Genomic DNA, 144,179 nt, shown 5'->3' with positions numbered 1-144,179 from the left:
TGCTGAAGACAAACACTGATGCTCTATCTACTGTTGTTTCCTAAGTACTGCTGAAGACTCAAGCACTGCTCTCTCAAAGACTGATCACCTTTGAAAAATGCACTGAAGTTTCAACATCTGTGCTCAGGCTACAACAGTGGAACGTGAAGCAGTAGTTTTCCTTAGCTTTGCATTTTACTACTTATCAGATGTTACATGTCAGTAGTTTGTATAGAACAGTGTTTATAGTTTGTTAGGTCGTTAGATGTCACTGTCATGGTGACGTCAGCTGAAGTTCATCAGTAGTTTGGTTTGCCTATAAATATAACAGTATTCTGTACTGTTATATTTGATTCGTTTTGAGTGAGTTCACCTCCTCAATTCAATCCTTTCATCTTATGCAACCAACGCTGGTGTATCAGGCTGAGGGGGAGTTTAGATTGTAAGCTTGCTGTAATCATTTACTTTCTATTGTAAATCTTTTGACTCAATGAAAATAGCAATTGTTTATCAATCTATACTTTCCTTTGATTATGTTTACAAAGTTTTCTACTCATTTCCGCTGCACTCATTCGTTTTATGCAAACAAACACAATCATGATGGCCCAAGATCCCAACAGAATCTGAGCACTGCATTTCACCCACAGACCGACGGACAAAGCGAGCGAACGATACAGACTTTGGAAGATATGCTGAGAGCATGTGTTATGGATTTGGGCGGTAGCTGGGATAAGCATTTGCCATTGGTCGAATTTTCATACAACAACAGCTACCACACCAGTATTGGTGCCGCGCCATTTGAAGCTCTATATGGCCGCAAGTGCAGATCACCGCTTTGTTGGTCTGATGCCGGTGACAGACAATTGGTTGGTCCTGATGTGGTCCAGGAAACCACAGATAAAATTGCACAGATCCGGGATCACATCAAGGCAGCCCGCGATCGTCAGAAATGTTACGCGGACCGAAGAAGGAAACCTCTAGAATTTGAGGTAGGTGATATGGTTTTGTTGAAAGTATCACCCTGGAAGGGTGTGGCACGCTTCGGAAAGCGTGGAAAGTAGAATCCGCGCTATATTGGTCCGTTCAGAATTTTGGAAAGAATTGGGTTAGTAGCGTACAAGTTGGATCTACCTGCCGAACTGAATGGTGTTCACGATACATTTCATGTATCAAACTTGAAGAAAAGTCCAACACAAGATACTGTTGTCATTCCCACCGACGAGATTCATGTTGACGACACGCTCCATTTTGTCGAAGAACGGTTGAGGTTACAGATTGGAAGATCAACAAAACGCGCCGGAGCAGTGTCAAGCTCGTCAAGGTTCGATGGAATGCAAGACATGGTCCTGAATACACCTGGGAGCGTGAGGACCGAATGAAAGAGAAATACCCCCACTTATTTCCCAAGAACCCTGCATCTAGAAGTAGAACTTAAAATTTCGGGACGAAATTTTTCTAACGGGGGGAGAATGTGACAACCCTCACCAATTTAGGTATCCGTACGACTTAATTAATATTTAATTACTGCTTAATTACGGTGCTTGTTTGAAATTATGGATAAACTGCTACCTGAATACTGATACATGTACATACTTGCATCATACTTTATTTGCTGTCACTCCATTATTTACATGCAGAACTCTAGTGACAACCTTGATGCACAAAAGCACAGTAGCACAATGAACGGATAACCCATTTAACATGCTGATATAGCCAGCACCAGGCAGGCACTGCCTCTAAGGCTGTATGAGCCAGGAATAGATTACTACACTAGTAGAGAGTGTAGGGATAAGAGGGTTGTAGAACTGCGTCACTAGGTATAAGTTATAGTGACCGGATGTGCCTAAAACGTACTCTAAGTACAAAATTCAGCACTTTAAATAAAAAAAATTCAGCATTTAGCCAACTAATAAAGTGCCAAAATATGAGAAAAATATTACTAGACACTTTCCAAAGTGTCGGGAATAAGTTGTGTCACTAAAAATAATAATAACGACACTTTAAAGCTTTGTTAAGCACTTTAACGGATCACTATCCAACCAAACAACCGGACTTTACCCGGAACATAAAAATATTGCCATCAACATTATTTTTCTTTGTTTAAGCCTGTTAGGGTCCCCGAATACCCTAACACCCGTCACAACTTACTACATGCTAGTAACCGGGTTAACCCCCTAATTAACTAACTGGATCCTAACTATTTAGTTGAAAATGAACTATATACCCCCCCCCCCAACCGAAATCATCCCCAAGGGGACACCCCTTATCCTTTGTTGATTATTATAATCACTTTGCTTAATATCTAGCCGACGGTGGTCTTGTGCTGCTCGCAGATGCTCCAGCTGAGGAGTCACCTGCTCATTCACCAGTCCCAGACTCTTTCGAGTCTGTGGCCTCTGCACCGTCGCACACTCAGAATGCGCAGCACTATTCTCATGCCTCAGATCCCGATAGAGCATCATCTGTTGCCCCTGCCCCGAGCTACGCCTTTGATCACGACCTTGATGAGGATTCCGACCCTGTCTTTCCACCTGGGTTTGATCCGGACCAAGAGATTCAGTTTATACCGCTGGATCAGCCTGTGGAGGACCCGGTTGACCCAGTTGACCCAGTTGACCCTGCGTTTGCTGACCACGCAGATTTTGAGATGGAGTTCGATGACCTAGAGCCTGCCATGGCCCCCGAGCCGGTAGCCGCTCCTAACCCTGTGTTTGAGCATGACCCTATTCATGCTGGCGTACCCATTGTTGACCCTGTGATTGCTGATCTACCCGTTGATGATCACCCTGTTGATGCTCCACTATTGGAGGGTGATCATGTTGTTGCTGATGCTCAGGCTGATGCCCCTCTCATCGCTGACGTACCTGCTGAGCCTCTTGATGTCGATCCTCTTCCTGATCCTCTTCCTTTGGAGCCCGATCATGCGCTATTCGCGACCCATATTGATCCCCGTTATGCGCACACCCAGAATGGGTGGATTGATGCTGATGATGAGTACCCGCCTTTTGTGGTACCAGTTGCGCCTGTTCCAGCCCTTGTGTCAGTTCCTCCTGAGATTCCTCTGCATCCCGTTCATACCACCGATGCACATCACATGGATTTCCCTTTTTCGTTCGCTCAGTACACACCTCCAGCACGACCTGGAGAGGGTTCCTCGACTCATCCCTTCGGCCATGTGCCGACATCTGTCCCAGTTATACCACAGTTTTCTTCTGCTATTCCCCCTGTTCCACCATTTTCTGTGCCACCATCCGACCCCTACCATCCTTTTCATATGGGGTATTCTATTGAGGACATTCTTATGTCGTTTGTTGTCCAGCAGGAGGCACTCAGACGGCGCATACAGGAGCTCGAGAGAGCTCAGCCACCGCCATGCCAGTGTCAGGGCCAGACCCACCCTGCTTTTTCGCAGCCCCCTCGACCGTTGTCACCGGACTCTGCCGCACGTCTTTGGGTAATGGAGCAGCAGATGGCTTCCTGGTTGCGTTCCCAGCGAGCCATGGAGGAGGATTGGCTCCATTTGCGTCGTTTGTTCTATTCCCATTTTCCCCCTCCTCCACCGCCATCAGTGTAGGGTTCTTTAGTACAGCACGGGTGGACTTTGGTGAGAAGACGGCGATTGCTCTGACCGCATAGCTTTTTGGAGACTGCATTCTGATCCTGACTTTTGTTGATATGTATATGGATGTATTGACACTGATTTGATATATTTTTGGACTGGGGTGATGTAGCCCTTAGTCGTTGATGTTGTATGTTACAGTTATGTACTTGTACACTTTACCATGTGGTCTCGATTTATGGCAATGCAATCGCAGTATTCTCATCATATATGATGTTTGATTGATTATTATGTTTTATGACATGGGATGTTGTGTGATGGATATATTTAAAACATGGGATGTTGTGTGATTGATATAATTGTAACATGGGATGTTATGTGATTGGTCTATTTATAACATGAGATGTTATGTACTATTACTATCATTATATACGTACGCTTTACTATGGCCTGACCCACGTGAATACATCATTTAGAAGCTGCCGCCGAGACGTCAAACGCAAATGCCTACCAATGAGGCAGAGCTTCAGCAAGTCATCGCACAATACGTCGCCTCTCAAGGAGGGACTAGTGGAAGTAATTCTGGCAATACTGGCAACAACAATCCGCCTCATGGTAATACTAAGTCATTGAGACATACCATGATCCAATTGGATATCTCTAGCAAGGATGCTAATGCCATTCATATGTTGTGACGTATGTGCAGGGTGCACCTACAAGCAGTTCTTAGAATGCAAACCTGTCAACTTTGATGGCACCGGAGGTGCTGTCACTTTTGTTCGTTGGGCCGAGAAGACGGACTCAGTTCTCCGCATGAGCAAGTGTGCTCCAGACCAGCAAGTTACCTACATCTCTGGGCTATTCCTGGACGGAGCCCTGTCCTGGTGGAATTTACAAGTCCAAACACTTGGTGAAGCCGCTGCATACGCAATGACATGGAACGAGCTGAAGGAGCTCATGCGCCGAAAGTATTGCTCTCGCGCTGAAATTCAAAAGTTGGAAACTGAATTTTGGCACCTGAAGATGGAAGGTCCGAAAATCGCAGAGTATGTTCAAAGGTTTCACGACCTGTCACATGTGGTACCTTATATGGTCACTCCAGAGTTCAAGCGGATTGAGCGCTTCATTTGGGGTTTAGCTCCTCAAATCATAAGTATGGTGACCTCATCCAAGCCTACAACAATCACTGAGGCAATTGATCTGAGCGTGGCTCTCACAGAGGAGGTTATACGCCTAAACAAGTTTTCTGATGCTGAGCCAAAGAAGAAAGAGACTCATGTCGAGTCGTCCGGGGGTAACAAAAGAAAATTCTCGAACTTCAAACAAGGCACCAGTGGGGTTGTTAAGAAAGGAGAGTCAAGCACGCCAGCTCAAGTTACAGCTGGTACTGGAAGGAAAGGAAAGGGATATATGGGTACCCATCCCAAGTGCAACACCTGCCAGCGTTACCATTCTGGCCGATGTGGTTTAAATGTATGTGAAGCTTGTGGGAAAACTGGTCACTCGAAGGATTCTTGTTGGGCTACTGTTGGCCGGGGAGGCCAAGGAGGATTTGGAAATAGAAACAATAACCGAGGTGGTAATGGAAATTGCCCACAAGGAAACAATGGAGGAAATGGGAATCGTGGCAACAACACAAATCAAGTTGGTACTGGTAATGCGAACCGAAACAACAACAATCAAGCTGGAAATGGAGGTGGAAACGGGCAAAGACCAGGACGCTTTAACTGTGGTGACATTGGGCACTATAAGAGGAACTGCCCAGAATTGAACCAAGCCCGTGGAAGAGTTTTCAATATCGAAGCGAGGGAAGCGCGCCAGGATCCCAATTTCGTTACTGGTACGTTCCCTGTAAACCAACGCTTTGCATCCGTTTTATTTGATACTGGTGCCGATTATAGCTTCGTATCGTTAGAGTTTAAGAATATGCTTGGGTTAGCCGCTAGTAAGTTAGATATTCCCTACTCAATCGAATTGGCTAATGGAAAGTTAGTAGAAGCTAATGAAGTAGTCAGAGGTTGTGCAATCGAATTGGGAATGCGTGAGTTTGCTTTGGATCTACTACCAGTCCAGCTGGGAAGCTTCGATGTGAAAGTTGGGTGGACGTTACTAAGTTCCTCCGGTAGTTCGAGTCTATAGGCGACTTTTCCGATCCTTTCCAGAATCTTAAAAGGTCCAACATATCGAGGCGCTAGTTTCCCTTTCTTGCCGAATCTGACCACACCCTTCCAAGGTGATACCTTTAGGAGTACGTAGTCGCCAACGTCAAATTCAAGGGGCTTGCGTCGTCTATCGGTGTAACTTTTCTGTCTATCCCTGGCTTTCGACAAGTTGTCTCGAATCTGGAGGATTTTGTCAGTCGTTTCTTGTAGTAACTCGGGACCGGTTAATTGTGAATGATCGATCTCATGCCACACAATAGGCGAACGACATCTTCTTCCATATAAAGCCTCGAATGGTGCCATTTGTATGCTGGCATGATAGCTGTTGTTGTACGAGAATTCGACTAACGGCAGGTATTTGTTCCAACTACCACCGAAGTCTATGACACACGCTCGGAGCATGTCCTCAAGAGTACGGATCGTTCTCTCAGTCTGTCCATCGGTTTGAGGATGGAATGCAGTACTCAGGTTAAGTGTCGTACCAAGAGCCGCTTGAAACATTTCCCACAATCGCGAAGTAAATCGAGCATCACGGTCTGAAATGATATCACAAGGCGTACCATGATTACAAATGATCTCGTCGGTGTAGATTCGGGCTAGTCGTTCTACCTTGTAGTCTTCCCGTATTGGTAAAAAGTGAGCTGATTTGGTCAGACGATCAGCTATAACCCAAATGCTGTCGTGACCTGATGGCGTGGGCAGAGGTTTGGCTATGAAATCCATAGCTCTACTCTCCCACTTCCATATAGGGATTGGAGGTTGATCGAGTAAGCCAGAAGGTCGTTGATGTTCAGCCTTAACTCTCGCACAAGTCAGGCAACTTCCAGCATAGAGAGCGATATCCCGTTTCATACCCGGCCACCAGTACTTGTAACGAAGGTCCTGGTACATTTTGTCGGCACCGGGATGAATAGAGTATCGGGATTTGTGGGCTTCGTTCATTATAATCTTTCGCAAATCGGTCCGCTTTGGGATCCAAATTCGGTCCAAATAATAGAAAATCCCATCTGCCTTGCTTACCATTTGAGCTCCATCGTGATAGATTCTCTCCTTCTTCAAGGTGCGTTCGTTAAAACAAGCATGTTGGGCTTCGCAGATGAGAGCTTCGAGATTATGCTGGGTTTGGGTATTGCGAATACTGAGCAAATAACTCCGTCCGCTGAGTGCGTCGGCAACAACATTTGCCTTGCCTGGGTGATAACGAATCTCACAGTCGTAATCGTTAAGAAGTTCTACCCATCGGCGTTGACGCATGTTAAGTTCTTTCTGATTAAAGATGTGTTGTAAACTCCTGTGATCGGTGAAGATCGTACACTTGGTACCATACAGGTAGTGTCGCCAGATCTTCAATGCAAAAACAACTGCGCCTAGCTCGAGATCGTGGGTTGTATAGTTCTTCTCGTGGATTTTGAGCTATCGAGACGCGTAAGCTATAACCTTGTCCCGTTGCATGAGAACACAGCCAAGACCAAGGTTGGAAGCATCACAATAGACAATGAAATCGTTGTTTCCGTCTGGCAACGTGAGAACCGAAGCATTGCAGAGCTTGCGCTTAAGGGTTTGAAAAGCAAATTCTTGTTCAGTTCCCCAAACAAAAGACCTGTCTTTATGAGTAAGAGCAGTAAGCGGCACAGCGATCTTAGAGAATCGTTCGATAAATCGTCGATAATAACCCGCTAGTCCGAGAAAATAACGAACTTCGGATGGGTTCTTTGGCGCAATCCAGCTTTTAACTACTTCAATCTTCGCGGGATCGACATGAATACCTTGACTATTCACGATGTGACCCAGAAACTGAGCCTCCTCCAACCAGAATTCGCACTTGGAGAACTTGGCATAGAGTTGGTTCCCCTGTAGTAACTCGAGAACCAAACGTAGATGTTGCGCGTGTTCGGCTTTCGACTTGGAATAAATCAAGACATCATCGATAAACACAATGACGAAACGGTCAAGATAAGGCTTACACACGCGATTCATCAGATCCATAAAAACCGCGGGTGCGTTGGTTAGACCAAAAGGCATAACGACAAACTCGTAGTGGCCGTATCGAGTACGAAAATCGGTTTTGGGTATATCTTCCTCTTGTATGCGCAACTGATGATAACCTGAACGTAGATCGATCTTCGAGAAACACGATGCACCTTGCAGCTGATCAAACAAATCATCGATTTTTGAGGTAGGGGATAACGGTTCTTGATGGTCAGCTTATTCAATTCCCGATAGTCGATGCACATCCTGAACGACCCATCCTTCTTTTTGACGAAAAGGACTGGTGCACCCCAAGGAGAGGTGCTCGGGCGAACAAAGCCTTTTTCAAGTAACTCCTAGAGTTGGTTTAAGAGTTCCCTCATTTCGGATGGCGCGAGTCGATAAGGGGCTTTAGCAACAGGGTTAGCTCCAGGAATAAGGTCGATACGAAAGTCGATATCACGACTTGGCGGTAGTCCGGGAAGATCATCAGGGAACACCTGAGGAAATTCACGAACCACTGGGACGTCTTTGACTTCAACTTTCTTTTTCTTTTCCTTCCCCGCTACTACAATGTTGGCCAAGAAAGCTCTGTATTCCTTGCGGAGATACTTGCTAGCTTGGATACACGACATGAGCTTGAGACCTTTCGAAGCTGTTTCACCGTGCACACATAAGAGATCACCATTTGCGAGCGAGAATCGAATCATCTTTTCAAAGCACACAACTTCAGCATGGTTTTCGCGGAGAAAGTCCATGCCTACTGTGACGTCAAAACTTCCGAGTTGCATCAGAATGAGATTGATTGGGAAGAGGTGATTGTCGAGCTCGAGGGTACAATCACGAAGAACAGAGTTAACTGCGACGGTTCTTCCAGTAGCAACTTCGACTTTGAATGACGAGGGGAGATAAGAGCGCTTACGACTAAGGAGTTTCTCGAATTCAAATGACACAAAGCAGTTATCGGCTCCAATCTCAAACAAACATGATGCATAAATACCATTCACAAGGAACATACCATTAACCACGTTGTTGTCAGCCTGGGCTTGACGGGCGTTGATGTTAAAGGTTCTGGCACGGGCTGCTTGTTGTTGCTGCTGAGGCTGCTGCTGCTGCTGGGGTTCTTGTTTCATAACCCGGTTCAGGCACATGTTTGCAAAGTGGTTAGGGTCACCACATGCAAAGCAGAGTCTAGCATTGACCGCGGGAACTTGAGCTGCAGGTTGGCCTTGAGGGGCTGGGAGTAGAGCTTGATGAGTGGCGGCTTGAATTGGGGCTTGACGGGGACCATAGCGACAATTCGCAGTGAAATGCCCGTAGAGGTTGCAGTGGGCGCAGAAACGACAGGCGATTCCCACCGGATGATGGTATGAACATAACGGGCAGAGCGGGTGGGGACATGTGTAAGCGCGCTTGGCTGGCGGGGCATTGATCACTGGAGCTTGTCGATGGTGAGACTGCTGTTGAGCCTGTACGGCTTGCAGAGGAGCAGCAGTCGTTGTCACAGCACAGTTCTTGTTGCTGGAGCTGTTGTTGTTGTGCTTCTTCTTTCTTCTTGATGACTTGGAGGGTTGAGCAGTGGCGGTGTCGACGGTCGATGCAGTGGTGGCTTGGTGCAGAGACTTGGTATGCTTATCCCAAAAACCAGACTTTACCCGCTTGTCATTGATCTCAGCGGCAAGCAGGTAGGTCTCTTCGATCGTTGATGGCTTGGCAGCATGAACGAAATCGGCAACACAATCGGGGTAGAGCTCGAATGTATTTCTTGATGGCCATGTCTGACGTCTTGACTTGATCGGGACAAATGATGCTGAGTTGTTTAAAGCGTGCAGTCAAGGCAGCGTTATCTCCATCCTTCTGCTTAATGTTCCAAAACTCGTCCTCCAGCTTTTGGCGTTCATGGGGAGGGCAGAATTCGTCCATCATGATGTCTTTCAGCTCCTTCCATGTCAGCCCATAAGCTGCATCATTCCCGCGTTTGTTTCGTTCGGCCGTCCACCAGTCTAGAGCTCGGGACTGGAAGACGCCTGTAGCATTGAGGGTGCGGAGATTTTCTGGACAGCCGCTTTGGCGCAGAGTGACTTCGATAGAATCGAACCATTGAAACATAGCTGTCGGGCCATCTTCTCCGGTGAATTCCTTTGGTCCGCATGCCTTGAACTGTTTAAAGTTGAACCCAGTCTTGTTGGTATCTTTAGGAGCATCGATTCGCGACTCCTCAGACGATTTGCTGGCGTTTTCAAAGACATCGCTCACAGCTTTTGCCACACTCTTGGCAATGATAGTAGCGAGACGCCTGTCTCTCTTCTCTTGGCGAGTGAGTGGGGTTCGGTGTCCAGATGTCGACATGGTCTACAACAGACATTGTCGTAGGTCTCAGACACAACAATCGAATCTCACCTCACATGTCTACTACTTACTAAAGCTTAGAATCACGTCGAAACACGCATCACATAATCACATAAGCACATAGTCACAGATTCACATAATCACATAAGCACGTAGGCACGTAGAGCACAGAGACACCTAAGCACAGAAGCACATACACATTTAATCACAGAGGTAGTCAGAATACAGAAACCTATCATTCCAAAGCTCGCGAGTCGTTCGTATATAGCGATCGCGTATAGTGTGTCGAATAGTATAGTATGTATGTCGAGTATAATATAGTATAGCGTTTATCGCAGCATAGTATCGCCTAAGTTCGTGACGACTTGTTTGCGTTTTGAGGTAGAAGGGCAATGCGAATCGTGTGTGTTGATTGAAGTGATAGCAAAAATCGAGTGAACATCAAAATTAAACACATAAACAGGTAAACACACATAAAACACGTAAAATCGACGAATTATCAGAGTCCGCGGTTGCGGGCTCAGAATCGAATCACGTAAAAATCGAGAAATAGATTGTCTGCGGCTACTAGACATCGACTACCCAAAGCGATTCGACTATTCGCAGTATATTTGTCATCACTTTTCGACTTTCGGGATCGCGTTTCTACCTCGATTCTTGGGCATTCAACGCGCATTCCCTAGATCATACTCGTGAGTTCAGGTCGTTGGAGTCCGTCGAGGCTTTGGTGAGATGAGTAAAAGTTGGAATAAGTTGCCAAGGTTCGGGTTTCACCCCTGGCTTAGCAATTTCTTCCTTGTTTTAGAAAAATTTTGAGGAGATTATTCATCAAAATATGGATTTCACTCCTGATTTGGTATAATTCTCCTCGTTCGTTATCGAAAATAATGAGAAAATCATTGATAAATTGATAAAATCAGCATTGTTCAAACAATTTAGCCGAGAGTTTGTGGCTTTCACACCTAATCTCGACTAAATCGCTTGACTCTATTTGAAAATTCAAGTGCAGTGATAGCGAAGAATATTAGAATATAGCACATAAACATGGTCTGTTGGTTCCTAACTATAGTCTAGGTCTCTAAGACAGCGACCCGGACTAGGTCGTGTCTTGCCTAATTCCCTATAGTTATGGCTCTGATACCAATCTGTCACACCCCAACCGATGGCGGAATCATCGGGGTATGGCACTGAGCGAAACAGATTGTCCAGAAGTTTCCATAACAATTATCATCACTATTCAGTTTAAATAACACGTCCCATACGGTGTCCCAAATAACAAACAAATTATTACAGATAACAACCAGTCAAATATTCTGTTCCGACAACTCAGATTTAAATAAGACAAATAAATATTGTTCAAATGCTCCTAAAGACCCAGCCTGACAAGATCTACAAACAACTATGCTCTAGTTGCTCTTTCCTGACAGACAACTATTTGTTGGGGGCCTCTAGAGCTTTATTCTAGCCTCGCTTTCCTAGCAAGCAAACATCCTAAACACCTGTCACATACGTTAAAATAAAGTCAATACATAAAATGTAAAGGTGAGCATACAAGTTTGATAATAGCATATAGAGTTCGAATAGTTTACGCATAACCAGCACGTACACAGAGGAAAACGAAGCATGTTAATTATCGACATGGACCTATCGATACCAGTGACTGCGGGTTGACTGTCCGAGACAGTTCGCAATACATGATTACCACCGTAATCCATGCAAGTAATTGTCCTTAACAACCCCCATGTGAACGGGTGCTGAGTCAAAACTATAGTACTACGTCGTTAAGGCAGGGAGACAGCATTCCACGTGTAAACACAATCAACAAGCATTCATTTAGTCACGTAATACATGCATATTGGTTAGCGTTCAAATAGTTTGAGAAGTGTGATCGTTTGTGTTTTGATATAAGTAACGTATGTAACACCCAAAAGTGCTAAAAGCAAAAAGGGATCGAGTATACTCACAGCGATGGATTGATGGATTGAAGGGAGCGCTTGAGAGTAGGGTTAGCCTGAACAGTTCGATAGCATAACGATGAATACACGTAAAATGGAAACAAGTGTAGTGGGTCGAACAGCCTGATCGATCGAACAGCAGGTTCGATCGAACGGGTTGTTCGTTCGGCTGGAAGATCCGTTCGGACAGTCTGTTCGATCGGCCGGTAGGCTCGATCGGCAGGACTGTTCGAGTGGATTGTTTCTTCCTTTGAGTAGGATGTGTTTGTGTATGATGGTTTGACCTTTTGAAGTTTTCGTTGTAGTATTTGAGAACACTGAAGTGTTCTTACCTTTCAGGTTGATCGATCGAACGGTCTGTTCGGCCGGCTTAACCGATCGGTTAGGAACTTCAGTAGTAGTCCTCAGCAGGATGTCACTCGATCGAACAGCATGCTCGATCGAACAGCATGCTCGATCGGGTGGCATTCCTATACGTCGAACGAATTGGAAATCGATTAAGGGTTGAAGCATAGTATCTCATGATCCGATGAGTAATGTTATCAAACGGCTCGTTCGATCGAAAATCACCTCGTTCAATACTATACTTCATGAAATTGTCGAAGTGTGGGGCCACTTGTTAGCCGATCGGCTGGCCTGGTCGATCGGCTGATATGTCCGATCGGTTGGGCTGTTCGTTCGGACAGCCTAACCGTTCGGTCAACATCCTGACCTGGTCGGCCTATTCGTCTAACTCTTGGCTGTTTTGGTTATTTGACGTAATTTCAAGGTAGTTTGACAACGAGCTGAACCATGGGACCTTTGTTCTTACTTGTTTCTCCTGCTTGGACAGGAATCACCCAAGTCCGGCCGGTGAACTGTTCGAAACGGTAGTTTGATGTTTAACCCGAAGTCGGTGAACCTCGTAGATAGAATCCGAATCTTGAACCACTCATCCACTAGAATGTTTGGTGAGTTGACTCAAGCTCCGTTTCTACCGGTTTTGAAGGCATCGAGTGTAAAAGAGTTGAAAGAAAGTTGGAAATCCTTCTTTCAATCTGTTACACCATGTAATTGTTCAGATCTTTGATAGATCTTAGCTTGTTTTTGTGGAAATCGGTTAGATCTGTGCTATTCATGGTGGATTGAGGCCAAACATGATGTTCTTGAAGAACACCATGATGACATCATCCTAGAATGCTTAGATCTTGATGATTTCACGGTTAGAAATCAAGATTCGAAAGATAGAAAGGTGTAGGAGTGTGCATTGATCAAGAAAGTAAAAGATTTAGGATGAAAACTTACCGGAATTGGAAGAAATCTGAGAAAAGGAGGGGAGCACGAGCTGGCCGGTCAGAGAGTTTCCAAAAGTGGAAAGAATGACAATGACAGCTCTATTTATAGGCTCCAAAAGAGGAAAGGGTTGGACGATCGGCCAGGTATCCCGATCGGACAGCCTGCTCGATCGGACAGTCCGTCCGACCGGCTGGGCTGTTCGATCGGTTGATAGCCTGATCGATCAACAGCCTGGTTCGAGTGTTCGGTGCGACGATTTTTGATATTTCAATTTTGATTGAAGACGATACGAGTATGGTAGAGTTTCCTATTCAAATTACTTTCAGTCCCAACTACTATATCTAACATACAATCATCTATATTTTACCCTATCCTTACGTTACCATTCGTCGTAATTCGATTTCGATTGCATTCGATTTGTGTTTCGCATTTCGATTAGAGTTTCGATTGATTCGATTGATCACCACACAAAACATAAAGTAAACACACACACAGGTAACACATAAGGCACACACACACGTATAACAACAACCAAAGTCCGCGTAATTCGAGATTCGAGTTCGATGATGGTTAGATCGGTTTGATTACTGATTAGTTAACTTTATCGCATTGTTACTTCCTACTATTCACAGTCGTAAATCGGTTCGCGTCGATAAAACATTCGATTACTTCGATTCATTCTGATTAACATCACTTACTCCACATAATACAAATAAGCATAAAATAGACTAATTACAGTCAAAGAAGTCAAAGTTGACTTTGACTTTGACTTTGACATTCGAAAACATGGGGTGTTACAATAACACCTTTAGTGAATGATATATGTGTAACACAAATGGATGCCTGCAAGTGTAGCAACATCTGTGACTAAGATACAATATAGAAAAAAAAAACTTATTATTACCAATATTAGTTATCTTAACCTTAACTATTTTTTTATTATAAAACCCTAAAAGCAAACCTATAATTTTAGAAACTTAATATATGAAAGTTGGAGGAAACAACAGTTTTAAGGTGTTGTTTTTTTTTCTCTATGTTTGTTTGAATAAGTGCATTGTTTACAAAGAAAGCGTAATGTACCTCATTTGTTATCAACCTGTAGTGTTGTAGACCTCATATATATAGATAAATCTGTAATATCAAACAAAATTCATAATATCAAACAAAGTCATACAAACACTGAAAACTGAAATGGTTCAGCACTCACCTTCTTTATCCGATATCTGCAAAGGCTAGCTCCTACAAAAACATCCAATTACATAACCAAATTAGAAGCTACCATTTATTCAAAACTACAATATTCCAATAAAAGCACAAGCAAAACTATTGAACCAAAAATTACATACCCTAGGCTGTATAAAATGGATAAGAAACCAGATTGGAATGTGTTCTTGAAAATTTGTAACTGCATTAGATCCGGAATGTTACTGGTAGACGTCAGCAGTGAATTAGGGCTTCAATCGAGCCGATAGCAAAAGAAAAGTAAAAAACTTACCCTTGAAACTCCGATTGTAACCAAATTCTTTAGAACCCTTCATCCTTCTTTCAATTATGAGCAAATCGATACCTCACAGCCTCTTGTTCGTTCGATTGTAGGCCCCAACCACAAAAGAATTGATACTTTCGGTTCGGCAAATTTGGTACCGGTACCTAGAACAATTTGCTCATCTCTGATCACGTGTTTCATATGAACAACATCGTTACCATACAACTTTTTTGGTTGATTTTCTTTCGGTTATCTTTTAATGTTTTTTTCTACATTTTCTTTTTATTCTTGTCAGCAGTTCCGTTCGCAACACGCTCGTAGTAATTTCAAAACACATTTAAAAACAGACCAAATAACAAAAGAAATTCGCCACAACGCAACGAACTTCTTTAAAGCTAGTTAGTTCTAAAAGAGAATTTTTGTCAATCATATAACCCATGTAACTTAATTTAGTTTTCAGAGTCACCTCATACTAATAGTATATGATAAGAATAATACCCAAGTATGCTTCAGTGTTGCTATGATTATAATTTTTAATTTAGGGCTATTATAATTGGATGAATTTTATGACTAAAACTCAACTATGAGTTCAACTCTAACGAGATTGATTGAACATCTCCATTCTTAAATCATTCAGGATCTTTTTTAATTAAAAATGTTTGAAGTTAAAACGTTTTTTTTTTTATAATATATGTCATTCAATACTATTTCTATTAAGCACGTTTAATCCTCGTCATGCAATTCTATTTTTATAACGATTTAATTAACAGAGAGATTGAAAGGGATACTTATACATTTAACTACGTCTTTATGCATGTAAAGACATTTATTACCCATAAATAATATAGCATTGTCGATTGTAAATGAGTTACTTTCTTCACACACTTGACTAATATTAGTATTTATATTATTTAATTAGCGAATATTGTTTCTTCTACTAACTTAAATTTCCTTTTATTTGTATATAGCTTTTAATGAAAAGATTAAATAGCCAAAAGAATTTTTTCCAATTTTCTAAAGAAATCATATTATCGAGTTTACGTTTTTGTATTTTTTATAACTTATTTCTAGTTAAAAAAAGAAATTATTGTAAATCTAAGCGAAAATTAAAAAATTAACGACTTTTAAATTTGAAAAATTTAAGTCTGCAACTACTTCCTTAACACATTATCATACATATACAAAAAGGAGTTGAGGGAATACTGTCACGCCTATTGGACCAACTAATTTTTAATTTAATTTTATTTCTAGCTTCAAATTACCGCTTTGTCCTTTGTTTAAAATTACATTTTCGCCCCTAATTCTAAATAAAATTATATTTTTGCCCTGGCTCAAAATTTACGCTTTTGCACTCAGTTCAAAAACCCATTTCTAATTCTATTCCCAGTTTAAATTTAACGTTTCGCCCTCTGTCTAAAATTACGCTTTTGTCCCACGTTCAAAATAAAAATATGTTTTTGCCCCTAGTTCAAAATTACGATTTTGCCTCCCAACTCAAATTTACGTTTTTGCCCACAGTTCAAAATAAAATTATATTTTTCCCCATAGCTCAAAATTATGATTTTGCTCTCAATTTAAAATTATGATTTCGCCCCCAGTACAAAATATTTTTACGATTTTGCCCTCTGTTCAAAATTATGATTTTGCTCACATTTCAAAAATTACGATTTCTCCCCCAGTTAAAAATTATGATCTTACCATCCTTTTACTTTTTTTTGTGCAAAACTATAGTACTGTTTTATTTTGCTTGGTTGACTCAATGCAACTTTTATTGTGTCATGCAGTTGTCTAACACTTGGTCATTGGTTCTAACACATTAGTATTTTACCCCCAGCTTAAAATTACAGACCTGTTATTGGTTTAATTTTTTTTAGCAAAACTAAGGCAACGTATTCGTTTAATTGGTTGTCTCGATGTATTTTTTTTAGATCGTGTTATAAGTAGTATGTACAAGTAACCTAAATACATGCATACATGTTATGAAACTAAGAAATATTTGATTTAACGCCCCGCAACGCGGGCGGGCATAGGTGTAATTTTTATTCGTCCAGGCATGCCTGGTACATGCTCATTTGTCATGAAAAATTACAACTTTGCTCCCAGTTTAAAATTATAGTTTTCCATCGTTTTAGTTATTTTTTAGTAAAAGTATGGTAGTGTTTTTGTTTTAATTGGTTCTCGATGTAATTTTTTTTTTTTATATCGTGTTATGAGTAGTATGTACAAGTAACCGAAACACAGACATACATGTTATGAGAGAGAAATTTTCGGCTTATTGCCCCGCAACGCGGGCGGGGCAAAAACTAGTTAACTTCAAATTTTAAAATTCAAATTTGGTCAAACCATAAGGTGTATAAGAAACATATAATAGGAAACATATAACGACAAAGATTCTCACGTGTAAACTCATCCTGCTTGAGGCTATGTACAAGGTAGGATAAAAATGGGCTAGGTATCGGTAATCCAAAACACGTACCTGGTTGTGATTATTTGTCCCATACCCGGACCGTTACTCATCAGGTATTTGTCAGGTAATAACCCATTGGGTATACCCACGCGTCTCGGGTATAACCGTTAATTTGTTAAAAATACCATTGAGACTACCATGTTCATTGTTAACTCTAATGTATTTATATAATTTACTATTTTAATAACTACAATAAAGGAAAATATGACCAATAACATAGATACATAAATCATATTAAAATGCATATTTGAAACATAGATCTACATAATTAACTAATTAAGGCACTACTACTATGGAACACATAATGTCAGTTTATGTATTTTGCATTTAATCAAACACCGAGACATGAAAAATAGTAGCATTAATCAGGACCCAAGTAATCGCCGTAACAACTTGAAATGTATTTAGAAAATCCCAAAACTAACACACATATTTAATCTACATAGAAACAACATAACTAAACATAAAATCTTGTATGTGATTGTAAAATTTGAATATAAACATCAGGGCAAAATCTATGAATAATGAACAAGTGTATGTGCTAAAGTTTATATAAACGGAAAATTAAATTAAAATTGTATATTTTTCCGGTATTATTCGGGTAAACGGACCGGGTGTCGCGCGGGTATCACTAAATCTCATACACGTACCCGTACCTGAATTTTTCTTATATTTTTATTCCCATACCCGGCCCATATCCCTCGGGCTTTGGGTACCTGACCCATATGTTTCGGGTTTCGGGTATACCCGTTGGGCTCGGGCTTTTTTTGCCATCCCTAGTGCAAGGTTGACTCCTCAACCTCCATGAGATCGTGCCCCCCGATGCGCGAGAACCCCATGGAATCCATAACCCCCCCCCCCCCCCCGCGCGGTCAGGTTTGAACTCGAGATTAAAGCCCTGATTCACCACTTCATCCAGATGTCCCTCGAAAATTGCCTAAACAGGAATCGAACATGCGACTCCTATGGAGTGCATCCCTTTTGACTGATGAACCAACATCTCAGGACTTTTGGCATTGTTATTGACTCATCGTTGTACAATTTTGATTTAAACTATAATTAAGATCCACGTGTTGCGACAGGGGTATAACCGTGCCAAATAGCACCAATCCCACACCACCGTCAGCGACCACAAACAATGAGTCGATCGAAAAACTGCACGTTGCGACGAACCTGTCAAACTGGAAAAATAGACGTAAAAACACTGAACTGCACATGTAGTTGCATCATGCTAACTCGCAATTTTCTGAACGAAACGTAAAATTGTTGGACCACACACGCATGTTTCGCCATTTTAACTCGCAAAATTTATAAGGAATTGTAAAACGAAAATTTGTGAAAGATAAAAAGTATAGGGGACCAAAGTTGAAAGTAAAAAAGTTGTGAAGTTAAATTGCAAGTAATGAAAAGTTTTGAGTTTAAATTAAAAAAACAATATTTTGTGAGGTTAAAATTGTAAAAGATGAAAAACTTTTAAGTTAAAAGTAAAAAATCAATTTTTTAAGAAAATCCCCAAAGCATAAAGTATAATACCCTTAGACCATGCGTAGTCGTTAGCCCAATAATGCCCCCACCCTAGGGCGTTTTCTGCCATATGGCAGTCCAGTCAGCATGGGGGTATTATTGGACGTTATTGCAAAAGTGCCATAGTGGAAATAATGCCCAATAACGCTCATCCAATCATTACACAATTATTTATTTTTTTAAATTTAAAACTTAAAATACTTCATTAAATTAAATAAAATTACAATATTAAAAAATTACATTGCAAAATTTTAAGTTTTATAAAAGATCCAAATGAGACATTTAATAAACAAAACTTTAGGGACTGATATAGCATTTTTGAAACTTAAAATATTAAAGATATTGAAGTTTAAAACCACAAGGGCCTAATGTGACAATTGAGGAAACTTTTAAAACAACCACCCACCTCCATCCTTCTTCTTCTTCGTCACCGTGACACCTGCAAACCCAAAATATCGGGCTAAAATTCCGGCAAACCCATAAAATCCGGCAAACCCATAAAATCCGGCAAACGCAAACCCCAAAATTTCATCTCTCTCTCTTTAAACCACATGCTCTTATCTGATTGGCCAAATATTTGCCATTTCGGCGTGTTTCAAAAAACGCCAAGGTCCTTTTTTTCGCGAATAACGCCACAAAACGCCGAGGGGGGCGGCACCCGGGCGTGTTCCGGCGTGTTTGGGCAGTTTTTTTAATAAAAAACGCCCGATTACGGATGGTCTTATAAAAAAAATATTGATAATTAATTGAATTGAATGCAAATGCAAATGTAAATGTAAATTGTGATTCTAGTTTGTTTTATTAATATGGTTTTGTACAAATTGTCATTCTAGTTTGTTTTTCTAATAACATTTTGTACATTTATAAACAGTCATAGCTACTTTCTTTTTTTTTTTGAAAGGTGTGAATTGTTCAGAAATATTGAGAGGTCTAGCATACGTTGAACACAAATTTAATAAGAATTGTTTGAAGTTTTAACAACAAACTAAGACCGTGTGTAATGGGGCGTTTTTTTAAAAATTTTTTGCCCCAAAACGCTCTATAACGCCCATATCCCCATTACGGGGGCGTTTTGGGGCGTTTTAAATCAAAAAAATCGATCCCGGCGTTTAAATTAAAACGCTTAATCACAATCCAACCACCAATCAAACGGCTATATTCCAACGGCTAGTTTGATTTATTTTTTTTTAAACCTATTATATATATATATATATATATAAACAACCAAAACTCATCCATTTTCAACAAAAACAATCTCAAAACCTCTCTAAAAAATCCCACAATTTTTAAAAAAAACTTGATGGATTCTCCTAGTTCTTCATCCATGATAAATTTTTACTACAACGAGTATTTTGCGGATGGCGATGGTTCGACCGATGAGGAGCTTGAGCAAGAGGCGGTTACGAGTGCATGTCAACTAGCGGTGCGATATGTCAACCATTCTCGTCGGCCCGAAGCACCAAAAAATAAAAGAGGCTATGTTGAACGAGACCGACGCGCGGCACACGAGCGTTTGATGAAAGACTATTTTGACGAGGCGCCGACATTCTCAAACGAATTTTTTAGGCGTCGTTTCCGGATGAGTAAGCGGTTGTTTCTACGCATAGTCAACGACTTGGAAGCCAACTACGATTATTTTAAACAAAAACCGGATGCGAGAGGGGCACTTGGATTTACCGGTATCCAAAAGTGTACGTCGGCATTACGAATCCTTGCTTATGGTAACACTACCGACATCAACGACGAGTATCTAAAAATGGCGGAGAAAACAACACGAGATAGCTTGGAACATTTTTGTCGCGGTATAATTCTTATACTTTACTTTTATTTTTTTTTAAACGACGAGTATGCTTAGAATTTTTTTTTGTGAATCTTATGTTTATCTATAATTTTTTATAAAGGTATGATTGATGTGTACGGTGCGCGTTATCTTAGAACGCCTACATGGGAGGACCTTCAAAAGATCTACGAGGTACATAACGCCGAGCATGGTTTGCCTGGTATAATCGGGAGCATAGATTGCATGCATTGGCGTTGGGATAACTGCCTGACTGCATGGCGAGGCCAACACACACGTGGTGACCAAAAAGGACCCACTATTATTCTTCAGGCGGTTGCTTCACAGGACCTTTGGGTTTGGTCGGCTTACTTTGGCGTGGTCGGGTCATGCAATGATATCAATGTTTTTGAACAATCGTCGTTGTTAGAGGAGTGGATTTCTGGCAAAGCTCCAAAAGCGTCGTTTTATGCAAATGGAAACTACTACCCCCATGGATATTATTTGAGCGACGGAATTTATCCTAGGTATTCGATTTTTGTGAAGACGTTTAGTGATCCTATTGATGACAAAAGAGCATACTTTAAAAAGGTTCAAGAGTCTTCACGAAAAGACATTGAGAGATGCTTTGGGGTTCTTAAACAACGCTGGCAATACTTGAGAAATCCTTGTCGTGCATGGAGCAAGCAAAAAATGAGAGATGCTATGTACACTTGTATAATCATGCACAACATGATTTTGGAAGACGAATGAAAGGCGATATGCCAGAATTACGTGCTAGAAGCCGTTCAACAGGAGCATCCGCAGGCGTCAATGGAAGAAAGAGTGAATAATGCGCGAGAGTTGCGTTACGAACCGTACCATTCCCAGTTAATGGTTGATTTGGTACACCACGCATGGTCGGTTCGGTACGTACCACCTGAGGGAGAGGAAGAAACGGAGGACGAAGAAGACGAAGTTGGCGAGGGTGAAGAAAGCGAAGACGAAAACTAGTTTTTTTTTTAATTTAATCGGATGTTTTTTTTATTTCTAGTATTGTTTTATTTTATTTTCTGTTTTTTTTTCAGTTTTTTTTTCAAGTAATGTAATTTTTATTTTTAAAGTAATGAAGTTTTTTTTATGTTTTAAATTAAAAAAAAATAATTGGGAAATGATTGTAAAATGATTGAATGGGGGTTATTGGCATAATGCCCCACTACACCACTTTTGTTATAATGCCTCCTTGCTGACTAGGACGCCACGTGTCGTATAATGCCCCATGGTGGAGGCATTATAACCTTCTACCACTACACATAGTCTAAGAGGTTCATGCTTCAACCTTAGGCGAGACAAAAAGGATAAGCTATTAATAATAATTTTTCAATGTTTTAAACTGGAAGCAAACTGTTGCATGATTAGAAGTTAAAACTACAACAAACCGCTCGAACCATTTGGTTTTAGTTTGAGCTATAGATTTTTCAACTTTCTAATTGACTTAATTTTATTATATACTTAAGGGTATAACCAACACTTATCATCGCTTAAAAACACTTAGATTTTATGCAATTGAGCAAATTCAATGAACCCAAAAATACATGAACACACACGAAAATGTGGTTCTTGAAACAAAAATAATCCGGTCCACCTAAATTGATTGAACAAATGTATAAATGAACAAGAAATTATTGACTATTACTAAAAAAATTATTCAAAAACAATTTTATGCATATCATACATCCAGTCCAGTATAGATTTTATAGGTCTGCTTTTCTTTAAACCATAAACCAAATCAAGTAGTCTGGTTATCCCCTCACTTGTGTCTTAGTGATAGGAGATTTGTTTTTTCTAATGAAGACTCAAGTTCAATTCACACTTGTGTCATATTGAGTGGATATTGGACAATGATGGTGACCACCTCACCAAGGGAGGTTCGATCCTAAGCCATACCCGGTTTTCATCCGGCTGTTACTTCAGCGAGGCATCTCGTGTGGAGGCAGTACGGCTCCCGGGGAACGTCGTAACCAAATCTAACTAACCCAACGCGGGCCCGGTTAAGACAACGTAGTCTGGGCAGTGGCGGATATACCTTAGGCCGGGGGGCAACGCCCGCTACGGCTTGGCGCGGAAAAATTTGGAAAAGTTAGTGTAAATTTTGGAAAAATTTGAGGTTTTTTCGATTTCGTTACGGCTTATTTATAAAACGTTACGGCTTGGCAGATTTTCTAGATCCGCCGCTGAGTCTGGACAGATCTTGGCTAGGGCCGCCGTTTAGGCGGTGTGACATTTGGTCACTAAAAAAGAAAGTCACTGTTAAAAAAAAAATCAAGTAGTCCGGTTTGAACATTTATAAAAGTGAGGTTGATCCAAACATTTTAAAAGAGAAATCAAAATCTTAGATGAATAAATAAGATAACTAGACAATGGTTATTAATAAAACGTGTTTCATTTTTTTATGGATTTGATACAATTTAATTTTTGTTTTTTTAACAACCAAATGAAACAAATTTATTAAACCACAACAAAGTCAAATTACATCCCAAAAGCAAACCAAATTGTCACAATAAAAAAAATAATTTGTTTATAATAAAAATAATATTCACGAAGGTCGAGAGAGCACGGGTGGCAGTGGCTGTCAGATCAGAGGAGGGCATTGACTCCATTCTTGTCCATTTCGAAGTCTGAAGGGGTCGGTCAGAAATCAGTATTCCTCAATTTGGCCTTTCCCATTCAAACTTCCATAAAGCTACTTTGCCCGCTGCTTCAATTCCCCCCCCCCCCCCCCCCCCACCCCTTTTAATTTTATCTCAGATCTATGAATATATATATAATAGAGTAAAATGCATGGATAGTCCTTGTAATTTGGTGAAATTTCATCTTTAATCCTTAACTTTTCAAAATTACACTCTTAGTCCCTGTGGTTTGACAAGTTGTTACTCGGATAGTCCCTGTGGTTTGACAAGTTGTTACTCGGATAGTCCCTGTGGTTTGACAAGTTGTTACTCGGATAGTCCCCAAAGCGGAGGGAGGTTAGTTTTTCTGGTTAAGTGGGTGTGAAATGACAAGGACTATCCGAGTAACAACTTGTCAAACCACAGGGACTAAGAGTGTAATTTTGAAAAGTTGGGGACTAAAGATGAAATTTCACCAAACCATAGGGATTATCCGTGCATTTTACTCTATATAATAATAAATTTATAGAGTTACTTGCCAATAGTTTTAACTAGGGCCGCAAACGAATCGAACGAACATGAACAAGACCTTGTTCGTTTTCGTTTGTTAAGAAATATATGCGTTTGCGAATCGTTCATGAGCACTTATTGAACGAGATTTTATGTTCGTATTCGTTTGTTAAGGAAATGAACTTGTTCGTGTTCGTTTGTGATTGTTTGTTAATTTTAGGCAACGAACAAAAATGAACGTTGACGAACACAAATGAGCACAAACTAATGTTCATAAACACAAATGGAAACAAACGAACACAAACAACCGTTCATTAACATAATAGATATAATACACTGACATTTATTAGATATTTAACTTGTCGGAATTTTAAAGTATTTAAATAGATATAAAAACTGAAAACACTAATGAACTATCAAACACAAACAAACACGTTACCGAACGTTCACGAACATAAACGAACGAACACGACCTCTGTTCATGTTTGTTCATTTAACCAAACGAACGAAATTTCTTGTTCGTGTTCGTTTGTTTAATAAACGAATGGAAACAAACGAACTTTCCGCCGAACGATTTACGAATTATTCGCCGAACGTTTGGTTCGTTTGCACCACTAGTTATAACTTTTAATTTTGATATCAGTTTGTCTTTAATTTTTGAAGTGGATTAGTGTATTCTTGAACAAAATCAATAGATATATTCAGGTGAGATTATGTTTGTAAATGATAATGATAAAGTTATCACTATTTGATTTAGTGATTTTTCTGTCATGTTACACCACATGTGAATAAGAGTTACACCACATAGGACAAATCTAATGAATGTCTAGTTGGTGTTTTCTTTTGGGCGGACTTTTTCTTAAGTTTACCGGTTTTGCATTGGATCAAATATAGGATAAGTACGCATTAATTATTTACATTGGAATTCTTGCTGTGATTTTAATTAATAATATCTAATTTCTAGTTGCATTGTATCATATACATCTAGCTTCTTTCTATAGCGTTGCCTGCTATTAAAATTCACCAACTAAAAAAAACCAATCCTATGATTTAAACGAGCATAGACTTATTCTTCTTCTAATTCTAAAGGTCATAAAGTGTAAACCCATGAGCGTAAATCTCCATTATGCTCTTGAATGTATAGTTGTATAACTAAAACCCCTTTGTAGATTACAATTTATCTCTCAGTATATTTGTTTTTACACATAAATGCGATGTTCTGTTAAGTTGTGTGTTATACCTGCTTCCTCCTCTCTCACATCAGAGGCGTGGCGTTCCCCGCCATCCCCGACCTCCACATTAGATTTCTTCCCCGCATCATTCCAAATCCTTCTATAATATCATGTGATAATTTACATTCATACACAATGCTACCAACACTTTATATAAAATAGAGGAAAAAGTAATATGTTAAAACTACATTACAAAGTAAGTTGTTACTATACTGAAAATATGATGTAATTTAGATGGTAATGAAATTAAAATAATACTAATATCAAAATAATTTCAATAATATTATCTAGAGTAAACTGCCAAAATGGTCTTTAAAATTTGTTCATTTTTGTCACTTTAGTCCAAAACTTAAACCTTTTAAATCTCTCTCCCCATGGTTTTAATTTTGTTGTCATTTTCATCCAAAAGCAAAATTTGGTCAGATTTTTCAGTTACATTCAGTTTTTTTTTTTTTTTTTTTTTTTTTTTGTCTTTTTCCTCCCTTTTAGTAAAGGGCAAAATGGTCAGATTTTTTTAAATTTTTATAATAAAACGTTAAAAGACCATTTTGCCCTTCATTAAAAGGGAGAAAAAAGGCCAAAAAAGATGGATATTAACTGAAAATCTAGCCAAATTTTGATTTTGAATGAAAATGACAACAAATTTGAAACTATATGGACACAGATTCAAAACCGGGTCATTTTTGATGGTGTATGAATATGATAACAAGATGTATAATGATATATCTATTCAGTACACCATTACAAAACCGGGTAATTTTTAGTAGTGATATTTAAGATAGTGAAAAGGGTCAAATTTGATGGTGTATGATATGATAACAAGAATATGTATAATTATATTTATTCAGTACACCATTATAAAACCTGGTCATTTTTAGGAGTGACATAGACATATGTATATTGATCTAGTTTGTTTCTTTTTTTATTTTTATTTTTTTGTTTACGTATGTCATTGTAATATGTTATTTATTAACAATCTAAGAAAAAAAATATATATCTGTATTAATGATTTAAAATGAAAAGTGAAGATTGATCGGATGTTTTCTTACTTCGAAAAACATAAGTCTAACTGTTAATTTATTTAACTAATTTCCAATGAGCAGGAAATAAAAATACATGTATGATATACTAGTTTAGTGGTTTCGAGTGAGAAGGAATCATATATAATCTACTAGTTTAGAGGTATGTGTTTACTTTTTTTTTTTTTTTTTTTTTTTATAAAAGTGGTGTAGTTTTAAATTATTGTAAGTGCATGGATAGTTGGTGTTTAGACTAGGGGTGCAAACGAGTCGAGCTAAGCTTACTAGGCTCAGGCTCGAAGTTGTTTAATTTATGAGAGCTTGAGCAGTTGAGCTCATTAAACTTATGATCCTTTTCTAAAATTTGAGCTTGTCTCATGAGCAGTTTTCAAGGTTGGCTCGGTTCGTTTATTATTTACTATTATTAATTTAAAATTATATTTTTTATAAATTTATATATATAATTTAGTTATTTTATCCTAATTTTATAAATATTAATTATTATTATTATTATTATTATTATTATATAGATATATGTAATATATAAATTAAAATTATATAAAAAATAGGCCCGTCTAAGGTCCCGATCCGGCTTAAGCTCGATAAAGGAAGCTCTGACTCGTTAATAAACAAGTTTGCTTTTAGGCATGGGCCCGAGCTCAAGCTCATTTAAGCTTGACTCGTTTCGAGCTTTTATTTTTTAGCCGATACGGAGTCGCTTAGCTAGTTATTTAGGGTGAACGGGGCGCTTTGCGGGGAGGAGTTCGGTGAGGCGAGTCCCCGAGCGGGAACACCGCCGCCGACCCCTCGGGGAGGCTAAGCGGCATTGGTTCACCGCACATCAAATTGATTTTTGAACGATATTTACTTAATTAAAAAAAAACAAAGTCCCCCAAGAGAGGAGTGCCGCCATCAAATTGAGGGTGGGGGGGGGTTAAGTGGGGAGTTGACGTGGAGAGTTGACGTGGCGCGTGTTGATTGGCTGTGGGTAAGAGAGGTCACTCCCCACTTAGAGGAGTGCCCCTTACACCCTTAAGCAGTAGCAATGTGTCATGGATATGTACCCCTTCCCATAAGGTTTAGTGTTTTAAGGATAACTAAATTTGAGTCAGCCCCAAATTGGAGGAGGTAGTATTCCCTAAGTCACTTGTTGTCGATCCGCTTTAACCTCCCGCTCCTTTATGTTCTTTTCTTTGTTTCAGTTTCGTATCTCTCAAAATCGGGAAGAACCTCCAGATTTCATCCATTTTCCTCACTCACCTGCCACCTTAGCACCTTTTCTCTCTCGATTAGGGGTAAGCAATAAACTGAAATAATCGAACTGTAACCAAAATAACCAAATCAAACAAAAACTGATGGTTCGGTTTTCGGATTTGTAATAACTGAAAATTTTGATTCGGTTTTCGGATAACCATTTTCAATAACTGAAAATAACCGAACGAAACCGATAAGTTATAATAGTAGGCCAAATCCATATATATTTATGTTTAAGTTGTGTAAGTGTTTAACTCATGCTACTAAGAATTATTGATTTCATTCTTGATTGTAAAATATTTATAATAAAAACATTAACATGTTTATTTATCCATGAAATGATTTATCCACCGTTTACAAGAAATAACAAAATTTAACATATAAATTAAATGATTTTCAAAGTATTATAACAGAAAATGTTTTAATAAAAACTTTGGAAAAACATTAAAATAGCTTAAAGGCTAAGTTTATGTGAACAATATTAATTAAAAAGACTAATATATATTAACTTAAATGTAAACATTTAATAAAGATTTTTAAACTTTGAATATAATTATTTTTGAATCTTACGTAACTTGTTTCAAAAATTGAACTGAACCATTGCTAAAACATAAATAACCGAAAAAACCAAAATCTAACGGTTTTCAAAAACTGAAACCCGAACTTTCAGTTACGGTTTTAGCTTTACCCAAAAACCAAACCGAATTGAACCGTGCTTGATCCCCTCTCTCTTAACTCGCTTCGTTCACTTTCATAGTAAACATAAATGTAGATTTAAAATAAACGGAGCGTGTATTAGTCAGACGATGAAATTCACGCATTTTTGGGATCTTCTTGAGAATGATTTTTATCTTATTATGGATGCTTTTTTTGAATCCGAAAAACTTAGTAAGGAATGCGGCTCTGCGTTTATTGCTCTTATTCCTAAGACTAAGGACCCGTTGGGGTTGGGAGATTATCGTCCGATTAGTCTCGTCGGAGTTGTTAACAAAGTGGTTTCTAAAATCCTTGCTAATAGGTTGAAACCGGTTCTTAATGAGGTGATTGCCAACTCTCAATCGGCGTTTCTCAGAGATAGATTTATTTTAGATGGGCCTTTAATCATCAATGAGTTACTTTCATGGTCTAGAAAGAACAAAAAACAGGTATTTTTCCTTAAAGTGGATTTTGAGAAAGCTTATGATAACATGAATTGGGGATTTGTCGTCGATATTCGACAACAAATGGGCTTTGGGGAGAAGTGGTGCGGCTGGATTTCGGGTATTCTTGCTTCTGCCAGAGCTTCCGTTCTGGTTAATGGGTCGCCAACATTCGAGTTTGGGTGTAGTAAAGGAATGAGACAGGGGGATCCTATCTCGTCGTTTCTTTTTATGGTGGTGATGGAGGCGCTTTCTTGTTTATTTAATAAAGCTTGCGAAGTTGGCGTTATCCATGGTGTTAACATTCCTGGTAACGATTTAAGTGTCTCTCACTTATTTTTTGCGGATGATGCTATGATTATGGGGGAGTGGAACAAGGAAAATATTGCCAATGTCATTAGGATCCTGAGATGCTTTTATGCTTGTTCGGGCCTCAAAATTAACCTCAGCAAATCGAGTATTTTTGGCATCGGTGTTAGTAACGGGGAGGTCGAGGAGATGGCTAATTGGATTGGTTGCAAGGCGGGTTCAGTTCCTTTTAATTATCTTGGTTTGACGGTTGGCGCTAATATGAATCGCATCAGCAATTGGAGGCCGATTTATGACATCTTCGAAAGAAGACTTTCTCTTTGGAAGGCGGCATTACTGTCCATAGGTGGGAGGGTTACGCTTATTCGGTCAGTTCTTGAAAGTCTTCCTACATATTATATGTCTTTGTATAAAGCGCATGTGAAGGTAATCAAAGACTTGGAAAGCATTATTAAAAAATTCTTGTGGGGTGGCTCTAATAATGTTAGGAAAACCCATTGGGTAGCGTGGGACAGGGTTTGTTTACCTATGAAAGCGGGAGGGTTGGGGTTGTGTAAGTTAAGGAATACCAATGTGGCTCTTCTAAGTAAATGGGGTTGGAGATTCAAGGTTGAATTTAATAACTTGTGGGTTAAAGTTATCAAGGCTGTTCATTCGAAGCGGTCGGGTTGGGAGATGTTACCTTGCAATAGAGCGGTTAGTGGTGTTTGGCTCAACATATGCAACTTGTTGAATAAACCGATTATCGGAAACAAAGGTATTCGAAGCTTTTTCGAAGGAGAGATTAACATGGGTTGCGATATCTTATTTTGGTTAGACCCCTGGATTGTCGACTGCCCTTTAAAGGAGATGTTCCCTCATCTTTTTCATTTAGAGGTTGTTAAAAACTGCACTGTGAATGATCGTCTGGCTGGTGATGGGTTGTGGTTGTGGCGTCACAATCCGGACGCGGATGTCGAGGTGCAGGAATGGATCGCTTTGTCCACCTTGATCTCCTCGGTTACTCTCAGAACTGGTCGTGACAAATGGAAGTGGACGATTGATTCAGATGGTATTTTCTCGGTCAAATCGGTGAAGGATCTCCTGCTTCATGATTCAGTGCTTCGAATTTGTTCGATTGGTGTAAGTGGATTCCCTTGAAGTGTAATATTTTTGTTTGGAGACTTGAGATGAATCGCATTCCGACGTCTGATGCGTTAGTCTTGAGAGGCATTTTAAACCATGTTGGTACTTGTCCTCTTTGTGGCAGTGAAGACGAGTCCGTGTCGCACTTGTTTATCTCCTGTCAGCTTGCTACCGAGTTATGGATGAAGATTAGTAGGTGGTGCCGAATCACGCCTATATACGCCTTCTCGGTGAAGGACTTACTGGAAGTTTATAAATTCAGCAATCTGGGCCGATCGGACTCGGTTATCTTGCAAGGTATTATTTTTACGACATGTTGGTGTATTTGGTTGGCGAGAAACAAGGCGGTTTTTTCAGGATCTCGGCTTGGTGTGGAGGATGTTTTTAGTGACATTAGATCTACGGGTTTCTTTTGGCTCAAGCATAGATCGGGTTTTCATTCTGTCTCGTGGAGCAATTGGTGTAAATTTGTAATTATGCAATTTTGTTTTTTCTTTTTCTGCTTGTTTTGGTTGTTGTTTGTCTTGCCGGCTTGGTTTTCGGGTTCGGTGTTGTTAATGAAAGTCAATTTTCAAAAAAAAAAAAAAAATATAAAGATGATTAAATGACCGTGATCACATCGCTGTCTATGCATGCATGATGCATGATATATCTGTTTCTAACAATGAGGCCAAATAGAAAAAGATTCATGAAAGTGAGGCATAAATGACAGTCGGTCAAAGTTGATGACAAATCAATTTTAAAAATGGTTAGACATGTGTTGTTCATCTATTATTATTATATGTTTGACCAAAATTATTGTTTTTAACGTCAAATTTGGATCACTCACAAACCACTATAGTATTATCGTGTCATCAATGGAACTATCTGATTATATACATATCCACTAGGCTATAATGTCTATACACCAATTTAGGAAGAAACCCAACAAATCTGAGAAAACCCCACTTGTGAAAATCAAACCAAAGACCTACTTATCTCTAAACTTTATCTCACCTCCAAAATGGCATTAGGCTATAATACCATGGGCATTTTTATATTTTCATTACAAATTTATATTGCATAAGGGAACACGGGAGTAAGGGTTAAGTTGGGCGGGTACCCCTATCTGCGACTTACACACCATTGTTGGTGGTGGGGGTAGAAGCTGGTGGGTAGGGGTTGGGTTGGGTGTTTGCCGCTCGAATATGGTTTAGAGTTGAATGGTTTTGACTGTTCAACAATTATGCGCCTTGAATTTATATATGTGTATATATATACACACACTAGATTACAGTCTCGTGTATTACACGATTTGAATAATGAAAACTATTTGTTTGCACAACATAATTAGACAACTAGATGTACATTATAATCATCTCACAAACTTGCAATCTTTTGCTCATAGTGCTTAATCATCAATTCGTTAGGAAGTTTTATAATTAATTTTACATCGTGTAGTTAAACACTGAAAACATATTTTTATAACCCATAAGTTTATTTTCTTTTATTTCGTAATACAAATTAACCTATTTTATGTCACGTATAATTTAAAAAGTTGTTAGACTATATTAATAAATTGTTAAACAATATTGGTAAACGTAAAAGTTTTTTAATAAAGTTTATTACTAAAGTTTAAAAACATAGGACATTTTGACTAAAGTTTATTACTTATTCTCTTCAAAACTCACATTTCTTTAAAAAAAATTCATTGATGGTTATAATTGTTTTTTTAAATATTTAATATGTCATAATTTATTTTAGAGTAAAGTACACGAATGGCCTCTATAGTTTACAGTGGCGGAACCAGAACGATTTAGTTAGGGGGTCATCATAAGCTTATATTCTATACTGGTTCAAATCAGTGGGTCCATCTCTAAGTTTGTTCTTCAAAAACTCAAAATATATAAATAAAAATTCAAAAAGTTCCGGTGACCGGAGGGTCAACGGACCCTCTTGACCCCCCTCTGGTTCCGCCCCTGATAGTTTACCAAAATTTTGAATTCGCTCTTTAATGTTTCGTTATTCATCTCAAGCTAGACATCTAATCAAATATGACGCTAGCTAAAGGGGTCATATTTGGAGATGCTAGTTATGGTTATGAGATATGGTTTTATTGGATTTTCTTTCTAATTATTCTCAATGTATGTCTATGAGGTCAGCCACATATGTTAAAAAGGTACTTGTAATAAGAATATCATCCACATAAGGCTAATACATGACATGAAATGAAGTCTCGAGTATCAGATACGCACTGCGTAAATTCATACATGCTAAGAGTTTTAGATGAAACTACAAAGTGCATATAGAGAAAACTGGCATGATGTAGTCTTAACAGAGTCAACAAAACGTCCCATATACACCGCCTCATACTAGTCTCCATTTTAGGGCTGGCAATTGGGTACCTATTAAGACACGATTAGACCTGTTTGACTGAAAAATGCACCCTTTGACTTTTTTAATTTTTAAAATTACAATGTTATGATCTATCATTTATTCATCTTTGTACATAAAACATAAAACTGTTTTATAAACATGAGGTAGAAAATAGTTAAACGAGTAATAATCATGTTTGAAACTTATGTTGTGCGCGCCGTCAGAAACCTGTTAAACTTGTTAAGACACGATTTACGAGCCTTACTCCATTTTGGAAAGTTATTGTTACCATTAAGTTGTCTAATATCTCATCCCCTATAGAACGCTACTGATATGTATAAACAATCTCAAGGATCTGATTGAGGTTTTTCACAACAGCCCCGGCTTGAAGATTTGGAAGCGGCTCGTTTTTACTGTGGCTTGTGCCACAGTTTGGAGAATTTGGCATGCGAGGAACGTGAAGGTTTTTGAAAGCACGAATATCAATTACCGGATTACGGTTAGCCAGATAAAAGAAGACACCTTTTTTTGGATCCGCCATCGGTCAAAGGTCTCAGCTCCTTCAATTCGTGGGACAAGTGGTTGGACTTTGATGTTTTAGATTGTATTTAGGCGTTTTTGTTTGTTTTGGGGTTTCTTTTTCTGTTTGTTTTCAGCCTCTTGCTGGCTCTTTATATATATATATATATATATATATATAAAGTGATTACCGTTCAAAAAAAAAAAAATTTAAAGTTGGGCATGTTACCATAAGTGGATATAGGTGTGTGCGATAGGGGTAGTTTGCACCTATGAATGTTTATTTATTATGTGATCCAATACCGAGCGACCTCAAAAAATTTTGAAATGTTTTTTATTTAGTATATGTGTGATCCAATACCGAGTGACCTCAAGAAATTTTGAAACCGGCCTCCATAAATTTTTTAACCCTGACACCAAAAAAAAATGCCTAAAACTAGTTAACAAATATAAAAGTATTATAAATTAATAACTTAATCGGAGTATAGGACCATTACCCATTGATCTTTTTGATCATCAAACACCACTCATTAACCATTTAACCCAATAACTCATTTTAAACAATTATGCTTAATAACTGTTAAACCAAACAAACAATCATTTTCTTATAAAATAGCTAATTTACACACCCACTAATCGTACTTTTAAACCTACAACTATGAAGTTCAACTTGAATCAAATATAAACTCAATCGGATCCTGAAGGAGTATGGTCCCAGATCTCGTGTCAGCACGACCGCGAGTGACCATTACCCTTATCAAAAACCCCCACCAGCAAGAACTTATCTGTGTCCGTGCGGGCACGCGCGAACACAATTGTCGAATCCAATCGGTCAAACGATGGAGCAAGACTTACCTTGTGTATGAAAACGGGTGTACGCATAGCGATGCGGCCTAGCACCGCATCCTATGAACACTTTTGTCATGACAAGGGATCTGGACAACAGCAACAGTCACCATAAGCAGTGATGCGGCCTAGCACCGCATCCCCCAGTCTTCGCCAGAGTGGGAACGCGGAAACAACAGCGGTTACCACAGGCAGTGATGCGGCGCGACACTGCATCCTGCCCACGAGGCAAGTGAGACTGACATTACAGTGCAAGTGGCACCAATGACAGTCGCCTGTCAGCCCATACGTAAGCAACAGACTGACACTGCAGTAAGACGTGGCTTCACCTCCACAGCCGACAAGCCTGATACACCTGCATAAGGGCGACGCGTCGTCAGTCTGTCAACTCAACCACCCTCCTTCACTCCTCGGCTATAAATACCCATCCCAAACCAGGTTTCAGGTATCTCTTTACAACTCTCTCACTACTACTACGATCACACACTTTGCTTCCCAAGCAAATTACTGATTCTCACGCCGAAGAGTGGTAACAAGGAGCACCCCCCACCTCTTCCTCCTTGTTACGAGTCACGGTGTGTTTCCCTTGTGCAGGAGACAGCCCAGCTGACGGTCCAGCCACCGATTCTCGAAAAGAAAGGATTAACCCTACTTGACGAGACCAGTGAATTAACCTCTCTTGGTTAACCATTGTTTCATCAGATCCTTAGATTTACACTCAATAACCCAAAATATTTTGATGACACGACTCAATCTAGTACCATTAAGTTTCATTACCTAACTCAACCAGGTACAAAAAATTCAATGACCTGACCCGGTATTAAATCATTCTTGATAGACATCCAAATACTATAAGCTTACGACCCCCATGGGAAAAATTTACGTATCCGTCACTGCATGTTACTTATTAATTTAGTAAACTCGCTTATTAAACATCTATATGTCAATGTATTAGTAAATGACGTATTTTGCTAATTGTTTGCCTAGGTTGAGCCAAACCATCTAACTATGTTATGTTGATACAATCCAATTAACACGACACTAACATATTTTTACTTCTATTTCAAATAAAACTTAGTAAGGTTTTTTAGTTGTACGTTACATTTTTTTTTTAAATTTCGTATAGACAAACACACATTTGGAGTTATGGTTTCATTACAATTCACGATTGCAATTGATTAAAGTGGATGCTTTGCATCTTTTATTAGAAAACTTTTTAAACTTATATGAAATGACTCGATATAAAGTGGTTTTGAGCTTATTTGTTTAAAAGTCTATTTTTAAAATAAGAGGTGTCATCCTATTGATTAAAAAACAAAGAAGCACCCTCTACAAGATTCACTTTTTGGAAAAAACATAATCTAATTAGGTTCCATGATATATAGGATATTAAAATTTAAGTAGGAATACTACTTTACAGATAGTACGGCCGTTGCCATCAACTAAAGCCGGTCTTTGGTGAGTGCACGTGCGGTCATGTGGTCCCCCATTTATAATTATCATCTTGTTTGCTTCCTAGTTCCTACTACGACCCCCCTCCCCTTTCATATTTTCATATTTATCCTAATTATAACAATAATAATAGTAATATTTGTAATAATAATGATATTATTATATTAAGCTTTAGGATGATCATTTCTTCCATCATTATATTTATGGACTAGTTATTAAATACCATAACTCAGGATTTGATTTGATGTTCTACAATTGTCAATTTCAAACCTAACCTTTAGATTAATATATACAAATTAGTGCACAGCTTATTGATTCTAAATACAAAAGATATAAGCTAATGGTAGAGTTAGTGTTTAATTAGATATTATGGTCACATTTAGTTTGTAGATAGATAAGTCCGAAATGAGTATAAGATGAAAAGGCATATGGCTTTATAGTTTATTGGCATCTTAGGGGTGGGATAAGACTTAAAAACCAATTGGTCCTGGGTTTGATATTTATTAGATTTCCTCCTGAATTGGTGTATAGACATTATGCCTAGTGGAGATGGATATGATCGAGTGGTTCTGCTGGTGGCACGATGATACTCCAATGATCCGTATGTGATCCAAATTTGCCGTTAAAAAAAGTATAAGATGAAAAGAAAATGAGAAGAAAAAACGCATTCCTCACTAAAATAACTATTTTATGTTAATTTTAGATGTAGTCTTATAAAACATATTTGATATATATAAAGTATAACCGAATACATTAAAACATTTTAGAAAACTATAATCTGTTTGTAAATTTTATTGTTTTTACAAAGGGTATCTTTCACAATATGGTAATACACAATGATTTTTAATCAATTTTTGTAATTATACCTTTTTACCTTATATTGGAAGTAATACTTTTATTTTACGAATTATTTAATAATAATGCCGATAGGATGGTAACAACATTAAAATAATTAGGTTTGGTCTTACCAATATGACTCATTTGATAAACATGTTTTATGTTCACCAGTCAAACACATTTAGTAAAAATGTTGTGTGTGGGTTGTATTAAAATCGATTGGGTTAACCCATCAAACCATTTATAATTAGTAACTAAAAAAACAATCTAAAAATATATAAATTACGTGACCAACTTGTCAACCCGTTTATTATCCGTTTAACTCGTTTATAGCTATATTAAAACTCCTTAATAAACGTGCCACCCAATTTACGCTCATGTACAATATGCCAACTCATTTGACTCATTTCTTATATTACATTTACAATGGCCGGTAATAGTAAACCAACCTTATTAGTGAAAAAAGGCGGCACATTTTTTTTATTGGTCAATAAAGGCGGCAACCGATCAGTAAATGCCATGTGGCATCATTATTATTATTTCTTTTGGCTGTTTAGGTTTTAATGTCAATATATATATATATTTGAAAGCGAAACCAATAATAAAAATATGTATGGTGGAGTGGTTCACGTATGCTTTGTGTAATCAGGTAACCCGGGTTCAAAACTTGAGAAGTGGAAAGTTTAACTAATTTTCCCTGAAATTTATATTTATTATCTCTCAACTTAACCCACTTTTTTTTTTTTTTCTGAACTCAGTTTACATGCTACTACTCGATTTTAATAAAGTTATTTTATAGTTCCTAAAGTTTATAAATACTTTTTCTTTGACAATGGTGTTTTTATCTACATCCCCATGTTATTTTATTATGATCGTGTTATGAGTAGTATAGCCAGGCATAACACTAGTTTGGTAAACAAGTTATGTTTTTGTTGACCAGTCAAACACATTTAGCAAATGTGTTGCGTGTGGGTTGTATTAAAATCAATTGGGTCAACCCGTCAAACCATTTATAATTAGAAAAAAAAAACAATCTAAAAATCAGGGCCGGCTAAGCCAAGGTGCAGAATGGGCCTGGACACAGGGCCCAAACCTGTATGGGGCCCAAAAAATTGAAAAACATTCTGTATGTATTTATAAAAAATAAATTATGTATGTTTAAATAGGCCCAAAGTCGGTTGCAATCAAATGAAATAAGGCCCAATTACAAAAAAAATAAGGGCATACAGTGATCATATATGGCACGCACAGGAGGGTCGAGGTAAACAAAAAGTCGCTGTTGCCTGATGATATCAATTGCACGCACAAAAGTCAAGAGGGAAACAAAAGGTCGACTCTTAATTCGTTCCTAATATCACAGTGATTCAGGATTTCAGTCGTTGATCATCAGAGTTTCAATTTTCGTTCTTAATATCACTGTGATTCGGAATCGGAGATTCGGAGGTATATCAGTGATCAGTCGCAATTATCATCAGACTTTCGGAATCGGAGGTATATCAATTGCTGATTTCATATGTTTTTGCCTTTTTGATTTCGTTTTTGATTGAATGAATGTCTTTTTGATTTCATATGAATGTTTTTGATTGAATGAATGTCTTTTTGATTGAAAATTTTAAATATTGAATGAATGTTATTTGTTAATATTGAATGAAGTACGTTTTTTGTTAACTGATGTCTTATTGTCTTGTGATTGAAATATTGAATGAATGTATGCTTTTTGTTAACTGATGTCTTGTGATTGAAATATTGAATAAATGTTTTTTTTTTGTTAATATTTAGAAATTATGCCTCCCGTTCCTAAATACAAATACCCATCCGGCCATCAAAAACGTAAGAAGAGGAAGCTAGAGGAAAAGAAAAGAAAGGTTAAACGGGTAGGCGAAAATTTCTATTGAAAGTGAAATATTAGACACTAAAAAAACCACACTTTTCACTTAGCAAGTAGGTTCGATAACTTGATCATTTTTGCTACACTATTTTTGTTAATTTGTTTTATCTATTTGATAACAATTATTGTATTATTATGAGTTATTTGATTGAATGATTGATGAGTTTATATTATATGAAGATTTGCGAATTGGGCCTAAATTTTTTATCTCGAACATGGCTAAATTTTTTTTTTGCGATTTTCGGAGACGGCCCTTCTAAAAATATACAAATTATGTGCCCAACTTGTCAACCCGTTTATTATCCATTTAACTCATTTATAGCTATATTAAAACTCCTTAATAAATGTGCGCCCAATTTAGGCTCATGTACAATATGTCAACTCCTTTAGATAAACAAACTTGGAATGAATTACATGGTGAATTCCAAAATGGTGTGGGATATGGTGTAATGTGGATGTCAAGGGGAAGATGAGGCAAGGCATAATTCTGACCACTCCTTTGGATGGCTATGGATCTTTAGAAATGATCGTATATATAGGAAGTTGAAGAAGCCATCGGAAAAAAGTTATGGAGGAGATCAAAGCAAAACTCTATATGTAAAAAATAGAACAAAACTCAATATTTTTGGAGTTACATAACTCGTGTAGTTTTGAAATTATATTTGTAAGATGTTTGAATGTTTTCTAGGTCTTGCTAATGAGTTTCATGTGTTTAATAAAAACAATTTTCCTTTTAAGAAAAAAAATTATATTTCCTAAAGAGTGATGAGAATCTAAGTCTCAATGGTGTAATTTAGAAGTAATAGTAGATGTATATTAGTTTGTTGTTAAAAAATAATTACAAAAGATAATAGTTAATTAAAAATCGGATTAAAACCTTTTACTGGTTCAGCACTTAATGGTTCAGACTGTTTGTTTCACGAGTAGATACCTGAATGGTTAAGACCTCTAATCTGAATTTGTTAGACATTTGCCTCTGAACGGTTAAGCATTATACAGACTCTTAATGGTTCAGACCTCTTACTGATTCAGCATTTAATGGTTCAGACCTCTTACTGGCTCAGCACTTAACCATTCAGATGTTGCCAAACAGCCCCTAAGCAAATTAATAGATGTATATTAGTTTGTCGTTAAAAAAATAATTACAAAACATAATTACAATAGATAATAGCTAATTAAAAATCGGATAGTTTACCGTTAAAAAATAATTACAATAGATAATAGCTAATTAAAAATTGGACTATAACTCCAGCAAATTAAAAATAGACTTAACCCTAATGTTTTAAAAATTTTTAAATTACATCGGGTTAGGTTTAGAAATGGTTTAATCGGGTTGTATCAGGCGGTTCAATCAGGTTGACTGATAAACTCTATAAATCCATAAAATACAATTTCAACTCAAAAAGTAATCTAAAATTACATCATTCCATAGTAAAAAATATTCCAAAAGTTAATTTATAATAAAAAAAATCCAAAAAATCATTATTGATACCTTTTTAGGCACTAGATTTTACTAAGAAGGTAAATCGTCACCTTTTTGAACCCACAAAAGATTAAAAGTCCAAATTTTAACCTTTAACCCGTACCGGTATACCGATTTAAACCGGCATAACCCAATTTACCGGTGGTATAACTTCTTTGTCGTTCCCTCAATTTACCGGTATGATTCGTATCGGTCAAACTTCTGGTATCCGGTTTAACTGGTTGGTATAAACTGGTTTTTAAAACATTATTGCTTAAACTCATATCCAATAACCTAACTTGGCACTTAACTTGGCATATGTCCGGCTATTCGCTATTTAGAGGGTGTTTGGGGTTGAGTTTTGAAGGAGATTTTTAGATTATTGAGTATTGAAATCGTAAATAATCAGTTTTGAGTGTTTGGATTAAAAGTTAAGAAAATGATTATTTGCGTTTAGAAAGTTACAAAACGCAGTTTTCCAAAAGCAGCTTCCCCCTACTGCAACAAAACGCAGTTTTCTAAAAATTGATTATTTGCGTTTAGAAAAGGATTTCCACTTGTTTATTTTTTTAAATATATATTTGCCAAACACTCAAATTGTTGATTATCTGATTATTGTGATATCAAGCAACATAATCAAATCCAAACAATATCTTTCAACATCACGTTTTGTTATAGTTAATTATTTGATTCTGATTATTCAAAACACATAATCTATTTTCAAAACTCAAACCCAAACACCCCCTTAAATTAAATTAAAGCATGAACAATAATGCAAAAACTTTAGTTGCTGCATTAAATAAAATGAGAGTAGCCATCAAATGGACCAAATGTGTAATCTATTTATTGATATTTTCCTAGTAAATATTATAAAAATGTTGTCATGACATCAGTTTAACGGTAATATGTATATCCAATCAAAATAATTTATACTTGTTAACAAAAATATATATATAATTAAGCAAACCAACTTGGCCTTTTATTGATAGATTTTTCTTCACTCAAAAAAAAAAAAAAAAAAAGAAAAAAGAAAAAAAAAGAAAGATAAGAACTTGAGATGGAAGTAGGACAGGCCAGTCACATGGTGCCCAAGTGAAGTTTGTAGGCCTACGGGCCCAAACACAGCATGGCTTTCTCTATGTTAATGGACTATCATATATTTTCATTATTTATTATCTATATCTATAGCTATATCTATACTATCTTATTAAGAAAGCTAGGATTTTTATCTTTTTGGTAATTTTAAATTGTGTACACATTTTGAAGCAACATGTACAAGTCAGGCAAGCTATTTTAGAGGGGTAAACTTGCCCATTGTCCAAAAATTTAAGATACTTTAGGGGCATTTTAGTGATTTCGGCATCTTTGTAGCCTATAATTAAGATGACACGTGAAGAGTCTAATAACTATATAAAGCAATTGTATGAATTATTATCTATGTGTGACTATCCACATGTGTTCATCATAATATAGTGACTCTCCATGTACTTAACTCTCATATTTGTAAGCCTATAAATAGAGGCTTATGTAGTTCCTACTTTACATCAATAAGAAAACTATTCCTTATTCTCTCTTCCTTATCTCTTTCTATTGTCCTAATAGAAGTAGTTGTTTTACTACACGTTATCAGTACGACTTACTTTTGAAGTTAAGGCATATTATCGTATGGTAAGTCAACACCATCTAATTAACTTGTTTGTTTTTGTTCATATTGTAATCTATATCTATACTACCTTATTAAGAGAACTAGGATTTTTACCCTTTTGGTAATTTTAAATTTTGTACACATTTTGAATATACATGTACAAGTCAGCCAAGCTATTTTAGAGGAGATAAACGTGATCATTGTCCAAAAATTTAAGACTCTTTAGGGGCATTTTAGTGATTTCGGCACCTTTGTAACCTATAATTAAGATGACATGCGAAAAGTCTAATAACTATATAAAGCAATTGTTAAGAATTATTATATTTAATGTGTGACTATCTACATGTGTTCATCATAATATAGTGACTCTCTATGTACTTAACTCTCATATTTGTAAGCATATTTGTAAGCCTATAAATAGAGGCTTATGTAGTTCATGCTTTACATTAATAAGAGAACTCTTCCCCATTCTCTCTTCCTTATCTCTTTCTATTGTCCTAATAGAAGTAGTTGTTTTACTACATGTTATCAGCATGACTTACTTTTGAAGTTAAGGCATATTATCGTGTGGTAAGTCGACACTATCTAATTAACTTGTTTGTTTTTGTTCATTCCCTTAAAGAAAATCCATATTGTAATTCATACGATTTTGGGCTGCATTGAGATTCATATACATTAGTTTTGTCATGATTCTCTTAAAACATTCACAATATCATAACTCCTATAATTTTGGGTTATGTGAGATTTACTACTACATCAAAAGAGTAAAGTATTTCTTAATATAATTTATCTTATTATTACTTTCGTAAATGTCAATTTTTTCATAAGTTTGATTTAACATCGCACCTCAACGTTATGAATTTCAATTGTTATGTACAAATATTAAGTGTGGTAATTTAGCCTCTTACAATGGTTAAGTTACTTGTCACTTGTTAATATTTGATACTTATATTTAATAACAGTAATATACAAAATACATGGTTATTTCAAATGTGATAAATAATATATCAAATACTTAACTAATTTTAAAGCAATTGTTACATATTTTATTGGACAAACATATTCATGTTTACGAATGATTTGTGAAAAAAAAAAAATAGAAAAAAACTATTCATTACCTTATTTTATGGTAGTAAAGTTAAAGAGAATTATTTTGATTATTTATGCGAGTTTTTTTTATGATATTTATTACATATTATCTTAAAAAGTGTTACTAAGTTGGTTATACCTATGAAAATAATGTAACTTGATTATCATTATTTTACTGGGGAATATCATGTTATATTTTTTATTCGATATCACATAAATTACTAATAAGGTGGAGGAGCTAGATGTTTTGATCTTGAGTTAGAAATTGTTACGGTGGATTTTTGTTTGCTCACCACCAAATTGAATATAGTTCTTGAGGGATATAAAGTATGATAAATAAATGAGAAGAAAATTATGCTAATAATCCACAGGGCCAAATATGTCATCTGTGGTTGTGGATGGATATAAATGACGTGAAACCCATCACACAATGTGCGTCATAAAATAAAAGTATATGCCGTAACACGCAAGCATTCCCACTAGTCTTTGATATATAGATATTCATCATCATGTTATTACCACAATGATAATCATTGTTATCATCATCACAATTTTATGATCAAAATATCATGATCACATCAAAATCATTATCATAATATTGTCATCCATCAAAGCAATCATCATAACCGGTGTCGTGCTCGAAGATGCTCAAAGATCGAGAATTAGATACGACTCTGAAATCAAGCATGATCGCAAGAACATACTTGTATTGTCGGTTTCACCATGCTAAGCAAAACACAAAACTTTCTTTTAAGGTAATACAACTAGAAATCAATTGGTACAAAAGTCATTTACTAATTTAATGTTGGTTTCTCCCTCTATCCATATATTCAGATGAATTCGTTTTGAGGTTGTATCACTTATTTTGTTATAAAAAAATTTTCTTCATACATCACCAAGTTATTGGGCCTTAACTTATATATTCGTCACATAAATTGCAATGATTTTACGAGTCAAATGTTTTTATTATTTTTATACTCCAGTTATAATTTTAATAAACTATCAACCATTTGGGTAGATGGTATGGATTGTTTGAATGGCTTCGGTGACTACTTTCACCGATCGGTGAACCACCCCCACTTGTTTGAGTCACCGATTGTTTGAATGTTTTCGGTGTATAGTTACCGATGCGGGAAGAGGAGGGAAGGAGAAGGGAGGAGAGTTTAATGGTGGGTCATAACTCTTTCAACCAATCTACCATTCTCTAGGTGTTTGAACCATACCCTCTGATTGAGTGTAAAATGACGTGTGAAATAGGGACTTGACATGACATAATATTATTGGCTAGAGAATAACTCAAACACCCTATATGATTGAACCATACCCTCCACCCTTAAACATTAAAAATCACTAACCATGGAAAGATCGTTATGCTTAAGATGCCTACTTTTAATCATGAACACCAAGAGCTACATTTACCATATTTCTCGAACTTCATTTATGTCTTAGAATTCTTATCCCGGTTATGAACCAAGGGATTTACCAGTTTTCTCAAACTATGCTAGGAACTATTTTTGTTCTTAGTTATACAACAAAAATTAATAACACAATCTCGTTTAGAGTAACATTAATTATATAAATTACCTACTATTCATATACTAGGAACCATTTTTGTTCTTAGTTATACAACAAAAATTAGTTTATATTGAACACAACCTCGTTACAGTAACATTATTTTTATAAACTATCTACTATTCATAAACGTAAAATACAAATAATTATATCTAGTCTTCATTCTTCAACATATATGGTGGGAAATAATTGCTAAGTAATCTTTTAAATAAGAGTAAACTACTAAAATCGTACCTAGGTTTGGTCAATTTTGCCAAATCCATCCATAAAAGTTTTTTTTCTCATATGAACCACTTAGATTTATAAATTGTTGTCAAATCCATCCAAATTTTTAACACTAAAATTTAATGTTAATTATGGGGTATTCTTGTAATTCTATTTATTTATTTATTTATTTATTTAATATTTCTAATTTTTTAACATGCATTTATTTCCCCCTTTTAACGTCACCAGTAAGAAAATGGAAAAAAGACTTTATCAAGCGTGTCTGTCGATTCGATTATTCTATAATCGAAGAATCGTAGTGGCTTCCAGTACTAGATAGGTTGTTGAGGTTCTGGTTGTTACAGTTGTATTAAGAGAAATCTCATTTTAGCACAAGTATATTATAGTTAGGCTACACGGTATGGGGGTCGGCCCCGGCCCGTCGCGGGTCGGCGACGGTCCAAACACCGTGCCGCCCCCTACCGTACCCGTCCTAATCGTCCAAAACTAGACGTTGGCGACGATGCAATTATGTGGGCCCCCAACCATTTGACCGTTTGAATTTATTAAAAAAAAAAACCCCCAACGGCTATAATTTAAAAATACACCCTTTTCACTTCCATTTTTATAAATACTCACATCTTTAACCCCAATTTTCACAACTTTTCACCCACTACCACCCCATCTCTTTCACATTTTATAAACCACTCTTCCCTTTTTATAAAAAGTCATCATATTTTGTACCATTTTTTACCCGCTACCACCCCATCTCTCGCTAAAAAATTATCATGGCTTCACCCGTTTCTTCCATTTCTTCAATTTCTTCTATGTCTTCATCGTCTTCGTCCGAGTGGTATTCATCATCTTCGGAAGAGGATGTTATTATGCACAACATGATTATGAACGCGGCTCAGGTGTTCATGGCGGCCGCTGAAGGGTCGTCCCAACCGCTAACCAGGCGAGCAAAATATAACCGAGACCAAGAAGGTATTTTATTTTTTTTCCTTATGTTTTATATAGATTTTAAAATGTATGTTTTAATTAATTTCATTTTTGTTTTGTTCTAAATTTATAGCCGGCCACGATAAACTAGTAGCCGATTATTTTGCCGACGAACCCGTGTACCCACGATAAACTAGTAGCCGATTACTTTATTTGTTAAATGTTTAAAAAAAGATGGAGATTTAAAAAAAAAATATAAAAGTGGTGGAGGATGATGACTAGGACCATCCTCCCATGCCCCCTAGTTTTGGAGGATGATCCATCCTTGGGAGGACTATGATGTGGCGCCTACGTGGCGGATCATCCTCCAAGGATGGTCCATCACCATACCATGTAGTCTTATAAATTTCCGAACAGCAAACTGCAAATACTCAAAATAAAAAATTAGAAACCTTTTTTTTTTTGAAAAGACATTTTAAGGTTTTGATGTCATATAACTTTTAAAAATGCCAGCAACGATCGATTGCATTTCTAAAATGCATGATTAATTGGCAGAGCCAAAACTATAACCATAATAGTTTAGAAAAAGAAACAATAAAATTAATACAAATTACAGACATTGATTCCCTTAGTATTTATATTTTTAGAAAATAATTAATAGAGTAAATTACAAGTTTTGTCCTTTATGTTTACATCAAATTTCAAGCGCTGTCCTTTTGGGCAAAAGTTGACAGGCGGTGTCCTTTACCTTTCAAAATCTTGCATGTTTTGTCCTTTAGGCCAAACCTAGTTAAAAATCTCAGTTAAAAAAATGTAATGTGCAATGCACATGAGGGTAAAATGGTCATTCCCTCTCAACTCTTTTAATTCCCCATTTATAACCCCACTAAAATACATGTGTTCAACTGTTCATAACCCCTCCCAGATCTTCGATCATCATCAAACACAAAGTTATCAGAATTACCAACCGGGACCCCTCGGTTCGCAGACCAAATGATCTTTGAATTCTCAATGTGAAACATCACAACAGTGAATGAAGTGATATCGTAATTTGGATGGAAACCAAACCCAAAATTCGAGCTGTTCGATTCAAGGAACAGCCCATTGTTATCAATGTATAGCATTTGTGACGCTTTGAAACCCGGGTTCACTGTGGCATTTTTTCGAACACTTGACATGCATTTTTGAGGTAACAACAAAAACAGCCAACAGTTGACAGTAACACAAAAGATTAACTAAACTCTCATGATCACACACCAAATTGATCTAAAATGAAAGATCACAATAAAGCATTTAACAAACACAACTTAAAGGGCAATTAGGTCAAAATTGGATAAGAAAACGAAAACACTTACCAAAAATCCTTCATGGGTACTCATAATTTATGTTTAGAAAGAGCTAAAACGGCATGAATCATTCAAAACTATTGTATATCCAGCACATGCCAGCAAAGAAGAGAGAGAAAAGTGCAAGCAAGCAAGCACATGAATTTTTTACAGGAATTAGAATAACAGAGTGATAACAATTTGTTACAGATGAGGTCAAAGAAAACCGAGGACCTTCACATCTTGGATCAAATTTCTAGGTCTTTAGCCTTCAACCAAGAGATTCATCGTTCTAACGACAGCACCACCGCCGCTACTCCTTCGTCATCACTTGCTGCTCAGGCGATCAGAGCCTCCGCCGCTCATCGCGACTCTTCTCTCTCCTCCGTTTACGTCAGCTCTGTTAAAGACCAATCTAAGGTTTTATGCTCTTGATCTCGTAATTTGTTAGTTAAATCATGCGTGGAGTGATGCACTTTGATAGAAGTTGAAATTCGTTTCAGATTTTGATCTTCAATGTTCGTTTTAGACTCCTTTTAGTTATAGAATGGGGAATTGAAAGGGTTGAGAGGGAATGACCATTTTTACCCTCATGTGTATTGCACATCACATTTTTTAATTGAGATTTCTAACCAGGTTTGGCGTAAAGAACAAAACGTGCAAGATTTTGAAAGGGAAAGGACACCGCCTGTCAACTTTTGGTCAAAAGGACAGCGCCTGAAATTTGATGTAAACATAAAGGACAAAACTTGTCATTTACTCTAATTAATAAATATAGATTCATAGGTAACTTGACTAACTATTTTTTAACAAAACCAGGTTAAAAAATTAGAAATACTAAATAATTAAATAGAACTACAAAAATACCCCCCATTTAACGTTAAATTTTAACAGTGTTAGAGATTTGGATGGATTTGACAACAATTTATAAACCTGAGTGATCTAGATGAGAAAAAAAACTTTTTTGGATGGATCTGGCAAAATTGACCAAACCCAAGGACAATTTTAGCAGTTTATGTTGGAAATTTGGTGAATGGATATTTAATATATTTATAATTTAATGAAATTATAAATATTAATTAGAATCTTCAAATGGTAAATAAAAGAGAAACTCTTGAGTAGAGCTTCTTGATGACATTTAATTAGTTTTATTAGAGTTTTTAAGTCTCTAATTAAGTGACTAATTAAGAAAAACCTTTCACTAATCCTTAAGTCTTGTATAAATAGTAGGTTATGTGCTTCTTTTATTACAACAAGAATATGGTATTGCTTGATACATGAAGAATACTTGAAGGAGGATGAACACTTGAAGACCGACTAGAGAGATGAGTACTCTCTACTTGTTTTCCACCACATGAGTTCAAACACTACAATTACCGGATGTAACCTTGGGCGCGTGAGCCATCTCCGGCAGTACAGACTGCTTCGGCTGTTGTACCCTGGGAGATAAATGCGTTGTCTTTAGTAGAGGCGCGAAATCTGTTTTAAGGGAAGTGTGTTGATCAGGTGCCTCAACCAAAATCGTCAACGTTTTCGTGTGCTCTTTGTTGCAGTTAAGCAACATTTTCCAAGACTCAAGATGATAAATACTCGAGTCTAGAATGCTATCAAGTGCGCGTGAAGAACCCACCAGAGATGCGGCTTGAATCAAGATTGGTATATATAATTATATTTTATATTCTTTTTATTTAGTTATTGCAACCGGTATTGTACTATGATATTTCCTACGAATAACGAGAGTCTCGTTATTTTATATTTTGTAATTATATTTTATAAAAAATGAACCTAGTTCCTACAAACTTAAAACAGATTTCGTGAGATTGTTGCCACAATCTTAAAACCTTATTTATCAGGATTTTGGGTTCACAAAAGGATTTATAATAAAAAAAATATTTTTAAAGATTATTATCTTATAAATATTTTCTTTTTGGAAATATGTATGTAGTACAACTGGTGTTTTGATTTCTTGAGATTGAGATACAATCTTAAATCCTATGCCGTGCTATAAAACGAATAGTTTTGGTTCAACCGTTTGGTTTTTGAAACGATTTTGGGAATCGTTAATTTTTCTAACTTTTGTGTTAGACCGGGTTTATCAGTGTAAACCATACGTTTTTTTTTGTAAATGTTAAATTCTCTAACATGTGTGTTAGACAGGAATTATTGGTGTAAACCATACGTTTTTTGTAAACTTTAAATTCTCTTAAGTAGAGTTTTTTATGTCTTTAAATAAGAGTTTTATGTTACTTGATTAGAGTTCTATGTCTCTAATTAAGTCTCTATTTAAAGTAGACTCTTCATCCACCCATGGATTGATATGAACAAATAAGTCTTATAATGATTTTTGTAATCATTTGTCTTCTAACATGCATGTTAGAAACGTTCATGAAACGCGTTAGTTTGGAAGCAATTTTTTTAATTGTTTAGTTTTTAAAGTGTGTATTAGAAATGACTTATTTATTTCAACCATATATGTGTTTTTAGCAAGTCGAATTAACATTTTGTGGAAATGTTAATATTTCTAACGTGCGCGTTAGAATTTCTTTCATTTTAACATGATTGTTAAAAATGGTTAAAATACAAATGCTTTGAAATATTTTATGTAAACATTTTATATAAGTAATTTGTTGTAGCATTGATTTTAATGCTTGGTATGGTTTACATATAAAAGGTCATACATTAAAGCTGACTTTAAGAATTAAATCACCATAAAGTGATGGTGTGATATTTATATGAATTTAATGAAATTAAAATCATTTGCTAGACTCTTCATATGGAAGACAAACTCTTAAGTAGAGTTTTATGTCAATTTATTAGTTTTTATTAGAGTTTATGCCTCTAATAAAATCTCTAATTAAGTGAGACTTTTCTCCATCTCATGTCTCTTGTATTAAAAGTAAGCAATGTGCCTAACTTGATGAGATTGAAAAACTACTAGAGTAAAAATACAAGAATTATCACCAACTTTAATTTGTGATTTCTAAATCTAAATGGTCATGTTTTATATAAAATGACTTAAATTTCTAACACGTGTGTTAGAAAATGTGTATCACAAATACAAGGTTAGAGATTGTACATTGTATAAGCCATAAGGAATGGAAATATTTTTATGTAAACATTTAATTGCCTATGTGTGCATTAAAAATGATGAGAAATGGTTTATTTTATAAATTATATCTTTGGAAAACGTTTTATGTAAATGTTCGATTCTAAAATGTGCTTGTTATAACATTTTTTTTTCTAACATGCGTGTTAGAAAATGTTTAGTACATGTGTAATAAGACTAAACAATATAAAACCATTTGATATTTTGGGTTTGATCTATGTTTTCATAACCCTAATTGATATTATTAATATTGTATATTGCAAAACTAAGAAACTGTTTTGAATTATTTTTAAAACAAAGTTTTGCATAACATTGATAATTCAAATGGTTCGCTACTCTTGCTAGAAGTAGCATATGGTGAACAAAGTAACAGTCTGGTGGATGTTATTTGGTGAAAAACAACTTGGTGTTGTTGTGAACAAATTTAATTGTTCAAGTTTACTACTTAAATGTAGTATTTGTAACAATTTGGTGTTGTTTTGAGCATAATTGTCCAAGTTTAAAGTTTCAAGATGAAATAGGGAACTTGTACTTACAAGTGCATGGAGTCTTATTGAGGGAGTACCTTAAGATATGCCATGGGACGATATTGTTGAGAAGATTTCGGTCAGATTATAAAGTGTTGAAGATAAAAGCACTTTGCTATTTGATATCTACATATTGTCTATGCTTCCGTTTAAATTTCAAAAATGATTGACACTTATGATTTAGTTTCCAATGTATTTTATTGTTTTGTGTTCAATATCTTCAGATAACACATGCAATTTTTTTACAAAGAAATAAATCACTAATGATTTTGACGTATAAATTATTTTTGTGGAAAATAATTATAACGTCGGTTATATATTGTTTAAAAAAATGTGGTTTTAAACGAATAGTACATGAAAATACTTGGACATAAACAACTTGGGAGTTGTTACATTGTCTAAAAGTCAAAGACGAAACATCAAATGTATAACCACATAATGAGTGAGTAATGAAAGAACGTAGTAAGTGTATTGAGATGAAATACACTAACGACATTCATGTGGACATACTTCATTAGAAGTCATTGGAAAATTCACAAGTGTGAATTCTAACATATGAAAGTAAAAGTACTATATGTTATTGTATACTTTTAATAAATCTTGCGAGATTTATAAGTAAATGCGTCTACCATTTGATTATTGTTAGATCTACATGGAGATTTTACCTTCATTTGGAGAGCATCCTAAATATACATATCTCCTAATGAATAACAATAGATGTGTGCAAATCACTTATGGAAAAATTATGAATGCCAGGTTGTTGAGTGTCGATCTAGTTGACTCTATCTCACATATAATAGTGATTGTAGACGAGAAACATTCATCTTGTTGGTAATGAATGTGTTCACCAAGTGACTTGGATTAAGACTTATGTTTAATTACTTATGAGTCAGTGGTAGATTGTTGGAGATCAAAGGTGTTATGGGCCATTTTCTAAACATATATCCTGATTAATATTCTGCTTTTGATTGTTTATTTGAGATTAGGATACCGGATCAGGATATTGGTAACATCCTGATACGATATCCTGGTAATAACTGATTTAACCACGTGCAGATTAAAGGGTATAAGTCTCCAACGTTCAAGTGGACTTTGTTAGGGCTGGATTTTTATAATACATGATCCTTACATGTGATCCTAACCAGTGATCCTTGTTTCTTTGGCAGATAGTGATCCTCAGCAGAGTTCCAGGATCAGGATCACGGACCATCATAGGATCCTCATGCTAACAGTTGCTTTCATTGAACTTAATGTCATTTTGCAGGAATGTCTAGCAGGATCCGCTTTTAGCATCACAATCAAGGGATGCGCCTTTACAACTTTGGCATATGCTTAATCAGAGAATAACGTTGTAAAGGATATGGAAACTCAGCATGATTTAAGGGCGATAATTTAGGCTAGATTTACTTTTATTTCTAAAGGGGTAATGAGCTGATTATTAGTCTTTTTACCTAAAATAGGCCACCTACACTTGTATATATAACACTCTTCCCCATTCGGAAGACACACAACACATTTCTCACACGCTTAGACACTCGAAACTATAGTGATCCTTGTACTCAGCTCATTATCATCCGAAGTTGTAACCATTTTTCTTATATTGAAGTTTGGTGATCGGTAGTTGCCATCACCCGAGGTTTTTTATGCCGGAGATCATACATTGATCAAGGGCTTTTTCCTCGTATAAATCCTTGTGTCACTCGCATATTTCTTACCAAAGTGATCCTTTACTTTTTTAACAAACCAAGCATCATTCCCCGTTTACTTAGAGTTTGGTTGCATTATCCTTGTGTGATTTTTGACCAAAACAGTTTGGCGCCCACCGTGGGGCAATTGGTGCTTCATTCATAAGAAAACTTTCTGTTCGAAATCATTTCAAAGAGTTACATGGCTTCATCATTGAAGAATACATCCACAGCGATGTCGGCAGTCAATTCATCTACTGGCATTCCACCTTTGCCTCCACCACCAGCTGGATCTCAGAAAAATGCTGAGAAGAGACCAACTTCTATCTCCTCTAAACCATCATCTTCTGCTCTAACTTCTTCTGTTCCCAGTACTAGTGATATATTTACTTTGATTTTGTAGATGAGGGATCGTATGCAGCAGCAGGATGAAACTAATGACAGGATCCTCAGAGAAATCGGAGATCTCAAAAGGCAAAAGAAAACGGCAGAGGATCATTCCCCACTAATGCCCAAATCTTTGAATTTTGATACTCCAATGATTACTTCTCAGCCATCAGAGGTCCCAGACATTCAATATATGGGTGGATCAAGAGGAGTGCATTTCAGCCCAGCAACAATGACTCAGGCATCAGGATCATATTTCCAACCGGCGGGATCCTACGCCCAGCATTTGGGATCCTTCATGAGCTTAGGATCCTCCTTTGTCCCAGGATCATCCCAGGTTCAAGGATCCTCCTTCGTTCCGGGATCATCCCAGGTTCAAGGATCCTCCTTTGTTCCAGGATCATCCCAGGTTCAAGGATCCTCCTTCGTTCCGGGATCGTCTCAGATACCAGGATCCTTCCAGATGCCAGGATCCCTAAAGAGTTTGCAAACAGGAAGCCTAGATGTCCATCAAGGAGATTTTATTCCAATGCAGACCATTGCTTCCACTGGTCCATCCATTATCCCAGAATCCCAGCAATATGGATTCACACCCAATGTTCCTAACTTGAACCCGATGGGAGGTAACACCTTAAATAATTATCTTACCACTAACCATGGATTCGTGCAGGATACAGGTATCAATCATGCTATGGCCAGGGAGTTACAGAAGCTGAAGGATATGATCTCAAGTGTTCCAGGGGTAGTCAAGCCTATCCCGGAGATTGCAGATGGAAGCCATAAGGTATCTCGTTTTGCACCACCAATTTGTGATGCAGAGGTACCCAAAAGGTTCCATATCCCTACTATGAAGCTGTATGATGGTACAACGGATCCTGAGGAGCACATAGCACAATACAGGGAGAGGATGGAGATCAATCCAATCCCAGAAAAGTTAAAGGAAGCATGCCTATGTAAAGGATTTGGATCCACCCTTACTGGATCAGCTCTTAAATGGCTGCTAAGTCTTCCCCCTTACTCTATCACTTCATTTGCTAATTTAGTTAATTTATTCAATAACCAATTCTCTTGTAGTAGGAAATTTGAAAGATTAACTAGTGATTTATATAGGGTAACTCAAAGTCATAATGAATCATTAAGGGATTATATAACTAAATTCAGTAAAGAATCTTTGGACATTCCCAACTTAGATATGGCCACGGCTGTTGAGGCCTTCAAAATGGGGCTGCTTAAGGATTCATTGTTCTATGATGATCTTGTTATGACACCATGCAGGAACCTAGATGAAGTAAGAACTCGGGCACTCAGGTTCATCCGGCTAGAGGATGACAAGAGGATCCAGGAGAGGCAAGTAGGATCCTCAAAACAGGAAAAACAAGGATCCTCTTTCAAGAACAATAAGTTCAAATCCTACCATAGAAATGACAACCAGAACGTGCATGCTGTTGACCAAGAAGAGGATGATGAGGATTATCCTCCGATTTCTGAATATTGTTTTTCTGTTGACAATCATGAACTAATCCTTGCAATGCAGAATCTAGGAGAAAAAGCCAGATGGCCCAGAAAGAATGACAAACCATCCGGGACTAAAGACAAGTCAAAGTGGTGTGCATACCACGAGGATTTCGGGCATCTAACTGAAGAATGCATAGCATTAAGAAAAGAAATTGGATATCTGTTAAGCAAGGGGCATCTAAAAGAATTGTTGGGAAGAAAAAAGCAAAGGACTCAGGATCCTGAAAGGATCCCTGAAAAGGCTCCAGCCCCTCCGGCGAATGCACAAGTGATCAACTTTATTTCCGGAGGATCAGATATTTGTGGTACATCCTTCTCGGCAGCCAAAAGGCATGCAAAGGAAGCAAAAATGGATAATGGAGAAAGACCTATTCGAACATCAAGTGTCTCGGAAGGAAAGACGATAACGTTTGATGAGGATGATCGCATTAACATCCAGGATCCTCATCATGATAGTTTAGTTATTACTCTCTTTATTTCTAACCATTTTGTCCGCAGGATCCTTATCGACGGAGGAAGCTCAGTAAACATTATCCAGCTTGATGTTCTAAAGAAAATGGGAATCCCAGAATCAGACATCACACCAAGATCCTCCGTGCTTGTGGGATTCAGTGGAGAAACGAAGAAAACTCTGGGGGACATCAAACTCCCAATCTACGTGGAAGGATTACATAATTATCAAAAATTTTGTGTTATTGACTGTTTATCTTGTTGCAATGTTATCCTTGGCAGGCCCTGGATACATGATATGAAAGCAGTCCCATCCACCTACCATCAATGTGTGAAACTCCCTAGCCCATGGGGGATAATCAAGATCGACAGTGATCAGCAGGAGGCTAAGGATTGTTATACCTCATCCATGAAGCCAACCTCGAAGCCAAGGGAACAATAGCAATTACAGATTCCTCCAAGAAATGTCTTGGAGGCAAGGGAACAAGATGTGGACTGAAAAACACGAGAATGCTTTACAAGCCCTTAAAGAATATATGTCCTCAGCACCAGCATTAATGAAACCCGGAAAAGGAGATGTGTTATCCTTATACCTGGCGGTATCCTCAACCGCTGTAAGTGCTGTCCTTGTTAAGGATCACGAAGGTACACAACATCCTATTTACTATGTAAGTAAGAGTTTACTTGATGCAGAATCCAGGTACTCACACCTTGAGAAACTTATTCTCGCATTAATTATGGCATCAACTAAGTTAAGACATTATTTTGAAACCCACACTATTGTTGTTAGAACTAATTTTCCAATCAAGAATGTCCTCAGGAAACCAGAGATGTCTGGAAGAATGGCTAAGTGGGCAGTAAAGCTTAGTGCCCATGATATAAGATATGAGCCTAGAACAGCCATCAAATCCCAAGCACTAGCTGACTTTGTGGCTGATTTCAGTAGTGATCTACAAAAGGAAGCAGAATTGGAAGTCCAGCAGCTGGATGAGACCAAGGATCCTTGGATACTACACACTGATGGATCCTCAAATGTCAAGGGCACGGGGCTCGGGATACTACTAAAATCGCCACAGAGGGACATAATACCCCACTCCATAGCCTGTGAGTTCCAAGCAACTAACAATGAGGCTGAATATGAAGCCTTAATTGCTGGCTTGCAAATTGCTAAGGATATGGGGGTGAAATATCTTAAAGTATATGTAGACTCATTATTGATCACCAATCACTTTAATGGATCCTATGCTGTTAAAGGAGAAAAACTAACCAAATATTTAGAGATAGTCAAAGAATTGGCACTCTCTTTTGTCTCTTTCAGCTTAACACATGTACCAAGGGAGGAAAACACAGAAGCTGATGCATTGGCCAACCTAGGATCATCCTTGAAGATTCCAGAAGATGTAAGTATCCCCATCATCCATATCCTGGCTCCTGCTATTGAAAATCAGGTGGCCATGGAAATAGAAGAGGATACTGCAGTGATCCCTAGTGAAGAAGCTCAATCTTATTCAGGATCATGGATCTCACCAATCATGAGATACTTGCAACACGGGGAGATTCCTATGGGAGAAAATCCTAAAGCTTTCGGGATTAAGGTATCTCAATTCACAATCGTAAATAATATGCTATATAAACGATCTCTTGCAGGACCATATTTAAGATGTATCGAGGATCCTGAAATTCAAGAAGTATTGAGAGACTTCCATGAAGGAGATTGTGGAAACCACACTGGGGGCAGGGCATTGTTCTCAAGGATCCTTAAAACAGGATACTACTGGCCAACTATGAAACGGGATGCTGTAGAATATGCTAAGAAGTGTGATCCTTGTCAAAGACACAGCAATATCCTTCATCAGCCAGCTGAATTTTTGCATCCAATACCATCCTCTTGGCCATTCATGAGATGGGGGATGGATATAGTTGGCAAGCTCCCTAAAGCACCTGGTGGAAAAGTATTTATGCTTGCCATGACCGACTACTTCTCCAAGTGGATAGAAGCTGACGCTTTTGCTCAAGTCAGAGAAAAGGAAGTTATATCCTTTATTAAGAGAAACATTATAACCAGATTTGGCATTCCCTCTGAAATTATATGTGATAATGGTTCCCAATTCATTGGGAGCAGAACCACTAACTTTTGTGACAGTTGGGGAATCAAGATGATAACATCAACACCAGTCCATCCACAAGCCAATGGTCAAGCAGAATCATCCAACAAGATCATCATCAACAATCTGAAGAAGAAGCTAGGATCCAAGAAGGGGAAATGGGCAGAGGAATTACCTTATGTGCTATGGGCTGATAGAACAACTCCCAAGAATGCCACTGGTCAAACACCCTTCTCTTTAGTATTTGGGGCAGAAGCAGTGATCCCAACAGAAATGGTAATCCCAACTGCTAGAACAAGTACTCGTGATCCTGAAGAAAATGCTGCAAACCTAGCTCAAGACTTGGATACTATTGAGGAAATCAGGGATCTGGCTAGGATAAGGATGGCAAGCTACCAACAAAGAATGGCTGGTGCCTACAACAAAAATGTCAGGATAAGGAAGTTCCAAGTCGGGGATATGGTGTTGAGAAAAGCATTCCAAAACACCATCAATCCTGCTGACGGAAAATTGGCACCAAAATGGGAAGGCCCTTACTTGATTGAAGCCGAAGCAGGAAAGGGGGCATACAGATTGCTAACCATGGAAGGAAATTTGTTACCAAGAACCTGGAATGCTATTCACTTAAAGAAGTATTTCATGTGAACAGGATCCTTCAAGCATATGATCCTTACATCGGAAGCATCCTCGAAGGGTCCCGGCGACATCAGTGATCCTTTACTCTGGTAAAGTCCTTATCTCAAAACTTTTCCATTTTCTTATTTTTACCTAAGGATAAGGATCATGCATCCTTCATCCTCTTCTCACGGACCATTTGAGTTATGATAGTCTAGGTATCTTCAGCATATCGTTAAAGATCTTCAAAAGCACCACAGATCCTTGGGTTCAACCCCAGTTATCCTTGGGCTTGTCCCCAGTTTTCGCCAGTAGCGCATGATGATCCTTGTATAGTTCACGTCTTTGGGACCAGTACCCACTTTCGGGGCTGACAACCTCATCGTACTGGCTATACCTAGGATCCTACGTATAATGGTAGACGTACCATACATCCGTTCCTAAGGTTTCTAACGTTTTCACGTTAGCTAAGGTTTTGACATTTTCATGTCACCAAGCTTGGATAGTCGCCAGTAAGGGCCATACTCCAGTTTACATACGATCCTTGGGCTTGTCCCCAGTTATCCTTTGGGCTTGTCCCCAGTGATCCTTTGGGCTTGTCCCCAGTTATCCTTTGGGCATGTCCCCAGCTACTAATTTATCTTTTACATTGGCTTAGTCCCAAGTTATGTTCCATTTTTCAGGTTTTCGAAGTTAAACAAATAAGGATCCTTAATCCTTATTATCTATTAAAATCTCATCTACGGTTATCTTGATTAAAGGTTAGGATCCTAACTTGGTTCCTCAGGTATGATCCTTGACTATGTTGATTATACTCATTATTGTGAACAACCCTTGCACTTTGGCAACTAAACCTATGATCCTTAAAATAAACTGCTTTGAAAATTTTTAATGATAGGATATTTGATCTAGGATCATATCCTAAATTTATTAAACATGATTTGCTCAACTTCTGTTATTCTAACAAATATATTTCTAAAATAATTGGACAACAAGAGGATAAATAAAGGATAACGAAACAAGGCAAGCCAGAAAGATTAAAGTTATTTTATTAACAAAGGATCTTAAACCCTTTCAAAAAAGTTGTCAAAATTGCCAACCCACGTTTCTACCAGCAAAACGTGGCCCGTCCACATGGGTTGGCAAAGGGTGTCCATTGTCTATGCGGTCATAGCAGGTGCAGGAAATTAAAAGCGGCAGGATCACAAAGGCTTCATCCCCCAAACAGAGGATCCCTCCACCATTTGCGATCCTACCTATTGTTCGAAGGATCCATGATCCTTAACCCTAAAAACTATTGTTTAAGTACAGACCATCATTGTTTCAAAACATCAACAACCACAAAAACCACTACCAAACTTAAAAAATTGGGCTCCGGCCTAGTCTCGAAATATCCATCATCGCCCAATCCTGCAGCTCAAACCTTTGCTGCTCCATCTCCACCCTGATCCTTGCCAGCCTCACCACCTTCCAGCATTGGGATCTCCTCAGCTTCGTCCTCAGCCTCCAGCTCTGCCAATCTTGCCTTCCAACCCTCCACGTCCCATGAGCTTTTATCAAAGGCAGGATCCTGAGCCTCCGCAGCCATCTGCAGTTGTATCTTATACATAGCTATTGCGGCAGAGACCTTGGCATCCTGGGTGATCTCCTGCTTCTCACCATCCATGTTGACCAGCATTTGAGCAGCTTCATCCTTTATAGCCCGGAGTTCCTTCTCAAGATCAGCTATCTTGAGATCCTTCAACACGCCCATTTGTTGGAGGTCGGCGATTTGGCGATCCTGATCCTCGACGTGGCCAAGGTAGGTTTCTATTTCAGCAAGTTTCTGCAGAAAGGGAAAAAGGTAAGTTCAGGACCAGGTGATCCTCAAAGAAGCAGGATATACAGGCAGGATATTCAAGCAGGATATTCAAGTAGGATAACCAACAGGGGCAATGATCCTTACTTCATTAACATAATCAAGAAACTGCTGGCGGAGCAGGGGAAATCCTTGAAGATCCTCAGAAGCCTTTCTCTTCTTTCCCTTACCCCTAATAGGAGCTTTAGGGGCTGAAGCAGAGAGACTAGCAGCAGGGGTCTTCTTCCTTGTAGACTTAACATTGGCAAGCTCGTCAATACCAAACTTGGAGGTAGACTTGACAGATTTCCCAGCGCCTACACAATTAAAACAAGATAAGTACCCTAACTAATTTAAAATCTTACATAGAACTGCTTTTTAAATAAAGATACTTACTTGACATAGTGGCAGATGCGGATGATACTTCCTGTGAATCCTGGGTAGCAACTTAAAAACTTCTAATTTCAGGATCAAGCTTTCTGAAGGCTAGAACTCTCTCTCTTGCAGCAGGGGTCAACTTGAGATGAGCAACGGATATAGCTGCACAAAAGACAAAGAAGACATTAGTGATCCTCACCATAAGGAACAAGTCTGATGGTGATCCTTCCAGGATCCTCTATCCTACCATGAGTAGCCCACTCCTTGGGCAGATCCTTCCCATTAGGGATGGTATCCCTCCTGACAAAGAAGAATCATCGCTTCCAGTTCGTATCATTTTTGGTAACCTTAAGAACAGGGTGATCCTCCCCAGCTTTCCGTTTCAACAAATATCGACAGGATCCAAACGTTGTGAGATCATACATCTCAGCCAGCTCCGCCATTCCCAAATCAATCCCTTCTTGCTCAATGATCCTTTCCAGGGTATACAAAACCCTCCAGATCATCGGCATGGCTTGAATATAAGACATGCCGGTCAGGGAAAAGAAAGATAGGGTGAAAGCTGGAAAGGGATACGAATATCCTATGGTGAACGGAGTTGCAGGAAAAGCTACCCAAGTATCGGAGACAAAGTCACTTAAAGCAGTGGGAGTGAAAGATTTAAAGATAGCACTCGCCGGAAAACAATGACGAATTCTATCAATATGAACATCGGTGAAACAACACCTCTCATGGGGAGAATCCTTGATGATCCCTTGACCCTTCAAGGGACTATTCTTTTTAGGATCCTTATGAGGGGAATTCCGGAGCAACATATTCGCAGAAGAATTGAAAGAGAAAGAATAACAGAGTAAGAGAAGGAAAGAAAAGAGGAAGAATACCTGATCGATCTTTCGGACGAGATTATAAAGGGAGTAGCTCTTGAATTTAAATGCAAATTGATCCTAACTCTATCTCCTATTTATAATGATGATCTGCAGGATTGTCACTTCAATGACGTAAGGGTTGCAACGGCTAGTCCGACTTTAACGGCTAGTTATCCGAGTCGCTCGTTGCAGATAAGATCAAAGCAAAATATAACTCATTTATTTACAAAATCACTCCTTATATTTTGGGGGCAATTGTTAGGGCTGGATTTTTATAATACATGATCCTTACATGTGATCCTAACCAGTGATCCTTGTTTCTTTGGCAGATAGTGATCCTCAGCAGAGTTCCAGGATCAGGATCACGGACCATCATAGGATCCTCATGCTAACAGTTGCTTTCATTGAACTTAATGTCATTTTGCAGGAATGTCTAGCAGGATCCGCTCTTAGCATCACAATCAAGGGACGCGCCTTTACAACTTTGGCATATGCTTAATCAGAGAATAACGTTGTAAAGGATATGGAAACTCAGCATGATTTAAGGGCGATAATTTAGGCTAGATTTACTTTTATTTCTAAAGAGGTAATGAGCTGATTATTAGTCTTTTTACCTAAAATAGGCCACCTACACTTGTATATATAACACTCTTCCCCATTCGGAAGACACACAACACATTTCTCACACGCTTAGACACTCGAAACTATAGTGATCCTTGTACTCAGCTCATTATCATCCGAAGTTGTAACCATTTTTCTTATATTGAAGTTTGGTGATCGGTAGTTTCCATCACCCGAGGTTTTTTATGCCGGAGATCATACATTGATCAAGGGCTTTTTCCTCGTATAAATCCTTGTGTCACTTGCATATTTCTTACCAAAGTGATCCTTTACTTTTTTAACAAACCAAGCATCATTCCCCGTTTACTTAGAGTTTGGTTGCATTATCCTTGTGTGATTTTTGACCAAAACAGACTTCTTCCCCTCGAGACTCGGGCAAATCAGTTAGATAAAAGACGTTGAAGCCGGAAGATGTGGATTGCAACGTTCATATGTGGAATATTCGCCGGATCCCAGAATAATAGGATAGTTGGTTGCTTTCTTTTTACTATAAATAGATTGATCGGATCAGATTAAGTCACATACACTCTTTCGCACACTTTGCTCTCTAGTTACTAGCAATCATTACACACAAACACTTGTACTCAAATCTCATTGTAACACTTAGTTGATCCGTATCATATCCTGCACTGTATCCTGATATTTGAAGTAATTGAAGAACAAGGCAGCTGCGATTGTCAGCTCCCGAGGTTTTATGCCGGCGATCTAGACTGATCAAGGGCTTTCCTCGTATATCCTGTGTCACCCTTTACTTTTCTAGCTCATTGTTTGATCATCAATACGGCTCTGTATCCTGAGCCGCATCTTGAAACTGTGTTTGCAAACAACTTAATCAACATATTTTTGAACACATTCTCTTAGCACACTACCTCACTTAACTAATTTGATCACTAAATTGCTTAGGTAATTTTTGACCAAAACAATTTGGCGCCCACCGTGGGGCAAGTGGTGCTATTTTTTTCAATACTTTGTTAAAATCATTACTTGGTTTTCTGTTTTCGAAATTCTTTTCAAAACTGTTTTCAATGGCCTCAAGATCAAACATTTCTTCTACTATGTCTGCTTCAACCTCTGCAATAATTGGTTCGGTGCTTCCACCACCTCCTCCGAGATCTCAAGTTTCTTCTCAAGGAACTGAAATTCATGTGGCTCGGGATGTTATTCCCACTCGCAATGTCCAGGGATCCGGTCCTGTTCTAGCTTCTAATGAGGAAATTCTAAATTTGTTTGGTAGTGTACAGGAACAGATGAGGCAGCAGCAGGAAACTAATCAGATGCTGATGAGAGAAATACAACTCTTGAAGTCAAGCTCGAGCAGGCCTGCTGAAGATACTATCACTCCCTTGCAGCCCAGGGCTTTGAACTTCAGTTCTGCAGTTTACACTGAGGATAACCGGGGAAATATTGTGCCTAGCCATCCCCAGAATCCTACCCCTGAGATGCCCTCTTCGGTTAGAGTGTCAACTGTGAGGAGCTCAGGATATGCTTCAGGATATGGCCAAAATCCTCAGATTGGTAATGTGTCTAATAATAATAATACTCTTGCCACTAACAGTGTTGGATCTTTGCAGGATACAGGTGTGACATCAGCATTATCTAGGGAGCTTCAGAAGCTAAAGGATATGATATCCAGTGTACCTGGGGTGGTTCAGCCAATTCCTGAAGTATCCCAGGATAGCCACAGGATATCTTGGTTTGTGCATCCTATTTGTGATGCTGAAATCCCAAAAAGATTCCAAACTCCCAACATGAAGCTTTATGATGGAACCACGGATCCTGAGGAGCATATTGCCCAGTATAGGGAACGGATGGAAATCAATCCTATGCCTCCGGAACTTAAGGAAGCATGCTTATGCAAGGGTTTCGGCTCTACCTTAACAGGATCAGCCTTAAAATGGCTGTTAAACGTTCCTCCTCACTCAATATCTTCTTTTGCTCATTTGGTTAACTTATTTAATAGTCAATTTTCTTGCAGCCGGAGTTTTGAGAAATTAACCAGTGATCTTTACAGGATAACTCAAGGACCTCAGGAGTCCTTGAGGGACTATGTGAATAAGTATTAGGGGAGGATTTTCTAATAACCCGTGATCCTTACTTGTTATCCTAACAATGATCCTTATTTCTGTGACAGATAGTGATCCTCAGAAGAGCTTCAGGATCAGGATCATGGATCACCTTAAGGATCCTCATACTAACGATTGTTTGTTTGAATTTCGTATTGTTTTGCAGGAGTAACAAGCTTGACCTGGTCTTGGCAACGTTGCTATGGAATAGTCCACGGGTATTTAGCACACGTTTGACTGGAAATGGACGTTGTGGAGAACGTGGGAGCATGGCACAAAAGTCGGATAGTTTGTTAGCATAGTTAACTTCTATTTTTAAAGGGGCAACGAGCTATTAATTAGAACACTTAGCCATTTTCAGCTACACACACTCTCGTACAACTGCACCCTTGAAGCATTCGGCAAACACTTAACAGTTTACACACATTTTTGCACATTTCACCATAGTGATCCTTGTACCTAGTCCGAAGTTGTAAACATTTATTGATTAATTTGAGCTTGGTGATCGGTAGTTTCCATCACCCGAGGTTTTTTATGCCGGAGATCATTCATTGACCAAGGGCTTTTTCCTCGTATAAATCCTTGTGTCACTTGTGCAATTTACATTGAAGTGATCCTTATCATTGTTCCTCATTTCAAGCATCATACCCCATAACTAAGAGTTTGGTTGCATTATCCTCATCAGATTTTTGACCAAAACAGTTTGGCGCCCACCGTGGGGCAATTGGTGCTTCATTCCTAAGAAGTTTTTCTGTTGGTGATCATTCCGGTTCATTGCATACAAGTACATGGCTTCATCATTGAAGAATACCTCTACTGCAATGTCTGCGGTCAATTCATCTCAGGGCATTCCACCTTTGCCTCCAGCACCTACTGGATCTCAGAAAAATGCTGAGAAGAAACCAACTTCCATTTTCTCCAAACCTCCAACTTCTTCTGCTTCTTACACTCCTATTACTACTGACATGTTTACTTTGATTTTGCAGATGAAGGATCATATACAGCAACAGGATAAGACCAATGAAAGGATTCTAAAAGAAATCGGAGATCTCAAGAAACAAAAGAAAACGGCAGAGGATCATTCCCCATTGGTGCCCAGATCCTTGAATTTTGATACTCCGGTGATTACTTCTCAGCCATCAGTGGTTCCAGATGTTCAATATGTGGGTGGACCAAAATGAGTGCACTACGGATCAACAACAGTGACTCAGGCATCAGGCTCATATTTCCAGCCGACAGGATCCTATCCTCAGCATATGGGATCCTTCACGAGTTCGGGAGGATACTCAGGAGCGCAGCAGATTCAGGGGCTCTGGCTGTTTCCAGGATCATCCCAGGTTCAAGGATCCTCCTTCGTTCCAGGATCATCCCAGGTTCAAGGATCCTCCTTCGTTCCAGGATCATCCCAGGTTCAAGGATCCTCCTTCGTTCCAGGATCATCCCAGGTTCAAGGATCCTCCTTCATTCAAGGATCATCCCAGGTTCAAGGATCCTCCTTCGTTCCAGGGTCATCCCAGTTTCAAGGATCCTTCCAGATGCCAGGATCCTTAAGAAGTTTGCAAACAGGAAGTTCAGATGTCCATCAGGGAGATTTTATTCCGATGCAGACCATTGCTTCTACTGGTCCTTCGGTCATTCCAGAGTCTCAACAATATGGGTTCACATCCGGTGTTCCTAATTTGAACCCGGTGGGAGGTAACACTCTTAATAATTCTCTTACCACTAACCATGGATTCATGCAGGATACAGGTATCAACCATGCCATGGCCAGAGAGTTGCAAAAGTTGAAGGATATGATATCAAGTGTTCCAGGAGTGGTCAAACCTATCCCAGAGATTGCAGATGGAAGCCATAAGATATCTCGTTTTGCACCACCAATTTGTGATGCTGAGATACCCAAAAGGTTCCATGTGCCAACCATGAAGCTGTATGATGGTTCGACGGATCCTGAAGAACACATAGCACAATACAGGGAGAGGATGGAGATCAATCCAATCCCAGAAAGGTTTAAGGAAGCATGCCTATGCAAAGGATTCGGATCCACTCTCACAAGATCTGCTTTTAAATGGCTGCTAAGTCTTCCTCCCTACTCTATTACCTCATTTGCTAATCTAGTTAACCTATTTAATAATCAGTTTTCTTGTAGTAGAAAATTTGAACGTTTAACTAGTGATTTATATAGGATAACCTAGGGTCATAATGAATCATTTAGGGATTACATTACCAAATTTAGTAAAGAATCCTTAGACATTCCCAACCTGGACATAGCCACGGCTGTTGAGGCCTTCAAAATGGGATTGCTTAGGGATTCATTGTTCTATGATGATCTTGTTATGACACCATGCAGGAACCTGGATGAGGTAAGAACCCGGGCACTCAGGTTCATCCGGCTAGAGGATGACAAGAGGATCCAGGAGAGATTAGCAGGCTCCTCAAAGCAAGAGAAGCAAAGATCCTCGTTCAAGAACAACAAGTTCAGATCCTATAACAGATCTGATAACCAGAACGTGCATGCTGTTGATCAAGAAGAGGATGATGAGGATTATCCTCCAATTTCTGAATATTGTTTTTCTGTTGATAACAATGAACTAATCCTTGCGATGCAGAACCTAGGTGATAAAGCTAGATGGCCCAAGAAAAATGACAGGCCAGCTGCAACCAAAGATAATCAAAGTGGTGTGACTACCATGAAGATTTTGGGCATCTCACAGAAGAATGCATTGCACTAAGAAAGGAAATTGGATACTTGTTGAGCAAGGGGCATCTAAAAGAATTATTGGGGAGAAAAAAGTCAAGGACTCAGGATCCTGAAAGGATCCCTGAGAAAGCTCCGGCCCCTCCAGCAGATGCACAAGTAATAAACTTTATTTCTGGAGGATCAGACATTTGTGGCACATCCTTCTCAGCAGCTAAAAGGCATGCAAAGGAAACCAAAATGGATAGTGGAGAAAGACCCATTCGAACATCAAGTGTCTCCGAAGGAAAAGTCATAACCTTTGATGAGGATGATCGTGTTGATATCCAAGATCCTCATCACGATGGTTTAGTTATTACTCTTTTCATTTCTAACCATTTTGTCCGCAGGATCCTTATAGACGGAGGAAGCTCAGTGAACATTATCCAGCTTGATGTTCTAAAGAAGATGGGTATCCCTGAATCAGATATCATACCAAGATCCTCCGTGCTCGTGGGATTCAGTGGCGAAACTAAGAATACCCTAGGGGACATTAAACTCCCAATATACATCGAAGGCCTACATTCTTATCAAAAATTTTGTGTTATTGACTGTTTATCTTGTTGTAATGTTATCCTTGGCAGGCCCTGGATACATGATATGAAGGCAGTCCCATCTACCTACCATCAATGTGTGAAGCTCCCTAGCCCTTGGGGGATAGTCAAGATTGATAGTGATCAGCAGGAGGCTAAGAACTGCTACACTTCATCGATGAAACCAGCCTCGAAGTCAAGGGAGCAATAGCAATCAAAGTATCCTCCAAGGGATGTCTTGGAGGCAAGAGAGCAGGATGTGGTAGAAATCCTCATGGATCCTGATGATCCTGAATCCAAAATCTATATCGGATCAGGGATCCTTGGCAAAATGAAAGAAGACCTCATATCCTTCCTCAAAAGGAGGAAAACTACCTTTGCATGGAAGCATGAGGATATGACAAGTATATCTAAGGATATTATCACTCATAAACTTGGCATTGACAGGTCATTCAAACCAATCCATCAAAAAAGGAGGAAGTTTGCACCAGAAAGAAATGCCATTATCCAGGAAGAGGTAGAGAAATTGCTCCGGGCAGGTATGATTAGAGAGGTCAAGTATCCAAGATGGTTGGCCAATGTGGTTATTGTTCAAAAGAAAAATGGAAAGTGGAGGGTATGTGTCGATTTCACAGATTTAAATAAGGCATGTCCCAAGGATCCTTTCCCATTACCCCACATTGACTCCATGGTGGATGCAACGGCGGGTCATGAACTGTTGACTTTTATGGATGCTTCATCTGGATTTCAACAAATTCAGATGGAACCATCTGATCAAGAGGATATGGCCTTTATGACTCCAACCGGTATATATTGTTATATTGCTATGCCGTTTGGATTAAGGAATGCAGGTGCAACATATCAAAGGCTGGTGAATATGATGTTCAAGGATCAGATTGGAAAAACTATGGAGGTTTACATAGATGATATGGTGGTAAAATCCGTAAAAGCTGAGGATCACCTAAGGGACTTGGAGGAAGCATTCGATATCCTTGACAAATATAACATGAAACTTAATCCTTCAAAATGTCACTTTGGTGTTAAAGCAGGTAAATTCTTAGGAATACATGGTGACCAAGAGAGGCATTGAAGCTAGCCCGGAACAAATCAAAGCCTTAGTGAATATCAAATCTCCTGCCAATGCTAAGGATGTCCAGAGGCTAACAGGCAGGATAGCAGCTTTGAACAGATTTATATCCAAATCCTCAGAGAAGTGCAAAGAATTCTATGATATCCTAAGGAAGAACAAGAAATTTGAGTGGACTGAGAAGCATGAAAATGCCTTAAGAGCTCTCAAAGATTACCTATCCTCAGCCCCGGCCTTGATGAAACCAGAAAAAGGCGATGTGCTATCCTTATATCTTGCAGTATCCTCAAAAGCAGTAAGTGCAGTCCTTGTTAAGGAACATGAAGGTACACATCATCCTGTCTATTATGTAAGTAAGAGTTTACTTAATGCCGAATCCAGGTATTCTGTCACGACCCCCGACCCACCCTGGACGGAATCGGGAGCCGCGAGCAGTCCAGTGGTACCCGTGGTATCTGATTTATGCGGCAGCGGAAGTCTTTTATTACAGGATCTTTTCACCGTAAAATGCTCGTTTAATATATTATACAAAGTTTTTAGGGATAAATTCCCATAATTTACAATACGTCGATTCCACACAGAAATCATTATTTGCCAAAACATGTTTTATTTATTTATTCACAATGAGCCACTTCTCTGAGCTTGTAGTGCTTTACTGCACTTTTCCTGGATCACACAGATCACCTGAAACATGTTTGAAAAGGTTTTGTCAGCGGGAAATACTGAGTGAATCATTCTATTTTTTTAAAATGACCCGGTAGTTATGAATTACAGTATTAAGGGGAATTACAATGTTTCTGATATCAAACCAACTACCCACAGTATTTGTCACTCGACCAACCATTGGCTAGCTCATTTGTCCAATGGTGTCTGTGACTGTGGTCAGATCACCCCTTGGCCACCCGTTTGTCCAAGTGTGACGGGAAATAAGTAATGTATACAAAACCCCACATACCGGCTGTAATATGGTGATTACATAGACTTAATCCCTGTAATTATAACCTTTGAAAATAACTTGGAGTTTTGTAAACTTACTCACAAACTGTGAGAAAACAGTTTAAAAGAAGAATGAATCACATTGCAGATTAACGAGTAAGATATAAGCCTACTGATTAGCCTTGATTAAACCTAATTTAACACAATGCACACACAGGCAGGTTAGTAACTAATACAGCAGTTACGTCAATTCACGAGATTAAACCCTCACAACGATTAATCAGTGCAATACTCGATAATTCAGTCGGATTCACAACGAATAACAGAGCATAGTCCGAATTCGAACAGCACTCTAATATTCAAGTCGAAATCACGACAAATAATCAAAGTACAAGCTCAATTCGAGCAGCACCCGGACTATCGTTGGATAGTTATAATCGATCGGACGTTGAATCGTAATAGCGATCGAGTTATTACCCTTATTGCGGCAACACCTCGTGATCGTGTGTGTTTATTTGTAGTGTAACAATTAGAACTCAACGTACACAGAAGCTTTGTGCAACGTTTTAACACCACAGTTCAAGTGCCAAGGTCGGCTATTTATAGCCAGAATTTCGCTTCGCTTACGGACCGTATGCCTTAACCCTTACGGTCCGTAAGGCTGACTGGTATGCTTACGGTCCGTAAGGACCAACCCTTACGGTCCGTAAAGGGTTCAGCCTATTTCCTAGCCTAGCTGAGTTCGGTTATAGCCTTGGTGAATCAACATTTTCAACAAATAAGAACTGTGCAACGTTTTAATAAAGATAATTATCAATTAGGGTTTGCCCCCCTCAAGTTTTAGGGGCCCTGATCCTGATTCCGATTGTTCCGGAAATTTCAGGGTTTATGCCAAATCACTTGGGTGTCTCAATTAGAGTTTTCTTATTGGATAATTATTATTCTAATTACGAGTTTTATTGACGGTTGTTACATCCTCCCCACCTTAAGAAAAATCTCGTCCTCGAGATTTATTGGAATAGATGAGGATATTTTCGCTTCATTTCTGATTCCAGCTCCCACGTGTATTCTGGCCCTCTCCTTGAATTCCATTTGACTTTGACCAACACCAGTCGTTTATGCTTGAGGAATTTGACTTTTCGATCTTCGATTTCTAATGGTTTCTCTATGAATTTTAGTTTTTCGTTTACTTCTACATCTTGAAGAGGGACTACCAGGGATTCGTCTGATAAACATTTCTTGAGATTGGATACATGAAATACATCATGTACTCCAGCTAATTCTTCTGGTAGTTGTAAACGATAAGCTACTGGTCCTATTCGTTGAATCACGGGGAATGGTCCAATGTACCTTGGACTTAGCTTTCCTTTCTTACCGAATCGTACTATTCCTTTCCAAGGAGAAACTTTTAAAAATACTTTATCTCCTACTTGGAATTCTAAAGGCTTACGACGATTGTCTGCATAGCTCTTCTGACGGTCTCGAGCCGTTTTCAATCTTTCCTTAATCTGAGTTATCTTGTCAGTAGTTTCTTGTACAATTTCAGGACCTGATAATTGACTTTCTCCGATTTCTGCCCAACATACTGGAGTTCTGCACTTACGTCCGTACAGTGCTTCGAATGGTGCAGCTTTGATGCTTGAATGATAACTATTGTTATAGGAGAATTCAATTAATGGCAAATGGCTATCCCAATTACCACCAAAGTCAATTACACATGCTCGGAGCATGTCTTCTAGAGTTTGTATTGTCCTTTCACTCTGTCCGTCTGTTTGTGGATGATAAGCAGTACTTAGATTTAGTCGAGTTCCCATTGCTTTCTGAAAACTTGTCCAGAAATGAGAAGTAAAACGACTATCTCTATCCGATACAATGGAGAGCGGGACTCCATGTAGGGATACTACTTCGTCCACGTACAGTTGTGCTAACCTTTCCATGCTAAAGGTTTCTTTCATTGGTAAGAAATGAGCTGACTTGGTTAATCGGTCTACGATTACCCAAATCGCATCATTACCTCTTTTGGTTTTGGGTAACTTGGTAACAAAATCCATTGTTATGAGTTCCCATTTCCATACAGGCATTTCTAGCTGTTGTAGTAATCCTGAGGGTTTCTGGTGTTCAGCCTTAACTTGTGAACAAGTTAAACACTTGGATACGTATTCGGCTATATCCTTTTTCATTCCTATCCACCAGAAATTATTCCTTAAATCTTGGTACATTTTATTGTTTCCTGGGTGCATGGTATACCTAGATTTATGAGCTTCTTCTAAAATCTTATTTCTTAACTCTCCTCGCTTAGGTACCCAAATTCGTTTCTTATGGAATTTCCAAATTCCATCATTTCCTTGTTCTAGTTCTTTTAGGTAACCTTTCATTCCTTCAGCATCATCTTTGATTGCTGTTTTCTGAACTTCTTTGATTTGTGCCATTAAATCTACTTGTAGATTTAACCTCAGAGCACGGACTCGTTTCTGTTTCTCATGGTACTTACGACTTAAGGCATCTGCAACTACATTTGCTTTTCCTTCGTGATATTGGATATCACAGTCGTAATCGCTTAGCATCTCCATCCATCTTCTTTGCCTCATGTTTAACTCTTTTTGCCCGAATATATATCTTAAACTCTTATGATCTGTATAAACAGTAAACTTACTTCCATACAGATAATGTCTCCATATCTTAAGGGCAAAAATTATGGCTCCTAATTCTAGATCATGAGTCGTATAATTTTCTTCGTGCCTTTTCAATTGTCTAGAAGCATACGCAATTACCTTCTTGCGTTGCATTAACACACATCCATAGCCTAATTTTGAAGCATCACAATATACTTCAAAAACTTCGGTTCCTTCTGGTAACGCTAGGATTGGTGCATTCGTCAATCGATGCTTTAAAATCTTAAAGGCTTCTTCTTGTCTAGGTCCCCATTCAAACTTAGCAGCTTTACAGGTTAACTTAGTTAAAGGTACGGCTATTTTAGAAAAATCTTTGATAAATCGTCTATAGTATCCAGCTAAGCCTAGAAAACTTCTTATCTCCATAGCTGTTTGTGGGACTTTCCACTTTGTAATAGCTTCTATCTTAGCAGGATCTACATGGATACCTTCATGATTTACCACATGACCTAAGAATTGTACTTCTTGTAGCCAAAATTCACATTTCGAGAATTTGGCATAAAGCCTTTCTTTTCTTAACAAAGTTAAGAGAACGTGTAAGTGTTCACAATGTTCTTTTTGGCTTTTGGAATAAATAAGTATGTCGTCGATGAAAACGATCACAAATTTATCCAAGTATGGTTTACAGATTCGATTCATCATGTCCATGAATGCTGCTGGGGCATTTGTTAATCCAAAGGGCATGACTGTAAACTCATAATGACCATACCTAGTTCTGAAAGCAGTTTTAGGTACGTCTTCTTCTTGTACTTTCAACTGATGATATCCGGATCTTAAATCTATCTTAGAGAAATACCTAGCTCCTTGCAATTGATCAAAAAGATCATCAATCCTAGGTAATGGGTATCGATTCTTAATCGTAACCTTGTTCAATTCTCTATAATCGATACACATTCTCATCGATCCATCTTTCTTTTTCACAAACAGTATTGGTGCACCCCAAGGGGATGAACTCGGTTGTATGAATCCTTTGCTTAATAATTCATCTAATTGCTTTTTCAATTCTAGCATTTCGGTAGGTGCTAATCTATATGGTGCTTTGGCTATTGGTGCAGTACCTGGAATTAAATGAATTCTAAATTCTACTTCTCTATCAGGTGGTAATCCAGGTAATTCTTCTGGAAAAATGTCTGGGTATTCTGAGACTATTGGAATATCCTGAAGTTCCTTATTTTTAGTGTTAATGATTACTGAAATCATATACACCATTTCCTGCTTTCTCGAATAGCTTACCAATTTCATTACTGAAATAAATTTCAGTGGCTTTCGAGGTTTATGCCCAGTAAGTAAAATTACTTCTCCTGTGGGGGTTTGAATTTCTACTGCATTTTTATCACATAGGATTCGTGCATGGTTGGCTATTAACCAATCCATTCCTAATACTACATCGAATCCGGCTAAATTCATTGGTAACAGATTTGCAGAAAATTTATGGCCTAATAGTTCTATTTTTCCTTCTTGCCAGACTTTATCTATTTTCACAGAATTTCCTTCTGCGGTTTCCACTGTGAAAATTTGCCTAAGAGTGGTTAAAGGTAACTTGAGAGCTTGACAAAATGAAGTATTAATAAAACTTTGGTTCGCACCAGAGTCAAATAATACTTTTGCAAATACGTCATGTACTAGGAACGTACCGGCTATCACATCTGGAATGAGTTCGGCCTATTGAGTGGTCAGCTGGAATGCGTGTACATTCTTCTTGGTTGCTCCTTCAGCTGGTTTAGCTTTGTTGTCTACTGGTTTAGCTAGCTTAGGACATTCGGATTGAAAATGTCCCCTTTCTCTTCAGTTATAACAAATTCTTGTTTTCTTCCTGCAGTCTTCTTCACGATGTCCTTTTGCCTTGCAAAAATTGCAAACTATATTGCATTGTCCATAATGCTTCTTTTTGCAATTTCTGCAGAAAGGAGGTGATGAGGATTGCCATGTTCCTCTTTTCTTGATATTACCCATACGAAACCCTTGGGTAATCTTCTGAGCTATTTCCTTTTTACGATCTTCCTCTCTTGTGCGTACCAATTCATCCGTTAGGGTGTTAGCTAATTCTACCGCATCGTCAATGGTACGAGGTCTCGCAGCTTTAACGATGTTTCGGATTTCACTAATTAACCCCCAGATGTAACGGGAAATGAGTACCGGTTCTGGCGAAGCCAGTGTTGGCACCACCCTTGCGTATTCAAAGAATGTCGAAGTATAGCCTCGGCAATCTACCCCTGTCATGCGATGACTTAGGAATTTGTTTGCCATTTGATCTTTTTCATATCCGGGACAAAATTTTCTTTCTACAAGATTCTTAAATTCTTCCCAACTCATGGCATAGGCTATCCTTCTTCCTTTTGCCTGGAGGACCGTGTTCCACCATTCTAGTGCTCCTTCTTTGAACAGATTTGATGCGTACATCACTTGATCCTCTTCGGCACATTTGCTTATTGCAATTACTGCTTCGGTTTTCTCTAACCAGCGCAGTGTTGTAGTTGCCCCTTCGTTACCTGCAAATTCAGTGGGTTTGCAAGCAAGAAATTCTTTGTAAGTGCAACCAGGTGTTGCAGCTTTTATTCTTTTTAGAAGTGGGACTTGTTGCGGATCATGATCGTTATGATTGCCGCCTCTATTTATACTGTTACTGCCGTTATCTTCCAGAGTACGTTTACTAGGATGTAATTGTTGTGGGTCGGCAGGTTTTTGAACAGCAGCCACAATTTCTGGAATAGCATGAGCTATCCCTTGGGCGATAAAGTGCTCGATATCTTGTCGGGTTATATATTGATCTTCCTGTTCTTGCTCAGATTGATTTACTTTATTAATTGGTTCATTGTTAGTGTTTTCCATCTGCTAATTAGTAGGAATTGTTAGTGTCTAACTTAATAACCAAATTAGCACAGATGAGCACATAATTTATCACAACATACAAGCATAACCAAAATTGTCGATTTCTCAACTTTCATTTTGTTTTTGTATATTGTATATGCCTCTGTACACACCATATCTTACAAGGTTTTATTGCCCATTTTACAGAATCAGTTTTACTACATTAATTATAATACAGACAAACTTTTTCCAGCCTTTCCTATCTTTTGGTCCACTGGCAGTTTCAGTAACGACGCTCCCTCTCGTCGTACTTCCAAGAGATCTGCTCCCCCATTTCCCGGATCCTATTCCCGGTGCCTATCAGTTCTTCACCAAACTGACGTAACTCAGCTAAATTTTCATAGCTCATTGGCGGATTAGGGATAGGTTCTGGATCAAACTGTGGGAGAAAACTATAGGGACTATTAACTATATTTTGGAATTGCCAGTCATTAGTCCACCATTCCTCCATTTGGCCTAATGGTCTGGTGTGAACTAGTGGGTCTGGAATAGCTGGTCCTAGGTTTAGTGGGAATTGGGCTGTAGCAGGATAAGAGAAGAGATTATCGTTGATAGGCTCTAGAACATCACAATTATCCAGTAGGCGGTCTATTTCGTCCTGGAACGTGATTTCCTCAGACTGTTTAGAGCTTTCTCCGATCTCTATTCCCTTTTGTTTTAGGTCTATTCCTAATTCCTTTTCTGGTGGTTTCGAACTTTCTCCAGTTTCTATTTCCTTTCCCTTGTTCATACTTACAGGATTTTCTATTTTAGGAAGTCTCCTAGTGGCCGGTTTCCTACGGCGTACTTTCCTCCACCCTACGTATCTTCTCTTCTTTTTAGGTTTGGCTTTTTCCAGCGGTGGAGCTTTGAATTCCACAGGTTCTTCTATGTCAGCAATGTAACCAGTAAAGTCGTAAGAGACTTCGATAGGCACTGGATATAAGTTGAGATTCTGGAATGCTTCCGATATCTCATTCATGCTGCATAGTATATATGCAAAATACAAGAATGCAATGTTAAAACTTTGGAACAAAGTTTAACAAACAAACACTGAAGTTTTATTGCATACTAATTTATACAAAGGACAACAGAAATAAACACACTAGGATTTTATTTATTTACTGGATAGTGATTTTGCTTACTAGTCCAACTTATCAGATATTTAGAGGTTGGCATTTTCTGCTACAGTAGCTAGCATATAGAGATTTGCCCATTTCTTGTCTATTTTATCTTCCCAAGGTGTACTATTACCAAATTCTTGGACTTCTGGGTTAAACCTAACTCTCTTGGTTCGAGGTTTCTTTTTCTCCTGACTCTTTTTAAGTATCGAGTCCCTTTTCTCTGGGGAAAGAGGATTCTCATAGTTTGCCTTGCGGACAAAGATTCCTTCTTCTTGGATTACTAGGTTTTTAGAAGAAGATGCAATATCTAATTTGTGGTAGATAGCAGACAACTTTTGTGTACCCATACTGTAACTAACAAATAATCAGTTAATACAACAAATAATCACAGGATGATAACTAGTAGGATTAAGTATTTTGTCAAATACTTAATTCCGTAATAGGCTTAAATCAGTGGCTTGATCAGTGGCTCAATAGTTATTAATTATTAGCTCTGATACCACCTTCTGTCACGACCCCCGACCCACCCTGGACGGAATCGGGAGCAGCGAGCAGTCCAGTGGTACCCGTGGTATCTGATTTATGCGGCAGCAGAAGTCTTTTATTACAGGATCTTTTCACCGTAAAATGCTCGTTTAATATATACAAAGTTTTTAGGGATAAATTCCCATAATTTACAATACGTTGATTCCACACAGAAATCATTATTTGCCAAAACATGTTTTATTTATTTATTCACAATGAGCCACTTCTCTGAGCTTGTAGTGCTTTACTGCACTTTTCCTGGATCACACAGATCACCTGAAACATGTTTGAAAAGGTTTTGTCAGCGGGAAATACTGAGTGAATCATTCTATTTTTTTAAAATGACCCGGTAGTTATGAATTACAGTATTAAGGGGAATTACAATGTTTCTGATATCAAACCAACTACCCACAGTATTTGTCACTCGACCAACCATTGGCTAGCCCATTTGTCCAATGGTGTCTGTGACTGTGGTCAGATCACCCCTTGGCCACCCGTATTTCCAAGTGTGACGGGAAATAAGTAATGTATACAAAACCCCACATACCGGCTGTAATATGGTGATTACATAGACTTAATCCCTGTAATTATAACCTTTGAAAATAACTTGGAGTTTTGTAAACTTACTCACAAACTGTGAGAAAACAGTTTAAAAGAAGAATGAATCACATTGCAGATTAACGAGCAAGATATAAGCCTACTGATTAGCCTTGATTAAACCTAATTTAACACAATGCACACACAGGCAGGTTAGTAACTAATACAGCAGTTACGTCAATTCACGAGATTAAAGCCTCACAACGATTAATCAGTGCAATACTCGATAATTCAGTCGGATTCACAACAAATAACAGAGCATAGTCCGAATTCGAACAGCACTCTAATATTCAAGTCGAAATCACGACAAATAATCAAAGTACAAGCTCAATTCGAGCAGCACCCAGACTATCGTTGGATAGTTATAATCGATCGGACGTTGAATCGTAATAGCGATCGAGTTATTACCCTGATTGCGGCAGCACCTCGTGATCGTGTGTGTTTATTTGTAGTGTAACAGTTAGAACTCAACGTACACAGAAGCTTTGTGCAACGTTTTAACACCACAGTTCAAGTGCCAAGGTCGGCTATTTATAGCCAGAATTTCGCTTCGCTTACGGACCGTATGCCTTAACCCTTACGGTCCGTAAGGCTGACTGGTATGCTTACGGTCCGTAAGGACCAACCCTTACGGTCCGTAAAGGGTTCAGCCTATTTCCTAGCCTAGCTGAGTTCGGTTATAGCCTTGGTGAATCAACATTTTCAACAAATAAGAACTGTGCAACGTTTTAATAAAGATAATTATCAATTAGGGTTTGCCCCCCTCAAGTTTTAGGGGCCCTGATCCTGATTCCGATTGTTCCGGAAATTTCATGGTTTATGCCAAATCACTTGAGTGTCTCAATTAGAGTTTTCTTATTGGATAATTATTATTCTAATTACGAGTTTTATTGACGGTTGTTACATATTCACACCTTGAAAAGCTTATTCTTGCATTAATGATGGCATCTACTAAGTTGAGACATTATTTTGAAACTCATGTTATTGTTGTTAAAACTAATTTTCCAATTAAGAATGTCCTCAGGAAACCAGAGATGTCAGGAAGGATGGCTAAGTGGGCAGTGAAGCTTAGTGCCTATAATATAAGATATGAGCCTAGGACAGCCATCAAATCCCAAGCATTGGCTGACTTTGTGGCTGATTTCAGTAGTGATTTACAAAAGGAAGCTGAGTTAGAAGTCCAACAGCTAGAGGAGACCAAGGATCCTTGGATACTCTATACTGATGGATCCTCAAATGTCAAAGGCACAGGACTTGGAATACTACTAAAATCGCCACAGGGGGACATAATACCCCACTCTATAGCTTCTGAGTTCCAAACCACTAACAATGAGGCTGAGTATGAAGCCTTGATTGCTGGTTTGCAAATTGCTAAGCATATGGGGGTCAGGTATCTTGAGGTACATGTAGATTCATTATTAATTACAAAACACTTTAATGGATCCTATGCTGTTAAAGGTGAAAAGCTAACCAAATATTTAGAGATAGTCAAAGAATTGGCACTCTCTTTTGTTTCCTTTAGTTTGACACAGGTACCAAGGGAAGAAAATACAGAAGCTGATGCATTGGCTAACTTAGGATCATCTTTGAAGATTCCGGAGGACATAAGTATCCCCATTATCCATGTCTTGGCTCCTGCCATCGAGGATCATGTGGCCATGGAAATAGGGGAGGATTCTGCGATTATCCCTAGTGAGGATACTAAATCCCATTCAGGATCAGGATCATAAATCTCACCAATCATGAGATACTTACAACACAGAGAGATTCCTACAGGAGAAAACCCTACGGCTTTCAAAATTAAGGTATCTCAATTCACAATCTTAAATAATATGTTGTATAAGCGATCTCTTGCAGGACCATATTTAAGATGCATTGAGGATCCAGAAATCCAAGAAGTTTTAAAAGACTTCCATGAAGGAGATTGTGGAAACCACACTGGGGGCAGGGCATTGTTCTCAAGGATCCTGAGGACAGGATACTACTGGCCAACTATGAAAAGAGATGCTGTGGAATATGCTAAAAAGTGTGATCCTTGTCAGAGACACAACAATATCCTTCATCAGCCGGCTGAATTTTTACATCCCATATCCTCCTCTTGGCCATTTATGAGATGGGGCATGGATATAGTTGGTAAGCTCCCTAAGGCACCTGGTGGAAAAGTGTTCATGCTAGCTATGACTGATTACTTCTCCAAGTGGATAGAGGCTGAAGCTTTTGCCCAAGTCAGAGAAAAGGAAGTTATATCCTTCATTAAAAGAAATATTATAACTAGATTTGGTATTCCTTCTGAAATTATATGTGATAATGGTTCCCAATTTATTGGGGGCAGAACTACTAACTTTTGTGACAGCTGGGGGATTAAGATGATAACATCAACACCAGTCCACCCACAAGCTAATGGTCAAGCAGAATCATCCAACAAGATCATCATCAACAATTTGAAGAAGAAGCTTGGATCCAAGAAAGGGAAATGGGCAGAAGAACTACCTTATGTGCTTTGGGCTGATAGGACAACCCCCAAGAATGCTACAGGCCAGACTCCATTCTCTTTGGTATTTGGGGCAGAATCAGTGATCCCAACAGAAATGGTGGTTCCAACTGCTAGAACAAGTACCCGTGATCCTGAGGAAAATGATGAGAACTTGGCTCAAGACCTGGATACCATTGAAGAAATCAGGGATCTAGCTAGGATAAGGATGGCCAGTTATCAACAAAGAATGGTTGGTGCTTATAACAAAAATGTCAGGGTCAGGAAGTTTCAAGTTGGAGATGTGGTATTAAGGAAAGCATTTCAGAATACCACCATTCCTGCTGATGGAAAATTGGCACCAAAATGGGAAGGCCCTTATTTGATTGAAGCTGAAGCAGGAAAGGTGGCATATAGATTGCTAACCATGGAAGGTGATTTGCTACTAAGAGCTTGGAATGCTGTCCACTTGAAGAAATATTTCATGTGAGCAGGATCCTCATGGCACAGATGATCCTTACATTAGGGGTATCCTTGAAGGATCCTTAAAGCATCAATGATCCTTGCTCTGGTAATGTCCTAATCTTGAACTATTTCGTTTCCTTATTTTCTTATATAAGGATAAGGATCATGTGTCCTTTATCCATCTCTCACATGATTCTGAGTTTTGAAAGTTCAGGTACCCTTAGCAAAATGTTGATTATCCACAGAAGCAATCCGTTCCTTGGGTTTAACCCCAGTTATTTGGGCTTGACCCCAGTTCCGCCTGTAGTGCATGATGATCCTGGTATAGCTCAAGGCAGTGGGACCAATACTCGCTTTAGGGGCTGATAATTCCATTGTACTGGCTATACCTAGGATCCTACGTATAATGGTAGACGTACCATACATCCGTTCCTAAGGTTTCTAACGTTTTCACGTTAGCTAAGGTTTTGACATTTTCATGTCACTAAGTTTGGATAGTCGCCGGTTAGGGCCATACTCCAGTTTACATACGATCCTTGGGCTTGTTCCCAGTTATCCTTGGGCTTGTCCCCAGTTGCTAACCTTTATCTTATATTGGCTTAGTCCCAAGTTATGCTCTATTTCAGGTCCTTGAAGTTAAACAACTAGGGATCCTTGATCCTTACTTCTCTCTAAGGTTTATCTTATAGTTATCTTGATTATGGTTAGGATCCTAACTTGGATCCTCAGGTATGATCCTTAACTATTTCCATTCTATTCATTGATTATTTGATTAACCCTTGTAATTTGACAACTAAGCTTGTGATCCTTAAACTATATTACTTTTTGGGATTCTTCAAATATAGGATATTTGATCTTGGATCATATCCTAAATATTTTCATTCTGACTTATTCAAAATTACCTATTTAAACAAGTATACATCAAAATAATTGAGGATTAAAGAGACAAAAGGGATAACAACACAAGATAAGCCACAAAAGATTAAAGATTTATTTATTAACAAAAGATTAACCCTTAAAAGGTTGTCAAAATTACCTACCCCGAGCATCTACCAGCAATACGTGGCCCCTCCGCTGGGTAGGTAAAGGGTGTCCATGATAATAAGTTCTAAGTAGTGCAGGAATATAAAGGCGGCAGGATCACAATGGCTTCATCCCCCAAACAGAGGATCCCTCCACCATTTGCAATCCTGCCTATTGTCTGAAGGATCCTAGATCCTTAATCCTAAAAACTATTGTTCAGTACAAACCATCAAATTGTTCAACAAAACAACCATCAAACTAAAAAAATTGGGCTCCGGCTATGTCTAGAAATTTCCATCATTGCCCAATCACGCAGCCTAAACCTTCGCTGCATCACCACCTCTGGCTCCACTTGCTTCACCACCTTGATCCTTGCCACTGCCTCCAGCCTCAATTGTCAGGATCTCTTCAGCCTCCTCTTCATCATCCAGTTCAGCCAGCCTTGCCTTCCAACCTTCCACATCCCAGCTGCTCCTGTCAAAGTCAGGATCCTGAGCTTCCAAGGCCATTTGCAGCTTGGTCTTATACATTGCTATGGCGGCAGAGACTTTGGCATCCTCGGTGATCTCATGCCTCTCATAGTCAAAGTTGATCAATACCTTGGCCGTCTCGTTTTTGGCATTTTGGAGTTCCTTCTGAAGATCGGCAATTTTGAGATCCTTTAGCAGTGCAACCTGTTGGAGGTCAGCAATCTTCCTATCCTGATCCTCAACGTGGCCAACGTAGTCCTCAATCTCAGCGAATTTCTGCAAAGAAGACAAAGGATAATTTAGGATCAGGTGATCCTCAAACAAGCAGGATATACAAGCAGGGACAGTGATCCTTACCTCACTGAAGTAGTCAAGGAATTGTTGGCGGATCAAGGGCAGACCTTGTAGGTCCTCAGCTTCGGAGGCTTTTCTCTTCTTGCCTCCCTTTCCTTTGAGGGGTGCCTTGGGGATTGAAGCAGTCGGGCTGGCAGGAGTCTTTCTCTTGGAGGATCTGACGGTGGTAAGATCGGTGACGCTGAACTTTGAAGCAGATTTGGTGGATTTTCCAGCACCTACACAACCAAAACAAGATAAGTATCTTTACTTCACTTATATTTCACTATTTATTTGAATTTTTAAACAAAGATACTTACTTGACATCGTGACAGAGCCTGAGGATACCTCCTGAGAATCCTGGGTGGTTGTCTTGAAAGATCTTATTTCAGGATCAAGTCTCTTGAAGGCGGCAAGTCTCTCTTTGGCAGCAGGAGTCAGTCTGAGATGTGAGACGGTGATAGCTGCACAACAAAAAAAAAGAAGGGGTCAGTGGTCCTTATATGAAAAGAAAGTTCTCTAGTGATCCTTCTCAGGATCCTCCATCCTACCATGGGTAGTCCATTTCCCGGGTAGATCCTTCCCGTTAGGGATAGAATCTCTTTTGACGAAAAAGAAATGCCGCTTCCAGTTAGTATCATTTTTGGTAGCTTTGAAGATCGGGTGTTCCTCACCAGGTTTACGTTTGAACAATTAACGATGAGAACCAAAGGTAGTGAGATCATACAACTCTCCCAGCTCTGACATTCCCAGGTCTATCCCCTCCTGCTCAATGATCCTTTCAAGGGTATACAAAACCCTCCAGATCATCGGCATGGCTTGGATGTAAGAGATGCCGGTTAAGGAGAAGAAAGATTGGGTAAAGGCTGGAAAAGGATATGTATAGCCTATGGTGAACGGGGTCACAGGAAAAGCAACCCAATTATCAGAGATATGGTCACTCAGGGCATTGGGGTCAAAGGATTTAAACACAGTATTCGCCGGGAAGCAATAGCGGATACTATCAATCTGCGGATCGGTGAAACAGCAACGTTCTTTTATGGAATCTTCAATGATCCCCTGGCTCTTCAGTGGGCTGTTCTTCTGGTGATCCTTAGCAGGGGAGTTCCGGAGCAACATTTTTGACAGAATGATGGAAAGAGAAAGAAAACAGAGTATGAGAAGGAAGAGGATGAAGAGAGAATACCTGTTTGATCTTCGGATGGGATTATAAAGGGAGTATCTCTGAAATTTAAATGCAAAACGATCCTATATCTATCTCCTATTTATAATCATGATTGTGCAGGGTTGTCACTTCTGTGACGTCAGGATTGCAACGGATAGTTCTATATCAACAGCTATATATCCGTTAGTTAGTTGCGGATAAGATCAAGAAAATATAATTCGTTCATTTTACAAATTACTCCTTATATTTTGGGGGCAATTGTTAGGGGAGGATTTTCTAATAACCCGTGATCCTTACTTGTTATCCTAACAATGATCCTTATTTCTGTGACAGATAGTGATCCTCAGAAGAGCTTCAGGATCAGGATCATGGATCACCTTAAGGATCCTCATACTAACGATTGTTTGTTTGAATTTCGTATTGTTTTGCAGGAGTAACAAGCTTGACCTGGTCTTGGCAACGTTGCTATGGAATATTCCACGGGTATTTCGCACACGTTTGACTGGAAATGGACGTTGTGGAGAATGTGGGAGCATGGCACAAAAGTCGGATAGTTTGTTAGCATAGTTAACTTCTATTTTTAAAGGGGCAACGAGCTAGTAATTAGAACACTTAGCCATTTTCAGCTACACACACTCTCGTACAACTGCACTCTTGAAGCATTCGGCAAACACTTAACAGTTTACACACATTTTTGCACATTTCACCATAGTGATCCTTGTACCTAGCTCGTTACTATCCGAAGTTGTAAACATTTATTGATTAATTTGAGCTTGGTGATCGGTAGTTTCCATCGCCCGAGGTTTTTTATGTCGGAGATCATTCATTGATCAAGGGCTCTTTCCTCGTATAAATCCTTGTGTCACTTGTGCAATTTACATTGAAGTGATCCTTATCATTGTTCCTCATTTCAAGCATCATACCCCATAACTAAGAGTTTGGTTGCATTATCCTCATCAGATTTTTGACCAAAACAATAAGTTTAGCTGGGAATCCTTGGATATCCCGCACCTTGATATCGCAACAGCTGTGCAGGCTTTCAAGATAGGATTGCAGAAAGATTCTCAATTTTACCAGGATCTTGTGATGAATCCCTGCAGGAATCTGGATGAAGCTCGTAACAGGGCATTGAGATACATTCGGCTGGAGGATGATAAAAAGATGCAAGAGAGAATGAATTCGTCCACAACCTATGAGTCGACCAACAGGAAATCAGAATCCTCATATAAACCATATCGCTCAAAGCCATATGGCAGAAATGATGGCAAAAAAGTCAATGCTGTTGAAGATGAGGATCCTGAAGAGTATCCTGAGCTGTCTGAATATTGTTTCTCTGTTAATATACCTGAATTGATGTATGCTATGCAGGGTTTAGGAGACAAAGCCAGGTGGCCTCGGAAGAATCAACAAAAAGCTGATTGGAAGGATAAGTCCAAATGGTGTGCCTTCCATGAGGATTTCGGACATGTTACTGAGGATTGCATTGCCCTGAGGAAAGAAATAAGTTATCTCTTAAGCAAAGGATATCTGAAGGATCTTCTGGGAAGAAAGAAGAATAAGGGTCAGGATACTGAGAAGGATCCTGAACGTGCAGCATCACCTCCTGCAGATGCCAAGATAATCAACTTTATTTCAGGAGGATCCGACATTTGTGGAACTTCATATTCCGCGGCCAAGAGGCATGCAAAGGAGGCTAAAGCCGAAAGAGGGGGAAGACCAACCAGGATGACAACCCTCACAGCTGATAAAGTGATCACTTTTGATAGTGATGACAGGGATACTGTCCAGGATCCTCACCATGATGCTCTGGTAATAACATTATACGTGGCTAACCATTTTGTACGCAGGATATTGGTGGACAATGGAAGCTCCGTCAACATAGTCCAACTAGAGACGTTGAAGAGGATGAATGTATCCCCAATGGATATCACTTCAAAATCCACTCTACTCGTTGGCTTCAGTGGAGAAGCTAGGAATACCGTGGGAGAGATTAAATTACCAGTATATGTTGAAGGGGTCAATTCAATACAACGCTTCTGTGTGATGGACTCCCTATCCTGCTATAATATTATATTGGGCAGGCCATGGATCCATGATATGAAAGCTGTGCCATCGACTTATCATCAGTGCATCAAAATCCCTACACCTTGGGGGGTTGTCAAAGTAGACAATGACCAGCAGGAAGCAAAGGAGTGTTACTCATCCTCCATGAAATCCTCTACCAAGCCTAATGCAGCATAGCAATTAAAGATACGGGCCCAGGATATCGCGGAGGCTTCGGAGCAGGATGTAAAGAAAGTTTTCCTGGATCAGGATAATCCGGATATCTCGGTGCTCGTAGGGACCAATATCCCTCAGGATATTGAGCACCAATTGACTAAATTTTTGAAATGCAGGATGTCAACATTCGCGTGGAAGCACGAGGATATGACAGGTACTTCCAAGGATGTTATAACACACAAGCTTGGTATTGACAGGTCATTCAAGCCTGTCCAACAGAAAAGAAGGAAATTTGCTCCAGAACGAAATGCAATTATTCAGGAAGAAGTAGACAGATTGTTGAAGTCGAAAATGATTAGAGAGGTCAAATTTCCAAGGTGGCTAGCAAATGTAGTAGTGGTACAGAAGAAAACGGGAAATGGAGAGTTTGTGTGGATTATACAGACTTGAACAAGGCTTGTCCAAAGGACCCGCTTCCTCTTCCTCATATTGACTCAATGGTAGATGCTACTGCCGGCCATGAAATGTTAACCTTCATGGATGCATCCTCAGGATTTCAGCAGATCCAGATGGAACCTTCGGACCAGGAGGATACTGCCTTCATGACACCAATAGGTATTTATTGTTATACTGCTATGCCTTTCGGTTTGAAAAATGCAGGTGCAACATACCAGAGATTGATAAACATGATGTTCAAAGACAAATTGGGGGACACTATGGAGGTGTACATCGATGACATGGTAGTAAAGTCTAAGAGGGCTGAGGATCATCTTCAGGATATTGAAACAGCATTTGATATCCTGGATCAGTACAACATGAAGCTGAATCCTGCTATGTGCCATTTTGGAGTGGGGGCAGGAAAGTTTCTAGGATATATGGTAGCTAAAAGAGGGATAGAAGCAAGCCCAAAACAGATCAAAGCCATCCTAGATATCAAATCACCTTCTAACATGAAGGATGTTCAAAGACTGACAGGACGAGTAGCAGCGTTAAATAGATTTATCTCAAGATCCTCAGAAAAATGCAAGGAGTTTTATGATATCCTGAAGAAAAAATAAGAAGTTTGAATGGGGGGAGAAGCATGAAGCAGCCTTGCAGGATTTGAAGCAATACCTCTGAACTGCACCTCTACTAATGAAGCCTGAGGATGGTGAACCATTATCCCTGTATCTTGCAGTATCAGGGAATGCAGTAAGTGCTGTCCTTGTAAAGGATCATGAAGGTCAGCAGTATCCTGTTTATTATGTTAGCAAAAGTTTATTAGATGCTGAAGCTAGATATTCTTGTTTTGGTCAAAAATCAAGCAATGATAATGCAACCAAACTCTCTGTTACGGGGATGTTGCTTGAATTAATGAGCAAAAATAAGGATCACTCTGAAATGTATTGAACAAATGAGACGGAGATTTATACGAGGAAAAGCCCTTGATCAATGTGTTAGGGCTGGATTTTTACTATGAATGATCCTTATACGTGATCCTAACCAGTGATCCTTATTTCTTTGGCAGGCAGTGATCCTCAGCCGGACCTCAGGATCAGGATCACGGGACATTGAGGTGATCCTTATACTAACGGTCATTTTCGATTACTACAATATTATTTTGCAGGAATATCTAGCAGGATATGCCCTACATATCATGATCCAGGGACGCGCTTTTACAAATATGGCAAGAGCTGAATTGAAGATGAACGTTGTGCCGGATATGGAAACATGGCTTGATCTAAGGGCAGCAATTTAGGCTAGATTATCTTTATTTCTAAAGGGGTAATGAGCTGATTAGTGGTCTATCTACCTAAAATAAGTTACCTACACATGTATAAATACCCATCTTCCTCATTCGGAAGAACACACACAACATACGACACAACTCTCGAACACTTAGACACTCAGTGATCCTTGTACTCAGCTCATTATCATCCGAAGTTGTAACTACATTTTATTATATTGAAGTTGGTGATCGGTAGTTGCCATCACCCGAGGTTTTTTATGCCGGAGATCATACATTGATCAAGGGCTTTTTCCTCGTATAAATCATTGTGTCTTTGTATCTTTATCACAGAAGTGATCCTTTACCTTCATAGCTAACCAAGCATCATACCCCGTTTACATAAAGTTTGGTTACATTATCCTTGTGTGATTTTTGACCAAAACAGTTTGGCGCCCACCGTGGGGCAATTGGTGCTTCATTCATAAAGAAAATCTTTTGTTCGAAATCATTTCAAAGAGTTACATGGCTTCATCATTGAAGAACACCTCCACGGCGATGTCTGCAGTCACCTCAGCACAAACCACTCTACCTCCTCCACCGGCAGGATCCCAGAGAAATGCTGAGAAGAGACCAACCCCTTCTTTCTCTAAACCTCCATCTTCTTCTGCTATGAATTCTTCTACTCCCAGTACTAGTGATGTGTTTGCTTTAATTTTGCAGATGAAGGATCGTATGCAGCGGCAGGATGAAACTAATGACAGGATCCTCAGGGAGATTGGAGATCTCAAAAGACAAAAGAAAGCGGCAGAGGATCATTCCCCACTGATGCCAAAATCCTTGAGTTTTGAGACTCCAATGGTCACCTCTCAGCCATCAGGGATCCCAGACGTACAGATCACAGGGGAGACGAGAGGATTACATCTCAAGTCAGCAGCAATGACTCAGACATCGGGCTCGTATTTTCAGCCAGCAGGATCCTATCCTCAGTATGTGGGATCCTTCATGAATCCGGAAGCCTATCCGGGGGCACAGCAGTTTCAAGGATCCTACTTTATTCCAGGATCGTTCCAGGGCCAAGGATCCTCCTTTGTTCCAGGATCATCCCAGGTTCAAGGATCCTCCTTCGTTCCAGGATCATCCCAGGTTCAAGGATCCTCCTTCGTTCCAGGATCATCCCAGATACCAGGATCCTTACAGATGCCAGGATCCCTAAAAAGTTTGCAAACAGGGAGTCTAGATGTCCATCAAGGGGACTTCATTCCAATGCAGACCATTGCTTCCACTGGTCCCTCCGTTGTTCCAGAATCCCAGCAATATGGATTCCCTAACTTGAACCCAATGGGAGGTAACACTTTAAATAATTATCCTACTACTAACCTTGGATTCATGCAGGATACAGGTACCAATCATGTTATGGCCAGGGAACTACAGAAACTAAAGGACATGATCTCAAGTGTTCCAGGGGTAGTCAAGCCTATCCCAGAGATTGCAGATGGGAGCCACAAGGTATCTCGCTTTGCACCACCAATCTGTGATGCAGAGGTACCCAAAAGGTTCCATATCCCTACCATGAAGTTGTATGACGGCACAACGGATCCAGAGGAGCATATAGCACAATACAGGGAAAGGATGGAGATCAATCCTATCCCAGAAAAATTGAAGGAAGCATGCCTATGCAAAGGATTTGGATCTACTCTTACTGGATCAGCCCTTAAATGGCTGCTAAGTCTTCCCCCTTACTCTATTACTTCATTTGCTAATTTAGTTAATTTATTCAATAACCAATTCTCTTGTAGTAGAAAATTTGAAAAATTAACCAGTGATTTGTACAGGATAACTCAAAATAATAATGAATCATTAAGGGATTATATAACTAAATTTAGTAAAGAATCCTTGGATATTCCCAACTTGGATATGGCTACGGCTGTTGAAGCCTTCAAAATGGGACTTCTTAAGGATTCATTATTCTATGATGATCTTGTTATGACACCTTGCAGGAATTTAGATGAAGTAAGAACTCGAGCACTCAGGTTTATCCGGCTAGAGGATGACAAGAGGATCCAGGAGAGACAAGTAGGATCCTCAAAACAAGAATAGCAAGGATCCTCCTTCAAAAACAACAAATTCAAATCCTACCATAGAAACGAGAACAAGAATGTGCATGCTGTCGACCAAGAAGAGGATGATGAAGAATATCCTCCAATCTCAGAATATTGTTTTTCCGTTGATAATCATGAACTAATCCTTGCAATGCAGAATCTAGGTGAAAAGGCTAGGTGGCCCAGGAAGAATGATAAACCATCCGGGACTAAAGACAAGTCCAAATGGTGTGCATATCATGAGGATTTCGGGCATCTAACTGAAGATTGCATAGCCTTAAGAAAAGAAATTGGATACCTGCTAAGCAAGGGGCATCTAAAGGAATTGATGGGAAGAAAAAAGCAAAGGACCCAGGATCCTGAAAGGATCCCTGAAAAGGCTCCAGCACCTCCGGCAAACGCACAAGTGATTAACTTCATATCCGGAGGATCAGACATTTGTGGAACATCCTTCTCAGCGGCCAAAAGACATGCAAAAGAATCAAAAATGGATAATGGAGAAAGGCCTATTAGAACCTCAAGCGTCTCAGAAGGAAAGATGATAACATTTGATGAGGATGATCGCATTAACATCCAGGATCCTCATCATGATAGTTTAGTTATCACTCTCTTTATCTCTAACCATTTTGTCCGCAGGATCCTTATCGATGGAGGGAGCTCAGTGAACATAATCCAGCTTGATGTCTTGAAGAAGATGGGAATCCCAGAATCAGACATCACACCAAGATCCTCCGTGCTTGTAGGATTCAGTGGAGAAACGAAGAAAACTCTGGGGGACATCAAACTCCCAATCTACGTGGAAGGATTACATAATTACCAAAAATTTTGTGTCATTGACTGTTTATCTTGTTGCAACGTTATCCTTGGCAGGCCTTGGATACATGACATGAAAGCAGTTCCATCTACCTACCATCAATGTGTGAAGCTCCCTAGCCCATGGGGGATAATCAAGATCGACAGTGACCAGCAAGAAGCTAAGGATTGCTATACCTCATCCATGAAGCCAACCTCGAAGCCAAGGGAGCAATAGCAATTACAGTATCCTCCGAGGAACGTCTTGGAGGCAAGGGAACAAGATGTAGATGAAATCCTCTTGGATCCTAGTGATCCTGAATCGAAAATCTATATCGGATCAGGGATCCTTGGCAAGATGAAAGAAGACATGATATCCTTCCTCAAAAGAAGAAAATCTACCTTTGCTTGGAAACATGAAGATATGACAGGTATATCTAAGGATATTATTACTCACAAACTTGGCATTGACAGGTCTATCAAGCCAATCCATCAAAAAAGGAGGAAGTTTGCACCAGAAAGGAATGCCATTATCCAAGAAGAAGTAGAGAGACTACTTCGAGCAGGTATGATCAGAGAGGTAAAGTATCCTAAATGGTTAGCCAATGTGGTTGTTGTCCAAAAGAAAAACGGAAAGTGGAGGGTATGTGTCGATTTCACTGATTTGAATAAGGCATGTCCCAAGGATCCTTTCCCATTACCCCACATTGACTCCATGGTGGATGCAATAGCGGGGCATGAACTGTTAACTTTTATGGATGCATCATCTGGATTCCAACAAATCCAGATGGAACCATCTGACCAAGAGGATACAGCCTTTATGACCCCAACCGGTTTATATTGCTATATTGCCATGCCTTTTGGACTAAGAAATGCAGGTGCAACATATCAAAGGCTGGTAAATATGATGTTCAAAGATCAAATTGGAAAAACTATGGAAGTGTACATAGATGATATGGTGGTCAAGTCAAAGAAAGCTGAGGATCACCTAAGGGACTTGGAAGAAGCATTCGATATCCTTGATAGTTACAACATGAAACTTAATCCTTCAAAATGCCATTTTGGTGTTAAGGCAGGAAAGTTCTTAGGATACATGGTAACCCAGAGGGGCATTGAAGCAAGCCCGGAACAAATCAAAGCATTAATAAATATCAAATCTCCTGCCAATGCCAAGGATGTTCAAAGACTAACAGGCAGGATAGCAGCTTTAAACAGGTTCATATCGAAATCCTCAGAAAAGTGCAAAGAATTCTACGATATCCTAAGGAAGAATAAGAAGTTCGAATGGACTAAGAAGCATGAAAATGCTTTACAAGCCCTAAAAGAGTATATGTCCTCAGCACCAGCATTAGCAAAACCGGAAAAAGGAGATGTGTTATCCTTATATCGGGCGGTATCCTCAACCGCTGTAAGTGCTGTCCTTGTTAAGGATCACGAAGGTACACAATATCCTATCTACTATGTAAGTAAAAGTCTACTTAATGCCGAATCCAGGTACTCACACCTCGAAAAACTTATCCTTGCATTAATCATGGCATCCACTAAGTTAAGGCATTATTTTGAAATCCATACTATTGTTGTTAAAACTAATTTTCCAATTAAGAATGTCCTCAGGAAACCGGATATGTCAGGGAGAATGGCTAAGTGGGCAGTGAAGCTTAGTGCCCACGATATAAGATACGAACCAAGAACAGCCATTAAATCTCAAGCCTTGGCCGACTTTGTGGCTGATTTCAGTAGTGATCTACAAAAGGAAGCAGAATTGGAGGTCCAGCAGCTGGATGAGACCAAGGATCCTTGGATCCTACACACTGACGGATCCTCAAACATCAAAGGCACAGGGCTAGGGATCCTACTAAAATCGCCACAGGGGGACATAATACCCCACTCCATAGCTTGTGAGTTCCAGGCAACTAACAATGAGGCTGAGTATGAAGCCTTAATTGCTGGCTTACAAATTGCTAAGGATATGGGGGTAAAGTATCTTAAAGTATATGTAGATTCATTATTGATCACCAATCACTTTAATGGATCCTATGCTGTTAAAGGTGAAAAACTAATCAAATATTTGGAGATAGTCAAAGGATTGGCACTCTCTTTTGTTTCTTTCAGCTTGACACAGGTACCAAGGGAGGATAACACGGAAGCTGATGCATTGGCCAACCTAGGATCATCATTGAAAATTCCAGAAGATATAAGTATCCCTATCATCCATATCCTGGCTCCTGCTATTGAAAATCAAGTAGCCATGGAAATAGAAGAGGATACTGCAGTAATCCCTAGTGAAGAAGCTCGATCTTATTCAGGATCATGGATCCCACCAATCATGAAATACTTGCAAAACGGAGAGATCCCAATGGGAGAAAATCCTAGAGCTTTCAGGATCAAGGTATCTCAATTTACAATCTTAAATAATATGCTATATAAACGATCCCTTGCAGGACCATATTTAAGATGTATTGAGGATCCTGAAATTGAAGAAGTATTGAGAGACTTCCATGAAGGAGATTGTGGAAACCACACTGGGGGCAGGGCATTATTCTCAAGGATCCTTAGAACAGGATACTACTGACCAACCATGAAAAGGGATGCTATAGAGTATGCTAAGAGGTGTGATCCTTGCCAAAGACATAGCAATATCCTTCACCAACCAGCTGAATTACTACACCCCATACCTTCCTCTTGGCCATTCATGAGATGGGGGATGGATATAGTTGGCAAGCTCCCTAAAGCACCTGGTGGAAAAGTATTTATGCTTGCCATGACTGACTATTTTTCCAAGTGGATAGAAGCTGAAGCCTTTGCTCAAGTCAGAGAGAAGGAAGTTATATCCTTTATCAAAAGAAACATTATAACCAGATTTGGCATTCCCTCTGAAATTGTATGTGATAATGGTTCTCAATTCATTGGAAGGAGAACCACTAACTTTTGTGACAGTTGGGGAATCAAGATGATCACATCAACACCAGTTCACCCGCAAGCCAATGGTCAAGCGGAATCATCCAACAAGATCATCATCAACAATCTAAAGAAGAAGCTAGGATCCAAGAAAGGGAAATGGGCAGAAGAGTTACCTTATGTGCTATGGGCTGATAGGACAACTCCCAAGAATGCCACCGGTCAGACACCCTTCTCTTTGGTATTTGGGGCAGAAGCAGTGATCCCAACAGAGATGGTGATCCCAACTGCCAGAACAAGTGTTCGTGATCCTGAAGAAAATGCTACAATCCTAGCTCAGGATTTGGATACTATTGAGGAAAACAGGGATCTAGCTAGGATAAGGATGGCAAGTTACCAACAGAGGATGGCTGGTGCCTACAACAAGAATGTCAGGATAAGGAAGTTCCAAGTCGGAGATATGGTGTTGAGAAAAGCATTTCAAAATACTATCAATCCTGCTGACGGGAAACTAGCACCAAAATGGGAAGGTCCCTACTTGATTGAAGCTGAAGCAGGAAAGGGGGCATACAGGTTGCTAACCATGGAAGGGAACTTGTTACCAAGAGCCTGGAACGCTGTTCACTTAAAGAAATATTTCATATGAACATGATCCTTCATACATGTGATTCTTACATTAGAGTATCCTTGAAGGATCCCGGTGATCCTCATTCTGGTAATATGCTTATCCTAGAAACTATTATATTTTCCTATTTTTTACCTAAGGATAAGGATCACGTATCCTTTATCCTCTTCTCACGAATCGTTTGAGTTATGATAGTTCAGGTATCTTCAGCAAATCGTCAAAGATCTCCAAAAGCACCACAGATCCTTGGGTACAACCCCAGTTATCCTTGGGATTATCCCCAGTTTCCGCCAGCAGCGCACGATGATCTTGATATAGTTCACGTCTTTGGGATCAGTACCCATTTTCGGGGCTGGCGACCTCATCGTACTGGCTATACTTGGGATCCTACGTATAATGGTGGACGCACCATACATCCGTTCCTAAGGTTTCTAACGTTTTCACGTTAGCTAAGGTTTTGACATTTTCATGTCACTAAGTTTGGATAGTTGCCAGAAAGGGCCATACTCCAGTTTACATACGATCCTTTGGGCTTGTCCCCAGTTATCCTTTGGGCTTGTCCCCAGTGATCCTCCGGGATCATCCCCAGTTATCCTATGGGCTTGTCCCCAGTGATCCTCCGGGATCATCCCCAGTTATCTTTTTGGGCTTGTCCCCAGTGATCCTCTGGAATCATCCTCAGTTATACTTTGGGCATGTCCCCAGTTACTCATTTATCTTTTACATTGGCTTAGTCCCAAGTTATATCTCACTTTTCAGGTTTTGGAAGTCTAAACATATAAGGATCTTTAATCCTTATTAATTATCAAAGTCTTATCTATGTTGTCTTGATTGAAGGTTAGGATCCTTACGTGGATCCTCAGGTATGATCCTTGACTATTTTTGACTATACTCTTTATCCTAACCAACCCTTATACTTTGACAACCGAACCTATGATCCTTGAACTAAAACGCTTTAAGAATTTTCAATATAAGGATATTTGATCCAGGATCATATCCTAAGTTTATTAAACACCTTTTCAACTCTCGTTATTTTAACAAATACAGCAATTGAGAAATAAGAGGATTATTGAAGGATAACAACACAAGATAAGCCAGAAAGATTAAAGTTATATTATTAAACCAAAGGATCATTAATCCTTTCAAAAAAGTTGTCAAAATTGCCAACCCACATTTCTACCAGCAAAACGTGGCCCGTCCACATGGGTTGGCAAAGGGTGTCCGTTGTCTATGCGGTCTTAGCATTTTTGCAGGAAAGTAAAAGCGGCAGGATCACAAAGGCTTCATCCCCCAAACAGAGGATCCCTCCACCTTTTGTAATCCTACCTATTGTTCAAAGGATCCAGGATCCTCAACCCTAAACTATTGTTCAAATACAGACCATCATTGTTTTAAAACATCACAACCACTAAACAAAAAAATTGGGCTCCGGCTATGTCTAGAAGTTTCCATCATTGCCCAATCTTGCAGCTCAAACCTTCGCTGCACCATCACCACCAGCTCCACTCGCTTCACCCTGATCCTTGCCAGCATCACCACCTTCCAGCATGGGGATCTCCTCAGCCTCATCCTCGTCCTCCAGGTCTGCCAGCCTTGCCTTCCAACCTTCAACATCCCACGAGCCTTTGTCAAAGGTAGGATCCTGAGCTTCCTCGGCCATCTGAAGTTGAATCTTATACATAGCAATTGCCGCGGAGACCTTAGCATCTTGGGTGATCTCCTGCTTCTCGTTATCCATATCAATCAACCTCTGAGCAGCCTCAGCCTTCATGACCCGGAGCTCCTTCTCAAGGTCTCCTATCTTGAGATCCTTAAGCACGCCCATTTGTTGAAGATCAGCAATCTGGCTCTCCTGGTCCTCAACATTGCCAAGATAAGTTTCAATCTCAGCAAGTTTCTGCAAACAAGAGAATAAAGACAAGCTCAGACTCAGGTGATCCTCAAGAAAAGCAGGATACATAAAATATGATAGGCGGATAACCTACAGGGGCAGTGATCCTTACCTCATTCACGTAATCAAGAAATTGCTGGCGAAGGAGAGGGAATCCTTGGAGTTCATCGGAAGCTTTCCTCTTTTTTCCCTTGCCCCGAATGGACGCTTTAGGAGCTGAGACTGAAGGGCTGGCAGCGGGAGCTTTCTTCTTTGAGGAAGTGACGTTGGCAAGGTCACTGATCCCAAACTTGGAGGCAGACTTTCCGGCACCTACACAATTCAAAAACAAGATAAGTTCCCTTGTTAAATTAAATACTTTCACATAAAACTTATTTTCTATGAGGATACTTACTTGACATTGTGGCAGATGCAGAGGATATCTCTTGAGAATCTTGGATAATGATTTGGAAGCTTCTGACTTCAGGATTAAGCTTCTTGAAGGCTAACACTCTTTCTTTGGCAGCAGGGGTCAACTTTAAGTGAGCAACAGAGATAGCTGCGAAAAAGAAAAGACATCAGTATAAGAGACAGGACTGATAGTGATCCTTCAAGGATCCTCTACCCTACCATGAGTGGCCCATTCCTTGGGCAGATCCTTTCCATCCGGGATGGAATCCCTCTTAACAAAGAAAAATCGACGTTTCCAGTTGGTATCATTCTTGGTAACCTTGAAGATTGGATGATCTTCCCCAGCTTTCCGTTTCAACAAGTACCGGTGAGAACCAAAGGTGGTGAGATCATAAAGTTCAGCTAACTCTGACATCCCCAAATCAATCCCTTCTTGCTCGATGATCCTCTCGAAGGTATATAGAACCCTCCAGATCATCGGCATAGCTTGGATATATGAGATGCCGGCAAGAGAAAAGAAGGATTGGGTAAATGTCGGAAAAGGATATGAGTACCCGATGAGGAAAGGGGTAGCAGGAAAGGCCACCCAAGTGTCCGAAACAAAATCACTCAAAGCAGTAGGGTCAAAAGGCTTAAAAACAACATTCGCCGGGAAGCAATGGCGAATCTTGTCTATCTGGATATCGGTAAAACAGCACCTCTCCATAGGGGAATCCTTGATAATCCCCTGGCTTTTCAAGGGACTATCCTTCTTAGAGCCTTTGTGCGGTGAATTCCGAAGAAGCATATTCGAGACAAAAAACAGAAGAAAAGCAAGAAAGAACAGAGCAAAGAAGAGAAAGAAGAAAATGATACCTGATCAAAGCCTTCGGTGACGATTATAAAGGGAGATACTTCGAATTTAAATACAAAGTGATCCTAACCCTATCTCCTATTTATAATGATGATTCGCAGGGATTGTCACATCAGTGACGTAAATACCATAACGGCTAGTCCATGTTCAACGGCTAGTAAATCGGAATCGTCCGTTAGAGATAAGCTCAAAACAAAATATAACTCATCCATTTACATTTAACTCCTTATATTTTGGGGGCAATTGTTAGGGCTGGATTTTTACTATGAATGATCCTTATACGTGATCCTAACCAGTGATCCTTATTTCTTTGGCAGGCAGTGATCCTCAGCCGGACCTCAGGATTAGGATCACGGGACATTGAGGTGATCCTTATACTAACGGTCATTTTCGATTACTACAATATTATTTTGCAGGAATATCTAGCAGGATATGCCCTACATATCATGATCCAGGGACGCGCTTTTACAAATATGGCAAGAGCTGAATTGAAGATGAACGTTGTGCCGGATATGGAAACATGGCTTGATCTAAGGGCAGCAATTTAGGCTAGATTATCTTTATTTCTAAAGGGGTAATGAGCTGATTAGTGGTCTATCTACCTAAAATAAGTTACCTACACATGTATAAATACCCATCTTCCTCATTCGGAAGAACACACACAACATACGACACAACTCTCGAACACTTAGACACTCAGTGATCCTTGTACTCAGCTCATTATCATCCGAAGTTGTAACTACATTTTATTATATTGAAGTTGGTGATCGGTAGTTGCCATCACCCGAGGTTTTTTATGCCGGAGATCATACATTGATCAAGGGCTTTTTCCTCGTATAAATCATTGTGTCTTTGTATCTTTATCACAGAAGTGATCCTTTACCTTCATAGCTAACCAAGCATCATACCCCGTTTACATAAAGTTTGGTTACATTATCCTTGTGTGATTTTTGACCAAAACACAATGAATGATCTCCGGCATAAAAAACCTCGGGTGATGGAAACTACCGATCACCAACTCAAATTAAACAAGAAATGTATTACAACTTTGGATGATAGCGAGCTAGTTACAAGGATCACTATAGTGTAGCGTGTATAAAAGTTTGTAATCGCCAAGTGAATGGTTACGAGCTGGTGAGAGCAGTTACTAGTGTGTGTTTAGCCAAAATTAGCCAAGTGTTTCTATCTTAGCTCGCTATCCCATTTAAAAATAGAAAATATCTAAGCTAACAAACATTCCGCAAATGGTGCAAGTCCTCCACGATCTCCATAACGTCTATTTCAGTCATGCACGTGCGGAATAAACATGGAATATGCCCCAGTAATATCGCCAAGACCAAGTCCAAGCTCGTACTCCTGCAAAACAACATCATATTCAAAGTAGACAATCGTTAGAATAAGGATCCTTACTATGATCCATGATCCTGGTCCTGCAACGCTTCTGAGGATCACTAGCTGAAACAGAAGCAAGGATCACTAAACCCAACAGTAACTGAGGATCACTGATCATTGGTAAATCCACCCCTAACATTTCTCTTTTAGAAAAATTGATATTGGCCCTAGTTACGACATCAACAAAGCTTAGACATTACTTTGAGACACATAGGATTCATGTTAAAACCAATTATCCTGTTAAAAATGTGCTTAGGAAACCTGAGATGTCAGGTAGAATGGCTAAATGGTCAGTGAAGTTAAGTGCCTATGATCTAGTGTATGAACCTAGAAATGCCATAAAATCTCAGGCTTTAGCTGACTTTGTGGCTGATTTCAGTAGTGATATTCAGGATGAAGTAGACCTAGAAGTTCAACAATTAGGAGAATCCTTAGAATGCTGGACATTGTATACTGATGGTGCTTCTAATGTAAGAGGTGTCGGTCTAGGTATACTACTAAAATCGCCACAGGGGGACATATTACCCCAGGCTATTAGGTGTTAATTTCCTACTACTAATAATGAGGCAGAATATGAAGCTTTGATTGCAGGATTAGAGTTGGCTAAAAGAATGAGTATCAAGAATTTGCAAGTATATGTTGACTCTTTGTTAGTCACTAATCATTTTAATGGAACCTATGCAGTTAAAGGAGAGAAGTTAATCGAGTATCTCGAGATTCTCAAAAAATTAGTAGGATATTTCGATATTTTTACACTTGAACAGGTACCAAGAGAGGATAATGCTGAAGCTGATGCCTTGGCAAATCTGGGATCATCAGTCAGGATACCGGAAGGAACCCGAATACTAATATTACATATCCTGTATCCTGCGATGAATCCTCAGGATAAGGAAGTAATAAGTATTCAGGATCCTGATGACAAGTATCCCGAGGAGGATCCTAAGTCTTGGATGGCTCCAATCACAAGATATCTCAAGGATGGACATATCCCTAAAGATGAGAATCCTAAGGCCTTTAGGATGAAGGTTTCATGATTTACTATTATAAATAACGTTTTGTACAAGAAATCTCTTGCAGGTCCGTATCTGAGGTGCCTGGAGGATCCCGAGACCAAAGAGGTACTCCAGGATATCCACAAAGGGGATTGTGGTAACCATACTGGGGCAGGTCTTTGTTCTCGAAAGTGTTGAGAACAGGATATTATTGGCCGACGATGAGAAAAGATGCTGCAGAATATGCTCGAAGATGTGACGCATGTCAAAGGCATAGTAATATATTACATCAGCCTGCTGTACCATTGTATCCTATTGTTTCCCCTTGGCCATTTATGAAAAGGGGGATGGATATAGTGGGAAAGCTCCCAAAGGCTCCTGGAGGAAAGGTTTTTATGTTGGCAATGACGGATTATTTCTCCAAGTGGGTTGAAGCAGAAGCATTTGTTCAGGTCAAAGATCAAGAAGTGGTATCCTTCATAAAAAGGAACATCCTGACTAGGTTTGGAGTACCAGCTGAGATAATTTGCGATAATGGATCTCAATTTATAAGTAGAAGGACTACCGACTTTTGCAAGAGTTGGGGAATCAAGATGATCACGTCCACTCCGGTACACCCTCAAGCAAATGGACAAGCAGAATCCTCGAACAAGATAATTGTCAACAACTTGAAAAAGAGTCAGGTTTGAACCAAGTGTACAAAGACTGGGGGCATCTTGGTACAAGGAATTACAAGAAGGATTGAAGTTTAAAACTAGGGTTACCCTCTATTCCTGGTATGATCTTTCCTTTGTGAATCTTACACAACTTGATTGAACTTTTGAAATCATGTTTAAAGTTTAAGTATCCTGACCAGGATATATCTCTAGGATATATTCTAGAGATATATTCTCGGGATATGATTCAGGATATTTGGTTGGAACCTTTGGGATGCAATACTTGGGTTTAAAAATCAGAGTTGGATTTGTTTATAAATTCTGAGTAAACTATCTTTTTCCTTTGAAAACTTTATTCGAATTAGTTGAGATTTTGAAAAATAAACTATTTTGAGAAACTTTGTCCAAATTGTTTGGATATTGAGAAGTCCTATTTTACGAAAGTCTGCATAGGATATCGCTGAGTATATTGATCAGGATACCTTCACAGAAATGATAACACTAATTTCACAAAGCTAAAATCTAAACTAAGTAATGCATGGCAAAAATTTAAAAGGCTACAACAAATAAGTCAAAAGAGGGTTATATTATTAGCATATCAAAAGTTGTGCTTTTGGTTTCACCTTAAACCAAGGCCCATCCACCAAAAGCACAATGGATTCATAACCATATTTACACAACGTTTGAAGGTTTCGTCTCAAACTGAAACCCATCCACCTCCAACCGTTGTATTGTCCAAAACAAAATATACTAACTGATAACCAAGGGCTTCATCCTGAAACCCAGGACCCATCCACCTTTGGTTATCAAATTGTTCTAATGCAGGAAAGGTAAATTGTTCAAAAGACATGGAAAATAAATTGTTCAACAAGTCACAACCATCAAACTTAAAAAAGTGGGCTCCGGCCTTGGCACATATATCCATCATTGCCCACTTCGCTGCTTTTAAGGGGCAGCACCCTCTTCAATCATCGCTTCATCAGCACCTGCATCAGCATCATCTTCGGGATTCTTCTCAGCATCGCCACCAGCATCGGCCGCCGCCTCTGTCGTCTTGGGAGGATCCTCACCAGCATGCTTTGCGGGATGTTCCACAGGAGTGCCTTTGAGATCCGTTAGTTTCGCTTCCCAGGCCTTGACATTCCAGGAAGGGCATTCAAAGCCCAAGGCCTTGGCTTCATAGGCTATCCTTAGCCAGGCTTGAAGAAGGGAAACAACAACGGATCCTTTGAGGCCATCCCTATAGGAACTCATATCCTGCTGGTATTGGAGATGGGCAGCATCCAGCTTGGCTTGGGCATCCTCATTGGCCTTGTGAATAGCGGCTTGCTGCTCCTGGGTCATTGCCTTGAATTTATCTTCATAATACTGAGACTTGGCGGCAGTGATCATCCCTTGGTCAGCAATGGTGACTTCAGCTTTCTTGAGCTTGGCCTCCAACATCTTGTTAAGCCCACACGCCTCCTCGTAAAGGAACATGAGACGTTCCAAGCCCTACAACCAAAAGCACAGGTATCAACATATATATAAAATGTCCAGGATAATAGTTAACATACATGTGCAGGATATCAGATGAGGATCTTTACCTGATTAAGAAATGAAGTCATGAACCCACTGGCTTCATTGAATCCATAGTTCTCGTATGGGAAAGTCTCGGAGGTAGCCGGAGAATCTGTTTCCTTCCTCTTCCGGGCGCTGAGAGCACGAGTCCTGGTGGCTGGAGGAGGCTTGGGAGTGGTAACGGCTTTCGAACTGCTAGGCCTGGAAGACGTGGGAGCTTTAGGGCTTGGTTCCTTCTTCACCGAGATGGGAGTGGAGTAGCTATCCAATTCATCGAGATCGAAGACCTCTGGAGCTTTGACTGGTGCTGCATAAAAGGGAAAAACATCTAACCCTTGAGTATTTATAAGTTATTATATTTGTTTCATGTATATTAATGTACTTACCAGACATGTCAGAGCTGGATCTTTGGCTTGAACTTGTAAATGACAGAGAAAAAGTTCTCTCACTTTCTGGGAGATGGTAAATGCTTTTGATTCTCGGATCCGATTCAGCGCTTGGGGGGGCTAGTTCTTTGAAATTTGCTGCACAAGAAATAGAGATGTCAGTTCAGGATATAACTTCAGGATACGGTTGGGGATATTCCTAAAACCCTAAATCCTACCAGAAGTTAACCACTTCACTGGAAGATCAAAACCTCCAGTGATAGAATCCCTTTTTAAGAAAAAGAACTTTCATTGCCATTTTTCCTCGTTCTTTGTGGCTTTAAGAATGAGAGGGTTTTTGGAGGTTGAGAAAAGGAGAAAAAGACTGTTGCCATGAGAACGAAGGCGGTAGGCTATCGGGAGATCTTCAATGCAAAAGTTGGGGATAAAACGAGATCTGATTTGATCCAAGGTCACTAGCACGCGCCAAACCATGGGCATGGTTTGGGCATAACTAAGACCGGTGAGTTCGAAGAAATGGGATATAAAAGCCGAAAAGGGGTACCGGAGTCCGACAGAGAAAGGGTAGGCCAAGAAGCACACCTATTCGTTGGAAGAAAAGTCCGATCGGACTTCTCTGTCGAAAGGGCGGATGATTGTACCGACATGGAAAGCGCTGGAAGCTTGCAGGGCAGCAATGTCAGCGTTGTCGAATGAACAGACCTCTTTCTCGGGCTCTTTAAGAAGGTTTTGGGCTTCGAAAGTCGGGATTGAATCGTCTATGTGGGATCTCGTTCTACTAGCCATGAGGGATTTCTGTGGAGAAAAAACAGAGAAGAAAGAAAGAGAGGGAATTTACCTGAAGATTCCGGTGAAGATGGTGGTTTATCAAACAAGAAGAGAGAAGATATATGGGCTAAATGGATAGCCATCGAGTAGAAAGCGCGTGGGAAGTTGCACACTGTCACTTCAAGAGTCCAATCATATTAATTGCCTCGATTCACGAGATAAGCTTTAAAATATATCCGTTGGATTGGTATACCAACAAATATATTTTGGGGATAATTGTTATGGGCCATTTTCTGAACATATATCCTGATTAATATTCTGCTTTTGATTGTTTATTTGAGATCAGGATACCGGATCAGGATATTGGTAACATCCTGATACGATATCCTGGTAATAACTGATTTAACCACGTGCAGATTAAAGGGTATAAGTCTCCAACGTTCAAGTGGACTTCTTCCCCTCGAGACTCGGGCAAATCAGTTAGATAAAAGACGTTGAAGCCGGAAGATGTGGACTGCAACGTTCATATGTGGAATATTCGCCGGATCCCGGAATAATAGGATAGTTGGTTGCTTTCTTTTTACTGTAAATAGATTGATCGGATCAGATTAAGTCACATACACTCTTTCGCACTCTTTGCTCCCTAGTTACTAGCAACCATTACACACAAACACTTGTACTCAAATCTCATTGTAACACTTAGTTAATCCGTATCATATCCTGCACTGTATCCTGATATTTGAAGTAATTGAAGAACAAGGCAGCTGCGATTGTTAGCTCCCGAGGTTTTATGCCGGCGATCTAGATTGATCAAGGGCTTTCCTCGTATATCCTGTGTCACCCTTTACTTTTCTGCTCTTTGTTTGATCATCAATACGGCTCTAGATCCTGAGCCGTATCCTGAAACTGTGTTTGCAAACAACTTAATCAACATATTTTTGAACACATTCTCTTAGCACACTACCTCACTTAACTAATTTGATCACTAAATTGCTTAGGTAATTTTTGACCAAAACAAAAGGTAAACAAGTTATGTTCCTTAAATGAATGATGAAATTTAGCTATGTGCTATATACAATAATTTGTGAGACCTTCCTTAATATTGATGTTTTAGGATTATGAACATGTCTCATTATTTTGTCTTAACAAGGGATGAATGTTGCAAAGTGATATTATGATATCCTTAGGGCTGTGAAGAATCAGAATGATGCATCTTTTGTTCACATGCTAAAGTATTTTAGTCTAAAGCATGCTAGACTAGTACTTGGTTAATTATGGGTCTTGACAGAGACTAGTTAACTCTAAACATTCAAATGTGTATGAACACAAAAAGAATTAGTGTATAGACAAAGTTGAGGGAGAATTTTCATTCATTATAAAGAAAAGACATGTAACTTTTTAAGAGTTTGTTTGAAAAGCTAATGAGGAGAACTCATTGTCTAAGCTTATTCTAGATGTTAAATTAGAATTATTTTAAGTTGGTGACAAACTTATGACAATGGCATGTGTTGCTTTGGTCAGTTCGGAAGTTTATGTAAGCTAATGCAATATGAGTTGAATTCACTGATACAATGAGGTTGATCTTGTTCAATCATATGTGTATAAATGTCTCCATAAATGGTGTTACGGAAATGTTGATCAAATGGCAACAAATGTGGGGGGGGGGGATCCATTTAAGAAACAACCCTATAAGGGTATATCGAAATGGTTCTCATTAACCCATCTAGATGTTATCCAATAACACTTAAATGTGGGGGTGTCTTGCATTTGTTTTTGGCAATAAGGATTTTGTAATCCAATCTAACATTGCAAATAGACTAAGTGGAGGACACAAAGGTCGTTGTGCATAATGGATATGTATTTGCCTTAAATGATACACGTATCTTACGAAGACATATGTTATAACCAGATTCAGATGACCACTGAGGTTATAGTCTTAGAAGTTGACAATAGGCAAAATTAAGTTACGAGTTAAGAACACATCATGACAACTGATCTCAAATACGCAAAGTTATTTGTTAATGTTATGGATTCAACAACCTGAGGGTTTATTAGAGATCAAGTTGTGGAATGAGACTGAAGCCCATGGAAAAGGGTGTGTGAAGGAAACCTAACTTAGTTGACTAGAGATCCCAAGATCTAAGTTTAATAGGACAACTAACTCATATGCCTAAGGGTGGTCACTGTGGGGGCATAAATGATATGCATAAGCTAGTATATATGGTTATACATACCCCCAAAGTATAATAGGGTGTTTAAATACGTCCTAGTCTATTCCTATGATATTTAGTGACAAAGAGTGAGGCTAAGCATAATATGTGGTAAATGATTTGGATAAATCATGATAACCACAATGCTTTTAATGATCTAAGGAGAATCACCTATATTAGAGAGAAGTGGGGTCGCTTCGAATGGAACTGAGGGCACAATTCCTAGAGCTCTCGTAGAACCAGGAAAGTGTTCCACGACCATTATTGGACATGACTATGAGGAGATGACCCGGCTAAGGAGAGTCTTGAGTTAAGTGTATTGTCGTCTACACAAATGGCAGACGAGTTCAAAGACATCGAGTTCTACTCAGAGCTAGTGGGCTAAGTGCATTTCATGAGCGAAGGTTCAAAGGGTAACACCTACCTATCGTATGCAAACTCAACTGTCGAGGTTCCATTGGAAATTTTATGTGTTTTGAACGATCTCCATTCATGTGGGGGATTGTTGGAAATTTGGTGAATGGATATTTAATTTATTTATAATTTAATGAAATTAATAATATTAATTAGAATCTTCATGTGTTAAATAAAAGAGAAACTCTTGAGTAGAGCTTCTTGAAGACATTTAATTAGTTTTATTAGAGTTTTTAAGTCTCTAATTAAGTGACTAATTAAGTGAAACCTTTCACTAATCCTTAAGTCTTGTACAAATAGTAGGCTATGTGCTTCTTTTGTTACGACAAGAATATGGTATTGCTTGATACATGAAGAATACTAGAAGGAGGATGAACACTTGAAGACCAACTAGAGAGATGAGTACACTCTACTTGTTTTCCACCACAGGAGTTCAAACACTACAATTACCGGCTGTAACCTTGGGCGTATGAGCCATCTCCGGCAGTACAGACTGCTTCGGCTGTTGTACCCTGGGAGACAGACGCGTTGTCTTTAGTAGAGGCGCGAAATCTGTTTTAAGGGAAGCGTGTTGAACAGGTGCCTCAACCAAAATCGTCAACATTTTAGTGTGCTCTTTGTTGCAGTTAAGCAGCATTTTCCAAGACTCAAGATGATGAATACTTGAGTCTAGGATGCTATCAAGTGCGCGTGAAGGACCCACCAGAGATGCGGCTTGAATCAAGATTGGTATATATAATTATATTTTATATTCTTTTTATTTAGTTATTGCAACCGGTATTGTACTATGATATTTTCTACGAATAACGAGGGTCTCGTTATTTTATATTTTGTAAATATTTTATAAAAAGTGAACGTAGTTCCTACAGTTTACTCTTTAAATAATTTCTATAATATTAACTTACCAAGATGAAGTAAGCAAAGGATAAAGAAAACTAAAGAAAAAAGAAGAAATTACCAAAACCCTTTCCTTTTTCTATTATAAACTTGATTAAATACACCTGAAAACTTAACATGAAGATTAAAAATCAACTTAGATAACCAACTAAACATGAAAAAAAACATAGTTAACTGAAAGGAAATAAACATGGATGGTGACTAGTGTCCATCATCTTCACACTGAGTGAAGATACAATTCAATAGGCTGGGTTGAAGCTCTTTGACGTCTCACAGAGTTCAAAGTTGGATTTGCTGGAAACCCTAAATTAAAGAGGCGTTTGTAAGGTATAGGGTTGTTCTCAACGAATAAATATGGTACTGTCCTTATAACTTCGTTCATTAACAATGGATATGTTAAATTCTCAGGGACCTCTATGTATTTGATCCAACGACGAAGCCACCACAAGGGTATATTAGGAAAGAAATTTGGCGCGAAGATGATATGGAGACATTTATGAACTTTGTCAGACGTCAAAGAGCTTCATCCCTAAAAATAAAATAATTCAAAAAACCTAAAAATAAAAAATTTGAAAACCAAAAATATGTTTTTATTTTGTCAAAAATTTGAAAAATGAAAAAATATTTTTGTTTTTAAATTTGTTAAAATAAAAAATTTTGAAAAAAATATGCGTTGATTGAATACGCCGAAACCCTCACGGCTGAACAAACATGATTAAATTCACAAGTGGTTGAAAATGGTTTTAACATTGTTAAAAATCAATGTGTTGTAAATCATGGGGGGTACTTTATGCAAGACAAAGCATGTTATTGCAGAAAATGGATGACGAAATGCAGCTATCTACATCGGTTATCAAATTTTCGTTAAATGTTTTGGATTTTAGGGGGAGTAAAAATTTTGAAAATACAAAAACATTTGAAAATATGAAAAATCAAAAACAGTTTGTGAAATTTCCAAGGTCATTAATTTGGACTTGGATGATCATCTGAGAGGGTTTTGGATGCTTAACTGTCAGATATATAGTTATTTGATAGGAGGAGACACCTAGTATGAAATCTTGGAATGTTAAATCTGTTAAATGATTTTCATAGTGCCAAATTTCGATATTGTGACAAATCAATCTTTAGTTATCAAATCTTTGTGAAAGCTACATTACGACCTCGATAGTTGAGACCAAGGGGGAGTCTGAAGACGAGCTCAAATGTAACAACCCGCACCTTCGTGCGTTGTCACTACTCGTTACACTCGTTACGCCTGGCACTAGAGATTCGGATCATAATGTAGCTATATCAGATACATCGCTAAATCGAAGTATAATCGAATAATTACGCATATTCTATCGCTATTACAAAGCTATTTTCATAAATCATAACGCTCACGATGATGTTGAGTGAGGGCTTAATCTACCCTCCTCGATAACCGTGAGGTGTCATAACGTAAACAAACAACGCTAACAAAGACTATCGGGAGAGTACCATCTCTCCAGCCTTCGTGACGATAACGGCAATACGAGCAAGTAGTGCCCCGATAATCATTGTGGCACATCACATCGAAGAACGCACTCGAAGGCACGCGTAACTCGTTCATCGCACCGAATATTGATTATATAGATACGTATATATGACCCTTTTATGATTAATTATAATAAATAAATAAATAATAATATAAATATATGAAAATGTGGCCCAAACTATCGCAACGCACCAAAAACGAGGATCGAAAGGCCTCTGTACGGACGGGCCAGCCAAACAGCTGGGCCAGTCGATCGGCCGATCGGACGGGCAAGCCGAACGGCTGGGCCGGCCGATCGAACGGGCGATGTAACAACCCTCGTCAAAACTATTATTTATTATATTATTTTATTCAATAGGGAAACTTAATTGAGACACCCAAGTAAATCTGCATAAACCCTGGAAGTTTCAGAGCAATCGGAATCAGGATCAGGGCCCCTAAAACTCAGGGGGGGTAAAACCTAGTTGACGATTATCTTTATAATTCGTTGTCTGAATAGAAATTGCATGCGAAACCAACTCAGCTAAGCTACTTAGACACGAAGCCACCCTATGCTAGATTAGGGTCTCTCGCGCCACGCGACGCGCACAAGGAAACCTTTCGCGTGGCGCGAGGGGGACGATTTTCTGGGTATAAATAGTCGGGTCTGGGACTTGACATTCTGCTTTAATTCGACACTCAAATTCCTATTATGCTCTGAGTTATAGTCGAAACAGTCCAACAACACACACAATTCACGAAGTGCTGCCGCAATCAGGGTAATAACTCGATCGCTATTACGATTCAACGTCCGATCGATTATAACTATCCAACGATTGTCCGGGTGCTGCTCAAATTGAGCTTGTACTTTGATTATTCATCGTGATTTCGACTTGAATATTTGAGTGCTGTTCGAATTCGGACTATGCTCTGTTATTCGTTGCGAATCCGATTGAATTGTTAAGTATTGCACTTGTTAATCGTTGTGAGGGTTTAATCTCGTGAATTGACGTAACTGCTGTATTAGTTACAATCCCGTTTGTGTGCATTGTTATTAGGTTAATCAAGGCAAATCAGTAGGCTAGACTCTGCTCAAATTGAATCGGCAATATATCAAGGCTTATCTGTAGACTAAACCTTGCCCGTAGAAATCTGCAATGTGAGTTCATTTCTCTTTTCTCACCGTTTGTGAGTCCATACTCTTTTATCACATTTTATCACCTTTTTGTGATACAATTATATTACAAATGCTTTCTAGAAAAATCCTAAATGGTTACCAGTTATACTTACAGTGATTAAAGTATTATATTTTATAATAACTGCTGGGATGGGAAGTTTTATGCTTTATTTGATTCTCTCTACGATTAACCAAAAAGTTAGCTAATAGCATGACCACAATTATAACTAATATTATCTTAAATTGTTAATAAATTTAATGTATACTTAAGAATAAATCTAAATGGTGGATACCATAATAAAGTCAAGTGTAATGTATTCTATTTGTAGTCAGGTTACTATATCAGGATATTACATATTGGATAAAATAGTTGACATAAAATATTCTGGATTACATGATTTTGTGCCATAAGTAATATATTTGACAAAGTAATGTCATAGGACATCATCATGTCCAGCATCACTAGTTGAAAGAATGATCAACAGTGATATGACCAAAGACACTAGTTGAGAGAATGATCAACAGTGTTATAATTAGAATCACTAGTTGAAAGAATGATCAACAGTGATATAACCAGAGTCACTAGTTGAAAGAATGATCAACAGTGATATGACCCCGTCATAGGAATCGCCTACTTACAGATAAATTGAATAACAGTAAAGTATAGTTATTTGATTAATTCACTATTGGATGAAAGTAAACCAATGAGTAATATTATTGCTGTTATATTGGAACTGCCATCATGTGACAAAATACTGATTGAGTGGGGTAAATACAAATAAATATAAAAACTTTAATACTGTAAGGTATAACAATATATTTTATAAAAATGGAATGATCTCACTCAGCATTTCCCGCTGACAAAACCTTTTTCAAACATGTTTCAGGTAATTACCATAGATTGGAATAAAGGCTGGATATGGCACTGAAAGGCATCAAGAAATGGCTTATTTTAATCAAATTAAGAAATATTGTTTTATGAAATAAAAATTATCTTTATTAAAGCTACCATTGTAAAATAGGGATTTATCCCATCTACTTAAATCAAATCCGGTGTTTTCTAAACTCTGATATTTTTCCTAACTCACGGTCCTGATGAAAAATTCCGCTGCAATATTTTTCAAAAAAAAAATAATCACCGGTACCACTGGGCTGTTCGCGGCTCCCGATTCTGTCCAGGGTGGGGTCGGGAGTCGTGACAGGCCAGCCGAACGGCTGGGCCGGCCGATCGGACAGGCCAGCCGATCGAACGGGCCGTCCGATCCAGGCCACTTTGCCCTCCTTTCCTCCCTCCTTACCTATAAATACCCCTCATTCACCCCCAAAGCACCTGTTATCACTGTTGCTGCTCAACCAGACGTTCCAACCCCTTTATCTCTCGATTTCTCGCGATTCTTGTAAGTTTTCAACTCAAATCTTGTACTTCCTTGATCTATATGCATTCCTTCACCTTTCTATCTTTCAATTTTCGACTTTTAACCGTGAAATCAATGGATTTGAGGTGTTCTAGGGTGATGTCATCATGGAGTTCTTATGAACTTCAAGTGTTGGCCTCATTCCACCAAGAACAACTCAGATCTAAGGGATTTCCACACGAATAAACAAGGTTTTCACATCAGATCTATACATAATCACGAATAAAAGGATTGAAGGATGGTTTTCCAACTTTCTTTCAACTATTTTACTCTCAAGGTATTCAAAAACGGTAGAATCAGGGCTTATACCGACCTTCTACTCATTTTTAGTGTCGTGTTGGTCAAAGATCTGATTCCTAGCGATGAAACAACCAAATTCGGGTTAAACAAAGGAAAACCGCCAAGAACGGCAAGTCCTGATGGAACGGGGTGATTCCCGGCCGTTAGAACAAGTCGGAATTGATGGAATTTCAGTTGTTCAACACGTCACAGCAAAACGTCTCGACCAAAACCACAGAAAGCATGTAAAATTGTCGAAAATAGCTGGACAGGTCAACCGATCAAACAACCCAACTGATCGGACAGGCTAGCCGATCGGACAGGCTGGCCGATCGGGCGGCCCAACCGATCGGACAGGCTAGCCGATCGGACAGGCTGGCCGATCGGACAGTCCAACCGATCGGGCTGCCCATCCGATCGAACAGTCTATTCGATCGGACAGCCCATCCGAATGGGCCAACCTTCGATCTGATTTTCGTCCAATTCCGTGTATTCCGATACCATTTAACGCGTAATCCAATACTCATATAATCAGTCTGAAATCAGGGTATTCTCAGGCATTATCCCGTCAATCCAACCAAATACGCACTGTGAGTATACTTGACCCTTTTTTATCGAATTTTGGGTGTAACATACGTTCCTTATAAATCGAACCTATCAAACTAATGATTCAATTAGTAAACTTTTCACTTGCGAATAACTGTTTGCATAGATATACATGATGCTAGTTGCATGTATGCTAGGACTTATACTCGTGACGTCCCACCACGACTAGTATAGTATTATTGCACCCGACGGGGTCTAGTTATGCCATCGAAGAATCGAGCATCGAGGACTTAGCTGGTAGTATCAGTTTTGTGAGTATATATGTCGTGTATTACGTTTATGCATGTGGGAATTCGCAGCACTCTTTAATCTATTATATTATTACATATCAAACCAGTATACTCGCCAATACTTTTGTATTGACAATATTTTAACGTATGTTGCAGGTTTAGTTGAAGTCTTCATCAAATCAAGCTAGGAAGTCTAGAAACTCACCTAAAATCTAGGTTGTCAGATTTAAATTGTTCGAGAGGACAAGAAATCTGTGATGACTTATGTGATTGTATTATTTGTTAGTGTGGGATAACGAATGTAATAAATATTATCGCAATATAGTTGTTATGGATTCTCTTGAGCAATCTGATTCGCCTAGTGCCGCGCCCCGATGATTCCGCCATCGGTTGGGGTGTGACAGATTGGTATCAGAGCCGTAACTATAGGGAATTAGGCAAGACTCGACCTAGTCCGGGTCGACGTCTTAGAGATTGACCTAGTCTATAGTCTAAGCACCAACAGGCTGACTCGTACGAACCCAGTAGGGTTTGTATTGCGCCTACCTGATGCTTTCGATCGAAATTGCAAAGACTACGATTTTGTGTGAACCCCGCATACTACGATTTCACACAAAGAAGCCTTTCCTAAGGCTGAAACACTACTTAGCCTTTCGTAAGGCTGACACAATACACATGTTTTCGAAAATACTCGCATCTCGCAACCGAGTGATCCCGTCGAGACCAGGTGTGAAAACCAATAACTCTCGATGGGGTTGCTCACTCAGCACATTTTTCGAGCACGAGAATCTTTCGCTGAGTTAGGAGTGACATCCATACCTCGACGAAAGCCTCCATTTCGAAATTCTAGTGGAGCTCTCGGATTCATTCGATGAGCACAACCACAACTGGGAACGAAATCGTTAAGTCAGGGGTGAAACCCGTACCTTAATGAACCGTTCCACTCCCTAAAATATTTTTCAAAAGCTTTCACTAGGGACTCGACCATCACAATGACTCGAGCCACGTGATGACTAGGAGGACGAATGCCATGAGCTGCATCCCAGTGGAAGCATAAATCTTCAAAGTCAACGTGTGTGCACAAACTTGTTGGGTATGATTGGGTTACCTTGGGTAGTCGACGCCTAAACACCCGAGGCACTCCGAGTACTTTGCTAAGCCTACGACTCACTGGTTTTACATTTCGATGAATTTAGCTACATTTTGTGTGTTTAATTACGATTTTTCGCTCCCTGTTTTACAAAACACATAAGTCGCACATCCATCGCAATCCAAAACAAAGACCGAATGTTTGTAACAAAACTAATGTCTAATTGTCCGAATTCCTCTCGCATACTCTCTCTCTCTCTCTCTCAACGCGTCCTCGCGCATTCTAAACCATAATATATGTGTGTAAATATAAACTACAACTATCTATATCTAAGTACAATCAAAACATTGTGTGAGAATCTAGGAAGTTTCGTGTCTCCTATGTGGCCCTATGAAAAAATTCCGCTGCAATATTTTTCAAAAAAAAAAAATAATCACCGGTATCACTGGGCTGTTCGCGGCTCCCGATTCTGTCCAGGGTGGGGTCGGGGGTCGTGACAGAAGGTGGTATCAGAGCTAAGCCACTACTTTGAGCCTATAAGTGTTGTGATAATAATATTTAAACTTAAATAAAAGAGTTAGGAGATTGCTATTAACTGGTAGCACATCTGATAACATTCAAAGGTTGAATAAGAAAAGATGCCTTAGTATAAGTTAAGCCACTTGTTTAAGCTAATTAGGTGTTCTTTAATACCTAAACAATAAAGTTAGGAAACTAATACAAATTAACCTATATGTTGTACATGAATATGTATATGTCAATATGCACATATAATATCCTGGAGGTATTATTTTGTTTTAATTATTCTGTGATATTAATAATTGAAAATATTTGCAATCCAGATGTCGAATGAAGTATCACATAATCCAGAAGTTCATGCTAATAATGAAAATCCTTTGGATAAAAATGCTATAGAAAATCTAATAGCTCAAGGAATAGCTAATGCTTTACCTTTAATAATTAAAGCTGTTAAAAATCCCATAGAACCCACCAAAGCTATGAACAGTAAGCATACCCGTGACGATAGTTTTAACCATAGTGTCAATAGTGATAATAATGATATTACCAAAACCCCATTTCCCAAGAAGAAGAAGGCGATGACTCTCGGGTGTACCTACAAAGAATTTCTAGCCTGTAAACCAACCGAGTTCGCGGGCAGTGAAGGTGCCACGGCTGCTCTACGATGGTTGGAAAAGACGGAAGCTGTTCTTACGATCAGCAAATGTGCTGAAGAAGATAAGGTGATGTATGCATCTAACCTCTTTAAGGAAGAAGCCTTAGAATGGTGGAATACAATTCTTCAGGCAAAAGGAAGGGCCATGGCTTATGCCATAAACTGGGAAAAATTCAAGGAAATAGTAGAAAGAAAATTTTGTCCTCCTTATGAAAAGGAAAGAATAACTAACAAATTCTTAAACCATAAAATGATAGATGTGAATTGTCGTGAATATACGACAACATTCTTCGAATATGCAAGAATGGTACCAACTCTGGCTTCGCCAGAACCCGTACTGATTTCTCGTTATATTTGGGGATTAGTTAGCGAAATCCGAGACATAGTCAAAGCCGTTAGACCACAGACTATTGAGGAAGCAGTTGAACTAGCTAACATGCTGACAGATGGACTAATCCGCACAAGAGAAGAAAACAAGAAGAAAGAATTAGCCCAGAAAATTTTCCAAGAATTCCAGAAGAAAGAAACTGAACCGTCATTGGAGCAACCTATCTGCAGAAACAGTAACAAAACGCATTCAGGACGATGTCGTTTTAGGAACACACCCTACTGTGACTTCTGCAAGATGACCGGGCACATAGAGGAAGAGTGCAGAAGGAAAACTAACGTCTGTTACAATTGCGGGGAAACCGGACACATCAAACCATATTGCCCGAAACTAACCAAAACATCTGACACCAAGGCTAGAACAACAGACGGAGCTAAGACGAACGCGCGAGCATACATACTTACTACACAAGAAGCAAAGATGATTCCAGACGTAGTCACTGATATATAATATCTAAGTTAAGTTATTATTTGACCCTAGTACAAATAAAAGTTCATAAATAAATACATTCCGTCAAATATTTCATCCATTTCAGATCCATAACAAACTTGTTTGGTTTTCACTTCCACTAAATCATTTATTTGGTCACGATCACCTTGTGGTGACGTTTTCACAAATTTGAAGCTTGTGATCATCTCGTTGCACCTCTTACATACGGGTTTAATTATTTATTTATGTTGAATCCGCTTTGATTTATTCTATCAAAACAATCGTAACACAATCGTGTGCTAAGATAATGATACACAAATTCATTTCATATTTCCGTGTATCTATCGAGCGCTTCGTAATCTTTATTGCTTTATCATCTTTGATCATTTCAATTTCAATCCAAAATCCTACTGGATTTATTTGAAACATTCGGATTTACTTCATTTGATTTACATCAGGGTGAAACTCGTTTCATTCACCGCTACTATTTCAATCACTATGACACCTTGTGGCGTCATAATAAATATGTAGCTTGAACTATTTTCAATTTCACTCCTAATGCACGAATTTTAATTTTTGGTTCATATTCTTAACCAATCTTAATTCAACTATGTGTTAAGATAAAAGTACACAAATTCGTATCATATTCTGGTGTACTTCTTAAACGTTTCTTTCATCATTTATCGAAAATTCTATAATATCTCATTTGGTCTTTTCATTATAAATTGAAACTCCTATTTGAAATGAATATCCAAGTTTTCTTCATTTAAACTTTTAGTTGATTATACGGTGAAATTATTCGAGCACCGTAATTATTAAAATTATTCCAATCATTACGACACCTTGCGGAGTCGTTATAAACTTGTAGCTTGAGCTAATCCTAATCATACGAACCATTCAAAACCACGAATGTATTTCGTATGACTCATCCTTTGAAAGCAGTCTTGATGCAATTATGTATTAAGACAATGATACACTAAACTCTATTATATTCCAGTGTATCCTTGTAATTTAATATCAACACATTTTTCCTTTTGGTTCGATAGTTGACAATCATTTTTATACTTCTATTTTGAGCATATCGATTCTGAGTCTTCTTCAGTTGCCAATCAAAGTAAGTTTTCTTTTGACCATGAATTTTATTCTAAAAAGTCATTCACTAACTGTAAACAGATATCTATTTGATCATATATCTGTTGGCTTGAACCTAGTCCCATTCGAAACTATATCACTTCATCTCATTCGGTTGTCATCGATTTCTTGAACTATTTCAGTTGAACTTTTTAAAACCCTACTGATACAACTAGTATTCACAAAATTTGATTCTGTGTTATTTACCTTAAGAATCTAGTTTTATTTTATTATGACATAAATTTAATAGAAATATCATAACCCAAATCTCGAGGACGAGATTTTTATTAAGGTAGGGAGGATGTAACAACCCTCGTCAAAACTATTATTTATTATATTATTTTATTCAATAGGAAAACTTAATTGAGACACCCAAGTAAATCTGCATAAACCCTGGAAGTTTCAGAGCAATCGGAATCAGGATCAGGGCCCCTAAAACTCAGGGGGGGTAAAACCTAGTTGACGATTATCTTTATAATTCGTTGTCTGAATAGAAATTGCATGCGAAACCAACTCAGCTAAGCTACTTAGACACGAAGCCACCCTATGCTAGATTAGGGTCTCTCGCGCCACGCGACGCGCACAAGGAAACCTTTCGCGTGGCGCGAGGGGGACGATTTTCTGGGTATAAATAGTCGGGTCTGGGACTTGACATTCTGCTTTAATTCGACACTCAAATTCCTATTATGCTCTGAGTTATAGTCGAAACAGTCCAACAACACACACAATTCACGAAGTGCTGCCGCAATCAGGGTAATAACTCGATCGCTATTACGATTCAACGTCCGATCGATTATAACTATCCAACGATTGTCCGGGTGCTGCTCAAATTGAGCTTGTACTTTGATTATTCATCGTGATTTCGACTTGAATATTTGAGTGCTGTTCGAATTCGGACTATGCTCTGTTATTCGTTGCGAATCCGATTGAATTGTTAAGTATTGCACTTGTTAATCGTTGTGAGGGTTTAATCTCGTGAATTGACGTAACTGCTGTATTAGTTACAATCCCGTTTGTGTGCATTGTTATTAGGTTAATCAAGGCAAATCAGTAGGCTAGACTCTGCTCAAATTGAATCGGCAATATATCAAGGCTTATCTGTAGACTAAACCTTGCCCGTAGAAATCTGCAATGTGAGTTCATTTCTCTTTTCTCACCGTTTGTGAGTCCATACTCTTTTATCACATTTTATCACCTTTTTGTGATACAATTATATTACAAATGCTTTCTAGAAAAATCCTAAATGGTTACCAGTTATACTTACAGTGATTAAAGTATTATATTTTATAATAACTGCTGGGATGGGAAGTTTTATGCTTTATTTGATTCTCTCTACGATTAACCAAAAAGTTAGCTAATAGCATGACCACAATTATAACTAATATTATCTTAAATTGTTAATAAATTTAATGTATACTTAAGAATAAATCTAAATGGTGGATACCATAATAAAGTCAAGTATAATGTATTCTATTTGTAGTCAGGTTACTATATCAGGATATTACATATTGGATAAAATAGTTGACATAAAATATTCTGGATTACATGATTTTGTGCCATAAGTAATATATTTGACAAAGTAATGTCATAGGACATCATCATGTCCAGCATCACTAGTTGAAAGAATGATCAACAGTGATATGACCAAAGACACTAGTTGAGAGAATGATCAACAGTGTTATAATTAGAATCACTAGTTGAAAGAATGATCAACAGTGATATAACCAGAGTCACTAGTTGAAAGAATGATCAACAGTGATATGACCCCGTCATAGGAATCGCCTACTTACAGATAAATTGAATAACAGTAAAGTATAGTTATTTGATTAATTCACTATTGGATGAAAGTAAACCAATGAGTAATATTATTGCTGTTATATTGGAACTGCCATCATGTGACAAAATACTGATTGAGTGGGGTAAATACAAATAAATATAAAAACTTTAATACTGTAAGGTATAACAATATATTTTATAAAAATGGAATGATCTCACTCAGCATTTCCCGCTGACAAAACCTTTTTCAAACATGTTTCAGGTAATTACCATAGATTGGAATAAAGGCTGGATATGGCACTGAAAGGCATCAAGAAATGGCTTATTTTAATCAAATTAAGAAATATTGTTTTATGAAATAAAAATTATCTTTATTAAAGCTACCATTGTAAAATAGGGATTTATCCCATCTACTTAAATCAAATCCGGTGTTTTCTAAACTCTGATATTTTTCCTAACTCACGGTCCTGATGAAAAATTCCGCTGCAATATTTTTCAAAAAAAAAATAATCACCGGTACCACTGGGCTGTTCGCGGCTCCCGATTCTGTCCAGGGTGGGGTCGGGAGTCGTGACAGGCCAGCCGAACGGCTGGGCCGGCCGATCGGACAGGCCAGCCGATCGAACGGGCCGTCCGATCCAGGCCACTTTGCCCTCCTTTCCTCCCTCCTTACCTATAAATACCCCTCATTCACCCCCAAAGCACCTGTTATCACTGTTGCTGCTCGACCAGACGTTCCAACCCCTTTATCTCTCGATTTCTCGCGATTCTTGTAAGTTTTCAACTCAAATCTTGTACTTCCTTGATCTATATGCATTCCTTCACCTTTCTATCTTTCAATTTTCGACTTTTAACCGTGAAATCAATGGATTTGAGGTGTTCTAGGGTGATGTCATCATGGAGTTCTTATGAACTTCAAGTGTTGGCCTCATTCCACCAAGAACAACTCAGATCTAAGGGATTTCCACACGAATAAACAAGGTTTTCACATCAGATCTATACATAATCACGAATAAAAGGATTGAAGGATGGTTTTCCAACTTTCTTTCAACTCTTTTACTCTCAAGGTATTCAAAAACGGTAGAATCAGGGCTTATACCGACCTTCTACTCATTTTTAGTGTCGTGTTGGTCAAAGATCTGATTCCTAGCGATGAAACAACCAAATTCGGGTTAAACAAAGGAAAATCGCCAAGAACGGCAAGTCCTGATGGAACGGGGTGATTCCCGGCCGTTAGAACAAGTCGGAATTGATGGAATTTCAGTTGTTCAACACGTCACAGCAAAACGTCTCGACCAAAACCACAGAAAGCATGTAAAATTGTCGAAAATAGCTGGACGGGTCAACCGATCAAACAACCCAACTGATCGGACAGGCTAGCCGATCGGACAGGCTGGCCGATCGGGCGGCCCAACCGATCGGACAGGCTAGCCGATCGGACAGGCTGGCCGATCGGACAGTCCAACCGATCGGGCTGCCCATCCGATCGAACAGTCTATTCGATCGGACAGCCCATCCGAATGGGCCAACCTTCGATCTGATTTTCGTCCAATTCCGTGTATTCCGATACCATTTAACGCGTAATCCAATACTCATATAATCAGTCTGAAATCAGGGTATTCTCAGGCATTATCCCGTCAATCCAACCAAATACGCACTGTGAGTATACTTGACCCCTTTTTATCGAATTTTGGGTGTAACATACGTTCCTTATAAATCGAACCTATCAAACTAATGATTCAATTAGTAAACTTTTCACTTGCGAATAACTGTTTGCATAGATATACATGATGCTAGTTGCATGTATGCTAGGACTTATACTCGTGACGTCCCACCACGACTAGTATAGTATTATTGCACCCGACGGGGTCTAGTTATGCCATCGAAGAATCGAGCACCGAGGACTTAGCTGGTAGTATCAGTTTTGTGAGTATATATGTCGTGTATTACGTTTATGCATGTGGGAATTCGCAGCACTCTTTAATCTATTATATTATTACATATCAAACCAGTATACTCGCCAATACTTTTGTATTGACAATATTTTAACGTATGTTGCAGGTTTAGTTGAAGTCTTCATCAAATCAAGCTAGGAAGTCTAGAAACTCACCTAAAATCTAGGTTGTCAGATTTAAATTGTTCGAGAGGACAAGAAATCTGTGATGACTTATGTGATTGTATTATTTGTTAGTGTGGGATAACGAATGTAATAAATATTATCGCAATATAGTTGTTATGGATTCTCTTGAGCAATCTGATTCGCCTAGTGCCGCGCCCCGATGATTCCGCCATCGGTTGGGGTGTGACAGATTGGTATCAGAGCCGTAACTATAGGGAATTAGGCAAGACTCGACCTAGTCCGGGTCGACGTCTTAGAGATTGACCTAGTCTATAGTCTAAGCACCAACAGGCTGACTCGTACGAACCCAGTAGGGTTTGTATTGCGCCTACCTGATGCTTTCGATCGAAATTGCAAAGACTACGATTTTGTGTGAACCCCGCATACTACGATTTCACACAAAGAAGCCTTTCCTAAGGCTGAAACACTACTTAGCCTTTCGTAAGGCTGACACAATACACATGTTTTCGAAAATACTCGCATCTCGCAACCGAGTGATCCCGTCGAGACCAGGTGTGAAAACCAATAACTCTCGATGGGGTTGCTCACTCAGCACATTTTTCGAGCACGAGAATCTTTCGCTGAGTTAGGAGTGACATCCATACCTCGACGAAAGCCTCCATTTCGAAATTCTAGTGGAGCTCTCGGATTCATTCGATGAGCACAACCACAACTGGGAACGAAATCGTTAAGTCAGGGGTGAAACCCGTACCTTAATGAACCGTTCCACTCCCTAAAATATTTTTCAAAAGCTTTCACTAGGGACTCGACCATCACAATGACTCGAGCCACGTGATGACTAGGAGGACGAATGCCATGAGCTGCATCCCAGTGGAAGCATAAATCTTCAAAGTCAACGTGTGTGCACAAACTTGTTGGGTATGATTGGGTTACCTTGGGTAGTCGACGCCTAAACACCCGAGGCACTCCGAGTACTTTGCTAAGCCTACGACTCACTGGTTTTACATTTCGATGAATTTAGCTACATTTTGTGTGTTTAATTACGATTTTTCGCTCCCTGTTTTACAAAACACATAAGTCGCACATCCATCGCAATCCAAAACAAAGACCGAATGTTTGTAACAAAACTAATGTCTAATTGTCCGAATTCCTCTCGCATACTCTCTCTCTCTCTCTCTCAACGCGTCCTCGCGCATTCTAAACCATAATATATGTGTGTAAATATAAACTACAACTATCTATATCTAAGTACAATCAAAACATTGTGTGAGAATCTAGGAAGTTTCGTGTCTCCTATGTGGCCCTATGAAAAAATTCCGCTGCAATATTTTTCAAAAAAAAAAAATAATCACCGGTATCACTGGGCTGTTCGCGGCTCCCGATTCTGTCCAGGGTGGGGTCGGGGGTCGTGACAGAAGGTGGTATCAGAGCTAAGCCACTACTTTGAGCCTATAAGTGTTGTGATAATAATATTTAAACTTAAATAAAAGAGTTAGGAGATTGCTATTAACTGGTAGCACATCTGATAACATTCAAAGGTTGAATAAGAAAAGATGCCTTAGTATAAGTTAAGCCACTTGTTTAAGCTAATTAGGTGTTCTTTAATACCTAAACAATAAAGTTAGGAAACTAATACAAATTAACCTATATGTTGTACATGAATATGTATATGTCAATATGCACATATAATATCCTGGAGGTATTATTTTGTTTTAATTATTCTGTGATATTAATAATTGAAAATATTTGCAATCCAGATGTCGAATGAAGTATCACATAATCCAGAAGTTCATGCTAATAATGAAAATCCTTTGGATAAAAATGCTATAGAAAATCTAATAGCTCAAGGAATAGCTAATGCTTTACCTTTAATAATTAAAGCTGTTAAAAATCCCATAGAACCCACCAAAGCTATGAACAGTAAGCATACCCGTGACGATAGTTTTAACCATAGTGTCAATAGTGATAATAATGATATTACCAAAACCCCATTTCCCAAGAAGAAGAAGGCGATGACTCTCGGGTGTACCTACAAAGAATTTCTAGCCTGTAAACCAACCGAGTTCGCGGGCAGTGAAGGTGCCACGGCTGCTCTACGATGGTTGGAAAAGACGGAAGCTGTTCTTACGATCAGCAAATGTGCTGAAGAAGATAAGGTGATGTATGCATCTAACCTCTTTAAGGAAGAAGCCTTAGAATGGTGGAATACAATTCTTCAGGCAAAAGGAAGGGCCATGGCTTATGCCATAAACTGGGAAAAATTCAAGGAAATGGTAGAAAGAAAATTTTGTCCTCCTTATGAAAAGGAAAGAATAACTAACAAATTCTTAAACCATAAAATGATAGATGTGAATTGTCGTGAATATACGACAACATTCTTCGAATATGCAAGAATGGTACCAACTCTGGCTTCGCCAGAACCCGTACTGATTTCTCGTTATATTTGGGGATTAGTTAGCGAAATCCGAGACATAGTCAAAGCCGTTAGACCACAGACTATTGAGGAAGCAGTTGAACTAGCTAACATGCTGACAGATGGACTAATCCGCACAAGAGAAGAAAACAAGAAGAAAGAATTAGCCCAGAAAATTTTCCAAGAATTCAAGAAGAAAGAAACTGAACCGTCATTGGAGCAACCTATCTGCAGAAACAGTAACAAAACGCATTCAGGACGATGTCGTTTTAGGAACACACCCTACTGTGACTTCTGCAAGATGACCGGGCACATAGAGGAAGAGTGCAGAAGGAAAACTAACGTCTGTTACAATTGCGGGGAAACCGGACACATCAAACCATATTACCCGAAACTAACCAAAACATCTGACACCAAGGCTAGAACAACAGACGGAGCTAAGACGAACGCGCGAGCATACGTACTTACTACACAAGAAGCAAAGATGATTCCAGACGTAGTCACTGATATATAATATCTAAGTTAAGTTATTATTTGACCCTAGTACAAATAAAAGTTCATAAATAAATACATTCCGTCAAATATTTCATCCATTTCAGATCCATAACAAACTTGTTTGGTTTTCACTTCCACTAAATCATTTATTTGGTCACGATCACCTTGTGGTGACGTTTTCACAAATTTGAAGCTTGTGATCATCTCGTTGCACCTCTTACATACGGGTTTAATTATTTATTTATGTTGAATCCGCTTTGATTTATTCTATCAAAACAATCGTAACACAATCGTGTGCTAAGATAATGATACACAAATTCATTTCATATTTCCGTGTATCTATCGAGCGCTTCGTAATCTTTATTGCTTTATCATCTTTGATCATTTCAATTTCAATCCAAAATCCTACTGGATTTATTTGAAACATTCGGATTTACTTCATTTGATTTACATCAGGGTGAAACTCGTTTCATTCACCGCTACTATTTCAATCACTATGACACCTTGTGGCGTCATAATAAATATGTAGCTTGAACTATTTTCAATTTCACTCCTAATGCACGAATTTTAATTTTTGGTTCATATTCTTAACCAATCTTAATACAACTATGTGTTAAGATAAAAGTACACAAATTCGTATCATATTCTGGTGTACTTCTTAAACGTTTCTTTCATCATTTATCGAAAATTCTATAATATCTCATTTGGTCTTTTCATTATAAATTGAAACTCCTATTTGAAATGAATATCCAAGTTTTCTTCAGTTAAACTTTTAGTTGATTATACGGTGAAATTATTCGAGCACCGTAATTATTAAAATTATTCCAATCATTACGACACCTTGCGGAGTCGTTATAAACTTGTAGCTTGAGCTAATCCTAATCATACGAACCATTCAAAACCACGAATGTATTTCGTATAACTCATCCTTTGAAAGCAGTCTTGATGCAATTATGTATTAAGACAATGATACACTAAACTCTATTATATTCCAGTGTATCCTTGTAATTTAATATCAACACATTTTTCCTTTTGGTTCGATAGTTGACAATCATTTTTATACTTCTATTTTGAGCATATCGATTCTGAGTCTTCTTCAGTTGCCAATCAAAGTAAGTTTTCTTTTGACCATGAATTTTATTCTAAAAAGTCATTCACTAACTGTAAACAGATATCTATTTGATCATATATCTGTTGGCTTGAACCTAGTCCCATTCGAAACTATATCACTTCATCTCATTCGGTTGTCATCGATTTCTTGAACTATTTCAGTTGAACTTTTTAAAACCCTACTGATACAACTAGTATTCACAAAATTTGATTCTGTGTTATTTACCTTAAGAATCTAGTTTTATTTTATTATGACATAAATTTAATAGAAATATCATAACCCAAATCTCGAGGACGAGATTTTTATTAAGGTAGGGAGGATGTAACAACCCTCGTCAAAACTATTATTTATTATATTATTTTATTCAATAGGAAAACTTAATTGAGACACCCAAGTAAATCTGCATAAACCCTGGAAGTTTCAAAGCAATCGGAATCAGGATCAGGGCCCCTAAAACTCAGGGGGGGTAAAACCTAGTTGACGATTACCTTTATAATTCGTTGTCTGAATAGAAATTGCATGCGAAACCAACTCAGCTAAGCTACTTAGACACGAAGCCACCCTATGCTAGATTAGGGTCTCTCGAGACGAACAACTAGGAGAAGAGCCAAACGAAGCGCCGATAAGAGGATTGCCTCGCTTGTGACAAAGGAAGGGGTCAAGCTCATTCCTCAAATTGTCGCTCAAGTGCACTCTCTCAGTAACTCTCGAGCCGCGAAGGACTCAAAGACGGAAGCGCCGCAATCTACTTTCCTCTACAAACACTTCAAAGCCTGTGACCCGATGGAATTCACAGGTGAAGGAGGTGTGACCCAATTACTCCAGTGGTTCGATTCTATCGAAGTTATCCTTCGTCCAAGTGGGTGTCCCGATAGGTTCCGTGCTACTTGTGCTACCGGAGTATTTTAATCGCGAGCACTCGACTGGTGGACCGCCGAACGCAACAAACGTGGGATCTCCGCAGCTTACGCCCTCTCTTGGGACGAGCTGAAGGAACTCATGAAGGAAGAATATTGGCCTCCTCATGAAGTCCAGAAGCTAGAAAACGAATTTTGGGAAATCAAGCAAACCGAAGGTGACAATGCTGGCTATACAGCAAAGTTCAAGCAGCTTAGTACCATCTGCCCAAGTCAAGTTAACATTTCAGAGAAAGCCATTCCAAAGTACATCCGCGGCTTACCTGAGTGTGTGGGTGATTTTGTCGAAGCTGCAAGTCCTGCTACCATCGAAGAAGCCTACCGTTTAGCCGCAGAGATCAACAGCAAACGAGTCTTGGACGGGTTCTTCTCCAAGAAGCATGTCAAACAAGCTCATCAAGCAATCATCATCAACTCATCCGACAATTCCTCTGGCGAATCGGTCGATGGTTCATCTGACAACTCCTCTCAAGGTTCTTCTAAGGATTGCTCCGACAATGTCTCCGTCAAATCATCAGGCGAATCCGACAATGACACTACATCATCTCAGGAAGTACAACCTAGCCGCAAATGAAGGACCGTGAGCACAGACTCTGCAACAACTGGACTGTCGCAACCAGAACCTCTCCAAGAACTCCCAGTTCAACTGAAGCGTGCTTACAATGGACCCCATCCCCTGTGTTTCACGTGCACGTATCATCACCCGCCAGAAGCAAATTGTCGCTACTGCACAAATTGCAACTGGTATGGTCATCATACACAGCACTGCCGCGCAGGACCGCAGCTTTGAGGAATTTCAGCAACAACCGCAGTTTCCGCAGAAGTACTCCTCAACAACGTTATTTTGTTTCTAATGTTGTTGTAATAATACGACTTATCGCCGTCAATTTCTTTTATGTATGGAACTTGTTTCATCTGTCATCGCATGTAATTTTTATTTCTCTTCTACTCGCGCACCACCTAGACGCTAGCACTATGTACTATATAATGTATTTTTCCCTTACAACACTCTTAGAACGAGGTACGATAGACGTGCAAGGAACAACTAATCGCGGGTGCACACGGGATTATTTTGGTCAGTGCACGGAGATCGTAGTGAAATTCTAATGGTGCCATAACGTTTAAAAGCATGGTCAAGCGTGGTGGATACGCCGCTGGTACTTCCTATATATAAGCGTCTTGGCCATGTCAACAAAGCATGACACCAAATCACGGGACATAAGTAGTAGGGGTAACGCAAGGTGTGCCTTACCATACTACCGAAGCTTCGTGAAGAAGGTGCCATGTAGAGTTGGACGTTATTAGACCTATTATATTATTATGGATATTTTAGACACAATACAAATCGATCGCAAGGCGTAACAAAACCAAATCGCATCACTACGAGACTTCTCGTAAGTCTGCGTACGCAACGCAATTGCCACATCGATGGACTTGGGTAAGTTCACCCCGAAGAGCAATTGGAGCAACACAAGACTGGTCGTAAGTCTATAACGCAACTCGATCGCAGTTTTGCTAGATCTATCTCGCAATCTAAATCACTCGATATATGGCTCAAAATCGCAATCGCATCTTGTGTTTATCTCGCAATCTCTACTGATGGTTATCAACCATTGTGTGCACTTCTACCACCTGGTGTGGATCGCTTATTGTGGATCGCTAGACGAGTATCGAAAACCACTTGCTGCTTTTAGCTTTAACGCATTTCGCACCTATTTCATCAACTCGATACTCTTATCGCGTGTTGCTATCACTCATCGATATTTGTGTTATCTGTGTTATGTTAGCACGCACGACCTCGCTTCACGAGACAAAACTAATAGGGTCGAAACATGGTGGTGTTTTAACCATATTAGCCGACTTTCGTGGAAAAAGGCCATGTGGGCTAGCATTAGTTACTGTTTGTGGTATATTCGACTCAATCGAATCGCATATCGCTCGCAACGCAACAATTGTCACTTATCATTTATTAGAGTCTATTGCTTATCGCTATTCAGATCATCGATTATCGCTTGGGAATCACCACAGTTTGTGTAGTATTAGGGCACATGACATCGCTTTACGAGACGAAACTAATATGGGAAACGTGGCGTTTGCCGTATTAGCAACTCTCGTGAAAACATGCCATGTGGGTTTTATGTGGAATCGAATCAAAAATCGCATTATTCTCAATCGAAACCGCGTCATTCGCCATCGTTTAACGATCATCGTATCGATGTTTCGTGTCATCGAACTACTCGCACTCGCTATCAACGCTTGTCTGCATCCAATTCGCTCCTATTCACGACTCGGTCTAGCATCCTATCGCTTGGACCAACGGAAAGAAATTTTATCTGTGTCTTATCGGCGCGCGTGACACCGCCTCAAGAAACAGAGGTAATATGGGCAAAACATGGTGGATACGCCGCTGGTACTTCCTATATATAAGTGTTTTAATCATATTAACAAACTTTCATGGGAAAGTGCCACGTGGGGTCCGATGCAAACTATTTTTCCGTGTTGTTAAAGAAAACCAATTTTTATAAAATTTTATTAAAACCGATGGACAAGTGAAATTTCCTAACATGAAGAAAACATCGAATCAGGTTAGCTCCATGCCCAATGGAAGTTTCATAAGTTCAGTTTTTCCTTAAAACCTTTGCAATAATAAAAAAGAAATCTTCCCGAAAACGATGGTTCGACAATCGAGTTTCAGCTCGAACCTACGTTATAGGAGAGTTTTCTTAAAACTACTTTTACCACCAAATTCTTTTAAAATGTATAACTCAAAATCTTGTATTGAACTAACAAAAACCCTTCCCATAGCGCTGGTATGGACATTAATACAGTTAACGCCGCACCATGAGGAGATTTTCTTAAAGCATCTTCGAAGATTAACCGACTGTTGGTAAAATTTAAAACGCTATGGAATCGCTTTTGTGTGTGTTACCGTTTTTGGTTGTTCGAATCGTATCTTCGCACCGCTCTCGCTCGTCGAACCTTAATCGACTGCTCGCTTATCTAGACGCTTTCAACCGCTACTCTCATTCGCATCAACTCTTGCGACCCTACTAATGGATTAATTTCGGGACGAAATTTCCTAAAGCAGGGGAGACTGTAACAACCCGCACCTTCGTGCGTTGTTACTACTCGTTACACTCGTTACGCCTGGCACTAGAGATTCGTATCATAGTGTAGCTATATCAGATACATCGCTAAATCGAAGTATAATCGAATAATTACGCATATTCTATCGCTATTACAAAGCTATTTTCATAAATCATAACACTCACGATGATGTTGAGTGAGGGCTTAATCTACCCTCCTCGATAACCGTGAGGTGTCAAAACGTAAACAAACAATGCTAACAAAGACTATCGGGAGAGTACCATGTCTCCAGCCTTCGTGACGATGACGGCAATACGAGCAAGTAGTGCCCCGATAATCATTGTGGCACATCACATCGAAGAAAGCACTCGAAGGCATGCGTAACTCGATCATCGCACCGAATATTGATTATATAGATACGTATATACGATCCTTTTATGATTAATTATAATAAATAAATAATAATATAAATATTTGAAAACGTGGCCCAAACTATCGCAACGCACCAAAAACGAGGACCGAAAGGCCTCCGTACGGACGGGCCAGCCAAACGGCTGGGCCAGTCCATCGAACGGGCCAGCCGAACGACTGGGCCGGCCAATCGGACAGGCCAGCCGATCGAACGGGCCGTCCGATCCAGGCCACTTTGCCCTCCTTTCCTCCCTCCTTGCCTATAAATACCCCTCATTCATCCCCAAAGCACTTGTTATCACTGTTGCTGCTCGACCAGACGTTCCAACCCCTTTATCTCTCAATTTCTCGCGATTCTTGTAAGTTTTCAACTCAAATCTTGTACTTCCTTGATCTATATGCATTCCTTCACCTTTCTATCTTTCAATTTTCGACTTTTAACCGTGAAATCAATGGTTTTGAGGTGTTCTAGGGTGATGTCATCATGGAGTTCTTATGAACCTCAAGTGTTGGCCTCATTCCACCAAGAACAACTCAGATCTATGGGATTTCCACATGAATAAACAAGGTTTTCACATCAGATCTATACATAATCACGAATAAAAGGATTGAAGGATGGTTTTCCAACTTTCTTTCAACTCTTTTACTCTCAAGGTATTAAAAAACGGTAGAATCAGGGCTTATACCGACCTTCTACTCATTTTTAGTGTCGCGTTGGTCAAAGATCTGATTCCTAGCGATGAAACAACCAAATTCGGGTTAAACAAAGGAAAACCGCCAAGAATGGCAAGTCCTGATGGAACGGGGTGATTCCCGGCCGTTAGAACAAGTCGGAATTGATGGAATTTCAGTTGTTCAACACGTCACAGCAAAACGTCTCGACCAAAACCACAGAAAACATGTTAAAATTGTCAAAAACAGCTGGACGGGCCAGCCGATCAAACAGCCCAACCGATCGGACAGGCTAGCCGATCGGACAGGCTGGCCGATCGGACAGGCTAGCCGATCGGACAGGCTAGCCGATCGGACAGCCCAACCGATCGGGCTGCCCATCCGATCGAACAGTCTATTCGATCGGACAGCCCATCCGAATGGGCCAACCTTCGATCTGATTTTCGTCCAATTCCGTGTATTCCGATACCATTTAACGTGTAATCCAATACTCATATAATCAGTCTGAAATCAGGGAATTCTCAGGCATTATCCCGTCAATCCAACCAAATACGCACTGTGAGTATACTTGACCCATTTTTATCAAATTTTGGGTGTAACATACGTTCCTTATAAATCGAACCTATCAAACGAATGATTCAATTAGTAAACTTTTCACTTGCGAATAACTGTTTGCATAGATATACGTGATGCTAGTTGCATGTATGCTAGGACTTATACTCGTGACGTCCCACCACGACTAGTATAGTACTATTGCACCCGGCGGGGTCTAGTTATGCCATCGAAGAATCGAGCATCGAGGACTTAGCTGGTAGTATCAGTTTTGTGAGTATATATGTCGTGTATTACGTTTATGCATGTGGGAATTCGCAGCACTCTTTAATCTATTATACTATTACATATCAAACCAGTATACTCGCCAAACTTTTGTATTGACAATATTTTAACGTATGTTGCAGGTTTAGTTGAAGTCTTCATCAAATCAAAGCTAGGAAGTCTAGAAACTCACCTAAAATCTAGGTTGTCGGATTTAAATTGTTCGAGAGGACGTGATTGTATTATTTGTTAGTATGGGATAACGAATGTAATAAATATTATCGCAATATAGTTGTTATGGATTCTCTTGAGCAATCTGATTCGCCTAGTGCCGCGCCCCGATGATTCCGCCAATGGTTGGGGTGTGACATCAAAGCAAGGGGGAGCTTGTAGTGATAGAACCAGGTGACGATCCTGAAAAGCACGAAAGCTTAAAGAAAGGGGAGCCTGGAGAAAGAGTCAACTGAAAGGGGAAGCTGAAGCAGAACGCAGAGTCACGAGGAGCTGGTTAAAGCAAAAGGGGAGTCTGTGGTACTGAAGATGTCAAAGCTTCGTGAAGACTCAGTGTAACAACTCTCACTAAAATTAATATTTAGTATAATAATTATCCAATAAGGAAAACCTAATTAAGACACCCAAGTGATTCTGCACAAACCCTAAAAATTTCAGAACAATCGGAATCAGGATCAGGGCCCCTAAAACTCGGGGGGGGGGGGGGGGGTAAACCCTAGTTAAACGATTATCCCTATTAAACATTGTCAAAATCTAAATTTTCGAAAGTGTTGACTCATCTAGGCTAGTCCCACACGCGGCAAGTCTATAGTGATTAGGTGTCCCTTACGGACCGTAAGGGATAATGCTTACGGTCCGTAAGCATGTCAATTTTCGTGTATAAATAGCAGACATTGGCATTCGATTTCTGCTGTTCAAACGACACTCAATTTCTAAATTGACGTCGAGTTATTCACTTTACAACACACAAATCACTAATTAGTGTAGTGGGGTGCTGCTACAATACCGGGTATTAACTCGATCGCTGTTCAATTCTTTTCTTTCCGTCAGCTTTTATTTTTGTAAATAATAGCTCGGGATTTTACCCTCTAAATCCCTAAACTCTGCCCGTTATTAGGGTAATAACTCTAATCACTGGTACGATACTTTATCCGATCGATTATAACTATCCAACGGTTGTCTGAGTGCTGCTCAAATTGAGTTATACTTTGTTATTCATCGTGATTTCGACTTGAATGTTTGAGTGCTGTCCGAACTCGGGCTATACTCTGTCATTCGTTGTGAATCCGCTGAATTGTTAAGTATTGCACTTGTAAATCATTGTGAGGGTTTTATCTCGTGATTATGGTTAAAGTTGAATTGAGTTAATACACTAATGCGGGTTCCCGTGTATCTAGAAATTAGAACTCGTAAGCAAGTAGGTAGGCATGTCAAGCAGGTAGGTAGGCATGTCAAGCAGGTAGGTAGGCATGTCAAGCAGGTAGGTAGGCATGTCAATTGAAATCACACATCGATCAGAAGAATTGTTGAGGTGCTTGCTTGCTTGCTATAAATAGGAACTTAGGATTTCATTCTTCGTTGCTCATTTCTTTCTTCTTTTCTCTATACGTTGGTGTTGTAACCAATAATCACCAAAGCGATGTTCTGTCTGATCGATTCAGGAACCATCTAACGAATGCCGAAGTGCTGTGCTTTGTGAATTTCGTTAAACGGAATTCAAAGTACTATACTTTGTGAGTTCATTAAATGGATACCAAAGTACTGTCTGAATAAGACTATACTTTGTGAAATTCGTTAAGGTTCGAATCTCGTTACTACCGTTAAGGTTTGATTTGGATTTTACACAAATACGTATTCCATTCTGTTAAACTATATGTTTAACTACCTAAAATACTCCCCACTACACACTCGCAATCAAACAAACTATTAAATCATCAGAAGATCCAGAATAATAAAGTGCATGCTTAATTATCGGAAGAAGTAGAATCATGAAGCTTGTTAACTCAATCTTGCATGCTTATAAAGTGAGTCATTCGCTTTTTATCAAATGTTTTACAATACTCCAAATTATTTTCAGAATTATAATTACAGTGATTAAGTTTATGTAATCACCAAATTACAGCCGGTATGTGGGGTATTGTGCACATTACTACTGTTGTTATCACTTTAGGTGGGCGAACCTAAAATTAAGTGATATTCGTCATTCATTGGGGCAGCCAATGGTGATATGACCACAGTCACAGATCCGGTCGAGTGACAAATACTGTGGGTAGTTGGTTTGATATCAGAAACATTGTAATCTCTCTTAATACTGTAAATTATAACAAACGAGTCGTTTTAGTAAACTGAATGATTCACTCAGTATTTCCCGTTGACAAAACCTTTTTAAGACGCGTTTCAGGTAATTACAGTAGATTGGAGTAAGGATTGGATCCGGCACTAAAAGACTTCAAGAAGTGGCTTATTTTATTAATTAAATCAAATTAAGAAATATTGTTTTTATTAAAAGCTACCTTTGTAACAATGGAATTTATTCCATCTATTTAAATAAAGTCCGGTGTTTCTAAACTCTGATATTTTTCCTAACTCACGGTCCTGATAAAATTTCCGCTGCAATATTTTTAAAATAATCACCGGTACCACTTGACTGCTCGCGGCTTCCGATTCCGGCCAGGATGGGGTCGGGGGTCGTGACAGAAGGTGGTATCAGAGCCACTGCTTTAAGCCTATAAGTGTTGTGATAATAATACTTAAGCTTAAATAAAAAGAGTTAGGAGATTACTGTTAAATGGTAGCACAGCCGATAGCAGTTAGACTTGAACATAAGAAAAGATGCCTTAGTATAAGCTAAGCTACTTGTTTACGCAATTAGGTGTTATAATAATACCTAAGTTTAAACGGAAAATTAGAAGCTTAATATTATCTGATAGCACTCCGGATGATATTTAGACTTGAACTTAAGAATTTTGCCTTAAATAAACTTTAAGGTAAATTACTTATATAAGTACAATGTAATGGATATTGGTATTCCATAAAAATGACGATTAGCAGGCAATAGCACGTAATTGCTTCTTGCTTATTGATATTATTTGGTCGAGAATAAGATATGTTAGGGAAATACAAATTTCCTTGATTCTGGATAAAAGTCCTAATAAAAGAGGCACTTTTAAAAAATCTTGAAAAGATACTATTTATGGGAAATAGAAAATTTTCTCCGGCAAAACTGGGTATAGAGTAGTAGACTCTCCAGCTTGTCTGGATATACTGAAGTTACCTCTCCGGCGCGAACCGGATAAGACGGGGTAAATAATATGTCAAATCAGTGACAAGATTTCCCTAAATAAAATCATGACCAGATATTTGACTTGTTTTTGGAAATATGAATCTGCTAAATACATTGATCTTATAGAAGGTACGTATATTACAGCATGTGAAATATATAATTATATATATATGTATATCTATAAGGAATTCCAAAAGTCGATTAGGAATAAAACACAAGCATATGTGTCTAGATTTCTTTATTAGGAATCTCTTTTCCGATATCAAACATTATTTCGTTTGATCATTTGTCTTGTAGTTCGTGTGACAAAATAAACAATGGAAACTCTATAAATTCGAACACCATCAAAAATATAAGAATTACCAATGCGTTATCATAAACTATTAACGCAAGTAAGAAACATCTAAAGTTGTGCTAATGCACAAGAAAACACATAAAACTTAAATTATATATATCCACGGACGTCGAAGTTTATCACACATGACTTCCAAGGCAATACCTTTGGAAAATATAAATTAGGCACGATGACACCAATACTAATTCCGTCAGTAAAAGAACTCCTAATAAAAAAAAGCGGCACTTTGCCACATGATCTTACAAACGATCACAATATCGCTGAGGTACGTTGGAACAATATTTCACAACCATCGGTGCACAGTCTAATTATAGTCATAATTATTGGCACTACAAAAGAAGTCATCTACCATTGCAAATCCCCTATTTCATTTCATTTCATTCGACATTCCTTGGTAATGTCACTTAACAAAGGTTATCACACGAGATTTCAGATAAAGTTCTTATATTTCTTTCGTTGCAATTCTGACTTCTGCCTATAAATAAGTTGACTTTCGTGTTTCTACTTCTTTTAATGATCATCATACCATAAAGATTTCTTTCATAGTAGCAAATATTGATTCATTTCATTTCTTGATAAATCCACACGCTACACATGCACTGTTTGTTACGCATGTGGTTCATTTGAATTATGAAGACCATAAGAAGGCATCATTCCAATTTGTTGTTTTATCAAAAGCTCAAATATCAGTTCGCTGTACTTGATCTTTTCATTGTAAACCGCGTTTTTACAAAGCGATGACTCTTTAATATCGAATCAATGAATTTCTTGAAAAACTCGATTTTCTTTTGAAGAGTATACATGATTTCTGTTGTGATCATGTCCGAACTACCTTATTAAAACTCGTTTTTATCCAAACCCAGTTAACTTGCTCGCAATCCGTATTCAATTCAAAGTCTCATCTGATATTTTAAGCCATCATATTCGAATTCGAAATAATCCCAACAAGCACTTCGATTCTTTTGAACCATAACATGCTTTCTTGGCCTTCGACTTCACTGAATTATTTCTTTGATCACGATCACCTTGTGATGACATTTTTACAAATTTGAAGATTTCGCTAATCTAGGATTTAATTATTTCTTTATCTATATTGAATCCGCTTTGTTGATTTATTTTATAAAAGCAATCTTAACACAATTGTGTGCTAAGATAATGATCCACCATTTCATGTCCTAATTCCGTAGTCCTTACAACCTCAATCGAGCCTTTCGTGATATTTCTTACTTTATCATCATTGATCGAAAAACATTATATAAATTTAATTAATTATATATAGAAACTTACAATATAGTATTCCTGTATTTAAAATTTTTGTTAAAACCATTAAGGTAAAGAATTTATATTTTTACGTATAAAATTTTATTTGAAGTATACTCTCATTTAAGTTTATGCATTTATTATTGGCAATTAATATTAGTTTTATTTTTAGTAATATTATTAGTATTATTATTTTTAGATACTAGAGTTATTATCAAGGGCATGTATTGAATAGCCTAGCCATAGTTAGGCATGGACTGGCCACCTATGCTTAAACAGGGCAGAACTATCCAATATCCAACCATGATAATAACTGTTTAATGTATATAAATTAAGTCATCATACTTATTTAGTAAATTTCAATTATATATATATATATATATAAATATTTTATATTATATATAGAAATATATATACTTTGTACTGTAAAGAGAAGACATATTTTCATAAAATAATCAAAGAGACGAATAAAATTATCTAAATAATTGTCTAAGTATTCATGAACAAGACATATTATAAATAAATATTCATCTTGATTAATATTTCACAACTATTAAATACTTAAAGAAATATTCTTTTATAATATATATGTATATATATATATATATATTAAAATATCAAATGTTATTTACGCAAGCCAATATTTAAGTATGCTTGATATTAAAATAAACAATTATTATTTTACTTTTATGATTTAAAATACCCTATTATAAAATCTTATAATTAAACATACTTGATTTAAAATATATATATATATATATATATATATATATATATATATATATATATATATATAATAATCGTAAGTTCTACGATATTGAGTAAACTTATTTATAAAACATATATCATTATTTTGTCAAAATTACCACGGGTTTTGATATTTTAAACCTATCTATATATTTATTATTCTACTTTATGATAACATAAAAGGAAAAAGTATTTAATAAATCAAAATATCACCTATCTTTAATCAAACATACACTAACTTTATTGTCTTTTCATATATTCTTACAAATCACCCATCTCAGCACATTGATTTTCTCATATCATAATTCAATATTTGACAAAACATTTTCATGATTTCATTTTGAACCGATCAATCTTAAGTCTTCCTTAGGTACCAATCAAGGTAAGTTTTCTTCTGACAAAGAATTTTACTAATTCCAAAAAGTTCTTCACATTCATTCTAAAAATCTATAGATCATATATCTTTTGGCTTAAACATAATCACCTTGGAAACTATATCATTTCATCGGAATGTCTCATCTTTTGAAATATCTAGATTCGCTTCCTTGAAACTCTCAGTTAATTTCGAAAACGGTAAATTTATCATAACAATACCTTGCAGTATCCATATACATTTGTAGCCTGTGCTAATAATAAACCCTATTCATACGCCATTCGTTTGATTTGTCATATTCTTGGTACAATTATGTACTCAGATTACGATACACTAAATTCTATTGTCCAGTGCCATTTAAGTAAACGATGTTGATTTTCGGATAATCATTAACAAATCATTTTCCATACTTCCTTTCACACATAGATATTTATCAATTCAGAATCTTCCCCAATTGATCAAAGTAAGTTCATTTCGGATATTAAATCCAATTATTTCTATAAATCATTTTTATTTTTAAAAAATTTATACCCCTCAAAATATCTTTTGATTCCATTCCACGATACATTATTTTTCTTAATTAAAAGAAGAAACCTAAAGAAAATATCATAGTCCAAATCTCGAGGACGAGATTTTTTATTAAGGTGGGGAGGATGTAACAACTCTCACTAAAATTAATATTTAGTATAATAATTATCCAATAAGGAAACCCTAATTAAGACACCCAAGTGATTCTGCACAAACCCTAAAAATTTCAGAACAATCGGAATCAGGATCAGGGCCCCTAAAACTCAGGGGGGGGGGGTAAACCCTAGTTAAACGATTATCCCTATTAAACGTTGTCAAAATCTAAATTTTCGAAAGTGTTGACTCACCTAGGCTAGTCCCACACGCGGCAAGTCTATAGTGATTAGGTGTCCCTTACGGACCGTAAGGGATACTGCTTACAGTCCGTAAACATGTCAATTTTCATGTATAAATAGCAGACATTGGCATTCGATTTCTGCTGTTCAAACGACGCTCAATTTCTAAATTGACGTCGAGTTATTGACTTTACAACACACAAATCACTAATTAGTGTAGCGGGGTGCTGCTACAATACCGGGTATTAACTCGATCGCTGTTCAATTCTTTTCTTTCCGTCAGCTTTTATTTTTGTAAATAATAGCTCGGGATTTTACCCTCTAAATCCCTAAACTCTGCCCGTTATTAGGGTAATAACTCTAATCACTGGTACGATACTTTATCCGATCGATTATAACTATCCAACGATTGTCTGAGTGCTGCTCAAATTGAGTTATACTTTGTTATTCATCGTGATTTCGACTTGAATGTTTGAGTGCTGTCCGAACTCGGGCTATACTCTGTCATTCGTTGTGAATCCGCTGAATTGTTAAGTATTGCACTTGTAAATCATTGTGAGGGTTTTATCTCGTGATTATCATTAAAGTTGAATTGAGTTAATACACTAATGCGGGTTCCCGTGTATCTAGAAATTAGAACTCGTAAGCAAGTAGGTAGGCATGTCAAGCAGGTAGGTAGGCATATCAAGCAGGTAGGTAGGCATGTCAAGCAAGTAGGTAGGCATATCAAGCAGGTAGGTAGGCATGTCAAGCAAGTAGGTAGGCATGTCAAGCAGGTAGGTAGGCATGTCAATTGAAATCCCACATCGATCAGAAGAATTGTTGAGGTGCTTGCTTGCTTGCTATAAATAGGAACTTAGGATTTCATTCTTCGTTGCTCATTTCTTTCTTCTTTTCTCTATACGTTGGTGTTGTAACCAATAATCACCAAAGCGATGTTCTGTCCGATCGATTCAGGAACCATCTAACGAATGCCGAAGTGCTGTGCTTTGTGAATTTCGTTAAACGGAATCCAAAGTACTATACTTTGTGAGTTCATTAAATGGATACCAAAGTGCTGTCTAAATAAGACTATACTTTGTGAAATTCGTTAAGGTTCGAATCTCGTGACTACCGTTAAGGTTTGATTTGGGTTTTACACAAATATGTATTCCATTCTGTTAAACTCTATGTTTAACTACCGAAAATACTCCCCACTACACACTCGCAATCAAACAAACTATTAAATCATCAGAAGATCCAGAATAATAAAGTGCATGCTTAATTATCGGAAGAAGTAGAATCATGAAGCTTGTTAACTCAATCTTGCATGCTTATAAAGTGAGTCATTCTCTTTTTATCAAATGTTTTACAATACTCCAAATTATTTTCAGAATTATAATTACCGTGATTAAGTTTATGTAATCACCAAATTACAGCCGGTATGTGGGGTATTGTGCACATTACTACTGTTGTTATCACTTTAGGTGGGCGAACCTAAAATTAAGTGATATTCGTCATTCATTGGGGCAGCCAATGGTGATATGACCACAGTCACAGATCCGGTCGAGTGACAAATACTGTGGGTAGTTGGTTTGATATCAGAAACATTGTAATCTCTCTTAATACTGTAAATTATAACAAACGAGTCGTTTTAGTAAACTGAATGATTCACTCAGTATTTCCCGCTGACAAAACCTTTTTAAAACGCGTTTCAGGTAATTACAGTAGATTGGAGTAAGGATTGGATCCGGCACTAAAAGACTTCAAGAAGTGGCTTATTTTATTAATTAAATCAAATTAAGAAATATTGTTTTTATTAAAAGCTACCTTTGTAACAATGGAATTTATTCCATCTATTTAAATAAAATCCGGTGTTTCTAAACTCTGATATTTTTCCTAACTCACGGTCCTGATAAAATTTCCGCTGCAATATTTTTAAAATAATCACCGGTACCACTTGACTGCTCGCGGCTTCCGATTCCGGCCAGGATGGGGTCGGGGGTCGTGACACTCAGAGAGAGAGAGAGAGAGAAGATAGAAAGCTACGAGATTGACTGCAGTAATATCCAAGGGGCAGTCTTTGAGTGTAGTATGTCTATCACTTACGTCAATCATGTATCGTAGCCGAAAAATGTTCAAGACATGGTTTGGAATTGTAGATATTTTGATAAGGAACATACTTTGTTTAGAAGTCTAAGGTTGATTAAGTGTGCATCATTAGTTATAAGCTCATCCTTGAAATAGGAGCTTGTATTAGCAAGGATGAGCTCACCCTATATATAGGGGAGGAGTGTAGAGCTTTTAGAACTTTTGGTGCTTTGAAGAACGAGAGTGAGAAAGTGCTACACTAGGTGATTCAAGGTGTTGTAATTGTTAGATCTTCAATAGAATCATCATTAAATTACGTTCTTGTGTCTGATCCACACACGTACACGAATTCCGCATGTAATACGTATTCTTCGCAATCATCGGAAGTACGAATTCGATCCGAAAACGAACGTTCAGAGTTGTATCTTTAGTCGGTGTGAAGATGATGGGCACTAGTCACCCTTCCGTGTTTATTTCCTTTTAGGTTTTATTCATTTAAGGGTAAATTATACTTTTTGTCCTTTATGTTTGTCTCGAATTGCAATGGATAGCCTTTAACTTTAATAATTACAGTCACAGTCCTTTATTTGACAAATTCATTACATCTTTGGTCCTTTTACTCTAACCTAGTTAAAATTTTCAGTTAAGACTGGTCAGTTAAGGGTAGTTTAGTCATTTTACCAACTTAAATTAAAAATACTTTAATAAAAAAACAAGTTAACAAAAAATATTCCCTCTCTTATGTCAACACCCTATTTCTCCCTAACGTTTAACATAAAGCTTCACCAATGATACTCCGACCACCATCCGACCACCACCCATGTTGGTGCACTACATCTGCTGATTACGTCTTGTATCGAGTCATTGTCTTAGAACGTTAGATCTGGGCTCGAAATACGAGAAATAGTGCGAATGTATAGGTTTTAGATGATTGGGCCGCTTTTAGAGTCAAATTAGATAAGTTGGATCGCTCTTAGGACCATTAGGATTCGGACCGCTCGAGCGAACATGTTTGGACCGCTCGAACGGCAAAGCATGGTTGGATCGCTTTTAGGACAACAAGTAGGACCGCTTTTATGGCATATGCATGGGGCGCTTATTGGGCCTGTCCAATAAGCGGTTCCAGAGTCCAATTAGCGATTCCAGATGCCTATATATAGCCCTATGAGCGAATTCAGTTGTAACGTTGGATAGAAATTGTGCCGAAGTTCTGCCGGTGCGAGATTTGAGCTGTAAACGTTTGATATCAGTAAAACAAGAAGTTAAAGTGATTTGCCTGCTGTTTCTACCTTAGTTTCTTGTTATTCCGCACCTGAAACCAAGGAGAAAGCCTCTGAACGACTCGTTCAGATCACCAAACGATCCTACAACCCAAGCCACCATCCTTGACAAAACCTTTTTAAAACGCGTTTCAGGTAATTACAGTAGATTGGAGTAAGGATTGGATTCGGCACTAAAAGACTTCAAGAAGTGGCTTATTTTATTAATTAAATCAAATTAAGAAATATTGTTTTTATTAAAAGCTACCTTTGTAACAATGGAATTTATTCCATCTATTTAAATAAAATCCGGTGTTTCTAAACTCTGATATTTTTCCTAACTCACGGTCCTGATAAAATTTCCGCTGCAATATTTTTAAAATAATCACCGGTACCACTTGACTGCTCGCGGCTTCCGATTCCGGCCAGGATGGGGTCGGGGGTCGTGACACTCAGAGAGAGAGAGAGAGAGAAGATAGAAAGCTACGAGATTGACTGCAGTAATATCCAAGGGGCAGTCTTTGAGTGTAGTATGTCTATCACTTACGTCAATCATGTATCGTAGCCGAAAAATGTTCAAGACATGGTTTGAAATTGTAGATATTTTGATAAGGAACATACTTTGTTTAGAAGTCTAAGGTTGATTAAGTGTGCATCATTAGTTATAAGCTCATCCTTGAAATAGGAGCTTGTATTAGCAAGGATGAGCTCACCCTATATATAGGGGAGGAGTGTAGAGCTTTTAGAACTTTTGGTGCTTTGAAGAACGAGAGTGAGAAAGTGCTACACTAGGTGATTCAAGGTGTTGTAATTGTTAGATCTTCAATAGAATCATCATTAAATTACGTTCTTGTGTCTGATCCACACACGTACACGAATTCCGCATGTAATACGTACTCTTCGCAATCATCGGAAGTACGAATTCGATCCGAAAACGAACGTTCAGAGTTGTATCTTTAGTCGGTGTGAAGATGATGGGCACTAGTCACCCTTCCGTGTTTATTTCCTTTTAGGTTTTATTCATTTAAGGGTAAATTATACTTTTTGTCCTTTATGTTTGTCTCGAATTGCAATGGATAGCCTTTAACTTTAATAATTACAGTCACAGTCCTTTATTTGACAAATTCATTACATCTTTGGTCCTTTTACTCTAACCTAGTTAAAATTTTCAGTTAAGACTGGTCAGTTAAGGGTAGTTTAGTCATTTTACCAACTTAAATTAAAAATACTTTAATAAAAAAACAAGTTAACAAAAAATATTCCCTCTCTTATGTCAACACCCTATTTCTCCCTAACGTTTAACATAAAGCTTCACCAATGATACTCCGACCACCATCCGACCACCACCCATGTTGGTGCACTACATCTGCTGATTACGTCTTGTATCGAGTCATTGTCTTAGAACGTTAGATCTGGGCTCGAAATACGAGAAATAGTGCGAATGTATAGGTTTTAGATGATTGGGCCGCTTTTAGAGTCAAATTAGATAAGTTGGATCGCTCTTAGGACCATTAGGATTCGGACCGCTCGAGCGAACATGTTTGGACCGCTCGAACGGCAAAGCATGGTTGGATCGCTTTTAGGACAACAAGTAGGACCGCTTTTATGGCATATGCATGGGGCGCTTATTGGGCCTGTCCAATAAGCGGTTCCAGAGTCCAATTAGCGATTCCAGATGCCTATATATAGCCCTATGAGCGAATTCAGTTGTAACGTTGGATAGAAATTGTGCCGAAGTTCTGCCGGTGCGAGATTTGAGCTGTAAACGTTTGATATCAGTAAAACAAGAAGTTAAAGTGATTTGCCTGCTGTTTCTACCTTAGTTTCTTGTTATTCCGCACCTGAAACCAAGGAGAAAGCCTCTGAACGACTCGTTCGGATCACCAAACGATCCTACAATTGGTATCAGAGCTCAGGAGGAGGTTCTCTGCAGAAATCAGCTGGATTTAGTCACTTTTTCTTACTTCTACACCTTCTTTTTCTGATTCGGGAAGATTTCACGGTCGGAATTCGTTCAAAATCTCAGAGATTGTGCAAAATAGTACCGTGACAAACCCTGGAAAGTTTCAAATCAAAATTCGAAGTCTAAGTGGATCAAAATTGGATTTGAATGAGGACCGCTTTTTCGGACAAGTGGGAACCGCTCATCCGGACGGATTGAGGATCGCTCATTCGAAAGATCAAATCGAAAGATCAGGAACCGCTTATCCGGACGAATCAGGATCGCTCATTCGGTCGGTTGGATCGCTCATCCGGACAACTTCTTGAATCGCTTATTTGGACCAATTTCTGAACCGCTTATTCGATCAATCGAGGATCGCTCATTCGGTCGGATCATTTCTGGATCGCTTATTTGGCAGATTATTGGATCGCATATTTGGTTCACACTAGTTTGCTTATTCGTCACAGTGTTTGAAAAACGTGTTATCGAATCATGGATTTAAATATCGTTAACAGGACTCAAGAAACACTTGATAGAATAAAAATATTAAAGAATGAATTTGATTCATTTTCAGGTTTTCCAGGAGAAAGCACAAGAAGTATCATTAAGAGATATATCCATCTTGTTAGTTCAATGTCTGATTTAGAGATTACAAAAGCACCAGAAGAGTGGGTTGAAAAATTTATCAGTTCTTTACCGAAAGAAGAATGGGAAGATTATGTCTTGAACTTGAGAAGTTCTAGAGAATTTTCTCAACTGACAATTACTCCACTCATTAAAAGGATTGAAGAACAGATGGTGATCAAGGATGAGAAAAGGAAAGAAAAAGCTGTAAAAGTCAAAGAATCTGTGAAGAATGAATCGTCAAGGTCTGCATCAGTATGCTCAAATTGTCACAACTTCAAGACAGTCAATGCCAAACTTGTGAAGGATGCAGAAAGTTTAGCATTGGAGATTAAGAAGTTGAACAATAAGAAGAAAGCTGATGAAAAACAGATTCTAGACTTACAGGGTATTTGTGAGAAGTTGAAAGTCGAAAATGGCAAACTGTTGGGTAGTGTGAACAGTTTGACATTAGAGAACAAAGGTTTGAAAGAAAATGAAAAGGTCTTTGAAAGCAAACAGAAATCATCAGAAAATGAAGATTTCTGGATAAAATTGGAGAACAAAAATCTTAAAGCTAATGAAGTGAAACTTCAAGAACAGATAAATGTTTTGGAAAATGAAAAATCTGTTCTTGAAAATTTGAAAAATGAAAATGAAAATTCAATCAAGTCTCATCTTGAAAGAATATCTAAGCTTGAAGACGAAGCTAAGAGTTCAAGGATCAAGATTGATGAACTTGAAAAGAAATTGATCAGTTTTGCGACTAAATCTGACAAGTTGAATATTCCTTGTCCAAAACCGATCAATTCAGTTCAAATAAGTGACTGTGTCACAAACTTTGACTCTGTCAAAGTTGAAGATTGTGATGATGCATCCGATGATGAAAATGTTAAAAAAGAAAAACAAAAATTGTTTTTAAATTTGAAAGAAAAATTTCAGAAAACTGTTTTGCAATCGACCGAAAAAGGTGAATGTTCTAAGCAAAAGCCTTTGAAGAAGAAAGCAGAACAGAAACAAAAAGATAATAAAAGTTCATCGGATCGATCATCCAATCAAAAACAAAATTTACAAAAAATAAAAAATGAAAACTCAAAAAATGTTGGTAATAAGTGGTGCAGGTCAGACCACAGTGCTAAAGCGTCAAATCCAGCAAAGTTGAGGAAGGAATATCACCAGGCCAAACAGTGTTACGACTTGAGTGTGTTACAGCTGCGGCTATCATGGACACATTGCTGTTAATTGTCAGTACTGTAGATATGAGATCAGGAGGTGCTATAACTGCAACATCAAAGGTCATATTGCCCGAGATTGCCCGAGGAAATCAATGGGAAGATCAAGGGTTATGTCTCAGAAAGTGGCAATAATTACAGTCAAGGTCAAGCCCGAAGAACTAAAAGTTCAAGAACCAAAAGTTCAACAACCGAAAGTTCTAGAGACGAAAGTTAAACTTTCTCAGGGGCAGAAAGACCGACTGAGGAAGAAGAGAAAGAAAGCGAGAGAATATCTCGAGAAGATTTTGTCCTCGGGTTCACCGGACAAAAAGATTAAAAGTTCTGATGAATCAACTCCCTCAGTTGCAACAACAAGCAAAAAGAATTCATCAGATACAAATCTGGGGACAAAAGAGGAGAAGAAAAAGGAGAAGGTCGGCGATGAATCTGACAGATCAAAGTCGGACAAGCCACCTTCAGGCAATGATTCTGGTATGGTAAAACCAGAGGAGCCATTGGTTGAGGTAAAAGTTGAGAATTCTAGTTTAGCAATGGATGATGCAAATTTTCCACCATTGTTGAGCAAGAATTCAAAATCACCCAAGGTCAGTCAGGCTTGGGTGAAATTGTTTAAATAGAAAAACCTGACTTGCCGGAGATCCCAAGATGGTATCGTGGATCATGAATCGGCACATTTCTTGAGAAATTTCACTTTGGTGATTTTTCGCCTAAAATGTGGTAAATCAAGGACATTAAGTTGTACTTGATTTTCTACAAATGGTTTATGTTAAAACTGGAAATGTTAAATCTTTAAAAGGTTTGAAGAAAACAAGATGAAGAGATAACCCCGAATCTACAAATGGTTTGAACACAAACTAATTTTTCCGGAAAAACCATTTTGATTGAAACAAACTTCAGTGTTTTGAAATCATAATGGGAAAATAGTTTGTTGTGAGGGGGAGTTCTGATTGTTTTTGCACGAGAATGGTGAATTGAGGTAATTCACATAATGTTGTCAAGTTTCTTGTATAGTTTGTTTTCAATTTTTCCTCAGAAAATCAAAATTGAAACATATTTTGATTTTAGGGGGAGTAAGAAAATTTTGAAAAATTTAAAAAATTGAAAAATGAAAATGAGTTTTGTTGCAAAAAGAGGAGATGATAGTACATCGTTGGACTATCACAGCATGCTAGAGATTTGTAAAGACAAAAATGTTGTTAAACAAGTCTTACTAATGATGTGTCAGTAGGCTTCACACAGTTAGTAAATTGTATTCGAGATATAAACATAAAATCAAACTTACTTATTTTGTGGGGAACACTACTTGGATATATAGGTAACCCCTGAAATCTCGTTTGAAAGATTTCTTATTCTGGAATACTAGGTTCTTGTACTCAATTGATGTCTGGGGTATTATTCCGGGACTTCTGCTGAACGGTGGTTCTGACCTAGTCCCTGGCTAATACTTTCTTCATATGCTTGAAACATAGCATAAAGCCCTCAACTGATTAGACAATAAAATTGATGATCAGTTGTTGTAGCTGAAAAGATCCTCTAAAGGGGACCCACTGCTAAGTCGAAGCTGATATCTCTCTGCTGAACGGAAGTTCTGACCTGAGATCCCTCAGTTTTCGCATTTTTCCCCTAATTTATATACAGATATCATTTGTAGTTATACTTACCTGTAGATCAGAATGTTGGGATCTGGATACGGGAGTATATTCAAGAGGTGGGACACTCAAATAAGTTTAAGTGCTAAAACATTAAATACGTATCTTGAATCAATTGAAAATTTGTGTAGAGGTTTAAGTGGACAACAATACTGACAATCAGAAGTAAATTTGTTTTTAACATTTGCTGATTAATCAAGATCAACGGTGTTGGTGATATGTCTAAAAAAAACAGATTTGATCCTCTTGCACAATCTCTCAAAAATAGTGTTCATTTCTGTTTTTCTATAAATTCAAAAATCCAAAAATATTGTATGTTTGTTTGATATTTGAAAACTACAAAAAGATTTTCGACAACAGAGTGTGAAGAACTGATATTTGACATTTCAAGTGCTAAACATGTTGAACTTGTGGTTTGAGAGAGAGTGTAAAACTGTGAAGATTTGGAATGCAAATTTGGTTCATTAACTTGATGAATAAGTTGAATGGTAACCTACAGTTTGATCTTCATAATTTTTCTTATATGATTTGCTGATTCATTAAGTTGAATTGCAAATTGTATTAGTTTGTGATAGTATGGTTGAGTTTTGCAGGTTTCTGATCCTGTTGCTACGAATAGCCAGGAGATACATCAGAACCAGAGGAGAGCTTCAACAGAGAAAGCCAGGAGTTGATTTCAATGGTGATAACGATTTCCAGACAGAGATCCCAGCATGATGATAGGGGGAGTCTGACGAAAGTTAGAGCCAGAGAAAGATCCAGGCATATGATTCCAGGAAGGAATTCCTGAAGATAGTTTGATAAAGAGAGAGAAGCCCGAAGACTGATCAAGACTGAAGAACTGAAGACAGCATTGTTGTGACTCGATAGTCGACTCCATCAACATCTGAGGGGGAGTCTGTTGGTGCACTACATCTGCTGATTACGTCTTGTATCGAGTCATTGTCTTAGAACGTTAGATCTGGGCTCGAAATACGAGAAATAGTGCGAATGTATAGGTTTTAGATGATTGGGCCGCTTTTAGAGTCAAATTAGATAAGTTGGATCGCTCTTAGGACCATTAGGATTCGGACCGCTCGAGCGAACATGTTTGGACCGCTCGAACGGCAAAGCATGGTTGGATCGCTTTTAGGACAACAAGTAGGACCGCTTTTATGGCATATGCATGGGCCGCTTATTGGGCCTGTCCAATAAGCGGTTCCAGAGTCCAATTAGCGATTCCAGATGCCTATATATAGCCCTATGAGCGAATTCAGTTGTAACGTTGGATAGAAATTGTGCCGAAGTTCTGCCGGTGCGAGATTTGAGCTGTAAACGTTTGATATCAGTAAAACAAGAAGTTAAAGTGATTTGCCTGCTGTTTCTACCTTAGTTTCTTGTTATTCCGCACCTGAAACCAAGGAGAAAGCCTCTGAACGACTCGTTCAGATCACCAAACGATCCTACAACCCAAGCCACCATCCTTGAAATATGTGTTTTCCGATTCGATCCTCTATACAACTCCTCCAAACTATAATTCAACTTATTATGCACCTGATTCGTCATGAAATCCCAATTTCAAACCTTCTTATTTGGCACC

Source organism: Helianthus annuus, chromosome 12 (assembly GCF_002127325.2).
Source record: "Helianthus annuus cultivar XRQ/B chromosome 12, HanXRQr2.0-SUNRISE, whole genome shotgun sequence".
NCBI lineage: Eukaryota > Viridiplantae > Streptophyta > Magnoliopsida > Asterales > Asteraceae > Helianthus > Helianthus annuus.
The sequence above is the reverse complement of the archived record's forward strand: the minus strand, read 5'-3'. Positions refer to the sequence as shown.